The sequence below is a fragment of the Chiloscyllium plagiosum genome, unplaced genomic scaffold (genome assembly GCF_037043375.1).
Source record: "Chiloscyllium plagiosum isolate Xiang-an unplaced genomic scaffold, Cpla_swu_hap1 HiC_scaffold_4, whole genome shotgun sequence".
Classification (NCBI taxonomy): domain Eukaryota; kingdom Metazoa; phylum Chordata; class Chondrichthyes; order Orectolobiformes; family Hemiscylliidae; genus Chiloscyllium; species Chiloscyllium plagiosum.
The window spans coordinates 54,624,663-54,768,841 of NW_028270142.1; the positions used below are offsets into that span (position 1 = coordinate 54,624,663).

Consider the following 144,179-nt stretch of genomic DNA (forward strand, 5'->3'; position numbering starts at 1 on the left):
GGGAGACAGGACGTCAACTTGTGGATTGGTTCAGAGAACATCTCTGGGACACCTGTACCAACCAACCCCAATGCCCCGTGGCTGAACACATCAACTCCCCACCCACTCCATCAAGGACATGCAGGTCCTTGGCCTCCTGCACTGCCAAACCCTAACCACCCGATGCCTGGAGGAAGAACGCCTCATCTTCTGTCTTGGGACCCTGCAACCACATGAGATCAATGCAGATTTCACTAGCTTCCTCACTTCCCCTCCCCCAACCTTATCCCAGTCCCAAGCCTCCAACTCGGCAGTGTCCTCTTGACCTGTCCATTATCTTTCCCATCTATCCGCTCCACCCTCCTCTCTGACCTATCACCTTATCCCCCACTTTCATCTACTTATTGCATTCCCAGCTACCTTACCTCCTGCCAGACCCTCCTCCCATTTATCTCTCACACCCTGGCCCAGAAGCCTCATTCCTGATGAAGGGCTTATGCCCAAAATGTTGATTCTCCTCGTCCTCGGATGCTGCCCGACCTGCTGTGTGTTTCTTGACTTTGATCTCCAGCATCTACAGTCCTAATGTTTTCCTACTCTTCTTTCCTACCTTCTCAGAACACATTCACAATCTTTCACCCCCACCCATTGTATGTTGGCACTCCTGTAACCTCATCTACATCCCTCCTCTCTGCTGTTTCTTTGCTGGGGGACAGGGGATTTTGTTGAACAATGCTGCAGGTGGAATGTGCAATCTTTTTCATTGTGCACAGAGGCACTGATGCCCTACTGCAACAGGGGTAGGAGCCAGGCATGTCACTCACTTCTGAATAAGTGGAATTTGCCTTGGAAACATGTGAAACATGGCTAGTCAGCAAGTGTGCCATTTGATACCAAGCCCGAGTGCCTATTCTGCCTTTCAGATGAGACATTAAACTACAGCCAAATAAGGGCAGAGTGTTCTGCTTGGTGTACAGGGTGATATTTATCCATCAAACCAACTACAAACAGATTAACTGCTCAGTCATCTCCTTGTTATTTATGGGGCTTTGCTGTAGGCAAAATGACTGCCAATGTATCTACAAACCAACTGTGACTATACTTTGGAAGTTAACTAATTGGCTGTGAATACTTTTGGGACATTCTAAGTAAGTTTCTTTTTTTCATGTGTAAGCTGTGACAATGAGGGTTTAACTTGCTGTGTAGCCTTAACACGCCACCAGTGCACACAGGCTGTCTGCATTCTATTTTATTTTAAGAGTTGTACAGTGGCTCAATGGTTAGCATTTCTACCTCACAGCACCAGGAGCCTGGGTTCAATTCGATCCTCAGGCAAATGTCTGTGTGGAGTTTGCACCTTCTCCCTGTGCCTGCGTGGGCTTGTTTCAGGTGCTCCGGTTTCCTCTTACAGTCCAATGAGGTGCAGGTTGGGAGGACTGCCCATGCTTAACTGCCTATTGCGTCCAAGGATGAGCAGGCTAGGTGGTTTAGTCATAGAAAATGTGGGATTACAGGGCTAGTTTAGTGGGTGGGATGCTCTTCAGAGGGTCAATGTGGACTCGATGGGCAGAATGGCCTGTTACCACACAATTGGGATTCTGTATGGCTATGGTGGAGACTATTATTATTAAGGATTAGGTTGGTTTCCCATTTGGCCCAACTTGTCAACACCGACCCTCTGAAGAGTAACCCACCCAGACCATTCCTTTCTGACTAATGCACCTAACACTATGGGCAATTTAGAATGGCCAATCCACCTAACCTGCACATCTTTGGATTGTGGGAGGAAACCGGAGCACCCGGTGGGACCCACGCAGACACAGGGAGAATATGCAAACTCCACACATACAGTCGCCTGAGGCTGGAATCAAACCCAGGTCTGTGGTGCTGTGAGACTGTAGTGCTAACCACTGAGCCACTGTGCCACCCCAAATGATGTTTGTTTAATGTGGGTGAGAATAGTGATGACCTGTGGCAATCTTTGTTGCTTTTTAACCTCTCTTGTGCCTGGGGATCTGCAACTAATTTTAGCACTCCCACAATTATTCTGTCCGTTAGCAGATCATAAATTGAACATTGGACATTCCTCACTCTTTATGGACCAGTTCTCTCTTGAGCAGTTCATTTATTCATTGCGTCATGAGAAACTATCTATAGAATGTGTTGACGTGGATTTAAACATTTTGAAAGGGGTGCAGTACTTATGTAGTTTTTAAAAAAATATGCTCTGTAAACGCAGACACTTTACTTGAATGTTTAGAAAGAAGCAAATTCCTTGCTGCTGACCTCTGTCATTCAAGTGGAAGTCATGGGCGATGAAGGTTGTTTTGATGTGGTGACTGTAAGCTGGAACCACCTGGAAAGTGGTGCATGCATTATTGACAATATCTTGCAGCCAGCAGCATGCTGACGTCTGTGTGAAAACAAGCAACTCCCTTTCTTCAAGGGAACTGGAATAGTTCCAAAACCCTTGGTGGGAGGTTCTGCTGCCTTGATGGAATCAGTGAGAATTTGTGGAAATGCACAAGAATAAGCCTTTGAGTCTGTATCGCTGGATTAGAATTAACACGCCACTCCTTAATCAAGCCATCAGAACTGCTATTCATGTGAATAATATAATGCAATGACATCAGTAGTGGGGCTGAGGAATGCTTCAGGAATGTCAACATTTTTATTGTCGATAGTATCACGTTGCATCAATGTCATTTAAAGGTGAGCGGCTATACATGGTGGCAACCAGAGACCTGCTTTGAATTTCAGAATGGAAATTCCCAAGTTAGAGACAATTTTTGTCAGGTGCAAAGACTATGCATTGTTTTCCATTCCCGAGTTCACTGTATCCTTTCCATTTCCTTTCGCCCCCTGCTTCGCCAGGGCACAATTAAACAACTGTCCTCTGTTGTATAAGGTGACGGTTCTGATTGTTCATGTTACATTGGCTCTATCCATTCCACTGATATCACAACAGTCTGTGTGTGCATGGATACCGGGAGCTCTACTTTCAGATGGAGTAGAGGGATAATTGCCAGTTCCTAACTGCCTAACCTATGCCTAACCAAATATTGTTGTACTGATATAAGGGCTAAATACTGCAAACGCTGGAAATCTGAAACAAACATATTGTAGGAGAAACTCAGCAGGCCTGGCAGCATCTGTGGAGAGGGAAACAGAGTAAATGTTTCTGGTCTGATATCATTCTTGTATCATTCAGAACAGAAGACCCAGTTGTATTTATGGTTAATATGCAATAGACCTTCTTCATATTGAAGAATATTGCCTCTTCTTGGAAACTCTATAGTGATATATGCTCTCCCACCAATCACCAGATAACCCAAGACAAAGCAAAGAAGAAGAAGCTTTGTAGCAGTGAACTACCTCAAATAATTCTTACTCAATGCTGCATACTGGTAGAGGTAGCAAATACCATAAGGTACTGGGGGTGGTCATCAGTGCTGCATCAAGCATTTGAATTCATGATGTGTAGACAGCTGTTGTGATTATTTTATATTTTGTCAGTTCAGTGTTCACTGTCACTTGGCTGCAATGCTATAGATGTGACCTCTCCACTATTGCAAATTAGACTGTGGCAGAAATACAGTTACTCACTGAAAGAGACAATGTAAAAGAAAAAGGTAAACCCAATACTGCAAAGGCAGAACTTCATCCAGAAGCTGATAAGAAGTGCTAGGAAGGTGTATGGTTGAGGAAAAGAGAGAAGAGCCAGCTAAACACAACTGTACTGAAGAAGTTTAATGACATCTCAGTCCCAGCAGTAGTTAGCCAAATAACAGAAATGTTTACTAAAACACAGAAAGATGATTGAAGAGTCATTAATGAAACCATGTGGTACCTTTTCTGCTTGTCCCAGTAGCATTGTAATAGTTCTTGGCACATACTGCAGGGCATCAAGAGACATATTCCAGAGACATCAAGAGGATTCTGGTGACTTGTTCAGTTATTATCCTTGTCTCCATGTGTGCTTCACAGCAGTGCTCCACTGACCAAAGCCATCCTATGCAAAGGATCGTGAGATTCCTGAGTATCCCTTGTTGCTTAGATGCTATCCTGTGTCATTTACCTGCTGTTGAAAAGTTGCTATGACACTGAACTGACAAAGTATAAAAGCGTCAGAACAGCTGTCCACATGTTATGAATTTAAACGCTTGATGCTACACTACTCATGGTAAATAATCTGCACATTGACACAGTGAAAGCCTTTGCATTGAAGTAACTATGGAGGGTTATGTTTGGGCTGTAAAATGAATACATCCCAGAACACTGGGGAATCCATTGGTTTTAAAAGAAGATATGTTGTCAACAATTTGGGTACACAATTGAATTATACAAACTGAGCTGACCTGGAGAAGACAACATTGTCTTACAAATGAACAGACAGAAAATTGACTGATCCAGCAAAAGAATCAGGAATTAATCTGTAGCTAAACATTGATACCTGTAGTTATTTGCTTGGCCTCAGTCAGAGCTGTCAAGTCTGAGGACTTCATTTACAAATCACTTGCAGCAATGAGTGGAGATTATACATGTTTTTATGACTGAAGTGTCACCTCCTGAAACAAGGTTCATGAGAAGGATATTGGAATGCTTCTCTGAGTTGCCACGTCTGCTACGTGGATATCACACTTAGCCTCCTGCAGCTTTTGCCTACTAAGTGTAAAGTGGAAAGCTTATTTTGTGCTCCTTCTTAACTTCAATTAAGTACAAGGCTCTCCAAACATTAATAGAGAATGTAGGTGAACACTTTCTGATTACAACTGTGCAAGAAGTTTATAAGTTTTTGCAACAACCCTAAGAAATAGACACAAGTCTGCAAAAACTACCTCATTCTTAACAGTTTCCCTGCAACCAATTACTTCAGCCCTAATAATCTGCTCCTGACATCATAGGGCGGCGCGGTGGCACAGTGGTTAGCACTGCTGCCTCACAGCGCTAGAGACCCGGGTTCACATCCCGACTCAGGCGACTGACTGTGTGGAGTTTGCACGTTCTCCCCGTGTCTGCGTGGGTTTCCTCCGGGTGCTCCGGTTTCCTCCCACAGTCCAAAGATGTGCAGGTCAGGTGAATTGGCCATGCTAAATTGCCCGTAGTGTTAGGTAAGGGGTAAATGTCGGGGTATGGGTGGGTTGCGCTTTGGCGGGGCGGTGTGGATTTGTTGGGCCGAAGGGCCTGTTTCCACACTGTAAGTAATCTAATCTTCAGCTAATTTCAACGTGAGAAGCTAGAGGTCATGGATTTCAGGAGGGGTGACATACTTTCTTCTTTCATGGGATGTGGACATCACTGGCAAGGTCAGCATTCCTAGTTCCTAGTTGCCCATTCCTAGTTGCTCTCACACTGAATGGTTGCCATTTCTGATGGTAGTTAACAGTCAATCGCATTGTTGTAGATCTGGAATCACATGTAGGCTAGACCAGGATGGCAGATTTCCTTCCCTGAAGGACATGGTTGAACCTTAGGGGTTTTTTTTACAACCATTATCAATAGTTTGTGATTTAGCATGAAACAAGTTTTCAATTCCAGATTTTATTGAATGAACTTAAATTCCAACAACAAATGAGATTCAAACCCATGCTCTAAGAATATTACATGGGCCTTCGAGCTTCCTAAGCCAGTGATGTTATCATTACGCTACCATCCCCCTCAGGGCAGAAGCTCACTCTATAAATTTACATTATTCTTCCATGGTGAAGGCAGGCTCTCCCACATCCCATATGTAATTTGTGGGATCCCACATCAACAAGAAGTTACTTATTAATCATAAATGAAACAAAACCACAGGGAATAATTTTCCAAATATTTGCTGGTGAAAGATCTTTCCCCAAGATCAATGCAGACTGGAAAGTCATAGTAATGTTTCAATATGTCATTAACATTGGTATGTGGTGAGGTATCAAATTTACCTGGCCCAATCTTCCTTTGTGGTTATGTTGTAAACACAGTGGGGGTGGAAAATCAAGCTCTGAGCATTCTGCTTTCTCCCAGTCACCTGATATCACCTCTGGGATTTGTTCCTGGAAATTATATTAAATATATGCTGTTATAATAGGGTGCAAGAGATTCAATTAAAGACAATATGGAGCCTGTCTCTCCAGCATCATTGGACACAAGGAATGCTGGGTTGCTCCTAGTTTTACCGGCATTGTTACTTATCTAAGTGAGATTGCTTAAAGTTGAAATGACTACTTCAACTGAGGTATTAGATTGCCAAGTTGGAATATAAAACATTAAAAACCATTTTTAATCTGTTGCTGTCCAGACCAAAAGGAAAATCAGCTGCATATTCCCTGGTGGTAATAGCCTTGAGAAAGGGTTTTATAACTCTGGAACATCTAGAATTACTTGGCTTTTCCTCAAGTTGGTATTTATATAGGGGGTAAACATTCATTGGCCGTGCTGTAACTCAGTAGGGAGCTCATTGTCTCTGAGCCAGACCATTGTGGAGTTTGCAACTCACTCCAGGGACTTCAAAACAGAACTTACTGGGGGTGTGCGGTGGTGCCAGGGATAAAGTCTTATCAAATGAGATATTAAGCTGAGTCACTGTTTGATGGATCAGTGGATGCAAAAGATCCCTTGCACTATTAAAGAAGAGTAGAGAAATTCCCACCTATCGTTGTGACATTGAACATTTTGTTTGCTGCCTCCGCCTCCAGGCTTACTTTTTCCACCAAGACTCCTGCCCACCTTATGAGGACCCCTTCTCCCGCCTCCATACACCTGGACACCCTGTGCTTGTCTGTTACCTGCCCTCGATCTCTTTATTTCAAACTGGAGCTGGGACATTGACCGTCTCAACCTGTCCACCCACCTCCCCCACTCCAACCTCTCACCCTTGCAACCCCGCAGCCGTCCACTCCCTTCATCCCAACCCCAACCTCACCATCAAGTCAGTGGATGGGGTGGGAGGGAGCACAGTGGTAGTTTGGCACACTGACCTCTATACAGCTGAAGCCAGGTGCCAATTCGAAGACGCCTTCTTCTACTGCCCCCTCGACCATGACTTCACCCCCCCCCCCCCATCACCAAACCATCATCTGCCAGACTGTACACAATCTCATCACCTCAAAGTTTCTCCCACCCACAGCTTCCAACCTCATACTTCGGGAACCTCACACCACCCGGTTCTACCTTTGGTTCTACCAAAGAGTCACTAACCTGACCACCCTGGCGGACACATTGTCTCAGCTTGTTCCTGCCCCACTGAACTCATCTCCACATCCCTTGATACTGTCCTATCCTCCCTGGTCCAGGAACTCTCCACATCTTTCCAGGATCTCCACAAAGATCAGCAAGGCCTTTGTGTGGAGCCACAAAAAAATGGGGGAGATACTAAATGAGTATTTACTGTGGAAAAGGATATGGAAGATATAGACTGTAGGGAAATAAATGGTGACATCTTGCAAAATGTCCAGATTACAGAGGAGGTAGTGTTGGATGTCTTCAAACGGTTAAAGGTGGATAAATCCCCAGGACCTGATCAGGTGTACCCGAGAACTCTGTGGGAAGCTAGAGAAGTGATTGCTGGGCCTCTTGCTGAGACATTTGAATCGTCGATAGTCGCAGGTGAGGTGCCGGAAGACTGGAGGTTGGCAAACGTGGTGCCGCTGTTCAAGAAGGGCGGTAAAGACAAGCCAGGGAACTATAGACAGGTGAGACTGACCTCGGTGGTGGGCAAGTTGTTGGAGGGAATCCTGAGGGACAGGATAGACATGTATTTGGAAAGGCAAGGACTGATTCGAGATAGTCAACATGGCTTTGTGCATGGGAAATCATGTCTCCCAAATTTGATTGAGTTTTTTGAAGAAGTAACAAAGAAGATTGATGAGGGCAGAGCAGTAGATGTGATCTATATGGACTTCAGTAAGGGATTCGACAAGGTTCACCATGGGAGACTGATTAGCAAGGTCAGATCTCATGGAATACAGGGAGAACTAGCCATTTGGATACAGAACTGGCTCAAAGGTAGAAGATAGAGGGTGGTGGCGGAGGGTTGTTTTTCAGACTGGAGGCCTATGACCAGTGGAGTGCCACAAGGATCGGCGCTGGGCCCTCTACTTTTCGTCATTTACATAAATGATTTGGATGCGAGCATAAGAGGTACAGTTAGTAAGTTTGCAGATGACACCAAAATTGGAGGTGTAATGGACAGCGAAGAGGGTTACCTCAGATTACAACAGGATCTGGACCAGATGGGCCAATGGGCTGAGAAGTGGCAGATGGAGTTTAATTCAGATAAATGTGAGGTGCTGCATTTTGAGAAAGCAAATCTTAGCAGGACTTATACACTTAATGGGAAGGTCCTAGGGAGTGTTGCTAAACAAAGAGACCTTGGAGTGCAGGTTCATAGCTCCTTGAAAGTGGAGTCGCATGTAGATAGGATAGTGAAGAAGGTGTTTGGTATGCTTTCCTTTTTTGGTCAGAGTATTGAATACAGGAGTTGGGAGGTCATGTTGCGGCTGTACAGGACATTGGTCAGGCCACTGTTGGAATATTGCATGCAATTCTGGTCTCCTTCCTATTGGAAAGATGTTGTGAAACTTGAAAGGGTTCAGAAAAGATTTACAAGGATGTTGCCAAGGTTGGAGGATTTGAGTTACAGGGAGAGGCTGAACAGGCTGGGGCTGTTTTCTCTGGAGCGTCGGAGGCTGAGGGGTGACCTTATAGAGGTTTACAAAATTATGAGAGGCATGCATAGGATAAATAGACAAAGTCTTTGCCCTGGGGTTAGGGAGTCCAGAACTAGAGGGCATAGGTTTAGGGTGAGAGGGGAAAGATATACAAGAGACCTAAGGGGCAACCTTTTCACGCAGAGGGTGGTACATGTATGGAATGAGCTGCCAGAGTTTGTAGTGGAGGCTAGTACAATTGCAACATTTAAGAGGCATTTGGATGGTTATATGAATAGGAAGGGTTTGGAGGGATATGGACCGGGTGCTGGCAGGTGGGACTAGATTGGATTGGGATTTCTGGTCGGCATGGACAAGTTGGACTGAAGGGTCTGTTTCCATGCTGTACATCTCTATGACTCTATGACTCTATATGTTCAGGACACCACCCATGCTCTCCACCTCCTCCAAGACTTTCATTTCCTCGGCCCCCAATACCACATCTTCACCATGGACATCCAGTCTCTATACACCTCTATCTATCATGACGAAGGCCTCCAAGCCCTCCATTTCTTACTCTCCTGGCAGCCCCACCAGTACCCCTCCAGTGACACTCTCATTGGCACTATCCCCCACCTTTTCCTCTGCTACACTGATGACTGTATTCGCGCCACCTTGTGCTCCCACGAGGAGGTTGAACAGTTCACCAACTTCACCACCACCCCAATCTTAAGTTCACCTGGACCATCTCAGACACCTCCCTTCTCTTCCTGGACCTCTTCATCTCCATCAGTGGTGACTGACTCAACACAGATATCTTCTACAAACCCAATGACCTCCACAGTTACCTAGACTCCCACCCTGCCTCCTGTGAAAACGCTATCCCTTATTCCCAATTCGTCTGCCTCCACTGCATCTTCCAGTTCCACCACAGAACACACCAGATAGCCTCCTTCTTCAAAGACCACAGTTTCCCCTCCTACATGGTCGATGATGCCCTCCAGCATATCTCATCCACTTCTTGCACCTCCACCCTTGAACCCCACCCCTCCAATTGCAACAAGGACAGAACCCACCCCGGTCCTCACCTTCCTCCATTAACATTGCATCATCCTCTGCCATTTCCGCCACCTACAAACAAACTCCACCACCAGATATATATTTCCCTCCCCACCCCATCCACTTTTCCTAAAGACCATTCCCTCCGCGACTCCCTTGTTAGGTCCACACCCCCACCAACCCACCTTCCCCTCCCGGCACCTTCCCCTGCCACTGCAGGAATTGTAAAACCTGTGCCCACACCTCCCCGATGACCTCCGTCCAAGGTCCCAAAGGAGCCTTCCATAACCATCAGAGTTTTACCTGCACTTCCACACATGTCATTTACTGTATCTGTTGCTCCCGATGTGGCTTCCTCTACAGCGGGGAGACAGGAAGCCTACTTGTAGAGTGCTTCAGAGAACATCTCCGGGACACCCCATCAACCATCCCCATTGCCCCATGGCCGAACACTTCAACTCGCCCTCCCACTCCGCCAAGGACATGCAGGTCCTGAGACTCCTCCATCGCCACTCCATTCCCACTCGATGCCTGGAGGAAGAACACCTCATCTTCCGCCTTGTGACCCTCCAACTGTGTAGTATCAATGTGAGCTTCACGAGTTTCCTCTTTTTCCCTCCCCCCCACCTTACCCCAGTTCCAGCCTTCCAGCTCATGACCTGTCCTACCTGTCCATCTTACTTCCCACCTATCCGCTGCACCCTCCTCTCCAATCTATCACAATTACCTTCACCTCCATCTACCTATCATACTCTCAGTTACCTTCCCCACCCAGCCCCAACCCCCTCCCATTTATCTCCCAGATCCCTCAGCCCACAAGCCTCATTCCTGATTGAGGGCTCTTGCCCGAAACATCGATTCTCCTGCTCCTCGGATGCTGCCTGACCTGCTGTGCTTTTCCAGCACCACATTCTCAACCCAAATTCCCATTTATGTCAGACCAATTTTTAGGAGAAAGTGAGGTCTGCAGATGCTGGAGATCAAAGTTGAAACTTTATTGCTGGAACAGCACAGCAGGTCAGGCAGCATCCAGGGAACAGGAGATTCGACGTTTCGGGCACAGGCCCCTGTGCCAGACCAATTTTTACCCTTAATCAATGTCACAAAATCCATTTTCTGGTCATTACCACTTTGTTGATGGTGGGAGCTTGCTCGGTCACGTCTTAAGTAATGAAAATCACTTCCATTTTTATCTTTGCATGTTTTTGTGTTCCTCTGGTCAAAATGCTGAATTGGCTATAAATTTCTTTGGGAATATCCTGAGAAACATTAGTACTTCCTTTTCTTTACTAAACTTAAACTTGAATGCACAGAACCCCCTCCCTTTTGGAATTCTGGGTCTACTAACCCCAAATGAACTGCAGTGGTTCGAGAAGGCAGTTCAGGATCACCTTTTCAAAGCCAATAAGGAGTAAGCAATATAAACTCAGGCCTAGCCAGTGATACCCACATCGCACGAATGAATTAAAAAAGTAATAATGTAATACATTCTTCTTACTGAACTGTACTAGCTGGGAGTAATTGAACTGTAAAATTACCAAATGTCCAAATATTTGCTTTAAAGTCAATATGATGCTAAAACAAATATTTCACAAAACTCAAGATGTGAGATCATCGTGCAAAGGTAACAGTCAAAGTGACCCTTTGTTATTTAATGCAAAAAGGACCGAGGAAATCGTCCCATGCCCACACCAAAATGGGTCTTCATGCACTGCATCATATGTAACAGTGAAGGAGCAGACTTCTGACAAAATAATCACGGAGGTACCCATCTGCTCCAGAGGCCTTGCCAGCCTGTTAATAAATAAACAGAATGATTAATCCCCTCCAAAGCAATGAGGTCATCTAACTGAACATGATCCATGCTATTCATGCTTGGGAAAGAGTCTGCGACGGATATATTTGGATTTGTGATGATGAGGCAAAAAGCGCAGCTGTAATGGATCTACGCACCCTGGGTGTTAGATTAGACATTCCATCTTATAATGCATTCCTATTTCACCAGTGGTTGCTCTGCAGGAATGCTTCTCTTTTGTGATTATTATTAATTGAGTTCCTACTTTTACTGTTCATCTTAAATGAAAAGCAAGTGTTTATTTTGGCCCAGATAGAATCGTGTGACATGGATTCTGCCAAATCTTTGCAAGAACTATCCAATAATCAGAAGACTGGAGGGCATACGTTTAGGCTGAGAAGGGAAAGATTTAAAAGGGACTCAGAGGGCAACTTTTTCATGCAGAGTGTGATGTGTGTATGGTATGAGGAAGTGCCAGAGGAAGTGGTGGAGGCTGGTACAATTTCACCTTTTAAAAGGCATCTGGATGGGCATATGAATAGGAAAGGTTTAGAGGAATATGGGCAAAATGCTGGAAAATGGGACTAGATTTATCTACAAAATCTGGTCAGCATGGGCGAGTTGGACTGAAGGGACTGTTTCCGTGCTATACTTCTCTATGACTTTATGCCTTGCTGTTCCAAGAGCTCAACAAAAATAATACTGAATGAATAGAGGACCTGCAATTATGCAGCATTTTTCATGGCTTCACCATATCCCAAAGTACTTTATGGGCTGATAAGGTTTGACTTGTGTGAAGTGTAGTCACCATTGTTATGTAGAAAACTAGGTATCTAATTTGTGTACAGTAAACTCCCACAAACAGCAAACTGATAATGAGCAGATAATCTGTTTCTGTGATGATGATTAAGGGGTCAGTAGTGGCCAGAACGCTGATGTATAACTCCCCTGCTGTTCTTTGATATAGGGTCATGGGATGTTTTACGCCAACTTGACATAGCAGACACAATCATAACCTTTTATTAAACAATGCCACCAATGATATAGTTGAATTCCCCCAGTACTGCACTAGAGTATAGTGTTAGAACTTCTCCTTAATTTCTGAACTGGGACTTTAAACAGACGCTAAGGTGTAAGTGAACTTAACTGACTCATAGATGATGATAATGTAATAGAACAAAGACATAAAACAAAGATAGCAGGGTCAACAGGATTATTAACCAAAAATTAGAGCTGCTCACCACAATCCAGGTGTATGTGTTGCAGTAGCAATAGTGAAGAAGAGGGGAACAATTCCATACAAATCCTTGAGCTGTGGCTGAAGATTATTCCATGTACTGTTCTAGATCTTACAGGTGCCTCCTGTTTATAGAAAACAGAGAAGAAAATCATTCTCCCATGTCTCAATTGATAAGAAGTGTCCAGTGTGGAACCAAATCACATAAACAAGATGTGTCTGCCACTGGAGAGTAGTTGCTATAAAGGAGAGTGTGGTTTACTCAGCAACTGCAGATTAAATAGGAACAATAATGAACTAAAGCTCCAGTTCAATCCCTTCTGAAGTGATATTTGGTCTGGGCAAAATTGAATTTGGTTTTTTTGTTACACAGAATTAGGCGGAATTCTGCAACGGATAAAGAGACCTGTTGGTAGGTTTGCTTATACTGCTCATTGATTTCCTCCTACTTCACCTGATCAAAATATCTTTTTATTCCCCTCAATCTCATAGCTTCCTGTTAAATGTATTAATGCTATTTGCCTTAGGCACTCCTTCCAGTTGCAGGTTCTAGATTCTCATCACTTCCTTGTCAGAGTTTCTCCTTATTGGATTATTACTGGCAATCTTACATTTATGCTCTGTAGTTTTTGGGTCCCTACATTCTCTCCTGGAAGGCAGCTCTCAAGGACAACTAGGGAGGGACAATAAATGCTGGCCAGTCAGCAACACCCACATTCCACAAAATGAATAAATAAAAAAAAAGTGTACCCTTATTTAACCCATTCATAATTCTAAAGCCCTCTATCCAATCACCACTCTGTCTAGTATTTTCAACAGAAAAATGTCCCAGCAATTCCAGTCCTCCCTGATAGTTTTCTTTCTCGTTTTGTTGTTTTGATCTTGATGCAATCATTTGGCAATTGTACAAGGAGCTGGAGGTACAACAGCAGGCACCTTTGGAACTAAATGGCAGGATAGACACTTTTTAAAGGATGAGATAAAAAGGGAAAGTGAGTAAGAAAATTAGAGACTACAATATACTGAGAAGGTGAATGGGTTATATTCACAGACACTGACCTCTAGTGGACATCAGACATATTATAACCAGAAAATTTCTGGGAATAAATGAAATAAACTTTAGAACAATTTCATAGAGTTAAAAATTTGACTAACTAAATTATTAGTTCAAGTTCATTGTGAAGCCTGTTGAAGGTTGATTGGTGTTCCACTTTGTATAACTGGAATTTGGTGTGCTGCAATTCTGATATTTCTGGTAGTTTTCTATTTCTAGGAGAAAGTGAGGACTGCAGATGCTGGAGATCAGAGTCGAGAGTGTGGTGCTGGAAAAGCACAGCAGGTCAGGCAGCATCTGAGGAGCAGGAGAATCGATGTTTCAGGGGCTGAGAAATAAATAGGAGGGGGGTGGGGCTGGGGGGAGGTAGCTGGGAAAGCGATAGGTGGATGAAGATGGGGGAGAAGGTGATAGGTCAGAGGGGGCAGTGATGGACAGGTCCGGAGGGCGGTGCCGAGTTGGACGCTTGGGACTGGGATAATGTGGGAAGAGGGGAAATGAGGAAGCTGTTGAAATCCACATTTGTCCCGTGCGATTGCAGGGTTCCGAGGTGGGACATGAGGCATTCCTCCTCCAGGCGTCGATGGTAATGGATTGGTGGTGGAGGAGGCCCAGGACCTGCATGTCCTTGTGGAATGGGAGGGGGAGTTAAAGTGTTCAGCCACGGGGCAGTGGGGTTGTTGGGTGCGGGTGTCCCAGAGATGTTCTCTGAAACAATCTGCAAGAAGGCGTTCTGTCTCCCCAATGTAGAGGAGACCACACTGGGTGCAACGGATGCAGTAGATGACATTAGTCGAGGTACAGGTGAATTTCTGACAGATGTGGAAAAATCCCTTGGGAACCTGGACGGAGGTGAGGGGAGTGGTGTGGGCGCAGGTTTTGCAGTTCCTGTGGTGGTTGGGAAAGGTGCCAGGAGTGGGGATTTGGCTAGTGGGGGTGTGTGAACCTGACGAGGGAGTCATGGAGGGAATTGTCTTTTCTATTTCAGTGTAGATTATAGCTTCCATCTACCCCTTACAATGGTGACAAGGTAGTGGGACCAGAGGGCGAAAGTGGTCAGACTGCAAGCTTCCACCCTTTGTTTAGCTGCTGTTGGATGTAGCATTATAAAATGAGCCTTCACCACTGCTAATGATGTGGCATTAGCGACAGACCACTTATTAGTCCAACAGGAAGAGGCTCTTATCTTAAACAAGATGTAGTTTATTGCATAGTAGCAATTAGGTACAAGTTACCTTAATATGATAGACAGTGATGACAAGGAAGACCCAGATGGTAGATTTCACTCCTTCGAGACTGTAAGTTCTTCCCCTTCCAAATGTGTATGTCACTGTCATAGTGGATGGAGCTTAAATCACTCCTCAGCATTAACTCGTTCACGTCCTTACACATTTATACAACTCTTTCCCCAAGCCTTTTTTTCAATTGTTAATATATTATACAGTTTTGCATATAATTACTTTAACTACTACACTATCTCCCTCCACACCCTTTCAGACCCTCTGACTTCACAAATTCAGCCTGTCTAGAGATTTCACTGTTCTTCCAGAATGCATTCTCTTCAGAATTGGAAGTTTGGTTGATCTCTGGCTTGAAGGCTGCTGATTCTGATTTAGTGTGAGGTTGGAGGTGGCACTTTTGTTGCGTCTTTCCTGACACAATGCTTTTATTGGCATTTATGGGGATCACGGAACAAGGTAAATTTCTTGACTGTGTCCTGAATTTCAGGCATGGGTTGGGCCAACTCAGTGGTGCCTTCCCCAGAGTTGTATGAATCCTATCTTCAATATATGTGAGCAGATTTTCATACTTAACCTGCTGGTCGATGTGTGCTGAAGTGTGCAGACTATTTAATTTAACTTGTTGATTAATTTAGACATTTAGGCATTTTATTTTATGTTCAGTGATTGCATGATTGATGAAACCACCATATCCATTTAGAACATGGAACACAGAACAATACAACGCAGTACAGGCCCTTCGGCCCTCAATGATGCGCTAACCTGTGAACTATTCTCAGCTTGTCCCCCTACACTATCCCATCATCATCCATGTGCTTATCCAAGGATTGTTTAAATCTCCCGAAAGTGGCTGAGTTAACTACATTGGTAGGCAGGGCACTCAACGCCCTTACCACTCTCTGCGTAAAGAATCTGCCTCTGACATCTGTCTTAAATCTATCATCCCTCAATTTGTAGTTATGCCCCCTCATACAAGCAGACGTCATCATCCTAGGAAAGAGACTTTCACTGTCTTACCATATCTAATCCTCTGATCATCTTGTATGTCTCTATCAAATCCTCTCTTAGCCTTCTTCTTTCCAATGAGAACAGACCCAATGCGCTCAGCTTTTCCTCATAAGACCTTCCCTCCAGACCAGGCAACATCCTGGTAAATCTCCTCTACACCTTTTCCAATGTTTCCACATCCTTCCCGAAATATGGCGACCAGAACTGTACACAATATTCCAAGTGTGGCCGCACTAGCATTTTGTATAGTTGCAGCATAACATTGCAGCTCCAGAACTCAATCCCTCAACCTAACACACCGTATGCCTTCTTAACAGCACTATCAACTTGGGTGGCAACATTCAGGGATCTAAGTACATGGACTCCAAGATCCCTCTGCACATCCACACTATCAAGAATCTTTCCATTGACCCAGTACTCTACCTTCCTGTTATTCTTCCCAAAGTGAGTCACTTCATATTTAGCTGCATTGAACTCCATTTGCCACCTCTCAGCTCAATTCTGCAGTTTATCCAAGTCCCGCTGCTACCTGTAACAATCTTCCAAACTGTCCACTACTCCACTGACTTTAGCATCATCTGCAAATTTACTAATCCATCCACCTATGCCTGTGTCTAAGTCATTTATAAAAATGACAAACAGCAGTGGCCCCAAAACAGGTCCTTGTGGCACACCACTAGTAACCAGACTCCAGGCTGAATATTTTCCATCAACCGCCACTCGCTGCTTTCTTTCAGAAAGCCTGTTTCTAATCCAAACCGCTAAATCACCCTCAATCCCATGCCTCTGCATTTTCTTCAACAGCCTACCATGTGGAACCTTATCAAAGGCTTTACTGAAGTCCATGTATACCACGTCAACTGCCCTACCCTCATCCACATGCTTGGTCACCTTCTCAAAAAACTTAATGAGGTTTGTGAGACACGACCTGCCCTTGATGAAACCATGTTGACTATCTGAAATCAAATTGTTGCTTGCTAGATGATTATAAATCCTATCTCTTATAATCCTTTCCAAAACCTTTCCAAAACAGAAGTTAGGCTCACTGGTCTCTAATTACCTGAGTCATCTCTACTGCCCTTGAACAAGGGCACAACATTTGCAATCCTCCAGTCCTCTGGTACTAAACCTGTAGACAATGATGACTCAAATATCAAAGCCAAAGGCTCTGCTATCTCCTCCCTAGCTTCCCAAAGAATCCTCGGATAAATCCCATCCGACCCAGGGGACTTGTCTACTTTCACTCCTTTTAGAATTGATAACACCTGTTCGTAACTAACCTCGATCCTTTCTAAGCTAATATCTTGTATCTCATTTTTCTCCTCTACAATATTCTCCTTTTCCTGAGTGAAAACCAATGAGAAATGTTCATTTAGTACCTTTCCAATCTCCACAGGGTCCATACTCAACTTCCCACTTCTGTCTTTGATTGGCCCTATTCCTACCCTAGTCATCCTTTTATTCCTCACATACCTATAGAAAGCTTTAGGGTTCTCCTTTATTCTACCTGCTAGGACTGCTCATCTCCTCTCTTTGCTCTTCTTAACTCTCTCTTTAAATCCTTCCTAGCTGATCTGTAACTCCCTATCGCCTCATCTAAACTGTCTTGTCTCATCGTCACATAAGCCTCCTTTATCCGCTTAACAAGAGATGCAATTTCTTTAGTAAACCACGGTTCCCTTACCTTATCACTTCCTCCCTGTCTGACAGGGAACACACCTATCAAGGACATGCAATATCTGTTCCTTAAACCAGCTCCACATTTCCATTGTCTGCATCCCCTGCATTTTGCTACCCCATTCTATACATCCTAATTCTTGCCTAATCGCATTATAATTGCCCTTTCCCCATTGATAACTCTTGACCTGTGGCATTTACCTATCCCTTTCCATCGCTAAACTAAACCTAACTGAATTATGGTCACTCTCTCCAACGTACTCACCTACAACTAAATCAAACATCTGGCCTGGTTCATTACCAAGCACCAGATCCAGTGTTGCCTACCCTCTTGTCGGCCCTTCGACATACTGTCAGGAAATCCTCCTGTACCACATTGGATAAAAACTAATCCATCCGATGCACTAGAATTACAGCTTTTCCAGTCAATGTTGGGGAAGTTAAAGTCCCCAAAATGACCACCCTTTCCTTTCACTCCTACCCAGAATCATTTTGCCAATCCTGTCCTCCACCTCCCTGAAACTCTGCGGAGGCCTATAAAAAACTCCAAGCAGTGTGACCTCTCCTCTGCAGTTTCTAACCTCAGCCCATACCACCTCAGTAGACGAGTCCTCGTCAAAAGTTCTTTCAGCCACTGTTATATTGTCCTTGATTAATAAGGCCACACCTTCCCTTCTTTTACCACCTTTTAAAGAAAGATCTAAACTCTGGAACCTGCAACATCCATTCCTCACCCTGCTCTATCCATGTCTCTGAAATGGCCACAACATCGAAGTCACAGGTACCTACCCATGCTGCAAGCTCACCTACCTTATTCCGGATACTTCTGGCGTTGAAGTAGACACACTTCAAACCAGCTTGCTGTCTGCCAGCACGTTCCTGTGACCGTGTCCTCCCTACTCTCATCCTCCTGTGCGCTGCAACTATAGTTGCAGTTTCCCATCCCACTGCTGAGCTAGTTTAAACCCACCCGAATAGCACCAGCAAATTTCCCACCCAGGATATTAGTACCCCTCTGGTTCAAGTGAAGACCGTCCTGTTTGTACAAGTTCCACCTTCCCCAGATTGAACCCCAATTATCCAAGTACCTGAATCCGTCCCTCCTACACCATCCTTGCAGCCACATGTTCAGCTGATATCACTCCCTATTCCTTGCCTCGCTATCACCTGGCACGCGTAACAAACCAGAGATGATAACTCTGTTTGTTCTAGCTCTCCGTTTCCACCCTAGCTTACTGAAATCCTGCCTTACATCCCTATCCCTCTTTCTACCTATATCGTTGGTACCTATATGGACTATGACTTGGAGCTGGTCACCCTCTCCCTTCAGGACCTCAAAGATACGATTCAAGATATCATGGACCCTGGCACCTGGGAGGCAATACACCAACCATAAGTCTCGTTCATTCCTAACAAACCTTCTATCTGAACCTCTAACAATTGAGTCCTCAATGACTAATACTCTCCTGCTTTCCCTCCTTCCCTTCTGTGCAACAGGGACAGGCTCTGTGCCAGAGACCTGGGCCCCACTACATACCCCTGGTAAGTAGTCTCCCCAGCAGTATCCAAAACGGTATACATATTTTTCAGGGAAACGACCACAGGGGATCCCTCCACTGACTGTTTTCTCCCCCTTCGAACAGTCACTCAGCTTTCTTTGTCCCAAGGAGTAACTACTTCTCTGTAACTCTTTTGTATCACAGCCTCTGCCTCCTGAATGATGCAAAGTTCATCCAGCTCCTGCTCCAGTTCCCTAACACGTTCTTGGAGAAGCGAGAGTTGGGTGCACTTCCTGCAGATGTACTTGGATGGGAAACTAATGGTGTCCCTCACCTCAAACATCATGCAGGAGGAACATTCCTCTCCCAGCACTGCCATCCCTGCTAGTCCCCTTATAAGAAAGTAAAAAAAGAAGAGACGCTTACCTGATGTATCCCTGGTCTTTAAGGTGAGAGGAATAGGTTGGGTGGGAGGCCCTACAAAGGTAGAGTCTCAGGTTTAGAAGCTCAATCATACTTCTTGAGCTTTGTTTCTTGTTTGATGTGATCATTGTATCTGCCAATGACTATTCCTTTTTTAAAGAATATTCTGTTTGAACTGTGTTTCCTTGGTATCCAAAGTCCGAATTGAATCTGTCATCACTTTTTGTTCAAACCTTGTTATACTTTGATTTATATCAGTTGAAGATTCATCAATGGAACCCAAGTGGAATACTCCACTCATTGGCTATGCCATAATTTGTGTTTCCTTGCAAATGTTGCAGACCCTTGCAATATGAGCTCGCTTCAGTGTTGATCAAAGTGGAAAAAGCATTCTTCCCAATCCAGCGTTGTCTCAGGTTTCCATGTTTTTGACTGAACGAAACAAATTTTTAGTACAAACATAGCTAATATCAATGAATTCTGTCTTCTGCTTCAGTTCTGGTTTTGGTAAGATTCAGGCTGTGGTGTTTAAAGCTCATTGCTTTGTATGGATTGAATTGCTCCGTAACATGTTTATCTTTGAATAACACAGGGATTGTTCTAAATCAGACTGTTGCTTGGCTTAAAACAATCAAGCGATGTATAAGGATTTGTAATTAGACAAGCTTAAGCAATCACTTCACTCTGACATTAATAATTAGCTCTGCACTAATGAGTTATGCTTTGCTTCAGAAGAATTGTTGATGATATTTAATAAGAAATAAAGTGAGGATATTTTACATTAAACATTTAACAGTGATTGAAAACACAGCTCTTTTTAACATCACTATAATGTGAAACATGACCTCTGCAGTTTAGACCCGCTAGGAAAAAAAAATCTGAAGCTTCTCGAATTATTTAGAGAGTGTGGATACCCGTCTGGAGAGGTCAGGTACCATTTCAAATATAATCCTGGGGTTCCTTTTGGGGAGGATAGGTACTCATTTTTCAAGATCAGGAGCCTTTTAGGTGAGGCAAGGTGTTCCTTCGGAGGAGTGAGTTGCTGATTTGGTGAAGGAGGTTCCCTTTGGGAAAAGTATGTTGGTCTTTGGGACAAGTAAAATGTCATTTAGAATCCTTAAAATAGATATGAATGTGTGTAAAAACTATTTAAACATATTAGAAATGTCCAACCATCAGCCTGTCAACGGAAGTTGTTAAGAAGAGTCAACAAACTGTCAAGGTCATTAAAACTGCTGCCCTTTAAATATTAAACAATGTTTGTAGTGTTAAGAAAATCAATACTTACTTTATCACATTGTCAACTTATCAACTTAAGCGTAAGAACTATCATTACTGGATGAGTGGTACATAACTTATTTCACGACCTTTATTATCACAGTGGGTGCCTTTCAATTCACTATTATTTCTTCCAGGTTGGATTTATGGAGCCCGGATTATCTAAACTCTGCCCCGAGAGTGAACATTCAGGTCCTTCTCTTCTGTTCTTCCTGCCCCTCCCTTCTCTACAGAGACCCTTAGATTTCTATCTGCCTTCAGTTCTGGTTTTGACCTCCTGGTATGTTAACTTTGTTTCTAACTACAGATTGAAGTGATTTATAGCTTTTAATTAACTTCAGAGATCAGGAGTATTTCCCTGATAACTTTTGTCTGCTGAGTTCATATTAATTCATCCCGCAAGTGTTTAGTTTTGTATTTATAAGATTGACTTAAGCATTCCACAGGGGAAGAAGCTGCTGAGAGAGTTACTTTCCTCCAAACTGCCCGCTTAGTTTTAATAAGCCACATTATAATGTTCCAGATATTTGAAGTGTCTGGGATAACTCTTTACAGAATATATTCATCCCCACTTAAGGAGTTTACAGGGAGGAGGATTTTTTTCAGTTGTAACAGAAAAACTTAAGTGAGATGATTTACTAATTACACAATTTTATTAATGCAAACTAATGAGCAAAACATTTTAAATGAAAAGTTGTATAGTTATGCTAAAAATGATCAGAAGATGTGATACCAAATCTAATAGATTCCAGTTTGTTATTACCGGTAATAACCATTCAGCAATATCTAAGAATATCTCAGAATATAGATAAAAATCATATAGCGCCAAGTTTATTTGGAAGTATTAGGTTTTGGAGCGCTGCTCCATCATCAGGTAGCTGTGGAGCAGGATCATAAGACACAGAATTTACAGCAAAAGATCACAGGGTCATGCAACTGAGACGATATATTGAACAAACCTAGATCATTGTTAAGTCTTTCATCTTTTAGAATGAGTTGCAAGTTTTGGTTCATTAATATGTAAGTTCTGGCATGTCACTGTGGTCTTTTGCTATAAATTCTGTGTCTTATGATCCTGCTCCACAGCTATCAGATGACGGAGCAGCGCTAGTGCTTCCAAATAAACCTGTTGGTCTATAACCAAGTGTTGTGTGGGTTTTAACTTTTTCCACCCCAGTCCAACATCGGCACCTCCACCTCCATATCAGAATATAGAGTCATACAGCTCAGAAACTGACCCTTCAATCTAACTCATCTGCACTGACTGGACATCCCAATCTCACCTCATTCCATTTGCCAGCACTTGGCCCAGATCCCTCTAAATTGTTCCTATTCGTTTACCTATCCAGGTGTCTTTTAAATGTTGCAATTTATACCCAGCTCCACCACATCCTCTGGAAGCTCGTTCCATGCATGCACCAATCTATGTGAAAAAGTTGTCCCTTTTAAATCGTTCCCTCTCATCTTAAACCCATGCCCTCTAGTTTTGGACTCCATCATCTTAGGAAAAAGACCTTGGCTACTCACCATTTCCATGCCCCACATGATTTAATAAACCTCAAAGGTCACCCCACAGCTTCCGATGCTCCAGCCTCTTCAATCTCTCCCTCTAATTCATTCTCTCTAGTCCCAGAAACATCCTTGTAAATCTTTTCTGTACTCTCTCAAATTTAACAACATCCTTCCTATAGAAGGATGACCAGAATTGTACGCAGTATTCTAAAAGTGGTCTCACCAATGCCCTGTACAGCTGAACATGACATCCCAACTCCTATACTCAATGTTCTGACTAATGAAGGCAAGTGTGCCAAATGCCTTCTTACCCTGATAACCTGCACCCCAGGTCTCTTTTTTCAGCAACATTTCCCAGGATTCTACTATTACCTGGCTTGCCTTACCAAAATGCAGCACATTTGCAGCCCATCTGATCAAATCCCATTATACTCTGAGATAATCTCCTTCACTGTCTACTACACTACCTATTTTGGTGTTATTTGTAAACTTACTAATCATACCTCCTATATTCATATCCAAATCATTTATATAAATGATGTAAAGCAGTGGACCCAGCACCGATTCATGTGACACATTGCTCGTCAGAGGCCTCCAGTCTGAAAAACAAACCTCCACTAACACCCTCTGTCTCCTACTTTCAAGCCAATTGGCTAGTTCCCCTTGGATTCCATGTGATCTAACCGTACTAACCGGTCTACCATGTGGAACCTTGCTGAATGCTTTGCTGAAGTCCACACAGACAAAGTTTACTACTCTGCCTTCATCAATCTACTTTTGTCTCCTCTTCAAAAAACTCAATCAAGTTAGTGAGGCACGATTTCCCATGCATAAAGCCATGTTGATTATCCCTAATGAGTCCTTGCCTTTCGAAATGCTGTAAATCCTGTCCATCAGAATCCCCTCCAACAACTTACCCACTGATGTAATGTTCACCAGTCTGTAATTCTCTAGATTTTCCTTACAGACTTTCTTAAATAATGGCACTACATTAGCCAAGCTCCAGTTTTCCAGCACTTCACCCATGGCAACCCATAACATAAATATCTCAGCAAAGGGCCTAGCAATCTCTTTCCTAAGTTCCCACAAAGTTCTGGGAAACACCTGATTAGGTCCAAAGCACAGAACACCCATGAACATTTAAAGCCAGGTTTACCTCAAAGTCCTGATGCATAAGACATTTTCTCCCAGTAGGAGAAAATTATTTTCTCCCTGTACTGTATAATACTATTTCTTAATTATTTGGTGAAGATTTCTTCATGAAGTTGTGAAGTTCCATATGAAGTTTGTTTATCTAGTGAATTTGTTTGGGTGTTTTGCACTCTTAGACACGTATTCCTTCCATCTGTCCCTTATTCTTTCAACCCTATAAGGGTGAGGGTAAATGTAAAGTAATGGGTTGGGGAATGGGTTTGGGTGGGATACTCTTTGGAGGATCGGTGTGGACTTGTTGGGCCAAATAGTCTGTTCCAACATTGTAGGGAATCTAATTTCTAAAATCCTTTGTTAAAGGTTTATCAGTAAAACTGTCTTGTTTCTCTGTATTTATGAGTGTTGTTGTACTCTGATTTATAGTAGTATATTCGAGATAAGGACTTTTGCCATCTCTTATCAGTTGGATGCATCTTGTATTTTTTGTTTAATTAAAATTTAATTTGCACACTTAGGTGTGATGTTGCTTTGTCTCTTTCCAGTGATTTTCTGTGACTGAACATATTATTTCTACAATTTTGTTGTCTGGTGAGTACTAATACAATAACTGAAATAACTGCATATATTTATCATCTCCATGTCTCCTTCAACGCATATCCTAATTTCAAAGTGTACTTTTCAAGATTTGGGAGCTATGGACACCAAAAGCATACTAGAACTTCAAGCCAGCAAGGGGGCAGAGTTGAGTGTAATGGCCATCACTGAGGAGAAGGTGCTGGGGAAGCAAAAAGGTCAGTGAGTGGATAAAACACTTGGACTGGATGGACAACAACCGGGAGGTCTGAGGGAGATAGCTGAGGAGATTGTGGAGGCTTTAGTAATGATCTTTCAGGAACCAGAGGAGTCAGGGAGGGTCCCAGAGGAATGGAAAATGGCTAACCCAATACCTCTGTTCAAGAAAGGAGGAGTCGAGGGTGCATTGCTGGGAAAGGCAGCATCTGAGGAGCAGGAGAATCGACATGTTGGACATAAGCCCTTTGTCAGGAATGAGGCTTGTGGCCCGGGGACTGAGAGATAAATGGGGGGTGGTGGGTTTGGGGGGAAGGTAGTTGAGAAAGTGATAGGTGGATGAAGGCGAGGAAGAAGGTGATAGGTCAGGGGGAGAGTGATGGACAGGTCAGGAGGACGGTGCAGAGTTGGAGGCTTGGGACTGGGATAATGTGGGGGAGGGGAAATGAGGAAACTGTTGACATCCACATTGATCCTGTGTGGTTGCAGGGTCCCAAGGCAGAAAATGAGATGTTCTTCTTCCAGGCGTCGGTGGTAATGATTTGGCGGTGGATGAGGCCCAGGACCTGCATGTCCTTTATGTAGTGGGAAGAGGAGTTGACGTGTTCAGCCACGGGGCAGTGGGGTTGGTGGGTGCGGGTGTCCCAGGGATGTTCTCTGAAATGGTCGGCAAGAAGGCGTCCTGTCTCCCCGCTGTAGAGGAGATCACATTGGTAGAGGTGCAGGTGAATTTCTGATGGATGTGGAAGGATCCCTTGGGACCTTGGATGGAGATGAGGGGAGAGGTGTGGGTGCAGGTTTTGCACTTCCTGTGGTGGCAGGGAAAGGTGCCAGGAGTGGGGTGTGGGCTGGTGGTGGGCTGAGGACCTGACGAGGGATTTGTGGAGGGAATGGTCTCTCAGGAACACTGAAAGGGATGAGGAGGGAAATATATCTTTGGTGGTGGGGTCAGTTTGGAGGTGGCAGAAGTGGCGGAGGATGATGCGAAGTATGTAGAGGTTGGTGGAGTGCAAGGTGAGGAGCAGGGGCATTCTGTCCTTGTTGCGTTGGGAGGGATGGGGTTCAAGGGTGGTGATGTGTGAAGTGGAGGAGATGCGCTGGAGGGCATCGTCAACCACGTGGAGAGGGAAGTTGCTATCTTGGAAGAAGGAGGCCATCTGGGACTTTGAGGTGGAATTGGTCATACTGGGAACAGATGTGGTGGAGGCGGAGCAATTGGGAATAAGGGATGGCGTTTTACAGGAGGTAGGGTGGGAGGAGGTGTAGTCTAGGTAGCTGTGGGAGTCAGTGGGCTTGCAGTAGATGTCTGTGGTTAGTCAGTCACCAGGGACGGTGATGGAGAGGTCCAGGGAGGGGAGGGAGGTGTCCGAGATGGTCAACATGAATTTGAGATTAGGGTGGAAGGTGTTGGTAAAGTTGAAGAACTGTTCAACCTCCTCATTGGAGCACGAGATGGCACCAATACAGTCATTGGTGTAGCGGAGGAACAGGAGTGGGTTGGTGCCAGTGTAACTGTGGAAGATGGCTTGTTCCACGAACCCAACAAAAAGGCAGGCATAGCTGGATCCCATGCAGGTGCCCATGGCTACCACTTTGGTTTGGAGGAAGTGGGACGATTGAAAAGAGAAGTTGTTGAGGGTGAGGACCAGTTCAGCTAGGCAGAGGAGGATGTTGGTGGAAGGGTACTGGTTGGGATGGTATGAGAGGAAAAAACGGAGGTCTTGGAGACCTTTGCTGTGGCAGATCGATATATACAGGGACTGGATGTCCATGGTGAAGATGAGGCATTGGGGGCCGGGGAAACGAAAATCTTGGAGGAGGTGAAGGGCATGGGTGGTGTCACAAATGTAGGTGGGGAGTTCCTGGACTGAGGGGGAGCAGGACAGTGTTGTGATAGGAAGAGATGAGTTCAATAAAGGAGGGTAGAATATGGGAAATTATAGGCTCGTTAGCCTGACCTCCATCAATAGTAAGATTTTAGAGTCCATTATTAAGGATGAGATTGTAGCAAGAGAGTGGGGTTGAGAAACATATTAGCCATGATTGAATTGTGAACAGATTTGAATGGCTTAATTCTGCTCCTATATCTTATTGCCTTATGGTCCTCCCATCTTTAAAGGTTAACTCTTACATGAGTATTTATCTTTAAATGTTTTCAATATTTATTGCATCATACCTAATTATTTAAGCTTATTTATCAATCAAACCTATATTTCTAACAAGATATCATTACAAAATGCTACCTGACTTGCTATGTATTTCCAGCATTGTTTATTTTTTTCTTCAGGTTTCAACCATCTGCATTATTTTGCTTTTGAAATGACCTCCTTTAATTTTGTTGGCGTTGTTTTGATTTGGAAAAATCAAAAACACGATTGTGTTTTCTGATTCTAATCACACCTTTAAAAGTGAGAGTTCTTTCTCCTCGCATGTCGTGAACTAGTTCACCTCCATGAAATTGCCTAAGGTAATATTGCTAGTTAACTCCTGTCCTTCTTCATAAGTGCTTGATTAATTGAGGTAGAGGTGGAATGCCAAATGCAGTCATTGCTGTTCAATGGATTGCAGCATCCATTTAAAGAGCAATTTAATTTTTGGCAGTCAAAAATTGTGCAGACTTCAGATCAGCAAAATGGGTATGATATGACACATTGAGACAACTGGATAACTTTTTTAAAGCTTAACCTGGATTCAAGATGAATTTTGCAACTACAAGGTAAACATGGGTCTCTTGTCAGGCTTACAGTGTAAAGATGATTGAAGAGAACAGTTTTTGCCCCAGGTTGTAGGATTTGCGACAACTTTATGTCTACTACAATGTACTTGGAAGATAATTTCTAAACAACTTGGCCATGACATTTTTACATACTTTTGAAACAACTGGGACTGGCTCAGAATTAGGGACATTACCACTGTCCCACAAGAGACTTTACAGCATACTTTGAACTGTTTGAGTCTTAACTTTCAACAGTTTTCAACCCTTTCCTTGGGAAGACAGAAACTTGCAAATTGCATGGATATCGGGATGGATTGCTAATTATTGACAGCCAGAGAACCATCATGCACTGTATGCCCTCGCCTTCGAGTCAAAATGAGAAGAAAGACCAAGGATACATGCAAAGCAGACTTTGGGCTGGAAATGTTTGGGGCCATTTTTTCAATCGACAAAAAGCTTTCTCCATCTGGGAGGTCCTCAACAGTGCCTGTCTGCTCATGGACATTGTGTACCAATGTCTCCGGGTGTTAGGGCTGTCAGAATGTGCACAACACTCATCTGTGTGGCCAGTCCATGTCCCTCCTTGGATGCTTGCAATTTCAATATGTCACAGGAAGGACAATCTGTATGATCTACGAAACAGGCTCCTACAGCTTCTATTCATCAAAGAAGATACAACAATTATGAGGTTGTAGCTACTCATAGATCTGGTTTACTCTTCATGAAACAATTTGGTTTTGAAGCAAGGAGTAATGGCAAATGGAGGTTAGAAAAGAATACTTCCACACAAGTAAAGTAATATACTCAAAGAGGATAGACTTAGTTTGACAATCTGAGTACAGTTCTCTTTTTTTTGTCCTGAACTCCTATTAATAAGACCGTAAAATGCAGTATCAGAAGCAGGTGACTCAGAACATTGAATAGCTGAGCAGACTCAATGAGATCACCACTGATCGTATAATCCTCAAATCCACTACCCTGCATCTCCCCTGCCTTTTAATTACAGGCGAAGACCAGAACTATCCAGCTGAGAAGAAATGGAAAAAGATCCTTATCACATGAATACCATTTTTGATTGGTACTATCTGGATTCTGAATTACTTTTCTTTTTAGGATGTGAGGATCATCAACAAGGCAGCATTTATTGCCCATTCCTAATTGCCTTTGAACTGAATGATTTGCTTAGATATTGTAGAAAGCTGCTTTGAGTCAATCACATTGCTCTAGATCTAGAGCTAGACTAGGTAATGGAGGAAGATTTCCAACCTTAACAGGTAAGGTTCAAAATTCCAATCAATAATAGCCTCATGGTCACTATTACTTTGGTGAACTTTCAAATCCAGAACAATTAATTAAAGTCCACATGTTGCCAGAAATGGATTTTATCAATGATTTCAGGAGGAAAGGAGGAGGACACGCCCCTATGTACTTCAGTGGAGCTGAGGTGGAGAGGGTCGAGAGCGTCAAGTTCCCAAGAGTGACAATAGCCAACAATCTGTCCTGGACCTGCTATGAAAGGCTTTTGCCCGAAACGTCGATTTTATTGTTCCTCGGATGCTGCCTGAACTGCTGTGCTCTTTCAGCACCATTAATCCAGAATCTGGTTTCCAGCATCTGCAGTCATTGTTTTTACCATGTAGCTGTGACAGTCAAGAAGGCACAACAATGCCCCCTTTCCTCAGCTGGCTTAAGAAATTCGGCATGCCCATAAGGACCTTAATAACTTTTACAGATGCACCATAGAAAGCATCCATCCGGATGCACAATGGCCTGGTATGGCAACTGCTTTAAGAAATTACAGAAGGTTGTGAATACAGCCCAGACCATCACAGAAGCCAACCTCCCACCCATAGATTCCATTTATACTTCTCATTGCTGCAGAAAGGTTAACAACATCATCAAAGAGCCCTCCCACCTGAGAGCTCTCTTCCAACATCTTCTGTCAGGCAGAAGATACAGAAGCTTGAAAACATGCACCAAGGACAGCTTCTTCCTTGCTGGTATTAGGCTGCTGAATGGACCTGTCTAACTTCAAATAATGTTGGTCTTGCTAATGTTAACCTTGCTCTGTCTAAGCCTTTGATGATCTGGGTCCTTCTGTTGATGATGCCTAAGGGAGAGACAACAGAACGAGGACATGCCACAACCCAAAGGACTAGCCACACTACCATACATCAAGAACATCTCTGAAATGACAGCCAGACTACTGCGACCACTAGGACTTATAACAGCACACAAACCAACAGCCACTCTCAGACAACAACTCACCAAAACGAAGGACCCGATACCCAGCATGAGCAAAACTAATGTAGTGTACAAAATCCCATGCAAGGACTGCACAAAACACTATATAGGACAAACAGGAAGACAGCTAACAATCCACATCCACGAACATCATCTAGCCACGAAACGACACGACCAGCTATCCCTAGTAGCCACACACGCAGACGACAAGCAACACGAATTTGACTGGGACAACACTACCATTATAGGGCAAGCCAAACAAAGAACAGCCAGAGAATTCCTAGAAGCATGGCACTCATCCACAAACTCCATCAACAAACACATAGACCTGGACCCAATATACCGGCCACTACAGCGGACAGCTGAAACTGACAACCGGAAGCGGCAGGGACAGGCCACTATAAATGCCGGAGGAAACACCACAGAAGCGCTTCACAGGAGGTTCCCAAGCACTGAGGATGTCACCTAGACAGGGGACGAAACGTTTGCAACAAAAACTTCCAGCTCGGCGAACAGAACCACAGCAACGAGCACCCGAGCTACAGATCTTCTCACAAACTTTGAATCTGATGATCTGTATGTCCTTGTTTGCTATGATCTGCCTGTACTGCTCACAAATCAAAAGTTTTCACTGTGCTTAGGACATGTGACAACAATAAATCAAATCAAATTTTAATCCATGTCCCTAGAGCATTAGCCTCTGCATTGCTAGTCCAGTGACATTCCCAATGCATTACCATTCATTCTTTCCTGGCTTATGACTGCCCTGCCACAGCTACAGAATAAAATGAATACAACCGTATTTAAGCCCAAACAACATCGAGCAGGGCAGGGACAGAAATCATGGGCCCCAATGCTCCTTCTGGTCCAGGACCCCACCCTGACCTGAGCACAGTGGCCTCACCTCTTGAATTGAGCATTGCGAGCCCATACCCTAAGACAGAAAGGGGATCTGTTTGAGGTATACAAAAGGGGAATAAATAAGGTAAATAGGAAGTAAATTTCTTAGAGGAGTCAATAACCAGGGAGTACAGGTTTACAGGCAAGAGAAGGGAACCAGGAGGTTTAGAGGTTTTTTTTCACCCAGAGGGGTGGGGGTATCTGGAACTCACTGACTGAAAGGTAGAGGCTGGAACGTTCCCACATTTAAAAAATATTGAGATGAAAGGCATAAAAGGCTACAGACCAAGTGTTGATTAGAAAAAGGGTTTAGGGTAGACAGATTCTTGATGAATCGCATGAACCAGATGGGCTGAAGGGCCTCTTTTTGTGCTGTAAAGCACTATGACCCCATGACTCTATGACTATCTACAGTTTTCAAATGGGCAAAGTATGACTGAGATGTAAGATGGAGGATTAGGTATGAGGATATAGTCGTCTTTAATTATCATAGACCCACTGCTGATCATGCCCCCACCTCCCAAAAATATCCAACACAGTCACCTGTATGGCACTTGGAAAAGAATTGGAAACAATTATGGAAGTAATAGCAGAACATTTTGCACATTCTCCCCGTGTCCACGTGGATTTCCTCTGTGTGTTTTGGTTTCCTCCCGCAATCCAAAGATGTTTGGTGAATTGGCTATGTTAAATTGCCCATAGTGTTCAGGGATGTGTAGGTTAGGTGCATTAGTGAGGGGTAAATGTAGAGTTGAAAATGTGTTGCTGGAAAAGCGCAGCAGGTCAGGCAGCATCCAGGGAACAGGAGAATCGAATTTTAGGGCATGAGCCCTTCTTCAGGAATGAGGAAAGTGTGCCCAGCAGGCTAAGATAAAAGGTAGGGAGGAGGAACTTGGGGGAGGGGCGTTGGAAATGCGATAGGTGGAAGGAGGTCAAGGTGAGGGTGATAGGTCGGAGTGGGGGTGGGGGCAGAGAGGTCAGGAAGAAGATTGCAGGTTAGGAAGGCGGTGCTGAGTTCGAGGGTTGGGACTGAGACAAGTTGGGGGGAGGGGAAATGAGGAAACTGGAGAAATCTGAGTTCATCCCTTGTGGTTGGAGGGTTCGTAGGCGGAAGTTGAGGCGCTCTTCCTCCAGCTGTCGTGTTGCTATGGTCTGGCGATGGAGGAGTCCAAGGACCTTCATGTCCTTCGTGGAGTGGGAGGCGGAGTTGAAGTGTTGAGCCACGGGGTGGTTTGGTTGGTTGGTCCGGGTGTCCCAGAGGTGTTCTCTGAAACGTTCCGCAAGTAGGCACCTGTCTCCCCAATATAGAGGAGGCCACATCGGGTGCAGTGGATGCAGTAAATGACGTGTGTGGAGGTGCAGATGAATTTGTGGCGGATATGGAAGTATCCCTTGGGGCCTTGGAGGGAAGTAAGCGGGGAGGTGTGGGCGCAAGTTTTGCATTTCTTGCGGTTGCAGGGGAAGGTGCCGGAAGTGGAGGTTGGGTTGGTGGGGGGTGTGGACCTGACGAGGGAGTTACGGAGAGAGTGGTCTTTTCGGATCGCCGATAGGGGAGGGGAGGGAAATATATCCCTGGTGGTGGGGTCCGTTTGGAGGTGGCGGAAATGACGACAGATGATATGATGTATATGGAGGTTGGTGGGGTGGTAGGTGAGGACCAGTGGGGTTCTGTCCTGGTGGCAATTGGAGGGGCGGGGCTCAAGGGCGGAGGAGCGGGAAGTGGAGGAGATGCGGTGGAGGGCATCGTCGATCACATCTGGGGGGAAATTGCGGTCTTTGAAGAAGCAGGCCATCTGGGTTGTACGGTATTGGAACTGGTCCTCCTGGGAGCAGATGCGGCAGAGACGAAGGAATTGGGAATATGGGATGGCGTTTTTACAAGGGGCAGGGTGGGAGGAGGTGTAGTCTAGGTAGCTGTGGGAGTCGGTCGGTTTATAGTAAATGTCCGTGTTGATTCGGTCGCCCGAGATAGAAATGGAAAGGTCTAGGAAGGGGAGGGAGGAGTCTGAGACGGTCCAGGTAAATTTGAGGTTGGGATGGAAGGTATTGGTAAAGTGGATGAACTGTTGAATCTCCTCGTGGGAGCACGAGGCAGCACCGATACAGTCATCGATGTAGCGGAGGAAAAGGTGGGGGGTGGTGCCAGTGTAGCTGCGGAAGATGGACTGTTCCACATATCTTATGAAGAAGCAGGCATAGCTGGGGCCCATGCAGGTGCCCATGGCTACTCCTTTGGTTTGGAGGAAGTGGGAGGATTGGAAAGAGAAGTTGTTTAGGGTGAGGACCAGTTCAGTCAGTCGAAGGAGGGTGTCAGTGGAAGGGTACTGGTTGGTACGGCGGGAAAGGAAGAAGCGGAGAGCTTTGAGTGCTTCGTGATGGGGGATGGAGATGTACAGGGACTGGATATCCATGGTGAAGATAAGGCGTTGGGGACCGGGGAAGCGAAAATCATGGAGGAGGTGGAGGGCGTGGGTTGTGTCCCGAACGTAGGTGGGGAGTTCTTGGACTAAGGGGGACAGGACCGTGTCGAGGTATGCAGGGATGAGTTCGGTGGGGCAGGAGCAGGCTGAGACAATGGGCCGGCCGGGGCAGTCAGGCTTGTGGATTTTGGGCAGGAGGTAGAAACGGGCAGTGCGGGGTTGTGGGACTATGAGGTTGAAGGCGGTGGAAGGGAGATCTCCTGAGGTGATGAGGTTATGGATGGTCTGGGAGATGATGGTTTGGTGGTGGGAGATGGGGTCATGGTCAAGGGGGCAGTAGGAGGAGATGTCCGCGAGCTGGCGTTTAGCCTCAGAGGTGTAAAGGTCGGTGCGCCAAACTTTTACCGCCCCTCCCTTGTCTGCCAGTTTGATAGTGATGTTGGGGTTGGAACGGGGGGAATCGAGGGCTGCACGTTCCGAGGGTGAGAGATTGGAGTGGGTGAGAGGGGTGGAGAGGTTGAGGCGGTTAATGTCGCGGTGGCAGTTGGCTATGAAGAGATCGAGGGCAGGTAAGAGACCAACACAGGGTGTCCAGGTGGATGGGGTGTGTTGGAGGCGGGAGAAGGGGTCGTCAGAGGGTGGGCGAGAATCCTGGTTGAAGAGATAGGCGCGGAGGTGAAGGCGGCGGAAGAATTGTTCAATGTCTCGCCGCGTGTTGAGCTCGTTAATCCGAGAGCGTAGGGGAATGAAGGTGAGGCCTCTGCTGAGTCTTTTTGGTGGGGCAGGTGCAGGCTGAGACCATCTTATTGGTGGGGCATCTCTTATTGGTGGAGAACTCATCTCTGCATACCTCGACACGGACCTGTCCCCCTTAGTCCAAGAACTCCCCACCTACGTTCGGGACACAACCCACGCCCTCAACCACCTCCATGATTTTCGCTTCCCTGGTCCCCAACGCCTTATCTTCACCATGGACATCCTGTACAACTCCATCCCCCATCACAAAGGACTCAAAGCCCTCCGCTTCTTCCTTTCCCACCGTACCAACCAGTACCCTTCCACTGACACCCTCCTTCGACTGACTGAACTGGTCCTCACCCTGAACAACTTCTCTTTCCAATCCTCCCACTTCCTCCAAACCAAAGGAGTAGCCATGGGCACCCGCATGGGCCCCAGCTATGCCTGCCTCTTCGTAGGATATGTGGAACAGTCCATCTTCCGCAGCTACACTGGCACCACCCCCCACCTTTTCCTCCGCTACATCGATGACTGTATCGGTGCTGCCTTGTGCTCCCACGAGGAGGTTCAACAGTTCATCCACTTTACCAACACCTTCCACCCTGACCTCAAATTTACCTGGACCGTCTCAGACTCCTCCCTCCCCTTCCTAGACCTTTCCATTTCTATCTCGGGCGACCGAATCAACACGGACATTTACTATAAACCGACTGACTCCCACAGCTACCTAGATTACACCTCCTCCCACCCTGCCCCTTGTAAAAACACCATCCCATATTCCCAATTCCTTCGTCTCTGCCGCATCTGCTCCCAGGAGGACCAGTTCCGATACCGTACAACCCAGATGGCCTGCTTCTTCAAAGACCGCAATTTCCCCCCAGATGTGATCGATGATGCCCTCCATCGCATCTCCTCCACTTCCCGCTCCTCCACCCTTGAGCCCCGCCCCTCCAATTGCCACCAGGACAGAAACCCACTGGTCCTCACCTACCACCCCACCAACCTCCATATACATCATATCATCCGTCGTCATTTCCGCCACCTCCAAATGGACCCCACCACCAGGGATATATTTCCCTCCCCTCCCCTATCAGCATTCCGAAAAGTCCACTCCCTCCGTGACTCCCTTGTCAGGTCCACACCCCCCACCAACCCAACCTCCACTCCTGGCACCTTCCCCTGCAACCGCAAGGAATGCAAAACTTGCGCCCACACCTCCCCCCTTACTTCCCTCCAAGGCCCCAAGGGATCCTTCCATATCCGCCACAAATTCATCTGCACCTCCACACACATCATTTACTGCATCCGCTGCAACCGATGTGGCCTCCTCTATATTGGGGAGACAGGCGCCTACTTGCGGAACGTTTCAGAGAACACCTCTGGGACACCTGGACCAACCAACCCAACCACCCCGTGGTTCAACACTTCAACTCCCCCTCCCACTCTACCAAGGACATGCAGGTCCTTGGACTCCTCCATCGCCAAACCATAGCAACACAACGGCTGGAGGAAGAGCGCCTCATCTTCCGCCTACTAACCCTCCAACCACAAGGGATGAACTCAGATTTCTCCAGTTTCCTCATTTCCCCTCCCCCCAACTTGTCTCAGTCCCAACCCTCGAACTCAGCACCGCCTTCCTAACCTGCAATCTTCTTCCTGACCTCTCTGCCCCCACCCCCACTCCGACCTATCACCCTCACCTTGACCTCCTTCCACCTATCGCATTTCCAATGCCCCTCCCCCAAGTCCCTCCTCCCTATTTTTTATCTTAGCCTGCTGGGCACACTTTCCTCATTCCTGAAGAAGGGCTCATGCCTGAAACGTCGATTCTCCTGCTCCTTGGATGCTGCCTGACCTGCTGCGCTTTTCCAGCAACACATTTTCAGCTCTGATTCTCCAGCATCTGCAGTCCTCACTTTCTCCTTGGTAAATGTAGAGTATTAGGGTAGGGGAGTAGGGGAATGGGTCTGGGTGGTTTACTCTTCAGAGGGTCGGTGTGGACTTGCTGGACCAAAGGGCCTGTTTCCACACTGTAGGGATTCTATGATGATGATGGTTTGGAAAATCATAGTCTAATCAAGCAGAGTCAGCAATGATTATTGAAGAGAAATTGTGTCTGACTAATTCAACTCGCTTCTTGAGGAAGTCTCAACCAGTAGATATGTTGTATTTGGATTTCCAGAAGGTCAATAAGGTACCTCACAAAATGTTAAGTCATAAGATCCCACAGTGTTAGGGGTAGTATTTTGGCATGGACAGAGAGCTGGCTAATGGCAGGAAACAGCAGATGGGAATAAAAGGTTCTTTTTTCAGTTGATGGCTCATGACCAGAGGATTCCACAGGGATCAATGATGGCATTGCAAATGTTTGCTATATGACTTGGAGGAAGAAAGTGAATGTACTGTAGCCAAATTTGCAGACGACACAAAAACGGGCAGGCTGTGAGAGAGATGCAAATAGTTTACAGTGATATTGATAGGTTAAGTAAATGGGCAAAAATGTGACATACAGAGTATAATGTAGAAAAATATGAAGCTGTTCATCTTGAAAGGGAGAACGAAAGAAGAGTATTATTTAAATGGTGAAAAAACTGGAAAAATCTTCAACACACAGAGACTTGGGGGTATTTGTGAATGAAAGACAGAAAGCTAGCACACAGGTTGAGCAAGTAGTGAGGAAGGCTAATGGAATGTTGGCCCATACTTCAAGGGGATTGGAGTAATGTAGTAGGGAAATCTTACTGCAACTAGACAAGGGGCTGGTGAGACCACATCTGGAGTACTGTGAGCATTTTTGGTCCTCTTACTCAGGGAAAGACATCATTTTAATGGAGGCAGTTCAGAGAATGTTCACTGGGATGATCCCGAGTATGGAAGGATTGACTGAGGAGCAAAGACTAAACAGGTTGGGCCTCCACTTACAGGAGTATAGAAGAATGAGTGGTGATCTCATTGAAACATATATGATTCTTAAGAGCCTTGCTGGGTGGGTGTTTACTCTCATGAGAGAATCTGGGAGCAGAGGGAGTAGTCTCAGAATGAAGGGGCATCAATTTAAGACTGAGATGAGGAGAAACTCCTTCTCTGAGAAAATTGCAGCCTTTGGAACTCCTTGCCATAGGGAGGCTGTGGGACCATCATCCTTGTGTATATTTAAGGCTGAGATAGATAGATGCTTAATTAGTCGGGGAATCAAGGATTACAAGGAAAATGGAGGAAAGTAGATTTGAGGAATGCCAGATCAGCCATGATCCTATTGAATAATGAAGCATATTTGAAGGGCTGAATGGTCTACTCCTGTTCCTATTTCTTGTGGTCTTATGGATAGGATCTGCTAACGTGCATCTCCCAATCTGATCAGTTTTTTCCACGTCTGGTTGCATGACACCTTCTCAGCTGAGAGAAAAGGATATGTATCAATGCAGATGGTACTATCTCTTTGACTGATTCACTGTCATAATTGGGTCATTGTTTACAACTTGACAGTTATGGATGTGCGTGCAGGGAATGAATGCACGTCAGGTATGAACCCTGAGTGATAGAGACTATTGACATGTGATTAGAGAATATAACAAATTCAGCACTGTGTTAGCCTAGTGTACAATTGGCGGGTTATAGCATTTGAAGATTCATTCGTTACCATTAACTAATTATGTGAGGTTACTAAATTTGTTTCGCTGCTACATTCATGTTTTTGCAGCCACACTCCTAGCCATCTGAGCATTTGTGTAGAAAGTCTTCTTACCCTCTGCAGATACAGGTCATCTCCTCTCACTCACCTCCACTAAGTCTTCCAATGTATTTTCTGAAACCATGGAGCCATCTCTCTCTCTCTCGGCCTTGTGTTTCTCTAGCCAGACTCACTTCCCAAATGGCCTCTAGCATTACTTCAACCTTAATCAAAAATGTAGCTTAAATTGTTCACTTGCTTAAAGCTCTGAAGTTTAATGCCCATTCCACTTGAGTTAGCACAGCGCACATTAGTATTGCATGTAAATTATGGTGTATCACCTGCCAATGCACTTAAAAGGGGATTGGAGCCATTGACATCATTATTGTGCATCTAAATTGAACCAGAAATGGGAGCCCAGTGCAACCACTGTTTATACCTTTCCTAGGGCATCGCTCCTTCTCACTGGTCAACCTTTCTTCCTTTTCTCTCCATTGTCTCACTGGCTGTCCTGCTGACAGTGCCCTTTGTCACTAGCTATTCCCCTGGTCACTCCCCAGCCACAGCTCCTCACTGTCCCACTACCCACTTTCCTCACTGCTCCTTCCACTTGCAGGGAAACTGGCTGCCCCCCACCTCCACCCCAATTGTCCCACTGACTGCTGGCTAGTGTTCACTTCACCACTAGCTAGTGACCCCCTCACTGGTTGGTTCTCCCCTGCCTCGCTGGTTGGTCATCCATGACCACTGGTTGGTCCCTGCCCCTCACCACTGGCAAGTCCCACCTCACCACTGGCTAGTTCCCTCCATGCAGCAGCCGTGATGAAGGGCTTATGTCTGAAACGTTGATTCTCCTGCTCCTTGGATGCTGCCGAGGGCAGCATGGTGGCACAGTGGTTAGCACTGCTGCCTCACAGCGCCAGAGACCCGGGTTCATTTCCCGCCTCAGGCGACTGACTGTGTGGAGTTTGCACATTCTCCCCGTGTCTGCGTCGGTTTCCTCCGGGTGCTCCGGTTTCCTCCCACAGTTCAAAGACGTGCAGGTCAGGTGAATTGGCCATGCTAAATTGCCCGTAGTGTTAGGTAAGGGGTAAATGTAGGGGTATGGGTGGGTTGCGCTTCGGCGGGTCGGTGTGGACTTGTTGGGCCGAAGGGCCTGTTTCCACACTGTAAGTAATCTAATCTAATCTGCCTGACCTGCTGTGCTTTTCCAGCACCACACTCTCGACTCTGATCTCCAGTATCTGCAGTCCTCACTTTCTCCTCCATGCAGCAGCCCCCTCACTGTCCAGTTTGCTACTTCACTCAGAGATTGATTCATTTCAGAGGCACCAGACTGTGACGTGAAATGAACAGGAAAGATGAAAATGAAAGCTGGCTGTAGTTCCAGAGGACCATAGGCTGCTGTCTCATTACAGACAGACAACTGGTAATGAGCTTCACCTGAGGGTCACCATGCCTCAGGCGAGGGATAAGGTTAAGAAGATGGAACCTCCACTGTGACCTCAGCCTGTGGAGGAATCGAACCCTTGCTTGTTGTGAAGCCACTGTGATGTAGGCACTGATCTGCATGGAATGTGAGACCCCTCCCAACCCCACGGTTGCTGTGAGAATCTGTGAGAAATGACGCTGTCACATATAACCTCCTCAACTGGAACTGGAAACCTGACTGGAGACTGTCATTCAGCATGATGTGAGCAGAGAAATGGCAAAATCAACTTTCAGCCCATTTCCTGAAGCCTGATGTCTTTTCAGAGCTAGAAGGATTGATCTCATTGGTGAGAAAACTCCACCTTTCAGAACTTGATCTGGACACCATTTCCTAGTCAGATGCTACAGAAATTACCAGGAAGTTTAAATTTGGGCACTAGAGGGCAACATATTCACAAGCAACACATCCAAGATCCTGTTCGCTACACTTCAATATGATCAGTCCATTTTTTTCCTGTTTTGACCATACCCTGTTACAAGAGGAAGAAAAACCTTTTTTTTAACCTCTGTCACATAGTGAGTGTGTACCAATTTACATGAGGAGTGGGGAGAAAAGGTGAGTATTACACCTGTGACTGGTAAGAATGGCACAGACTGCACATTTATACTCATTTATGGGTTATTTTGGGCAGCTAGTTGGACTGATTGATAGATGGGGAGGGTGGAGCAGTTGGGTTTGGGGGAGGTTGTGAATGTGCCTGATGTGCCTGCAGTCTATTATTCACCCAAAAGCTAGCCCACAATTAAAATTGTCCCAAATTGAATGTATCCATTGTGTCAGCTTGGGAGAGTGCTCAGAAGTATACTTTTCAAGGCAGATTCCACACAAACTAGAAGCTCTGGTGCACCACACAAAACCATACTTATTTGTATCCAGTTCGGAGATTAGCATAGTATTCCTTAAAATGAAGTGGTTCAATACAATTCAGAATGGTAGGCTGTTGGAGAAAATGCAGAGGTATGGAACTGAGGGTGAGTTAGCACTTTGGATTAGAAACTGGCTTTCTGAAAGAAGGCAGCGAGTGATGGCTGATGGAAAATATTCAGCCTGGAGTCCGGTTACTAGTGGTGTGCCACAAGGAGCTGTTTTGGGCCCACTGCTGTTTGTCATTTTTATAAATGACTTAGACACAGGCATAGGTGGATGTATTAGTAAATTTGCAGACGACACTAAAGTCGGTGGAATAGTGGACAGTGTGGAAGAGGTTGCAGAGGGACTTGGGTAAACTACAGAATTGGGCTGAGAGGTGGCAAATGGAGTTCAATGCAACAAAATGTGAGGTGATGCACTTTGAGAAGAATAACAGGAAGGCAAAGTACTGGGTCAATGGAAAGATTCTTGGTAATGTGGATGTGCAGAGGGATCTTGGAGTCCATGCACATAGGTCCCTAAAAGTTGCCACCCAGGTGGGTAGTGCTGTTAAGAAGGCATATAGTGTGTTAGGTTTCATTGGTAGAGGGATTGAGTTCCGGAGCCGCAATATCATGCTGCAATTATACAAATGCTGGTGTGGCCACACTTGGAATATCGTGTACAGTTCTGGCCCCCATATTTCGGGAAGGATGTGGAAGCATTGGAAAAGGTGCAGAGGAGATTTACCAGGATGTTGCCTGGTCTGGAGGGAAGGTCTTATGAGGAAAGGCTGATAGACTTGAACCTGTTCTCATTGGCAAGAATAAGGCTAAGAGGGGATTTGATAGAGACATACAAGATGATCAGAGGATTAGATAGGGTAGAACAGTGAAAGTCTTTTTCCTAGGATGATGACTTCAGCGTGTACGAGGGGGCATAACTACAAATTGAGGGGTGATAGGTTTAAGACAGATGTCAGAGGCAGGTTTTTTATGCAGAGAATGGTAAGGGTATGGAATGCTCTACCTGCTAATGTAGTCAACTCAGCCACATTAGGAAGATTCAAACAATCCTTAGATAAGCACATGGATGATTTTGGGATAGTGTAAGGGGATGAGCTGAGAATAGTTCACAGGTCGGCGCAACATTGAGGGCTGAAGAGCCTGTTCTGCACTGTCTTGTTCGATGTTCTATGTTCTATGTTCTATGGGAGAATGAATAAACCGGCGAGCACCAAGTCACAGGATGCTAATAAAACACTCTGGGCTAAAAATTGTTCCAGTCTGTTTTAATTTGATTACATGGTTTGTGATCTGTATGTGCTCATTGTCTTTTATGCTGGTAACACTCAGTTTTAGCACTGTCTCCTTATAGACCTGATTGTAACGGTGGTCTGAGTGAGCTCCAAGCTGCTGGCTGGCTAAATGCTGAAGCTAGTATGCACCTGTTAAAATGCAGCCTGGTCCCAGTTGAAGAGGAGCGGCATTCAGTTCGAAGAAGTGTTGGCACTGACTGCATTTGGGAGCTGAATAGATGGAGCTCAAAAGCAGAGTGATGGCTCCTAGGTTCACAGATGCTGCATGGGAAGTCTTAGTCATGGACGGGGACAATGATTTATTCAAGAAAGGAGACATGTCTGCTTGTGATAACCACATGATCTTCACTGCATGATAATTTTTTTACAAGTGCAAGGATTAACAAACTATTAAGCATGGCATCTGGATGGGAATATGAATAGAAAGCGTTTACAGGGATATGGGCCAAGTGCTGGCATTTGGGGCTAGATTAATTTAGGATAGCTGGTCAGCATGGATGACTTGGACCAAAAAGTCTATTTCCATGCTGTACATCTCTAAGACTCTATGGCTTTTTTCAACCACACAGCAGCATTCGACTCTGTCAACCATGAAGGCTGTCAAAAAATTTGCCAAATTTGACTGTCTTCAGAAATTTGTACCATCCTTCACTTATTCCATCATCAAGCAAGTCATGATCCTCAATAAGATCCTAGCTTAGTGAAAACTGGGACCAACCAATGTTGAACTGTCATAGCAACTCTTTCCTCTATTTCCCTCACAGCAAAATTGCATCTAATCTCCAGTAAATTGTTAATGGAAACAAAGGTATTCTGTAAAACAGTCAGGAAAATGTTCAACCTCTGCTGCCTTCAATCCAAACTTTGAAACACTGTAGCCTTAGCCATAGAGTGCAGTGTGTGTTCGATGTGTGTGTACTCATTCAGGAACTGAGCCCCAAATCATGGTGACTTCTCCTTCAAGATATCTGAGAAATTGAATGTGAGGGTAAGAGTTTTTCATGAAACACCTGAAAAAAAAGTTCCCTTTCCAACTAGCAAAACTCTAGATATGTGCCATCAGTGATACCTTTACAAGACCCTCGGCAAGAAATGATAGCTTCCTCTCCCAAGCCAACCATGCACAGCCATGAGATACTGATTCTTCCAAACCAGCTCCACAGGGTGGGAAATATTCATATGCCCTGATACCATCTCCTGAAAAGACTACTATTACAGTATGAATGAATGAAGAATGTTCTTAGATTGTCCCTGAAGAGATCAAACACGTTGGCTGACTTATGACAGACCCCTAGCTTCTCTCTGATTTAAATGGCGGAGGCTCAGATGGGAAAGCACCGACACATTGAGAGGCTTCCTCAGGATCATGCAGGGCTGAAGGCAAAGTGTTGAAGGGAGTGCAAACCCATTCGTCTTATCCTTCGAATCCTACCTGGCTATCAAGTGAAAGGATTGCAAATGAGACATTGAAACTCTATCAACCATTTCAGGCCCATTGAGAGCGAGAGCAGCATGTCATCCTCAATCTCAATTGACTGCTGAGAGAGCAAGAGGCCTATGGAGCAGAACTTGATGTTCCTCAGCTGGTGACTGTTGGTAGTAAGGACATAGAATTCCTCTGATGGCTTGCCCACAGTCTCTCTGGAATGTCACTGCAAGAGATTCAAACTGGAGGGCTCACTCTCTTCTCCAATTAATTATTGTGGCCAATTAATGATCCTGGAGGAACGAGGCCCCAGCTTTCTGGCCAGCCAGAGGGAGACTGGAGAGGAAATGTTGGGGGTATGTGTTTTGGGCATCTCCAGCAATGGTTTCTTTTTAACAGCAGACCCTTGTTTCCCAAAAATGTCTGTCCTCCAAGGGTACTCTCCCCACCATCATCCCCTCCACTCCAGCCTACCCTCCCCTCTCCCACTCCCCTCAGTCCTAGTGGTGATGGTGTGTTCCTCACTGAATCTTCAGAATTCTGCCATCTGGAAAACCCTGGCCTTGGAGATGGACAGCAGAAGGGAGGTCCTCTTTCCACGAAGAGCCAGGAGTTCCTCACGGTTCAGCCACTGAATGGGAACAGGTGGCAAGCGAGTCCATTGCAAAGAGTCTGGCTCTGAAGGCCTGCTAACAATGCTGGTGGTTTGATGCCCTTATGTGGGTAGTCACGGTCAGAGAATTTATCTTCAGAAGACATCTTGTTCCACCATTTCAACAAGCTCCCACGCTGCTCATTGTACCATTCCTATTTGTCATTTAACGAAAGTTCCTGACGCTCAGGACAAATATCAAAACCTACAAACACGCACTACAATGATGCTAACGACAACCCATTTCTACTGATTCAAAATACCTCCAGACATCCAACAATGGAAACCACATCTCCCAAACACAGTGCTGTGCGATTGCTGACAGCCTTTCCTCTCTCTGTCTTGCAGGACAGGGTGGCGCACAATATTTGGGTGCAGAGCTGAAGTAACAGTGGACAGGAGTACCTGTATCCCCTCAGCCCCAGAAAGGAGACATTTCTGTGCTTTATTGGGATCTAATGACGATGATATGTTTCTGCTTCCTGCTCCTTCTCAACAACCAGCTTATTCTCATCCTGCTATCTGGCAATGGTGGTCTGACCATTTACCTCTTGTTTTCCAACTCAAATCGCATTCCTCACTCTAACGCCCCCCTTCTGAGTTCCTATTTTCAGAGACCTGCGAGCCACCACCTTGCCAGCGCCAGCTCTGAAAGGAGAGAATTAACAGCACAACCCTAATAAAGAAGCCCTGTCACTTGGTCCAACAGGCAGAACCATCATCTCATGTGCTGATACTGTAGTTATAAAACTGCCATCAGCTAATGGTGAGACATTAGGCAGGAAAGGTCAAGGGAAATGATAGCCCTAATGCTCCAGAGTGTGAGGCCATAGATTAGTTCTTTTACAGGGGAATCAAATGTGGATTTTGATGGGCTAGCATGGCAGGAAAATGCAGACGAAATGTGCACTAAGATGCTAATTTGTGCAATGGGTGGGCTGTACTCCATCTCCCTGTCATGTTGCACACTCAGGGCCACTGTTACCATAAACTTTGTAGGATTGCCACTCTTATGGTTGTCTGATTGCTATTCGGTGGGCGACAAGTGAAAATATAGAAGAGACCTACACGGTTCAAGTTGGTATGTTATGTGTTAAATCAGTTGTTTGACATCAAGAACTGCCTAGTTGGGAAGCTTCAGACATATGCATGGCACAACTTTGTGACTGGCCTTCTCAGTACTAAGGGTTTCACGCTCCTCCAAATGGAGGGGGTCCAGCTTTCATATTGCCAGGTCCAGTGACGCTGTGGATTCTGTTTCACAGCCTTCATCTCACGTTGCTTTATCAAGAAGAAACTGGTTTGGAGATTGGTCTGTAGGAGGGTTATTTAATCAGCTTGATAGACATTTATTTCTCTTATTGAAAATTCTCAATCCAATAAGATTTTGTGCTTCAATTTTTTATTTTTCTATTAGCAGCACTGAGCTCTTTTTTACTATGGGTTATATCTGTCTTGGTGTATTATATTTCATCCTGAGGAAATCAAACACATTCTCGAATTTCTCAAAAGTATGCCACTGACTCAGTCAATGCTTAGCCATGAGCAAAGTTTTGTCAAGTTCCATTCCTGATTCAATGGCTCAGTGCTTTGCCCTTTGGTTATCCTTAGCCATTGCTTGCATTTCACTTCTGACCAATTGGCAGGTGAAAAGAGAAACCAACTTTCGAATAATGGGTGAAAGAAGACAGAAACTAATCTTTCTCCGAAAACTAACTGTGGAAATGTGCTTTCAGCCGTTTTGGAGAAAGTGAGGACTGCAGATGCCGGAGAGTCAGATTCGAAAAGTGTGGCGCTGGAAGAAGAACAGCTACTCAGGCAGCATCCAAGGAGTAGGAGAGTGGATGATTCGGGTGTAAGGAGTTATGCCACACTTTTCGACTCTCAGCCATTTTGGACAAGGGAGGGTGAAATGGTATCATGCCTGAGAATGCGTTTTGTAGCCTGAAGGGTCTGGGTCAGGTGAAGGGACCTGGTAGTGGGGCAACAGTCTGTGAATAAATTGTGAGCGAGAGTAGAAGTAGGAGGAGCTCTTCTCCTCCACTGCGAGAAACTGCCTGCCAGTTAGTGCCGTGTTGTATTGTATGAGCTTCAAAATGTGCTAAATGAAACACTGCCGTGCTCAAAACAAGGGGAAAGTTTCCTTCATAATGTGCAAAAATCTAATTTAAATAAATCGTTCCTATGACCAGTGCACCTCCAGCCATATTGGAGGCTTCAGCACCTGAAAAAGCAGTACTGATAATAAGAGCACTTTCTACTGTTTTAGTACATGTTTGGACCCTCAAAACACAATTAATAGGAAAAAACATTGAACCAAGCAATGCGCTGGGTTTTCCTGTCCCGATGCAGAATATCAATAACACAACTAGATAATGAAACTAACTTCATAATTTGTCCTTGTAAATAGCAACTTTCCATTCAATTAAATCAAAGAGAAACAATCGAGGGCTCCCCTGTGTGTAATGACCTGGGGATTGGGCCTTTTTTCAGCACATCATGGATTTAGATTAGATTCCCTACTGAAGAGTAACCCACCCCCCTTTGGCTAATGCACCGAATGCTATGGACAATTTAGCATGGCCAAACGACCTAATCTGCACATCTTTGGACTGTGGGAGGAAACCGGAGCACCCGGAGGAAACCCACGCAGATACGGGGAGAATGTGCAAACAGTCACCCAAGGCTGGAATGGAACCTTGGACCCTGGTGCTGTGAGGCCCTAAAGTTATGTATGTTTAATCTGGACATTTAATTGAATCATGAATGATACAATTCTTCTAAGAGAATTCTAACAATTTATAAGACGTACTTACAAGTGAATGAGATGGTATCCTGGATCAATATATTGAGGAACCAACTAAAGGATAGACCAACCCAGACTGGGTATTATGTAATAAGGAAGGAATAATTGGCAATCTAGCTCTGTGAGGCTCCTAGGGAAAGAGTGACCACAACATAAAATAACTCTTCATTAGTTTGGAGAGTGACATCTCCAGTAAGGAAAGTAGGTAAAGAGAAAACTGGGAATTATAGACCGGTTAGCCTGACATCGACAGTAGGGAGTCAAAACGTGTGGCGTGGAAAAGCACAGCCAGTCAGGCAGCATCCGAGGAGCCGGAGAGTGAGTGCTTTGATGATAATGACATTCCTGATGAAGAGCGTATGCTCAAACGCCGACTCTCCTGCTCCTCAGACGCTGCCTTACTGGCTGTGCTTTTCCAGCACCACACTTTTTGACTCTGATCTCCAGCATCTGCAGTCCTCACTTTCTCCTAATCGATAGTAGGGAAAATGCTCGAGTTCATTATAATAGCAGAGCACTTGGAAAATAGTGACAGGATTGGACAGCGTCAGCATGGAATATATCAAAGGTAAATCATTGCTTGACATATCTATTGAAATGGTTAGAGGATGGAACGAATTGAGTTGATAAGGGGAGAACCAGCAGATGTAGTTTACTTAGACTTTCAGAAGGCATTCGATAGGTCACACACAAGAGATCAGAATGTAAAATTAAAGGACATGGGATTTGGAGTAATGTACAGACATAGACAGAGAACTGGCTGGCAAACAGGAAACAAAGACCAGGAATAGCCAGGTCATTTTCTCAGTGGGGTACTGCAAGGATCAGTTACCGCACCCCAGCTATTCACAATATATATTAATGAAAGACCTAAATGCAATATCTCCAAATTTACAGGTGACACAAAGTTGGGTAGAAAGGTGAACAATGAGGAGAATGCAGAGATGCTTCAGTCTGAGTTGGACAAGTTGAATCAGTGGGCAAATACATAGCAGATGAAGTATGATGTGGATAAATGTGATGCTATCCACTTTGGTAGCAAAATGAGAAGGCGGATTATTTTCTGGATGGCTATCAATTGAGAGACAGAATTGTGCAATGAGACCTGTATCCTTGCACGCTAGTTACTGAAGGTATACATGCAAGTGCAGCAGTCGATGAAGAAGGCAAATGATATTTTGGCCTTTATAGTGATTAATTTGAGTACAGGAGCTGAGATGTCTTGCTGCAATTGTACAAGGCCTTCATAGAAATCTGTAAAAGTCTAACAAGAATAAACAGGGTAAAAGCAGGTTTTTCATAGAAGCCTGTAAAAGTCTAACAAGAATAAACAGGGTAAAAGCAGGAAGGATGCCTCTAAAGTTTAGGGAGTCCAGAAACGAGAGTTGAAACGTAATGATAAGGGATGAGCCATTTTGGGCTGAGATGAGGAGATATTTTCTTCACCCAATGAATAATGAGCCTGTGGAATCCTCTGCCACAAAGTGATCAAGACCAAAACATTGAATGTTTTCAGGAAGGAGTTAACATAGTTCTTAGAGGTGAAGGGACCAAAGGATATGGGGCAACAGCTGAAACAGGGATTTGGATGATCAGCCAATATGGTTACATTGAATAACAGTGCAGGTTGGAAAGGTTGAATGGCCTACTTCTGTTCCTGTTTGCTTTGTTTCTATGCAATGCTTCTGTTCTGACTAATACAATGTACAATGGCAAGTATTTTTATTACAATGAGTACCTGAATGATGCTCACATTGACTGCTGGTTTTAATGGGTCCATCCAAAATTGTGATAAGAGGGATACTGAAATTCCACTCAAAGCAGGGTAGAGTGAAGAAAAAGGCCTTTTTCTACTCTGTAATTTATCTCAGGACATTCCCTAGGTATGTGTAGGCAATCAGTGAGGACAGAAACAAATTTAATTTTGAAAATATTTTGTAATCAAGAGTCAATTTTTCCCACACTTCTTGCTTTAGGGTACAGCTATCATGAGCTGTTGAGAGCTGCCTGACTCGAATGCCCTAGAATGTGGTTGAGTTTCAGGGTTTATCTGCCATACATGGACTGGGTATGATCCAGGTGGATATGCGTGTGTGTATCAAGTTTCTGAGAAAGAGATTGAGTACAACTAAAAATCGGAAAGGGTTGCAGCAGCTGAGATTCCTATCAGGTTCAGGGCCCTAGGTGCTGTGAGAAACTGCCTGATATTCCTGGCATTCTGTCTCACAAGAAGTTGAAAGTCTACCTTACTGGATCTCTGAACAAGTGCTGGCATTCATCCCTTGTGGATGTTGTCTCATTTGCTAGGGTAGGTGACAACCCCTGATGCCCATTTTCTCTGATGGGTCTCATCTCCCGGGTAATCTGAGGAAATGATGCAAGAGCCCTTATATGTAAGAAATGACATGGAAGCAGGCAATTGAGATTAACTGAACCATCCCAGTGTTCCACGTGAGCGTTCTACACCTTAATTCCTCCCAATGTGTCAGCAGATCCTTTCTATTCCTTGCCACCTCCCCCCCAACACACACACACACAAGAGTTATCTGACTTCCCTCTTCAAAGCACCTTGTGGTGATGCTTGTATATAAATTACATTAAAGTTAAAAGTCTGACCCATGTCAGTTGAGACCAACAGACAAAGCAAATGAGCAGAATGAAGTGAAGGATCTGATTTTAAGATCTTCACTCCAGTTTTCTTCACCCAATGCACTGGCACCTCATGAACTTGCACGGTCATGGGGGTTAGGAGGTGGGGTGGGCCAGAATGCTGAGGGAAAGATAATTGCCCCTTATTGTGACATCTGGATCGTGCTTTTTTCCCAAAGTTACTGATGCCATTCACCAGCTTTAAAACCCTATTGTAGCAGAGAGCCAAGGGGAGAGGATAGATTGGACAGGAAAGAAAACCATGCGAGTAGGAAAAGAAAGATTAAACAACACTTGAAGTCACCTTGGGTACAAGGTATCCTTACGTAGAACTTGAAACTTTGCACGAAAATAGCACTTTGTACAACAGTCCTATGGCACCTTTTAATCTGTTAAAGTTCGTGACTATTTATGTTTTCTTTGTAGACTACCCTGAGGGGCACTGATCACCATACACACTCACATGTACATCATGTGCAGCAGTGCAAGAAGCTCAGAGCCTATCATTCTCCAGTGTCCTCTAGGACAAACATAGCCTCTGGAAAATGGGAACTGAAGCTTTGAGAATTAATCAACATTAATTAGTTCCCCTAAATCTTTGTAATAGATGAATATCCAATGCAGATCAAGGTTTGAGTTATTTAAAAGTAGCCCTTGGGGGGATCCAAGATGGCGGCGACCCAGCAAGTCTGAGTCTATAGTGCTCCTCCCAAGACTTGGGCAAAGTGGGTCACCCACCCCCACCACACTCACCAAATAATTTAAAATAGCTGTTTAATTTAATTAGTTGTTTAGTATTAAATTTAAACAATTTAATCTTCAGTAAAAATGACTAAAGGGAAGGGAGCCCGCAGCTCTCAGCAAGCAGGAACCCCTCCCCCACCCTCTCCAGCTGCAGCAGAGGCATCCGCAGCTGCCCCAGGGGACTTACCTACAGTGGCAAGCCTTGTGGAAATCATCTCCAAATCATCAATGCTTTTATTGAAGAATCCCGAAGTCGATGGGACTCACTTTTGGCCGTGCTGCAAAAGCACGACTGAGACATTAAGGAAATCAAGCGCCGAGTCGGAGAGGTGGAGCTAAAGGCCGCGACCTCTGAAACTACAGCGCAATCGGCCGTGGATCGGGTCCGGACTCTCGAACTGCGAGTCCGGACCTTAGAGAATCACATTGACGACCTCGAGAATCGAGGTCGTCGAAAAAATATTCGTTTGCTGGGCCTTCCTGAACAGGAAGAGGAAGGCCAGTTTACAAGGTTCCTTGAACAGTGGCTTCCACAGCTGTTAAATCTGGAAGCTGGATCAGGCCAGGTAAGGGTGGAATGGGCCTACCGGGTCGCAATACCTGGGCCCGGCTCAAACCAGCGCCCCCGCCCGGTCCTGTTCCGGCTGCAGAGCTATAAGGAGAGGCAGACACTCCTAGAAGCCTCTAGAAATCTTGGAAAAGATCCCCAAGCTATGATCTATAAAGGTTCCAAGATCATGTTATTCCAGGACTTTTCCCTAGCTCTGGTCCGAAAGAGGAAGGCATTCAATGAGGCGAAGAAGTGTTTAAGGGACTTAAATATTCAGTACTCCTTACGCTACCCAGAGACGCTACGCTTTAACCATGAAGGATCCGTGTATAACTTTGGATTGCCGGTAAAGGCCAAGGAATTTTTGGACTCTCTTAGATAAATTGTAAGAGATAATTGATGTTGGTTTGCCTTCCCCCCACTCCGGTTTATATCCCCCTCTTTTTTTTACCTTACTGTTTAATATTATCTTGGGGGGTGGGGAGAGGGATTTATTTATTTGTTCTCTACTTTACGATTTTCTCCCCCCCTTGGTTTTTTTAAATTATTCTATATATATATATATATATATAGGCTGGGGGGTCTAGTTAATGTTGGTGGGGGGAGGTGGTTACCTTATTCTATTTTACCTCTGTCTCTAGGAGCGGGGTTGTTTTCCCTTGTTATTTTGTATGATTATATTTAATTATTATTTGCTGAGGTTGTAATTTTATAGTTATATATGTTTATACATGGTATTAACATTACTAAATATATCCAGGTGTTGGTGTGGGTGGGGGTGGGGTGGGGGTAGGGTGCTCACTGTTAACTCTAGCTCTGTAGTATATTTGAATTTTCCTCATCCTATTGAGGAGCGCCAGGGTCAAGGGTGGGGCGCTGGTTGGGAGAGGATACGATGGACCTTTGGAAAGGAAGTGATACCCCCTGGGAACAAGGGGGAAAATCTCCATTTAAATACGTTTTATTTTTATTTAGAAATAGTTTTTTATTATACTGTTGTGAGTGTATTAGAGAGCCTTTATTTTTGTGAATTTTATAAGCTCAATGCTCGGGATGTTCTGGATAGGGTTTCCCCTCCCGAGGGGTCTCGGATTTGCCCGGACGATTATGGTTGATCAGTCGGTTAAGTGGTGCACCTGGAATGTCAAGGGGAGTAACTCGCCAGTCAAAAGGAAGAAAATATTATCAAATCTCAAGAAAGAAAGGGTTGATATTGCTCTCCTTCAGGAGACACACTTGTTGGATAAAGAACACTTGAAATTACGACAGGGTGGATTTGATCAGGCCTTTTATTCTTCTTGTAGCTCAAAATGTAGGGGAGTTGTTATTCTTATTCGGAAGAATTTCCCTTTCAAAATCCTAAATCAGATAAAAGACGGATCTGGACGATATATTCTGATTAAAGCCCTTATAAATGGAGAGGAATATGGGATTTTAAATTTGTATTGCCCCCTGGCACATCCTTTTAAATTTATAACAGAAGCCTTCTCAAAATTGATGGCTCTCGGTGCCCGTCATACAATTGTAGGGGGAGACTTTAATTGTATTATGGATCCGGAAATAGATAGGATTCCCAAGAGTACTGCAGGAGTATCTCCCAGATCTAGCCAATTGGTGGATTTGAACAAAGAATTAGGATTAGTAGCTGTATGGCGATGTCTTCATCTACAGGGCAGAAAGTTTTCTTTTTACTCCAATCCACATAAATGTCATACCAGAATTGATATGTTTTTTGCCCCCTCATTTTTTTTAAAATTCCATATCATCCTGTAAAATAGGTAGTATAGTAATTTCCGATCACGCTGCTGTACATATGGAAATCAAGGCGAGGAAAAAGTGGGACATCCCCTCGGCATTGGCGTATGGACCTCTTCCTGATGAAAGATAGTAAATTTGTAAAGTACTTCTCGCAAGAATGTAAAACTTTTTTAGAAATTATTTAGGTACGGCTAGCAACCCATCAATGATGTGGGAGACCATCAAAGCTTACGCGCGAGGTTTGATCTTCTCATACTCAGCGACCCAAAAAAAATTAAAGGGAGAACAACAGCGTCTGCTCGAAGCTCGCTTAAAAGCGGCTGAAACAGCATACGTTGATAAACCTTCTATTATCAAATTGCAAAGGATTATGGCCCTTAGGACAGCTCTAAACACTACGCTTACCCAAACGGCTAAGAGGGAAATATTATTTGCAAAATAAAGTTTATATGAATTTGGCGACAAACCGGGTAGATACTTAGCATTTCTTGCAAAGAAAAAAAAGGCCCCTCAAACTATCATGTCTATCAAGGAAAGTACGGGTATTTTGACTCATGATCATAAAAGGATTAACACAATCTTTCGAAAATTTTATTCTGACTTATATAAATCGCAGGATTGTGAAGACAGGACTAGGAGGATGCAATCATTTTAAAAAAAATTTGACCTTTCCAGACCTAACTCCGGAACAGGTATCGGTCTTAAGTGTTCCCCTAACAGTCCAAGAAATACTTGCAATCAGGTAACTTCAGAGTGGTAAGGCACCTGGCCCAGATAGCTTTCAAGCTGAATTCTATAAAGAATTTACAGGAATATTGGCTGGTCCACTTATGGACATGTATAACTACGCATACAGTCAGGGCTGTCTCCCACCTTCGTTGAAAGAGGCAAATATCTCTCTTATCCTTCAAAAAGGAAAGGACCCAGAAGATTGTACATCATATAGACCAATATCCTTGCTAAATGTAGATTTTAAAATCCTTTCTAAAACGTTAGCATTGAGACTAGAAAGGGTATTGCCACATATCATAAAGGAGGATCAGACGGGGTTTATTAAGGGCTGTAGATCATCCAATAATATTAGAAGGGTTTTGAATATGATTCAAGCCTGCCATCAGGGAAAGATACCAGGAGTAGTAGTCTCATTAGACGCGGAAAAGGCATTCGATAGGGTTGAATGGTCATATTTGTTTTACACATTGGAAAGGTTTGGCGTTGGAAGAGAGTTTACCAAATGGGTCTCAACATTGTATAGTGATCCCAAAGCAGTTGTGGTTACCAATGGATTAGGCTCGGATAGCTTCAGTGTGGATAGGGGCTGCCGTCAGGGGTGTCCTCTCTCGCCATTGTTATTTACGCTAATAATTGAACCACTAGCAGAAGCTATACTGGCTGATCCTAATATAACGGCCCTGAGGATTGGTACAGGTTAACATAAAATTACCAGATTTATGCAGATGATGTTCTTCTATTCCTCAGTAATCCTCTGATATCTGTGCCTCGCTTAATCCAAGTTATTAATACATTTAGTGCATTCTCAGGCTATAAAATTAACTTCTCAAAATCGGAGGCTATGCCAATGGGTGGCCTTGCTATGATACCCCACTTAGTGGACGGATCCCACTTTCCCTTTCGTTGGTCCCTGGAGGGTTTCTTATATTTAGGCATTTTTATTGCCCCAGTATTTGGTTAGTTATACAAGGAGAAAGTGAGGTCTGCAGATGCTGGAGATCAGAGCTGAAAATGTGTTGCTGGAAAAGCGCAGCAGGTCAGGCAGCATTCAGGGAACAGGAGAATCGAATACAAGGCCAACTTTGTGCATTTACTGGAAAGGATAAGGCAGGACCTTCAGCGATGGGGAAACCTTACAATTTCCTGGCTGGGTAGAATAGCACTAATTAAAATGAGTGTCCTGCCCCATCTCCTATGCCCTATGGGAATGCTTCCGGTGATGCTGCTGAGGCTGGCACTACGTAAATTATATGGCTGGTTGGGTTCCTTTATCTGGAATCATAGACGGCCCCTCATTAAGCTGAAGAAGCTACAGCTTCCACAGGCAAGGGGAGGATTGGACTTCCCAGATTTTAGGAAATATCAGTTAAGTTCCCTATTAAGTTACATAGCTGATTGGGTCTTGTCTGACCCGCAATCAATCTGACTGGACATCGAGACTTCTCAAGTAAAATGCCCACTTATTAACCTTTTATTTTCAGACAAGAGGAAAATCATTACGGACCACTGTAAAAACCCAATACTACTAAACACAATTAAAGCTTGGAATATAATGCGGCAAAATGGGGGCAACTCACATAAAACAGCCCTCTATACTCCGATAGTGGGAGCATGGGGATTTCAACTGGGGGTTACAGATTCCACTTTTAAACTCTGGAGATCTAGGGGTATCTCATGTTTTAGGGGACCTATTTAAAGAAGGGGTCCTGATGTCTTTTGAACAGCTGCGTCAGAAATTCGGATTACCTAATGGAGACCTCTTTCGATACTTCCAAATTCGAGATTATATACAGAAAAACACTACGCTATTAAATAGTCTTTATAAATCAGATAGCGAATGTAGAGTGCTATGGCCAATGGGGGTATCTTCCGTCAGCACTATTTATCATTTACTACATGATGAAGTATCGGGAGATATGGACAATCTGCTTAAAACATGGGATCAGGATTTGGTACTAGAAATCTCTATAGAAACATGGAATGACATTTGGGAAAACGCCAGAAGAATCACCATCTGCAACAGAACTCAGGCTATCCAGCTGAAGATACTTCATAGGGCCCATATAGCACCGGATCGATTGGCAAAATTTAAGGCAGGAGCATCTCCAATGTGTCCCAAATGTAAAATAGAGGTGGGCACTCTTGTACATTGCCTATGGACCTGTCATAAGATCCGTAGATACTGGACTAAAGTAGCAAGTATCCTGATAGAAATTTTAGGAACAGAAATTAAAGTGGACCCTGTATCTCTCCTTTTGGGCTTTTCGAACTTACCCTCCCTGGATATGCATGGAAAGAGATTATTTTCTATTCTCTCTTTCTGTGCAAGTAAAAATATCTTGGTAAACTGGGTGGCTGAGGGCTCCCTGGACTTTCAAATTGGCACAGATTAATTATGACTTCCTTACAAATATGGTGCACTGAAAGACCGAATTATTTCATAAAATATGGCAGCCCTTCTTGAATTATATCAATACAGATATTTCGGCCATCCTAACAGGGGCTTTTATTTAATTGAGATTGTGAATCTGGCTGGTCCGGGGCCCCTTGGGAGAGGAATCCCGCACGAATACGGGTTTTGTTACATTTGATGTTAACACATTCCGAGCATGTATCTCACTATCCAATTTCTGTGTTATCCATTGTTTTTTTTTCTTTCTCTTATATGAATAATGTAAGAGACTTAATTATACACTCTGGTTAGTTGTAGGTTAGTTAGTAGTTAGTTGAGTTTTGGTTTTTTTTTCTCTCGGTATTTTTCTTTTGTTAAATTTTGGTTATTATTTATTTAAGATTTAATTGTATATCAATGTTTCCAGAGCAGACCTGACCCAGTTGGTGATGACCTTAGACAGGATTTTGTAATCTGTGAGAGTTTAACACCAAGGAGTAGGAGCACTGAAAATTTTCTTGAGATGGTTGATCCACACAGTCTTCATCCTTTACATTTTAAGTGTTTGAACAAAGCAACAGTTTGGTTCTGAAGAAACCGAAGAAATCTGTATTCAGCAGAGCTGAATGCATGTGTTTCTAATTTCTGTATGATAAGATTGCAATTTTGTATGTAATTCCTGCAGGTTGGAGCGTTAATGGGTATTCATAACACATTAATGAATACAAAACAGATTCCCAACCTTAAAGACCATAAAAGCTGATCTGACTGAAAGGTTCTGAGACCCTAATACCAAATCCCCAAAATACTGTTGGCAAACTGGATTGCTGCCTCGTACCGAATGAAATTCCTGTGCCCATCCTTTTAAACGTATTGGGTAGACCTGAAAGATTCTACCCATTATATAAAAGCTAAGTTGTAAATGTCAGTCATGCCCTGCTTTATATCACAGTCTGAGCTAAGTAGTTTAAAATGCCTGCACCATTAGTATTCGTAGACATTTCTGATGATAATTTTAAAAAATGTTAATAAAAAAAGTGTTGCATAACTACTCACATAAAAAATTCCATCATGACATTCCAACTGTTTTGAATTCCATTTTTGTCCCATTTTGCCATATATTCACATCAGTAAGTTCTACAATCTGATTGAATTAGGCTCTATATTTGATCTGCAATATTCTAATATACAATATTTGCATTACAGGGACATAATAAGTCACTGATTGGGAAGTTTTATTTTTCATTTTCCAGAGAGTGCTGCTATTTATGAAATAAGGCCCTGTTTAGTTCATAGTTCACTTCCCCATGGTATCATTTTATAATAGGATTCCAGAACCAGAATCCTGTGATGAAAAACACTTGTATGCTTTAAAAACTAAAGAGGTTTGTTGACATTGGTCTTATTTCTCACGTGCTTGAAATTATGAGGCATCATGTTAAAGTAATAGGGAGAAACAGCTACAATTGTAAGAAGTCTCAGGGTACAGAGTCAAGACAATTGGGAAAAAATTCAGAAGGAAAAATGAGAATAACATTTCCTTACATTATGAGTTGTGATATGGAATGCACCACTTGAAAAGGAAGTGGAAACAGAATCAAAGGCCATTTTTGAAAGGGTGTTGAATGAATGCATAAAAATAAGATGTTTACAGAAAGCTGAGGATTACATTGAGTTAGTTAGATCTTTCAAGTTACTGGCACCAGAATGATGGCAGAATGGTCCCTGACTCAATTCTACCAATTACAAAATGGAAGTACAGGATGTATGATTTCTTCATCTCAGTCATGTCACATCTGCTGTCTCTTTCTCCATCAAGCCCTCAGTCATTTCTTATCCCAATGCCGAAAAGCTGACTGGGACAAAGTACTCAAGCAGCGGCTGAAGTGCTGCCATCTGGAGCTTGGTTCTTGGTCTCTTGAGGTCACCATGTATGGTCAGATGAAATGCCCTCATTGGTGGCTCAGCAGTCTTCCACGTCCTTACTGAAGTCATATTTAGCAGCACTTGGATAGGTAACCAGACGAATTTTCAGCAAGGGACTGTCAACATAATTACTAGTGGCTATTTAATGTAAAAATTTTCATGATCATTTACAGCCATTTTTGGAATTCTTGATGTATCTCATTTGCTTAGAGACATAATCTGATTGGAAGGCCAATGATGGTTTCCAATCATTGTCCAATGAATAACAGAATTATGAGTTGGAAGGACACTTGATAGAGGAAATAAGAAATAGTTGGCTAAAATACTTGAATGCTTAGGAAACACAACATTCTCATTTATATGAATTTAATGGCTAGTGTATGATTTTAAGCAAGTATTGGCTAAAGTGGATTCAGTACAGTATTAGATATGCTCCCACTGAGAGACCATGAACCAACTACCGGACTCCTATTTTATTTTTAGATTTTATTGATGAACAATGGGAGAGTGCCAATTGAACACTGCCTTGTCCTGTCAGTAATGAAAAGCGGAAGACAGTAAATCACTAACCTATTTTATATCCTAATTTTTTTTAACTGTCAATAAATTACACAGCATCACCAAATATAAGTGAATGCCCCAATCCCCACCCAACAATGATGTCAACAGGGAATTGGGAACAGCAGTAGTGACGAATCATAATAGCCACTTTACAAAGAAAGCTTTGCAAATAGAACAAAAAACATATAAACATGGATAAATTGCCACTTCTACTTAATTTTTAATCTGACTGGATGCTTTTCAGAAACTAATTTAAGATACTGGAAGAACATTTAGCAGCTATAATGAAAAAAAAGCTAAAAGCATAACAATGACTAGGAGAGAAGCAATAGATAGTTATAATAATTTATTGTTTGAAGAAGGAGAGATCTGGCATTTGACATAATAATATGCAGGATGTGATTCATAACAGGGGACACATATTTCATCCACACTAAGCAGAGAAATCCTAAATCTGTGTAAAACCAAATTAAACATAAGATAACAAACGCTGAGAATCTGATAAATAAAAGGGATCACTTATAAAGGCTGGAATAAATCTTTGTGAGTAAACTGTGACAGTGTAAGACATGATTGAATTAATACTGGGGATAGGAATTCTAGTATGCCATGAGAGGGCAGATCTCAAAGATGTACAAGCTCTACCCATGAATTTCCATTCACTGATAGAGTGAAACTGCAGACTGGGAGTGTGCCATTTTGTGATATGGGCTCCCTACAGTGTCAGGAGCAGCACAGGCAAAGTTTTACCCCATGCAGATTTCGAAATGACTCTGAAATGTTCTTTATAAAATCATTTTCCAAAAAAAACAAGATAGTTTTTTTCAAGAAACATGGGAGAGGATTATTTTGTTTGGCTGGCTTAAATGCTACTGAGGCGTGCTGGAAAATTGTGCATGCTCAAGACTATTGTATCCTGTCTTTAATAAACAGCATCACCACCACAGCTGGTAAAAGCATGAAATAAGAGTCGACACGTTTGAGATAGATTGAGGTCTCCTTGGAAAAACTTTCATACATATATTAAAAGATACAATAAAATTTCTGCTGTTATGACAAATATACTTTTTTGCAAACTATTTGGGGCATTGGAAGTAATATTAACTGAGAAAATAATGACTTATAAATGTTTCACTGACAGCATTTTGAGTGATCAGATTTATGTATAGGAACAATGTGATCTTTACATGTTTATGCAAGTTGCTATTGTAAATGTTTGCAAGTAGATTTCTAAAATGAAATATTGAATTGCACACAGGGATTGGACCAGATTGCATTCCAGGGCAGCGTAGCATTTAACGTCTTTGTCTTCTGTATGGACCATGTTCAGCGACAACTTCTGGAACTGGAAGTCAATACTGTGATCCACATTGATGTGGCGATTGCTGTGTATGGAACTTTGGAGCTATTGCGTTTGCCTAAGCCTGTGTAGCTTACAGGGAATGTTGCTAACTGGCTGTCTTGGTGTTCACTCATTTTGTGCCTATCTGTATGTTCACAGCATCCAAGCCTTGCATTGCCTGGCCATGCTGTGAAAATGTTGTCACTTCAGTAAGATAACCAAAGGCTATCAGTTTGCCATGCTGTTTAATAAAGACAAACAGATGGACTGCTTATCATGCTATTCAGTTGGAATCTATCTGGGTGTGTGAGGGTGTCTTACTTTGCGGAATATTGAAATGTTAATCTAACACCTACAGCATGTACCAGCTGCCTGTGTGGTCAACACATTTATTCAACCCAATGTTCTTTGGTGCTAGACCCCAAGGGGGCCCTGTTGGGGGAAAGATCACTGACTGTCAGGGTGTCCTGGTACCATTAGTCACAGGCACAGTCTGAACATATTCAGGGACTTGGCCATGTCAATTCATCTGCTTGGGCCACTTACAGTTAGAGATCTGTCCGACTAAATCTGGGGAGTGAGCGATGGTCAGTCCTCTTGGCCATCACAAGCAGTCAGGGGAATCATGTATTATTATTTGGGTAGCTAGAAAGATAGCAGTCAGATGACTGGTCAGTCACTTCTAGGCCCTGCTCATCAATGAGCATCCAAGGAGCAGGAGAATCAACGTTTCGGGCATGAGCCCTTCTTCAGGAATGAGGAAAGTGTGTCCAGCAGGCTAAGATAAAAGGTAGGGAGGAGGGACTTGGGGGAAGGGCATTGGAAATGCGATAGGTGGAAGGAGGTCAAGGTGAGGATGATAGGCTGGAGTGGGGGTGAGGGTGGAGAGGTCAGGAAGAAGATTGCAGGTTAGGAAGGCGGTGCTGAGTTCGAGGGATTTGACTGAGACAAGGTGGGGGGAGGGGAAATGAGGAAACTGGAGAAATCTGAGTTCATCCCTTGTGGTTGGTGACCTGCTGCGCTTTTCCAGCAACACATTTTCAGCTCTGATCTCCAGCATCTGCAGTCCTCACTTTCTCCTGCTCATCAATGTCAGGATTCAGAAATCTGGGGTCCATGGGTGTCCCCATTGATTGTTGAGGAAGGTGTAAAGGGATCCTGGAGAGGAAATAGGCTGGGGTAGTGGTGGGGAGTGGTGGGGGGGAGTGAGGTCACTGCCAGATAGAGTGGGGCAGGTATGTATAGGGGTCAGCATATTAAGGTGTAATATCTGTGCTGGGGGCCAGGGAGAAAACTGGATGTAAAGTTCAAAGTGGTGGGGTAGTGAGGGGTAAAAAAGACATGGAGGCTCAGGGTGGTGGTAAAACCCCCAGCAGTCAGACATAGCCCAGTGCTAATGGTGTCCATCATGATCTCCATTCCTTGCCATCACTTGCTATTCTCTATGTGCAATATAGAAAACTGGTAGGAGATGCCCAGTATGCACACATTCAGTGTCACTTTGACGGGAAAAAGTCAGGATTTACATCTGCAATTGGACATTGAAGGGCCAAATTCATTAAGCATGGGTTTGCAAACTCTAGCTACATTTCATTGGTAATCAACTCATCATCCATTTACAATACATGCAGTGTGAATATGTTTAGGGTTCATATGCTGGTCAAAGGTGATTTGTAGCATTCCATTGGTCCTGGCAATTTGAACATTGATATCTCAATGATGCTGACATTAGCAATAACAACTTAAAAAGATGCCAATGCTGGCTAAAGGTGAACCATTTTACCTGTACTCCTCCTAAGGGTGTAGTAGGAAGTGGCAACCATTGCTTCATCATCAGTCACGTAAGTTTAAAAATGATCTGTCCGAAGTGCAATGTTGAAAGATTGATCTGGGTCTGAAATGGGAAGGGGGTCAGAATATAGCAGGCACACCCCTTCTGATGTAATGTGCCGGTCACTCATTTGGCACAGCACCTTTACCAAGTTACTGAGGCTGAGGCTAAAACACTCCAAAAAGATGAGATTTGCACTTCGCAAAAAATGTAAGAGTCAGCCTTAATAATCTGGTTGTGCGAAACAGTTTAAAGGTACTAAGCACTGAAATGACTAGGACACACACGCTGTAAAAAGATTTGGAGGGGACGTTGCTTGTGTCTTGATACTTCAAACTCTTCCAGTTCAATTACTTCACCTCTCTGAATTCTCCGTTCTTTTAAGTCAAGATTCTTGCACAGCCACCACTTTGAAAAGAAAATGAAAGAACTTTGCATTTATGCAGTGTTTTTCATGATGACTGGATGTCTGACAGCACTTGAAGTAATTCTTGATGTGCAGTCATTGTTATAATATAAAACTTTGACCTAAAATTGACAGCCATGTCTTATGATGGCTAGCTGTACTCTCTGGAAGTTCCTCCCACATGCCCCACCTTTATACTCTGTTCTCCATTTTTTCAGAAACTCTTTCAATCCCAGATTTTTGAAGAAAGAATCAGCCCCTCTGAATATTTCCCCATTTTGCTCAGCATATTTATTGTAATGCCACAGTGAAATGCTTGGGGATGGTTTCCTTTGTTCAAAGGATTAACTAAATGCAAATCCTTATGAAAAGTATGTATTTCTGTTCATCTGTCAAATGTTTTCTGCACTCTGTTCATCTTTTTGCTTGTAATTCTTTCCTCTTTAAAGTGCCTACCTGTCTGGGTAAATGCTTTTCCTGCATTATGTAGAACACACATACTATATTCTGCTATTTTCAAACATGCAACATCTAAAAGATAGAGTGAAGCTTGAGATACAACATTTTTAACTGTGATCTGAAGGCATTAGGAATTGAATGACCTTGAATACTTTGTTTAACCAATAATATTTACCAATATTCACGTTTATGAGTTTTATGCAGATATAATGTATGACCAATAATTTAAACAATTGGAAAACATTTTGCCTTACTAATGTTATCTAACATAATTTCTATGCATCTCGATAATACAGGGTGATTTGTTGCATTATTAACTTTCTGTCACACCAGGGATGGAGATGCTGTTGGACTCATGTATGATTGAGCACTGTTAATAACATGTTAATTGGTAAAAGTCTGGCGTATAGCTCCAGGTCTTCCACTGCAGCATTATTTATTTTCCTGTGGTTTAATTTCACCTGCCACACCAGTCACCACAGTATGACAAACGGATGGACTCTCTTCCCAGATCATTGGCTATTCTGTCAGTTTCTCATGTTTCCTTTAACATAATCTGGTAAAACTCAGAATTGATTGTCTAGTTATAATGCTGAATGACTGAGGGGTGTTTTAAAACCAAATCTTCTTACTTCTATGTTTGCACAACTTTGTTGTCTTAGCCCATGAAGAACATCTTTCTATTCTGGCAGCCATAATGTAATCTCAGAATAAGTTTTAAGTCTTTAACGATGAGCTACTGTGTGGCATTAATTGACCTTTTCCTCTGGACTTTAAGAAAAGTTCAGTGGAAAACTCTTAGTTAGACCTTAGACACAGAAGCTTTCTGCATTTAGTAATGCATGAGGTGGACAAAATACATGAAAATGTCTACTCCTATAGAATCACTGAATATTTATGGTGCAGCCGAAGGTTATTTGGCCTATCATATCAGCACCAGCTCATGGATCATTTTGATTTAATGCAAAATATTGCCTTTTCCCTGTGCCATGCGTGTTGTTTCTGTTTAAATGATCATCTAATGGCATGCTGAATGTCCGTCAAACTAAAACGAGTCTTTCCTGGAACAGATTGTCACAGTGGCACTAACTTGCATCAAGCATGCTTGACCAGGAGACTCTTCCCTCTTCCTGCCTGCCAAAGGCATATTGTAAGTGTTTACAAGTTGCTAATCAACCTGTTTGGCCATGTTGTGAATGCATTTTCGGGGGCTATCAAGTTCTGGATTGGAGCTTCTGGCTCCAAGACATCAACACTACCCATTGCACCAAAGCACCTCCTCAGGTAATTGGACGAGGTGACAAATTCTTATGCTATTGTTTGGGTGGCATTGGAGGAAGCTTTTTTTATATAATGGCAAGCATATTGTAACATGTAACAAGGAATGGTGTTGCTCATATTGGGTTTGGCCTATTATGTGCCATTGAGAAGATGGATGTTGGTACGGGAAATGTGGAAGAGGTGTCAAGATGTAAATCTTCACTGAAAGAATTGAAAAAAGATATTTGTATGAGAAGTCCTGAAAAACAATAGAGTTAGTATTATTGGATATTAAACAATAGAGGAAAAGTTGCTGAATTTGGAATTCCATGCTGCAAGCTAAAATATCTTTGGTGAGAATCTTCATCAACTCCAGGCTGAAGCTTCTTCACACATATCAGATGGACAATTATACCTATTATTTTGAACAGTGCCATCATTCAAGGAAGGTTAATTATTGTCTTCTCTAATTCTGCATATTGTAAGTTTACAATGCAATAAACAATTTACTTCTTTATCTATTTTTGTCAGTCAGCTTACAAAGATGGCCTGGAAGGGATATTCAGAAAAGTATATGAAGTGTTTTAATTGACTCTTACTCTTACTTTTTTAAAATCATTAGTTTCTGTTGACTAATTATTGTTGATCAGTCAGTCAATGTCAACGAACAATGTCAGCTCAACATCAATTTTGTTTCCAAAACCATTCCTACCTTGAGTACTTCAACCTTCCCACAAGCCATCAGTGAGGGAGCAAGTATCCAGTGGTTCAGATAAGGAAAGGCCAAGGTTCAGGGCCTTTCACTGACCTGCTGAGGACACGAAGAGTTGGGCCTTCAAAGCAACGCACATGCAGAGCTGCAGGTAAAGGAAGGCCAAAGCAGCAAGGAGTTGGTCCTGTGAAGAAGCAGCTTTCCTGAGCTGTTTGGCTGCGATAGGAAAAATTTCTGAGAGTAACATCACAGGAAAGTCACGTGTTGTTGAGCAGCTGCTGGGCTCTGTATTTCAACTCCAGTCGTTTTCCAGGAGAAGTAAGAGTTTATAGGCAGAGCAGAATCACCTGATTTGTGAGTAAAGGTGAAAAATTTCTATAATATCCAGCGAATAGTACAACAGTAAAGTTAAAGTAAACTGAAGAATGTCAAAGCAATTGAAGTTAGCGTAAGTAACTTAAAAGTTTAAGGTTAAAACATGGCAGAACAGCTTGGCTAAGCAGAATGCTCATTATATGGCATGGAGGGACTATTCTTGTGATCCAGGAAAGCCTATGAGCAGAAAATGTCACCATCTGTATGAGTTTGAGCTCCAGATTTCAGAGCTGGAGTAGTGGCTAGAGTCACTGAGGTGAATCACGGGGTAGAGAACTACATAGATATCATGTTCAGAGAAGTAGTTGTACTACAAGTTAGAAGGAAGGAGGAAGATAGGGAATGAGTGACTGGCAGGCAGTCCCAGAAAATCAGCCAAATAGTGCAGGAGTCCCCAGATTTCTTGCTTGCTAACTGGTTTTCTTTCTGGTTACAGGTGAGGGTGATGGGACCTTGGAGAAAAGCAGCAACAGAAAAGCTGGTGGTATCATAGCTGGCCTAGCTGTACAGAAGACATGAAAAGTGGAAGGGCAGTACTGAAAGGACTGCAGTAACTACAGGACATTCTTCTGGAGGAGGGTAATGAGCCAGAGATCAATGTCCACATTGATACTAACAACATAGGGCAGGAAGGAGGCTGTGGTCCTGCAACCGGAATTTAGGAGTCTAATTAGAAAAATAGCTGGACTCTAAATTATCAATCTCTGGATTACTTTCAGAGCCACCTGAGTAGAGAACTAGAAAGACTCTACAGATGGCTGGTGCAGACCAAAGGTTTTAGATTCCTGGGTCTCCATCACTGGCTCTGCAAAGTTGGCGTCCATTCAACTAAATGGACTATATCTGAACAGAACCAGGAATTGAATTCCTAGTGGGACATTTTACCTGGTCTGACAGGGAGGGATTAAACTGACTCAGCAGTGGTGTGGGAACCTGGAGAAAACATTACAAAACAATACCAAGATGCATGCTGGAAGAGGCGGTTAGCGCTAAAATAGAGAATAAATTAGAGGACGAAATAAGGCAGATAGTAATGTTGTCAAAATCAAAGTCAAACTGCATGTACATGAATACATGGACTTTAGTGAATGAGATTGGGGAGTTACATGCCTTGAATGATTATAATCATGGTTGTGGTGATAATAGAGACCTGGTTTAGTAAGGATAAGTCTAGGTGTTAAATATTCTTAGTTACAAGGTGTCCAGAAAAGATAGAAAAGTAAATAAAGGCAAAAGGTTAGCATTTTTGGTAAATGAGAGCTTGCTATACTGAAGAAAGAGGATTTTTCCAAAGGTTCCAGGAAAGAATTGACTTGGCTAGAGCTAAGGAATAACAAGGGTGCAATTATATTGCTTGGTGTGATCTATAGACCACCAACTAGTGGGAAGGATACAGAGGAATAAATCTTCAACTAAATTACAAGAAGATGTAAACTTTGTAATGTAGTTATAATGGGGGATTTGAATTACCCTTATTGACTCAGATATTGGTAGTATATGGAGGAGCAAGACACTGGGTTGTGTTCAGGAGAATTTCCTACAGCATTATGTGTCCAGTACAAGAGCAGTTATGAAAAAGAACTGACAGGTAACATAAAAGGAAATCCCAAAATCTTCTACAAGTACATCAACAGTTAAAAGTATGTAAAATTGAGTAGAATTTTAGAATTCCTACAGTGTGGAAACAGGTCCTTTAGCTCAACAAGTCCACACTGACTCTCTGAAGAGTATCCCACCCAAACCTATTACTCTATGTTTACCCTGAGTAATGCACTTAACCTACATATCCCTGAATGCTATGGGCAATTTAGATTAGATTACTTAGTGTGGAAACAGACCCTTTGGCCCAACAAGTCCATACCGACCCTCCAAAGAGCAACCCACCCAGACTCATTCCCCTACATTGACCCCTTCACCTAACACTACTGGCAATTTAGATTGGCCAATTCACCTAACCTGCACATTTTTGGACAGTGGGAGGAAACTGGAGCACCCGGAGGAAACCCACGCAGACACAGGAAGAATGTGCAAACTCCACACAGACAGTTGCCTGAGGCAGGAATTGAATCCGGATCTCTGGCGCTGTGAAGCAGCTGTGCTAACCACTGTGCTTCCGTGCCGCCCAAAGAAGATGAAACAGCGAACTTTTGATACAGTACGCAGGCACTACTGGGATTTAGCATGGCCAATTCACCTAGCCTGCATATCTTTGGATTGTAGGAGGAAACTGGAACACGCAGAGGAAACCCATGCAGATGTGGGGAGAATGTGCAAACTCCATACAGATAGTTGCCTGAGGCTGGAATCAAACCTGGGTGCCTGGTGCTGTGAGGCAGCAGTGTTAACCACTGAGCCACTGTGCCACCCCAAACTGCATAGAGTTGATTAGGGAGGAAAGAAGGAGTTTACACAGAGCGACAAGAGGCAGGTTTAGATGTTAGATGAATAAGTTGTATCTGATTTTACCAACAAGACAGATGCTATATAGGTCATGGCGACAGAGGAGGAAACTTAGTTAAAAATTGATAAGGATGAGGTATTGGAAATCTTTTGATATTGAAAATAGGTTATGCACTAGGACCAGATGAGACACATCCAATGATACTAAAAGAAGTGAGACTGGAAATTGCAATTATGCAATAGCGGAGGAATACTCCAAGACTTTGGCATGGCAGAGAGAATGGGCCAGGAATGGAAGCTGCCTCCTAGTGGTCTGAGGCAGAGGTGGCAGTGGCAGACAAGGCTAAGAGAGTCATAGAGATGTTATAGCAGAAACAGACCATTCAGTCCAACTTGTCTATTCCTACCAGATATTCTCCATTAATTTAGTTCCATTTGCCAGCATTTGGCCCATATCCCTTCCTATTCATATACCCAACCAGATGCCTTTTAAATGTTGTTACTGTACCAGTCTCCACCACTTCCTCTGGCAGCTCATTCCATACTCGTACCACCCTCTGTGTGAAAAAGTTGTCGCTTAGCTCCCTTTTAAAGCTTTCCCTTCTCACCTTAAACCTATGCCCTCTAGTTTTGGACTCCGCTACCCTGGGAAAAAGACCTTGACTATACTCCCTATCCATGTCTTTATGATTTTATAAACTTCTGTGAAGGCAGCCCTCAGCCTCCGATACTGCAGGGAAAATAGCTCCAGCCTATTCAGCCTTCCCTATAGCTCAAACCTTCCAACTCTAACAACATCCTTCTAAATCTTTTCTGAATCTTTTCAAGTTTCACAACATCTTTACTTCATCAGGGAGATTAGAATTGAACACAGTATTCAAAAAGTGGCCTAACCAATGTCCTGTTCAGCCGAACATGACCTATCAACTCTTATACTCAATGCTCTGACTAATAGAAGCAAGCATGCCAAATACCTTCTTCATTACCCTGTCTATCTGTGACTCCGCTTTCAAAGAACAATGAACCTGTATTCCCAGGTTTCTTTGTTCAGCAACACTTTCCAAACCCTTAATAGTAAGTGTATAAGTCCTGCCCTGATTTACCTTACCAAAATGCAGCACCTGACATTATCTAAATTAAACTCCACCTGTTACTCCTTGGCCCATTTGCCGATTTGATCAAAGTTCCGTTGTATTCTGAGGTAAACTTCTTCGCTATCCACTACATCACCAATTTTGGTGTCATCTCAAACTTACTAACCAGTCCTCCTATGTTCACTTCCAAATCATTTATACAAATGACAAAAAGCAGTGGACCAGCACCAATTCTTGCGGTACATCACTGGTCACAGGCCTCCAGTCTGAAAGGCAACCCTCCCACACCACCCTCTGTCTTGTACCTTCAAGGCAGTTCTATATCTAAATGGCTGGGTCTCCCTGTATTTCATGTTATCTAACTGCTAACCAATCTACCATATGGATTGTCGAAAACCTTAATGAAGTCCTCCTTCCGGCATTCGGGGCCGGCATTGGTAACAGTGGCAAAGCCCCTCCAGCGATTAGAGGCGGTGGTGGTAGCACCAGCAAGAACATGGCTCCTCCTGGTAATTGATATGAAACTACAGGCTGTGGCAAGGCCCGCGTGCCTGGATTGATGGTTCTAACAATCTTTATGGAGACAAAAAGTAGACTTCAAGATTTGGACATTTTTCTTATCCTTTCGCTTTCTTTTATTTCTGCTGTTTTTTCAATATTGTGGTTTTGCAACCAAGATGGCGCTGTGGAACGGCAGCTTTGTACACTTTTCACTGTACTCATATTTTCCTATACTTGAGTATGCGTGGCAATAAAATCTAATTCTAATTCTTGAAAAATTTTAAATTCATCATTCAGTTTGTCAAAATCACTCTGAAACATCTCTGCATCCTCCTCACAGCTCACCCTCGCACCTAGCTTTGTGTCAGTTGCAACTTTGGAAATCTTACATTTAGTTCCCTCATCTAAATCATTAATACATATTGTTACCAGCTGGAGTACTAGCACTGATCCATATGTTAACCCATGCTTCGAAAAAGAGCATATTTGCTCCTACATAGAGTCACAGAGTGGTACAGCAAATAAACAAGCCCTTCAGCCCATCATATCTGTGTCAGCCTTCAAACACCAACCTACGCTATTCCTATTTACCTGTACTTGGTGCATAGCCAGATGCTTCTTTAATGTTGTAAGAGTATCAACTTCCGTCACCCTTTCAGGCAGCATGTTTCAAATCTCTATCACCCTCTGTGTGAAAAACTATTTTCTTATAACTCTTCTCTAAACCAACTATTCCTCACCTTTTGCCCACTGGTCTTGTGCACATCAGCCATGGGGAAAAGATTGTCATGACCTACCCTGGTCTATGTCTCTCATAATTTTGTAACCCTCAATCAGATCCCCCTCAGTCTCCTCTGCTCCAAGTAAAACAAATCCATTCTCTCCTCATAACTGAGACTTTTCATCTCAGGCAACATCTTGGTGAAACTCCTCTGCACCCTGCCAGCGCAATCACATCCTTCTGATAGTCTAGTGGCCAGTATTCCATCTATGGCCTAACCAATGTTTCATAAAGTTGTAACAAGATTTCCTTGCTCCTCTATTCTGTGCTCTAGAAGACAAGGTGCCCTTATACCTTCTTCATTACTCTGTCTCCTCTACTGACACCTTCAGGAATACATGGACTCCTGTTGTTCCTCAGTATTCCCTGAGGACTTACCATATGTTGTGTATATCCTTTTGTATATATTAGACCTCTCAAAATGCATTACCTCACACTTATCAGGATTAAATTTCACTTGCCATTGTGCTACCCAATTTACCAAGGGACCAATATCTGACTGTATCCTGAGACAATCCTCCTCACTTTCAATAACACTAACAAGTTTTGTGTCACCTGAAAACTTAGTAATTACACCTTCTACATTCATATCCAAGTTGTTAATGTGCATTACAAACAGCAAGGGTCCCAGCACCAATTCCTGATGTACTCTGCTGGTCACAGGCTTGTAATCACAAAATGAGCTCTCCACCATCATCCTTTGACTCTTATTTATTGAATCATAAAATCCCTACAGTGTGGATACAGACCATTCAGCCCAGCAAGTCCACACCGACCCTCCAAAGAGTAATTCATGCAGACTCATTCCCCTACCCTATGTTTACCGCTAACTAATGCACCTAACCTACATGTCCCTGAACACTACGGGCAATTTAGCATGGCCAATTCACCTAACCTGCACATCTTTGAATTGTGGGAGGAAACCAGAGCACCTGCAGGAAACCCACATTGACACAGGGAGAATGTGCACAGACAGTCACTCAAGGCAGGAATCAAACCCAGGTTCCTGATGCTGTGAGGCACCATGCTGCCCCAACTTATTTGTAAATTAATTTAACTTATTTGTAAGTTAACTTTGGATTCAGTTTACCAACTTGTCTTGGATCCCATGGGCACTTATGTTTTGGACCAGCGTTCTATGTGGGACTTTGTCAAAGGCCGAACTGACATCCATACAAACCACATCAACTGCAGTACTCTCATCAATATATGTAGTGACCTTTTCAAAAAACTCAATTAAATTGTTTCCTGCCTGTCAACCAGTTTTCTATCCATCTCAATATCCTACCCCCATCATATATGCTTTAATTTTACACGCTATTTTCTTATGTGGGATGTTGTTGAAAGCATTATTGAAGTCCAAACAAAACCACATCCACTGATATCCCCTCATCAATTCTATGAGTTACATCCTTGAAGATTTCCATTAGATTTGTGAAGCATGATTTCTCTTTTGTAAATCCATGCTGACTCAGTCTGATCTTGTTACTGTTTCCAAGTATTAAGCTATTGATTTTCTTTTTTCCATTTTGCCCACTACTGATGTCAAGCTGACTGGTTTATAATTTTTGGTTTTCTGTATCTATTGCATTTTAAATAGAGGGGTTACAATAGCCAGTCTCCAATCTGTGGCAACTTTACAGAATCTTGGAAAATGGCCATCAATGCATCCACTATTTCTAAGGCCTTAAGTACTTTGCGATTTGGATTATCAGGCCCGGAGGATTTATTGGTGTTTTATCCGATCAATGTCTTTAACATTTTCCGACTGATAGGATTTTCTTCAATTTTTCCCTCTCACTAAACACGATGTTCCCCAACATTTCTTGTCCTCCAGTGTGATCACAGAACCAAAGTATGCATTTAGTTGGTCATCCATTTCATTGTTCCACATCATAAACCCTCTTCTTTCTGACTGTAAGTGAAGTACATTTGTCTTCACCAACTGTTTTCTTTTAACATGCCCATAGAAGCTTTAACAGCTTTTACGTTAGCCAGTTTTGACAAGATTTGTAACTCGGTTGCGGTTCTGGTTGCAGGCTTGCTCGCTGAGCTGGAAGGTTTATTTCCAGATGTTTTGTCACGATACAAGGTAACATCTTCAGTGGGCCTCCGGGCGAAGCACTGCTGATAATTCCTGTTTTCTATTTATATGTTTGGGTTTCTTTGGGTTGGTGATGTCATTTCCTGTGGTGATGTCATTTCCTGTTTTTCTCTCTCAGGGGTTATAGATGGGGTCTAACTCGATGTGTTTGTTGTTAGAGTTTCGGTTGGAACGCCATGCTTCTAAGAATTCTCATTCGTATCTCTGTTTGGCTTGTCCTAGGATGGATGTCCAAGTCGAAGTGGTGTCATTCCTCATCTGTATGTAAGGATACTATGAGAGAGGGTCATGTCGTTTTGTGGTTAGTTGATGTTCATGTATCCTGGTGGCTAGTCTTCTGCCTGTTTGTCCAATGTAGTGTTTGTTACAGTTCTTGCACAATATTTTGTAAATGACATTAGTTTTCCTTGTTGGCTGTATAGCATCTTTCAAGCTCATTAGCTGCTATTTTGGTGAGTTGGTGGGTTTGTGGTCGACCATGATGCCAAGGGGTCTGAGTAGTCTGGCAATCATTTCCGAGGTGTCTCTGATGTAGGGGAGAGTGGCTGGGGTTCATTTTTAGATTCGGTCAGATTCGAGATTTGATTCCCTATAGTGTGGGAACAGGCCCTTCGGCCCAACAAGTCCACACTGACCCTCTGAAGAGTAACCCACCTAGACCCATTCCCCTCTGACTAATGCACCTAACACTGTGGGCAATTTAACATGGCCAATTCACCTAACCTCCACATCTTTGGACTGTGGGAGGAAACTGGAGCACCTGTAGGAAACCCACGCAGACACGGGGACAATGTGCAAACTCTACACAGACAGTCGCTCAAGGCTGGAATCAAACCTGGGATCCTGGTGCTGTGAGGCAGCAATGCTAACCACTGAGCCACTGTGCTGCCCCAGACGTGTTTTTTTGTCTGCTTGTTGGGTTTGTTGACCCTATACAGACAACAAGCAAAACTAATGGATAAAAGCAAATTACTGCAGCTGCTGGAATCAGAAACCAGCTTTGACAAAGGGTCAGTTAGACTCGAAACATCAGCTCTTTTCTCTCCTTACAGATGTTGCCAGACCTGCTGAGATTTTCCAGGGAACAAGCAAAACTAATGTCATTTACAAAATACCATGCAAGAACTGTAACAAACGCTACATTTGAAAACAGGCAGAAAACCAGCCGCCAGGATACATGAACATCAACTAGCCACAAAATGACATGACCCTCTCTTACTAGTATCCTTACATACAGATAAGGAATGACACCACTTCGACTGGGACAGCACATCCATCCCAGGACAAGACAAACAGAGACACGCATGAGAAATCCTAGAAACATGACATTCCAACCGGAACTCTATCAACAAACACATCGAGTTAGACCCCATCCACCACGCCCTGAGAAAAAGAACAGGAAATGACATCACCACTTGAAATGACCTCAACAACCCAAAGAAACCCAAACATATACATAGAAAACAGGAATTATCAGCATTGCTTCCCCCGGAGGCCCACTGAAGATGTTACCTAGTATAGTGACGAAACATCTGGAAATGAACCTTGCAGCTCAGCGAGCAAACCTACATCTAGAGCTTTTATGTTCCCTGCAAGCTTACTGCTGTACTCAATTTTCCATGTCTTAATAAATTCTTTTGTCTTCCTGTGCCAAATTCTAAACTGCTCCAACTCCTCAGGTCTGGAGTTTGTTCTTGAATCTCAGACCATCTCTAATTCTCCTTGTATGCCATGGTTTGGACGCCTTTCCCATTTGTTGCAGTTCTCCCATGCACTTAGAGTCATAGAGTCATAGAGATGTACAGCATGGAAACAGACCCTTCGGTCCAACCCGTCCACTTCTTTGAATGTTTGCAATTACCTTTTCACCACCATCCATTTAAATGACATTCTCCAATTTATCAATGCAACTTGCATTATACTACCACTCATACCATTATAATTTGTTCTATTTCGATTTGGAAGTCCCAGAATCAACTACATCCACCTCCATCTTGATGAGGAATTATATCATATATAATGACACATCACCCCCAAGTGGTCTCCCACAACTAGAGTACCCTATTAAAGGAAGTAGAACGGGGTAGACCATTGAATGTTATCCAGAAAGGTACAGTAGTTCTAGGATCGCTAAAGAACCATCACCTCATTTAGAAATCAGAGTTCAAGGGCATCTCAACATGTGAAATTTGGATTCTGAGCTGGTGGGCCTTGGTGATACTAATGTTAATGATAACAAATACAATGCAAAGAACTAAAAACAACTTGCTAGGCTTATGTAAAGTAAGTAAGAGAGAAATTTGGAGATATCAGAAAATTGAACAAATACATGATGCTGCTTCTGTGGCATCAGCAGAAAAAGGTCAGAGGGCACAGATGAGAAAAGGCACATGAAGAGACAAGTCTTTGAGCCTGCACTAGAGAGCTGTATTCAGTAACCTTATATTATATAACTATAAATAAGGAGTGTTTCAGTGCTGAATATAGTGAGACACTCTTATTTTAGGATGGTGGGAACCATGATTAGTGTCAGCCTAGTAACAATGTAAGCCTCTAGAGTGTACATATAGACACCCAGTGCTCAGAAATACGAAGAATAAGTATCTAAGAATGCTAGCAGCAGTGTTTGTATGAAGTATAGTGCAAAGCAATGATATTTCAGTGAGATTTCCCAGAAAAGTGTAGGGTCACAAAATAGCAAGAGGGAGAACAAGATTTCCCAGGAGACATTTGTCCTTAAACAGCAAGTTTCCTGCAAGGAGGAATCCAGCTGCAATGCCTATCGGTAAGCTGGCTAAAATTGGCTCCTGCTCTAACATTTCATAAATTTAAAAATTCTTGTCTTCACACCTCTTCATGGTCTTGCCCATCCCTATCTATATAATCTCCTCTAATCCAATTCTCATCCTTTGAGAGCTCTGGACTCTTCCAATTCTGGCCTCTTGCACGCTGTCTCTTTTTTTAATGATGTTCCTTCAGTCATAATTGTCTGAACATGAAAAAAAACCAGAAAGTGTTGGAGAAACTCAGCAAGTCTGGCAGCATCCGTGGAGAGAGAAACAGTGTTAACATTTTGAATCCAATTCCCAGCTCGGCGAACAGAACCACAACAACGAGCACCCGAGCTACAAATCTTCTCACAGATTTTGAATCAAATCAGAATTTCTTCAGCTGGGTTTCTCCAGCATTTTCTGTTTTTAGTTCAGATTTCCAGCATCCGCAGCATTCTGCACTTAATCATTTGACCAGAATTTAGCTTATCTGACCTACTAGTTCCTTATGTGACTTAGCTTTGAATACACTTTGATAAAGCTTCTGGAAAGTGCCCTTAGAATTTTGACTACAGTCATGGGGCAGCATAGTGGCTCAGTGGTTAGTACTGCTGCCTCACAGTGCCAGGAACCCGGGTTTGATTCTATCCTCACCAGTCTAATCTAGAACCCTCTTCTATCCTCAAGCGACTGTCTGTGTGGAGATTGCACATTCTCCCTGTGTCTGCATGGGTTTCCTCCAGGTCCTCTGGTTTCCTCCCACAGTCCAGAGATGCGTAAAACTAGGCATGGAAAATGCAGGATTACAGGGATAGGGTAGGAGGGTGGTCTGGTTGGGATGCTCTTCGGAGTATGGACTCGATGGGCTGAATGGCCTGCTTCTACATTTTAGGAATCCTATGATTTCTTTGTATGCGTGAGGGTTCTATTTTTGAGAATCCCTACCAACGATGCAATTCACGAATGTGGAGCTCGTTAAAAATGCAGGTTAAAAATTGAGGATATGTAAGTTTACTCATGGATGTTGAATTTTGTTGCTATTTATCTTTTGGTGTGAATGGATGAATTCACAAGTTATGAATTAATGGATACTGAATGGATACGTTAGAACTTAACCAGAAATGCTGATGAGCAATGAAGGCAGAAGAGTGGAGAAGGGACTGAATAGAATGTTCTCAAGTATTGTTGAGACAGGTGGAGGGATCAAGAGCTATACTTACAGTTGCTATTGTTGGTAGGATATGTAAGTTTACTCATGGATGTTGAATTTTGTTGCTATTTATCATAAATGCCAGTTGTTTTGTTTTGACATTGAGGGGGCTAACACACTGGAATGTTGACTTCCTACATTAGAAACGCAGGAAAGGTGAAAGTGATCTGCCTGATGTGTAATTGATATTTCCTCGCAGGCAGTAATGCCTTCAGCAGTGTTTCACAGTCTGCATCATCAGCCTCTCTAAGACAAGAACTGGACTGTTGGGTGAGCTGTATCTTTGCCTGCACTTCCTACATGGTCATGTGCTCAATGACTGGCCCTGTGTATGCTCACTTACAATTTTACGTTCACACCATTTGGGTATCAAATTTACGCAGAGGTTTAGGTGGATAAGAATTAATGATGCTACATCTTCCCTCAAGTCTGTGGATCAAAGTCAACTCTAAATAGGTTACAATGACAAATTCCTGAAGAAGGACTTATGCCCGAAACGTCGATTCTCCTGTTCCCTGGATGCTGCCTGACCTGCTGCGCTTTTCCAGCAACACATTTTCAGCTCTGATCTCCAGCATCTGCAGTCCTCACTTTCTCCTACAATGACAAATGTAGGCCCCAATAATGCTGCAAGCTTGAGGCCTGGGCTGTTTTAATTTCTAAGCTTCATTTTGATTTGATTGACAGGCATCTCTAACATTTGGTTATTTTTGATCTGTTTCCTGTGACTGGTTTAAAATAAAAGTGGATTCCCTGCTTTGAGTTTTGTTTTCCCAATGCTTGAAACCATTTTACCGACAGAGGCAAATTTAAAAGGCTGCCCTTAGATTTTACAAATCCTTTCTGGAGATCCTAGTGGTGGAAGTCAGGACAAGAAGGGAGGTACAGGTTCCATTCACCACAGACACAACTCCTGTGGGTGTAGAGATGGATAAAGATGGCTAATAACGTCAATAGACCTGAGTTAAATGTAGGAAGATGTCCAATGACCTACCAACAATAGCAACTGTAAGTATAGCTCTTGATCCCTCCACCTGTCTCAACAATACTTGAGAACATTCTATTCAGTCCCTTCTCCACCCTTCTGCCTTCATTGCTCATCAGCATTTCTGGTTAAGTTCTAAAGTGGAAGAGCAGGCCTAATGCAAAAACACTTCTGGAATGGGTCTTAAAACAGGGTTTGGGCAACTGACTAGCTTGGTCATGGAACTTAACGTCTGTATCAAGAAGTTTTCATGGATCACTCAATGGTGCGGAACTGAATCTGACAGAGAGTGTGTTTTTGGTGTTGTTTTGAATGCAAAAGGTGAGCTCACGTCACTGGAACATTTCCAGAGTCTCAAATTTTGACCAGGCCCAGGAGGCTAACAATCTCACTGTTTTTCCTCCCAACATGTGTAATATCGCTTGCCTGGCTGCAACATAATGCTGCAACATAATACAATTGATTAATTCGTGGGAAGAACATTCTTCATGATTTCTTGCTAGGAGTCACTCTTTAGAATGTTAACAATGAATGGGTGGGAATCGTAATGAGACTTGGCACTGGGGGCCTCCATTGTGCACAGTTGCACAAGAAAGACAACATAATGGATACACTGCTGGTTTACCACAACTCAAGGAGTAACAAAGGATCTGGAACAGAACAACAGGGAGAACAAGAGGGAAGGAAAGAAAATTTAGGAAAAAAATGTTGAACACTCAAAGGGATTGAATTAATGTTTGTGTGTGATGGAATGAATCAATGGTAGAAAATAAATCAGTTTCAGTGTAAAACAGGGTGCTGAATTTCTGACTTTTTTGAACATTATTGGTGAAGACCAATTTCACCACTGCTCACAGATTGTCAGGTGACAAATGCCCAATAACATGGCCACATTTCTCTGCAGATAGAGTTGGGTGCTGTCCACATGATGCACGGAGGCAAAACATTTCTTGTTTCAGTTGTTATAGGCCAATAAATATTAGGAGGAATAGAATTACACATAGATAATTGAGGCAGACATTTCACTGGCATATAGAGTGCAGCTTAAAATAGAATTCATTATAAAAAGTGAGTCAGACCAGAAATGAGGGTGACTTAAAATAAAAGCTTAACTGTTGAACACGTTGTTGACTGCCCTCAATGTTTAGTGAGAAAATTAAAATAATAATAGAAGACATAAACGCTTGCTCTGAATCAGCTTCAGTTTATTATAACCTTTAATGTTCTCTACATGATTATAATTGTTTCCAGCCCATCTATATCTCTGTTTGTGATAATGTATCCAGGCAACTATTGGACCTAATTCTTTATTCTAATTGTGTGAGTCACTGGCATTCAAGCTGCCAGGTTCTTTTGAACTTCCCTTAATGCCACATTGTAGTACTTCATGATTACCAGCAATAGACGTTCCCCGGGATAGTGTCGTGCAGACATATGCATTACTTGCCACAGAATTGACACTTAACTCACCATTATTTTTAAATTAATTCCCTTTTTAAAAAACAAACCTGAAAATTTGCATCACAGTGCAGCACTGAATGGCTCTGCAGCTGTAATGTTTGATAGATAGCTATGGTTAAAATGCCTGCTTGCCTTGCTTTTGAGGACTGGGATGAGGTGCAGTATATACCAGGAATTTTTCCCATATAAATACATGCCCTGAATTTCTCCTGCTCCATTACTGCAAATCTGACTGAACTTACAATTTCCAGGTCAATGTCTAATACCTGCTGACATAATTTTGCTCTTTGATTTTTGCTTTTTGAGTCTTTAAGTCTAGAACTACTTCTGCAGATAACAGCATTTATTTTGAAAGAAATGCCTTAATATTTGTGTGCTGAAATATTATTGGAGCATTGTTAGGTGCACTGAAAGCTGCTCTTATATATCGGATCCTTAGCCATCTACTAACATTCAGGCAGAGGATTTTAAAAGAGTCTTATAGGAGGGACAGAAGGGTGAGTTGGGAGACAGATGTTGTTCGGACCTGGGAAACCACATCACTCCATTTAGGGAAAGGAAGACTGCTGTTGCTGCTGCTCCAGCCAATCAAATGAATATTCAACGTACCTGGAGGGCAGCTTTGTCCTTTTCTGTAGGACTTGACCTGCTTTGCCTGGTGGAAAGGCTGTGATAGCTTTTCTGATAAAACTCTGGTTAAATTGTCCTCATAAGTTTTGTATCATATTCGGCCTCTGAGTAATATTCGTGTACTCAGATTGTGGTTGAAGCCAGGTGGGCACATGATCAGCTGCTAAAACTAGCAAAGTTAAATGAGCAGAAACACAGCCATTCCATTTTAACTACTTCATAACACTCTTGTGCCTAACCAGTTGGAAGATTTAGAGTCAAAGAGTCATAGAGATGTACAACATGGAAACAGATCCTTTGGTCCAATTCCTCCATGCTGACCAGAAATCCTAACCTAATCTAGTCATGTGGTCTTAGTTCCATTTGCCAGCTTTTGGCCCATATATCTCTAAACTCTTCCTATTCTAGATGCCTTTTAAGTTGTAATTATACCAGCCTCCACCACTTCCTCTGGCAGCTCATTCCATACACGCATCACCCTCTGTGTGAAAAAATTGCCCCTTTGGTCCCTTTTAAATTTTTTCCCTCACTCTAAACCTAATATTCCCATTTTGATTCAGTAAAGTGCCTTACTCAGTATAATGAATGGTGCTCGTTCTAAACTGTCCAACAGGATTGAAGACTAGATATAATCAAATAAGAGACATCTTGAGTTTATGATGATATGGGAAATTTTGTAAATTTTGTAATACCAATTGAGCTGCCTGATTTTGAAAATTTAGGAGATCTGTTTCATGGATCTGCATCAATGTTTTACATACAGCAAAGCACAAATTCAACGTTATTCCACTTGATTGCACTGATCAGTTATTATTTTGATCACTCTGCCACTCTTTGTCTATCTATTAGTGACAATGCCCCACATCGAAATTCATTGATGGAGTGTCTTGTGGGATATGAATGCGACAATCCAAATATAAATCTTTCCTACTTTCACTCTTCTTCCTTGCTCTCGGTTCTCCATTCCTTTAAGTGATCCAATAGTGTGAGGTACATCAAGGTATTTGGAGGAAGCTCCCATACCTACCATTTTCAAATTCTCTGCACAGTTCAAAAAGAACCCTATCGATTTATTTGAAGATTGTGTAAAGCTAGGTAAAATTACCCCGAGAGGTTGCACACAGGCTAAAAGAAAAATATTGCCAGTTTGCCTATAAAATCTCTACAAGAGCTTTTAACAAACTCTCTGCAGGCCATTAATCAAGTATTTTTTACTGTAGTGTTTTCTGAAAAATTACAATCAATAAGACACATACAACACCATCATTTTTTGAACAGTTCTTTTTGAAATAATCCTGAAATGGGCCTCTGATGCTTAATGTGTATTGAGGATTTTTCTTCACTCTTCAACTCGGTAAGATGGGTAATTGTAATTCCATGGGTTCAATAACATTGTGAGCTTTATTTCCGGTGTGGCCTGTAGCCCAGATACTGCTGCTGACAAGATCAGAGGATGAATGTCAAACAGTGCTGATTTTCAGGAGAACTGGATAATTAATATGAAAGCCCCTTTGACAACGCAGTCTTCCTCTGCAGTGGGATCCAACCTGTCCATGTCCAATTATGTGATCTGACACCCAACACTACTGTCCTATTAAAATCCTACACCAGCACCTGTCCGATCCCTTCAGCTTCCCTAACTCAAAATTCTCCCCTGTGGCTGGACAATATTCCCCGGTCTCCTGGCAAGTCAGACTTCCTACATCCCACTACGACCTGGCAGCTTTACTCCTGTACCCCATTGTACCTAATATCTCCCACCTACCCCTAAATTACCCTGATCATTCTATTACTTCCAGACCTCCTTGCCACGTTGCCCCTGGCACCCTACCCAGCCAGCACCTTACCTCCTGTTACCCTACTCCTATACCCCTGGTATCCTACACACATGACACCCTACCCTCCTGCCACCATACCTCATACAAAACAGACTCCCTAGCTTCCTAGTACCTTATGTGCCAACTGTGTAACACAGCGAGGAACATGTCACAATGGAATTAGACGCCTGCATTTCTGAAATTGGCACTCCAATGTAAAATCAGTGGAATGCTTCATTTTTGGAAATATTGCCCTTTGGATAAGAATTTAAATCAAAGCCCTATCTGACTTTTCTGGGAAAATGGAATATTTGCATTCTCCTTAAATGTCTGCTACTGCTCGCTTATTGTCATTCCTGCTAATCTATCTCGCTTTACCTACTCTGTTCTCATTTCATGGTAATTCCCTTTATTTAAGCTAAATACAATTATTTCTGACCAAAGTTCCTTACTCCCAAACTGAATTTTAAATTACATCATGTTATGATGACTACTTGCAAGTGGATCTTTTACTCTGAGGTAATTTATTAAGCATATTTCATTAACCATGACCAGATCCAAGATAGCCAGCTCCATGATTGACTCTTCCTGCTGACATTACTGTATTACTAGATACCTGAAGACTTTCTTGACTTGATGTTTGATTCAAAGAGACTCTGAAGAAGGGGAAGTCTAAGCTACAGAGATTACCAGATCATGTAGGAAGCATCTTTCAAAGTCAGCAGTGAGTGCATTTTTCTGTTGACTGTAAAATCAGAACCAATATAATCTGGCTCAATATTTCCATGGCCACAATATACATATCTTCCAGCCAGTCACTTGAATGCTCTAACATGTGTAAACTCAAGTATGTTGGTGTTACCATTAGCATCAACATAAGCAAGACCTATCAAACATGGCTCAGGGATGGGCAGGACTGGCAGCTGAATGTTCCAGGATACAAATGCTACAGGAAGGATAGAAAGGGAGGCAAAAGAGCAGGAGGAGTGGCATTTTTGATAAGGGATAGCTTACAGCTGTGCTAAGGGAGGATATTCCTGGAAATACATCCAGGGAAGTTATTTGGATGGAACTGAGAAATAACAAAGGGATGATCACCTTATTGGGATTGTATTATAGACACCCCAATAGTCAGAGGGAAATTGAGAAACAAACTTGTAAGGAGATCTCAGCTATCTGTAAGAACAATAGAGTGGTTATGGTAGGGGATTTTAACTTTCCAAACATCGACTGGGACTGCCATAGTGTTAAAGGTTTAGATGGAGAGGAATTTCTTAAGTGTGTACAAGACAATTTTCTGATTCAGTATGTGGATGTACCGACTAGAGAAGGTGCAAAACTTGACCTACTCTTGGGAAATAAGGCAGGGCAGGTGACTGAGGTGTCAGTGGGGGAGCACTTTGGGGCCAGCGATCATAATTCTATTCATTTTAAAATAGTGATGGAAAAGGATACACCAGATCTAAAAGTTGAAGTTCTAATTTGGAGAAAGGCCAATTTTGATGGTATTAGGCAAGAACTTTCAAAAGCTGATTGGAGGCAGATGTTCACAGGTAAAGGGACGGCTGGAAAATGGGAAGCCTTCAGAAATGAGATAACAAGAATCCAGAGAAAAAATATTCCTGTCAGGTTGAAAGGGAAGGCTGGTAGGTATAGGGAATGCTGGATGACTAAAGAAATTGAGGGTTTGGTTAAAAAAAAGAAGGAAGCATATGTAAGGTATAGACAGGATGGATCGAGTGAATCCTTAGGAAAGTACTTAAGAGGGAAATCAGGAGGGCAAAACGGGGACATGAGATAGCTTTGGCAAATAGAGTTAAGGAAAATCCAAAGGGGTTTTACAAATATATTAAGGACAAAAGGGTAACTAGGGAGAGAATGGGGCCCTCAAAGATCAGCAAGGCGGCATTTGTGTGGAGCCACAGAAAATGGGGGCGATACTAAATGAATATTATGTATCAGTATTTACTGTGGAAAAGGATATGGAACATATAGACTGTAGGGAAATAGATGGTGACATCTTGCAAAATGTCCAGTTTATAGAGGAGGAAGTGCTGGATGTCTTGAAACGGTTAAAGGTGGATAAATCCCCAGGACCTGATCAGGTGTACCCGAGAACTCTGTGGGAAGCTAGAGAAGTGATTGCTGGGCCTCTTGCTGAGATATTTATATCATCGATAGTCACAGGTGAGGTGCCGGAAGACTGGAGGTTGGCAAACATGGTGCCACTGTTTAAGAAGGGTGGTAAAGACAAGCCAGGGAACTATAGACCAGTGAGCCTGACCTCAGTGGTGGGCAAGTTGTTGGAGGGAATCCTGAGGGACAGGATGTGCATGTATTTGGAAAGGCAAGGACTGATTCGGGATAGTCAACATGGCTTTTGCGTGGGAAATCGTGTCTCACAAACTTGATTGAGTTTTTTGAAGAAGTAACAAAGAAGATTGATGAGGGCAGAGCAGTAGATGTGATCTGCATGGACTTCAGTAAGGCGTTCGACAAGGCTCCCCATGGGAGACTGATTAGCAAGGTTAGATCTTATGGAATACAGGGAGAACTAGCCATTTGGATACAGAACTGGCTCAAAGGTAGAAGACAGAGGATGGTGGTGGAGGGCTGTTTTTCAGATTGGAGGCCTGTGACCAGTGGAGTGCCACAAGGAACGGTGCTGAGCCCTCTACTTTTTGTCATTTACATAAATGATTTGGATGCGAACATAACAGGTACAGTTAGTAAGTTTGCAGATGACACCAAAATTGGAGGTGTAGTGGACAGCAAAGAGGGTTACCTCAGATTACAACAGGATCTGGACCAGATGGGCCAATGGGCTGAGAAGTGGCAGATGGATTTTAATTCAGATAAATGTGAGGTGCTGCATTTTGGGAAAGCAAATCTTAGCAGGACTTATACACATAATGGTAAGGTCCTAGGGAGTGTTGCTGAACAAAGAGACCTTGGAGTGCAGGTTCATAGCTCCTTGAAAGTGGAGTCGCAGGTACATAGGATAGTGAAGAAGGCTTTCCTTTATTGGCCACAGTACTGAGTACAGGAGTTGGGAGGTCATGTTGCAGCTGTACAGAACATTGGTTAGGCCACTGTCGGAATATTGCGTGCGATTCTGGTCTCCTTCCTATCGGAAAGATGTTGTGAAACTTGAAAGGGTTCAGAAAAAATTTACAAGGATGTTGCCAGGGTTGAAGAATCTGAGCTACAGGGAGAGGCTGAACAGGCTGGGGCTGTTTTCCCTGGAGCGTCGGAGGCTGAGGGGTGACCTTATAGAGGTTTACAAAATTATGAGGGGCATGGATAGGGTAAATAGGCAAAGTCTTTTCCTTGGGGTCGAGGAGTCCAGAACTAGAGGGCATAGGTTTAGGGTGAGAGGGGAAAGATATAAAAGAGACCTAAGGGGCAACTTTTTCACGCAGAGGGTGGTACGTGTATGGAATGAGCTGCCAGAGGATGTGGTGGAGGCTGGTACAATTGCAACATTTAAGAGGCATTTGGATGGGTATATAAATAGGAAGGTTCAAAGTTTGGGAGAAGATTTGTAGCTCGGGTGCTCGTTGTTGTGGTTCTGTTCGCCGAGCTGGAAAGTTTTGTTGCAAATGTTTCGTCCCCTGTCTAGGTGACATCCTCAGTGCTTGGGAGCCTCCTGTGAAGCGCTTCTGTGGTGTTTCCTCCGGCATTTATAGTGGCCTGTCCCTGCCGCTTCCGGTTGTCAGTTTCAGCTGTCCGCTGTAGTGGCCGGTATATTGAGTCCAGGTCGATGTGTTTGTTGATGGAGTTTGTGGATGAGTGCCATGCATCTAGGAATTCCCTGGCTGTTCTTTGTTTGGCTTGCCCTATGATGGTAGTGTTGTCCCAGTCAAATTCATGTTGCTTGTCGTCTGCGTGTGTGGCTACTAAGGATAGCTGGTCGTGTCGTTTCGTGGCTAGTTTATGTTCGTGGATGCGGATCGTTAGCTGTCTTTCTGTTTGTCCTATATAGTGTTTTGTGCAGTCCTTGCATGGGATTTTGTACACTACATTAGTTTTGCTCATGCTGGGTATCGGGTCCTTTGTTCTGGTGAGTTGTTGTCTGAGGGTGGCTGTTGGTTTGTGTGCTGTTATAAGTCCTAGTGGTCGCAGTAGTCTGGCTGTCAGTTCTGAAATGCTCCTGATGTATGGTAGTGTGGCTAGTCCTTTGGGTTGCGGCATGTCCTCGTTCCGTTGTCTTTCTCTTAGGCATCTGTTGATGAAATTGCACGGATATCCGTTTTTGGCGAATACCTTGTACAGGTGTTCCTCTTCCTCTTTTTGCAGTTCTGGTGTACTGCAGTGTGTTGTGGCCCTTTTGAATAGTGTCTTGATGCAACTTCGTTTGTGTGTGTTGGGGTGGTTGCTTTCATAGTTCAGGACTTGGTCTGTGTATGTGGCTTTCCTGTGTACCTTTGTGGTGAATTCTCCGTTCGGTGTTCTCTGTACCATCACATCTAGGAATGGGAGTTGGTTGTCCTTTTCTTCTTGTCTCGTGAATCGGATTCCTGTGAATGTGGCGTTGATGATCCGGTGTGTTTTCTCTATTTCTGTGTTTTTAATGATTACAAAGGTGTCATCAACATATCTGATCCAGAGTTTGGGTTGAATTTGTGGTAAGACTGTTTGTTCTAACCTTTGCATTACTGCTTCTCCTATGAGTCCAGAGATCGGTGAGCCCATGGGTGTTCCGTTGATTTGTTCGTATACCTGGTTGTTGAATGTGAAGTGTGTTGTGAGGCACAAGTCCAGTAGTTTAAGTATGCCGTCTTTGTTGATAGGTTCAACGTCCTGTTGTCTGTTCTGTATGTCCAGCAGGTTGGCTATTGTTTCTCTGGCTCGGGTTTTGTCAATAGAGGTGAACAGTGCCATTACGTCGAATGAGACCATAGTTTCTTCCTTGTCTATGTGTATATTTCTGATGATGTCCAAGAATTCCTGTGTTGATTGTATAGATTGTCTGGATCCGCTGATCAGGTGTTTCAGTTTCTGCTGTAGTTCTTTAGCTAGTTTGTGTGATGGTGTCCCTGGTAGTGATACTATGGGTCTGAGTGGGATGTCTGGTTTGTGCACTTTAGGTAGTCCATAGAATCTGGGGGTGTTGTTGCTTTCAGGTTTCATTCTTTGTAGGTCCGACCTGGTTATCTGTCCGTTTTTTTGTAGATTCCTCAGTGTGTTATTTATCCTATTGGTGAGCTGTGGGGTGGGGTCAAACACCCTCTTTTGGTAGGTGTTGGTATCTGCAAGTAGTTGTTGTGCTTTTTGGGTGTACTCTGCTTTGTCCAGGATGACCGTCATTCTGCCTTTGTCTGCTGGTAGTATGATTATGTTCTTATTGTTTCTTAGTGATTTTAGTACTTCCCTCTCCTTGGTGCTGAGGTTATGTGTTTGTCTTTTCCTTGTTATCAGGGGTACGATACTTTGCCTCACTGTTTGTTGTGTCTCTTCTGTCAGTCCATTGTTCCTGAGTGTGCATTCTAGTGCTGCTAGGAAGTCAGCTGTCTTGGTGTCCCTGTGGTTGTAGTTGAGTCCCTTGGCCAGTATTGTTCTTTCCGTGTCTGTGAGCTGTCTGTGGGAGAGGTTTTTAACCCAGGTGTGTGTTGTGGTGTCCTTTTTGTTGTGTGTTAGTCTGGCCATTTTCTCTTTTAGTGCCGTTTTTTTGCGGTGTGTGGTCCTGTTCTGTCCTATGGTGACAGCCCGTTCTATGGTCTGGGTCCATTCCTGATTAGTGGTTTTTGAAATTAACGACTTTTGGCGCGCAATTTCTTGTCTGTATTTGTGAAGTCTGTTGTGCGCGTCTGTAATCATTACCTGGATCATCCTGAATCCGTTCTGTCTGGCTGTATCCCTGGCTTGTGGATTGTTGACTGGCGGTCTGTATCTGACACATGGTGGAAGGATTCGATTCTTTTGGCATTCATGCAGGAACCGGAGTTGTTCGTATGTGGCGCTTAGGCGGTTAGTACAGGATTCCCATTTCCTGGCTTGTCTTAGCGTCTCTCGCCCGTAGGTGTTCAAAGTTTGGGAGAAGATTTGTAGCTCGGGTGCTTGTTGTTGTGGTTCTGTTCGCCGAGCTGGAACGTTTGCAACAAAAATTTCCAGCTCGGCGAACAGAACCACAACAACGAGCACCCGAGAGAAGCATAGAATTAATACAAGGCTGGCTATTGCCTGTTGTGCAACTCATCAGCTGATTGACATAACTTGAGCAAACAAGTTACAAAATCCCTGATATGAAATATTATGCTGTCAGGGTGTAAAAGCTGAATATTTGATAAAGCTAAGAAGCCATGGATTTCAGCTTTCAAAATGTGTCTCTGGTGAAGGGTCCTTAGAATCAGCTGGACAAAGTATGGAATCAATTAGTCTGCCCAGTGGAAAATCGCAGTAGAGCATCTAATGATTATTTAATTGAAGAAGGAGAAATTGAGAAAATAAGTTTGGAAAGATGGAGTGAAAGTTTAGCTTGGGTGATGATTGACAATGATACCTCAAGAATGAACAGATTACTTTGGAGAAGGACTGATGCTGGCATGCAGAATTGCAGTGACCAGAGAGATGTATATGACCATTCATGGCTTAATTGGGAACAGAGAATTTATGAAAGAATACAAGAACATCAACTTCAAACTCTGAAACTCCTCATTTTGAAGGAGAGAAGTCTGCTTATGGACTATGTCCTAACTCTAGGAACAGATATAAATTTACATAACTAACTAGGAAATGGTTCTCTCTAGCAGCCTATATTTATTCTTGCAAGTTTGTGATGTCTCTGTAGAAATTGATTTTAAAAATATTGCAGGTATTTGCTACCAAAGGGGGATCTATAGCAATCCTAACAATGACATAATAAGAAACAATGAGAGTTGCAACACAAATTGATAGAGATGATAAGAAATACTGATCTTAATGAACAAGTTCTATTTGAGGGTATGTGATTCTCTTCCTTATTCTCTCCTCTCCCATTGTTAATATCCAATCAAAGACTATACCAACTCTCATGACTTTCTCTAACAGATACAAGATCATGCAAATGACACTTGCACTTAAGCACAAAACTCACATAGTTCTTTTCTAAGGTCCAAAATTGCTATTTGGGGTTGATAGGCTTGGCAATTTGGATACCCCTAAGTTGGCACTAACTAGTTTTGCTACACTGCTTATGACTTATCCCTTCCTCTAGATAGCTCAAGTGAAGAGAGATACCGAAGATCTGTCTTCTTTGTGCAACTTTTTAGGCATCCTCATCTCCGGAATAAATTGTAGGAGACATTTGCTTGGGGTTGGGATGCAAGAGGATATGAAAAGTTGATGTTCCACCTGAAACAGATGCAAAGTCAGTTGTTTGATCATTCTGCCATTCTGATGTGAGATCGCAACTAAATTTAAGGTCATGCCTTACTCCAGTGAGTCATCCTCTCCCCTTCTCTAACTCTGATTCTGTCCATGCCTGCAGCAGTGTTTCAATGAAGCTCATGAGGTGACGTTTCATCTCTTCACGTGTTCAGACTATTACCTCTGTGTCCATTTAGTTTTCTTTTTTTAAAAAGACTTTTAAAACTTTTTTCCTTATTCCTTCATGTTATATTTTATGACTGCTGTTTAGGCATTCACACCTCATCAGGATGCATCTTTCGTTTTTTTTACTGCTCCCATTAATTTTGGCTTTTGCACCATGAAACCTTTTGCCATTTAATCTCTGATGATCTCATCAAAACGTGGATATTCTCATCTGTTCTTTCTTCTCCCTCCTCTCCCTTACTCATTCATAACCCGGTACATTTTGAACTTTCCTCAGTTCTGATGATTGATCACCACAACTGAAATGATAACACTGTTTCTCTCCCCACAGAAACAGTTTGGCCGCTGAATATTTTCCATATTTTCTGTTCTTATTTTTCTTGCAGTGGTGCTGGTGAGTACACTAATGTTGGGTTTTGGAGGGACTTTGAAAATATTACAGGAGTCTTTTGATGTAGGGTCAAACATTATCTTTTTGTTTACATATAGTAAATGCGCTAACTAATAGACATGGCACATCTTCACCTTGGTCATGAGCCTGCGAGACAGAACCATTTCCAAGTTAGTCATGTGATCTTACACCTATTCTCAATGATGTAAACTCTTAGTTATTTATTCACATTAACCCTTTTCACTAAAGTTAATTGCTGATAAGGCAATGTTAACCTGGAGACTCATTCCATCCTCAGGAAGCTAAGGTAGTGTAGAAGCTGATATGAGGAAGCCTGAGGTGACAGACTGAACACAATGTTATACTTCCTGGCTCCACAAAAAGTGCAGTCACAGTAGACAGGGTGGTGAAGGTGGCTTTTGACATGCTTGCTTTCATTGTCACAGCATTGAGTATATGAGTAGGGCAGTCTTGTAGCAGCCATGTTTGGAGTACTGCATGTACTTCTGGTCACCCTACTGTAGAAAGGATATTCTCAACTAGAAAGTGTAGAAAAGATTTACTAGGATGCTACCTGCATTGGAGGGTTTGAGCTATAAAGAGAGGTTGGATAGGCTGTAACTTTTTCCTCTGAAGTGTAGGAGACTGAGGGATGACCTTACAGATGTCGGTAAAATCATGAGACATAGATAAGGTAGATAGCCAACAGCTTTTCCCCATGATGGGGAGTCTAAACCTAGAGGGCATTGGTTTAAGGTGAGAGGGGAGAGATACCAAAGAGTCCAGAGGGGAAATTCTTTAACACAGAAGATGTGAATGTCTGGAACAGGCTGTCAGAGATTGTGGTGGAGGCAAGTACAAATTTGTCATTTAAGAAACATTTGGACATGGTACATGGATGCGATAGATATGGAGGGATATAGATCAAATGTAGACAACTGGGATTAGATTAATTGTGAAACCTGGGCAGCATGGACAAGTTGGTCCAAAGGGCCTGTCTCCATGCTGTAAAGCTCCGAGTCTAAAAGAGGCTCATTGTGCTTTCCATGTTCCATCCTTTTCACCACAGGGTACAACCTGCATGCTGCATACCCCATTCATTTTGCACCTGAAATTTTGCAATTGGGATCCTAAAGCTGGGGTAGCACCTAGGTTGACAACTTTTGTCAGATGTATAACTGCTCTGGTAGACTTATTGCCCATTTAAAGGTCCACCAGAATGACATGGTCAGGGACATCAATTTATATATTAATAGTCCCACTGTCTGATTAGGCAGTCATTTCTGAGACACAGAATCATGGAATCCCTACAGTGTGGAAGCAGGCCCTTCAGCCCAGCCAATCCACACAAACCCTCCAAAGAGTAACTCACCCAGACCCATTTCCCTCTGACTAATGTACCTAACATTATGGGCAATTTAGCATGGCCAATTCACCTGACCTGCACATCTTTGGACTGTGGGAGGAAACCGGAGCACCCGGAGGAAACCTACACAGACACAGGGGGAATGTGCAAACTCCACACAGACCGTCAGCTGAGGTTGGCATTGAACCTGGGACTCTGGTGCTGTGAGGCAGCACTGCTAACCACTGAGCCACCGGCCGCCCTACTGACCTTCCGAAGAGCATCTCATCTCAGACCCACCATCTGATTCAGGGTGGCCATTAGTAAAATTATGTCAGTTGTGTCCTATAATGTGTGCTTTGACCCTTGATCTTGGTTTCTTAATAATATCTTTCTAATATGTAAATGCCTGACTGATTGAAGCAATTAAATAGGAGGGTAAACCTTGTATGCCGGGGACCTCCAGTTGCAATTAGAAGTATAGATAATGGATGGTGTTTCTCCTTCCTTCTAATGACAGTGAGAAAATCCCCATCATTTTAAATAGCTTCACCATCTAATTCACCCACCAGTACCATCACTCAATATAACAATTGCCCAGTGCAAATTGGATGTTGCTTGAAAGGTCTAACCTGTGTAAAGCTATATCTTTTACGCTTTTCTGTGGTGCCAAATATCTGAGATAAGGAAGTTGCCGCATTTTTTTTCTCAATTGTGGCACAATTCAAAATGATATTGGGCTATAATATCTCTCATTAATCATTCCATAATGACCCAAAGTCATACAGCCAAACCTTGTAAATGTGCTAATAGCTTAATCATAAAAGGTGAGACTAAGCTAACTAGCAGCTATCTCATAAAGTATGCATTTTGAATGATCATGCTCCATGTTATAGATTGTCTCATTTAAAATTGAACATAATAAGAATAACTTGTCTGAATGCACTGCAGTTTAGATTCATCATTAATCATGAAAAGGTGAATTTGAGGGTTTTTAAATTTTGTTGGAGAATGTTATTTATTCATATGAAAAATTACTGGTACCTAAAACAGAAGTAGGTAAAAATACGTACTTATGAATCCATCAAAGCAATCTTTCTTTTAAAAAAAAAGGCATTGCTGGCAAGGCTGATAAAATAACTCAACCAGGGCTAGTATCCCCTCACCAAATCACCCTTTATTTACATGTGCACAGTACATGGACTCCGACAAGCTGGCTCAGAGCCAGTCCCAAGAGTGAAGAGAATCCCTGAGATACCTGTTATATCTGTCAGCCAGGGCTCTGTGCTTGGGACTGTTAACCTGGACCAATCAGGAAACTCACTAGCGAGATCCACATGGTAAACCTCATTCCAGTCATTACATCCCTCTCCCTGCTAATCCGAGGACGTAAGCCTGTTCTTTCTCTTGTGGCTTCTCTTGACTCTGACTTGAATATGGGAGGTGTCTACCAGACAATAGCCCGCCTCTTGTGCCTGGAATGTCTTGGAAGAAATTCTTCCTCTTCTTCAGGTGGTAATGTTAGCAAGACTGCAACATTGGCTGCATCCATCTTGGACTCTGAGGTTTCTTTGATGTTAGGTGAAGAGGTAGAGCCTATGGGATTTCTGACAGCCTTTTTGGCTGCTCTGAGCGGCTAGGTGTGTTTTACTCCTGCCCCGTTTGTGAGGTAGCAGAATTCACGTGATCCACATGTTTGTTCAGGACTGCCTCACTTACCTGAACTTTATACGTCACGGGACCTGACCTCACATCAACCTTGCCTCGTACCTATGCAGGGCAATTTCTGTGGTTTAGACACCAAACAGCGTCCCCTGAAGTAAACTGTCTCCCTTGCTTAGAGGCAGCATGTGGCTGGCATTGGCATTCTTGATGCTGTTTCACCCTCTACCCCAGATCTGGGAATCAGGTTTCACCTAGTGCGGAGTCTTCTATCCATCAGCAACTCTGCTGGAGCTATCCCTGTAGTTATGTGGGGTGTGCGGGGGGGGGGGGGGGGGGGGCTATAATCATACAAGATCGAGGACAGCTTGGTATTGAGTGAAGCTGTAAGCTGTGTCTTTAAGCCTGCCTTAAAGTTTAGACTGCTCTTTGGACGATGGATGGAACAGAGCTGTCCGTACATGCCATATTCCATTTGATTTTAGGAAATACTCAAATTCCCTGCTGGTAAATGATATCCCATTGTTTGTGAACAATACTTCTGGGAGTCCATGTACTGCAAATGATGCTTACAGCTTTTCAATCGTCATCCCTGAATCTGATGCCTGAAGTCTATGCATGTCCAACCATTTTGAATGGGCATCCACAATAACCAAGAACATTGTGCCCCATGAAAGGACGGGCATAGCCGATGTGTAAGCATGTCCAGGGTTTACCTGGCCATTCTCACAAATCGTCGGGAAGCTGCTCATGGTAATTTTTGTCCTTGTTGGCACTTTGGGGACTGCTCCACCAATGCAGCGATGTCGGCATCCAATCTTAGCCACCAGACATAGCTTCTTGCCAACATCTTCATTTTGGAAACCTCTGAATAACCCTGGTAGAGTTCAGCTAGTACCCAAAGTGACATTTACTTGGGGCAATCACTCTTGCTCCCCATCATAATATTCCATCCTCCAGCTGTAAGAAACAGTTTACTTAAAATCAAAGGCAAACTGACCCATCATGCTTCACAATCAGTACGACCAGTGTTGCCCATTCCACAAACTGGACTGGTTTGATGATTCTTTCACTTTCCAACCTTCTGACATCTACCTCTACTTTTGCACCTAAGGCAAATAGCACTGGGCAGCCTTGCAGAATAGTGGAATTGTTTCCTGGCTAACATGTAAAGTGGCCTTGACTCCTTTGATTATCTTGAGACCTTCTTGAAAAGCTCTGGGGATTTAATTAGGACTTCAGTCAGATAGCCATTTTCTAATTGAAAAGTATTGAGCCAATCTGGGTGGATCTTTCTCAACCAATTCTGCCTCATCGTGCTTTGGCCTAAACCTTTTACTACAATCAGTGGTAACTGCACCAACTGCTTCTCAGAGAAGACTGGAACCAAAGTCGTACTCTTAATCTATAAGAGTTTCCTGATATATGTTCTCAGCTTGGCTGATGTCTTGTGCAAACTTATGGGTTGGTGTCCACAGCAAATCTTGTTAAAGACTGCTTCTGCAGACACAGATACAGCTGCACCAGTATTGACCTCCATTACAACCAGGAGAGAGCATTTAACCAGATATTTATTTTGATTTGTTTCGATTTGGATGTTGCTAAGCAATTTAATGGTTCCATACCTTTCCAGGGTATGCATTCTCCTCAATACTGGCCTATGAGTTCATGTAGGATTCCTTTACTGTCTCGAGTCTGCGTACTGTCAGCAACTACAATGGCTTGCTGGCCTGGATCCTGAAGAGCTTTTTAGCTATTTAGTTGAGGCTTGGCTTTATTTTGGGGTTTTGCTGTGGGCTGACCTAGGATCCCTCTGCTCACGATATGATCTGCGTGAGGCGATGCAATTGCCTACACTTAAGTAGCGTTCCCCAAGCTCAATCAGACAGGTGAGGATGCCCACTTCAATTGGGATATTCTGGAGCTCAAATGCTGCACTTGCCACATTATTTAGCTGTAGACAAAGTCAGTTGTAGTGTCTGTTTGAGGTCTAGTTGGGCTTTATCTAGCAGGCACTTTTGCATGGTTACATCATCAATCCCACATACCAATCGGTCTTTCAGCATATCATTCAGGGTTATTCCAAATTAAAAGCTTCTGCCGATTGACTTAACCTCAAATATCCCAATTCAGATTCCCCTGGTTTTCAAACTGCCAAATAAAACCGACAGTGCCTCAGAAATAAAGGAGGCTTGGGTTATAATATTCCTCAACTAAATCCGTTAATTACATAGGACATAGAACATTACTGTGCAGTACAGGCCCTTCGGCCCTCGATGTTGCGCTGACTTGTCATACCAATCTGAAGCCCATCTAGCCTACACTATTCCATGTACATCCATATGCTTGTCCAATGACGACATAAATGCACTTAAACTTGGCGAATCTACCACCGTTGCAGGCAAAGCATTCCATACCCTTACTACTCTATGAGTAAAGAAACTACGTCTGACATCTGTCCTATATCTATCACCCCTCAATTTAAAGCTATGCCCCCTTGTGCTCACTGTCACCATTCTTGGAAAAAGACTCTCCCTGTCCACCCTCTCTAACCCTCTGATTATCTTATATGTCTCTATTAAGTCACCTCTCAACCTTCTTCTCTCTAACGAAAACAGCCTCAAGTCCCTCAGCCTTTCCTCGTAAGACCTTGCCTCCATACCAGGCAACATCCTAGTAAATCTCCTCTGCACCTTTTCCAAAGCTTCCATATCCTTCTTATAATGCGGTCACCAGAACTGTACACTATTCTCCAAGTGCGGCCGCACTAGAGTTTTGTACAGCTGCAGCATAACCTCATGGTTCCGGAACTCGATCCCTCTATTAATAAAAGCTAAAACACTATATGCCTTCTTAACAATCCTGTCAACCTGGGTGGCAACTTTCAAGAATCTGTGTACCTGAACACCGAGATCTCTCTGCTCATCTACACTACCAGGAATCTTACCATTAGCCCAGTACTTTGCATTCCGGTTACTCCGACCAAAGTGAATCACTTCACACTTGTCCACATTAAACTCCATTTGCCACCTCTCAGCCCAGCTCTGCAGCTTATCTATTTCTCTCTGTAACCTACAATATCCTTCGTCACTATTCATAACTCCACCGACCTTAGTGTCGTCTGCAAATTTACTAACCCACCCTTCTACGCCCTCATCCAGGTCGTTTATAAAAATGACGAACAGCAGTGGACCCAATACAGACCCTTGCAGTACACCACTGGTAACTGGATTCAGGATGAACATTTCCCATCAACCACCACCCTCTGTCTTCTGTCAGCAAGCCAATTACTGATCCAAACTGCTTATATCTCCCACAATCCCATTCCTCCGCATTTTGTACAATAGCCTACTGTGGGGAACCTTATCGAACGCCTTGCTGAAATCCATATACACGACATTAACCGGTTTACTCTCATCTACCTGTTTGGTCACCTTCTCAAAGAACTCAATAAGGTTTGTGAGGCACGACCTACCCTTCACAAAACTGTGCTGACTATCCCTAATCAAATTATTCTTTTCTAGGTGATTATAAATCCTATCTCTTATAACCTTTTCCAACACTTTACCAACAACTGAAGTAAGGCTCACTGGTCTATAATTACTTGAAAGGTTGTAGTTTCTGGTTCCACTGGGAACATTAGGCTCCCAATAACTGAAATGCTGCAAAAGCTTTCAAGAGAATTGCTTGTTGTTTTTCATTTGCCCCAATGTTATTTGTCCATACACACTTCCTTCCATGTATTGGGGCCAGTTTTTGATGACCGGATGGAACAAGTCAAGCTTCCCAAATAAAGATATGATGCCAGAAATGCTAACCACACCTCAAAGACGACTGTTGTGAGTGAATTTTCTTCAGGGGTGTACTGTTTTCTCTCGTTGTTCCTGAAATAACTCCATGAAGGCCAGTGTCCCCTCATCAAGTCATCCTTTATTGACACATGCACAGGATTATGGACTCTGACCACCTAGCTCAGAGCCAGTCCCGAGAGTGAGGAGAATCCCTGAGACTAGGCAAAAGTGAGGACTGCAGATGCTGGAGATCAGAATCTAGATTAGAGTGGTGCTGGAAAAGCACAGCAGCTCAGGCAGCATCCAAGGAGGAAGAAAATTGATGTTTTGGGCAAAAGACCTTCATCAGGAATGATTCCTGATGAAGGGCCTTTGCCCGAATGTTGATTTTCCTGTTCCTCGGATGCTGCCTGTCCTGTTGTGCTTTTCCAGCACCACTCTAATCTAGACCTAGAATCCATGAGACTCCTGTTTATCTTTTTTTTCTTTTTTCATTAAAGGAGACATGAGGTCGTGATACTCCCTAATTAAATCCATCAACTCTTGAAAGGTTTTACTCTCTGGTGCCTCAGGGAAAGTTGGACTGCTAATAACTGAAAAAGCTGCGGGTCCACAAGCTGCCTGTAAAATTACTCATTGCATTTGTCTACCCCAATGTTATTTGTATGGAAAAAATAGCACATTCTTTCCACATACTGGGCCCAGTCTTTGACGGCAGGATTAAACGAGTCAAGCTTCCAAAATAACAGCATGATGTCAGAAAAGCTTATCCCAAGCCAAAGATAATTGTTGCAAGTGAATTTCTTTTGGAGCGTATTTTTTTTCTCTCATTGCCATTGTAGTAACTCCACAGAGGCTGGTATCCCATCACCAAATCACCCTTTATTTACACATGCATTTACATGTGGCCTGGCATCCTCAGAGCCAGTTCACAGAGTGAACAGAGCCTCAGAAATTCCTCTTTTTTTGTGTGAAGACTCCTGTTTATTTATTTTTTCTTCTTTTTTTTCGCGTGGCCAGTGACAAGCACTGCCCTTTTTTTTGACATTCCTGTTTATCGTTTTTTTTCTCTTTTTTTTCCCCCCACACTACTGCCTAACTGCGGTAGTGCTTAAAGACTCCTGTTTATTTTTTTTTCTTTTTTGTTTTTTTTCATTTTCTTCCCCCACACTACCGCCTAACCGTGGTAGTACTTATTTTTTCCCCAGCACCCATGGTGTGTGTGTGTAGGTGTGAGACACAGTGAGAGACACAAGGTGCACGAATCTTTATTCAATTTCCACCACCAGGAAGATAGGAAAACACCCGAGTGGCCAGTGACAAGCAGTGCCCTTCACATCAAAGGGCAATGCTGTGTGATCAAACAGTGAAGAGGAGGGTAGGGACTAAATCAAAATAGAGTTGGAGGGAGAAATAATGCACTCCACTCCCTGCGGCGTTCACCTCTCCCTGAACAACTCCAGGGTGTTGGTGGACACCGCGTGCTCCTTCTCCAAGGACACCTGGGCTCTAACGTAAGAATCCTGTTTATCTTTTTTTTTCTTTTTTTGTTTTTTCTTAAACAGTGAAGGGGAGGGCAGGGACTGACACTTCTGTTTATTTTGTTTTGTTTTGTTTTTTCAATTTCCACCACCAGGAAGATAGGAAAACACACGGGTGGCCAGTGACAACTCTCCTTTTTATTTTTTTTTAATTTAACCCCCACACTACTACCTAAGTGCGGTAGTGCTTATAAGACTCCTGTTTATTTTTTATTTATTTATTTATTCTTTTTTTTCTTTTTTTTTACAAGCATCAAAGGGCAGTGTTATGTGCTCAATACAGTGAAGGAGAGGGTAGGGACTAAATCAAACTAATCTCCTGTTTATATATATAATTTTTTCTTTTTTTTCTTCCTACACTACCAGCTGACAATCCCCTGATTATTTTTTTTCTTTTTTTATATTAACCCCCACACTACCACCTAAGTGCGGTAGTGCTTATTTTTTTCCCCAGCACCCATGGTGTGTGTGTGCAGGTGTGAGACACAGTGAAAGACACAAAGTGCACGAATCTTTATTCAAATTCCATCACCAGGAAGATAGGAAAACACCCGGGTGGCCAGTGACAAACACTGCCCTTCACATCAAAGGGCAATGCTGTGTGATCAAAACAGTCAAGGGGAGGGTAGGGAAGACTCCTGTTTATTTTTTTTTTCCGGTAGGCAAACACCAGACCGGCCAGTGACAAGCAGTGCCCTTCTCGACAAAGTGCAATGCAGGCTTGTTCTTTTTTTTTCTATTTTTTTAATTAACCCCCCCACTACCGCCTAACTGCGGTAGTGCTTATTTTTCCCCAGCACCCATGGTGTGTGTGTATACGTGTGAGTGAAAGATACAAAGTGCACGAATCTTTATTCAAATTCCACCACCAGGAAGATAGGAAAACACCCGGGTGGCCAGTGACAAACACTGCCCTTCACATCGAAGGGCAATGCTGTGTGATCAAAAACAGTGAAGGGGAGGGTAGGGAAGACTCCTGTTTATATCTGTCAGCCTGATTGGTCCAGGTTAACAGACTCAATCAATGAACTCATGCTGAATGAGATCTACCTGGCCAACCTCGTTCCAATCACTACAGCTATCATTTAGCTGTCCTTGAGAATGTGCTGGTGGGGCTTCTTCTTGACACAGGAGTCCATGTGGTGAAGGTATCACCATAATGACATGAGGTGGTTAGGGAGTGTGCTATTTATCCAGATGACTATTCCTGATACCTTGTTTTCTACTGTTACCCTTTGGGTCAGGGTTATTTGAGGCTATTCACTGTCACTAATCCTCCTTTGTCTTTGCTTTGTCTTGGGCCTACCCTGTCATTAGTATTTGAGGAAACATCACCTCAGACAATGTTTTTCAATAAGTTTTTTTAAAATAATAGTTTGGGTTAAACTACACTTGGTCAGGTATAAATACTAGGACATTCAGGAGCTGAAACAGACACATCTGCTCTTTCCTATATCTAAGGTAGAACTCTTTCTCTCTACACAGACAATGAGTGGCAGAAGTAGAATGGATGGAATCAATGTAACATGAGCATTAACCTCTTCAGAACCATTATATAATCTAGCAGAGAGTTCAGGATTTTGGCCTCACAATAAGATGGGTCATAGTTTAGAGAAATTAGATCATCAGTCTACCAAGTGCTGGTGTTACATCACTTTTTCATAGTTGCTAAATATGGACAACCTCCTGAAGTCACATAAAGCAACTTGAACCATTCCATTTTCATTATTAGAGATGTATTTATGACATCAGGGACAGGGAAAAATTCTCAACACTGAACATTCTCATTGGATCAGTCATCTGGCTTGCATGGAGGATTCCTGGATACCAAAGGTAACACTCTAAAACCAGCTAAGCATGGGACCCACATTGCAGAATGTCACAAATGTAGATGCAAAGGCAATCTGAAAGCTAATCTGAGAGTTTGCAATCTGAATCCCAATGCATGGGGGTTTAAAAAAAAACAACTCTTCACAGGCCCAAGGGCACAAATCTCATGAAGTGTTTTGAGGGGAAGAGAGTCAAGCATCTTCATGATAAGCAGGCATGATGCAAAGCCAATACATTCATCTAGCCTTCAAATAATCATTTCACATGCAGTATTTGTAATCAGTTGCATTAATGAAGACTTGGTGCAATATCACTTCAGCCAACATTAATCCAGGCTGTAACTCAATCCTTTTATCTGTGTTTTTTGCTGAACACTCATCCATGGAGATGACAGGAGAATCCACTTGAAGAATCCACACCTCATCAATTAATCTATCAATCATTCAACTAAATGTAATTGAGTGGTGTAAACCTGAACCGGGATAGCTTTCCCCCCCACAAGAATATAACTTATTTATAAAAATTGTATGAGCCCATAACATAACAGTCCAAATTGTACATAACGAAGTCTAAAACCTATTGGTTTCTTTTAATACAATATGTGGTACTTCACTACACTGCACTATGCAATTCATGCTGGAACAGTCATCCCAAGGAGGGATCCATGATTTTCAGTCACTGGGTGACCTATCGAGAGATGACATTGAAAGTTAGCAACAGTTATGCTAAGTTTTAATACATTCCTGGTCCTTGGGATGTGCCGGCTGTAATACGTGATCATCAACAGATGTTTGCTACTGGAAGACCGATAGGTCTTGGGCACACCAAAGGGTGTCTTTCACTGAGTTGATGGCCATACAGCAACCATTGATACTTATTTTGGTGTATGCCCCTGAATTTAGCCCTTGAAGCATGAAGTCCTGCATATTGGAGCTGCTCTGGATGAACTTCAACAAAGACCTCTGCATCTTTTACCAGATCACCTTTGCAAACATACATTCCAGAAGGAGGTAGACACGTTCTCTTCCCCACCACAGCCATCTTGAAGGCAATGTGTGGAATGGTTCAGGCTTCGGGCATTTAGGAAAGACCTGACAGTAAGTGCCCTTCTCATCACTGGTCAAGCTGCATCTTGGTGCTATTTTAAAATTCTGCTGAAAGAAATGCCACTCAGGGAGCTATCTGGATGCATCATCTCTGTTTCTGACAGGGCTTCAAGAATGTTATGTGTGGAACACTGCCTGATGGCTTCATGATCAAAAGTGTTTATCTATTCACATTTCCATGAGAGACAGTTGGTATAGAATGGTCCAACAAAATAGACTGTACCATAGCAATATTGTCAGACTCATCCATTGTAACAATAGCACCTCAGCATGTACTGACTCTTTATTTATGCCAATACACAGGTTGATGGAGCTGTATGTAAAGATGCCCATCAGGATGAGAGTAATGTTGGGTACGTTTCTAGCACCCTTTTAACCTTGTGCATCATGTTCCTGTCAAACAGTCCACTTTTGATCTGCAAATAAGCAAAGGTGGAAGATGGTCAGGTGACTGGCATGGCAACTCAGTAAGATATGGTCCAGACCTGTGTCACATAGATCAGGTCCGACGTGCCTTGCAAATAATGGCCAAGTTCCAATGCAATTTTCCTCATTGTATCTACATTTCGACACTGGTAAAGGCAACCAAGAGGATTGGTATGAGAAGTTGATCATACTGACGTTCTCAGTGCTCCCAGTGGTGTTCACACAAACAAATAAATCGTAACAAAAGCAAAATGTGAAAAGCAGATTCTTAAAATGTGAAATGAGAATGCAAAATGGTGGAAACTCTGAGGTGAGCATTTTGTATCTGTGAGAAGAAAATAGTCAATGTTTCAGAATGTTCAATGAAAGATCACACTATAACATGTTGGATTTGATCTTTTATCTCCTGCTGGGAGTGGTACTGAGAAGTGGGCTTTTATTAATCTCTCAGTGCTGGCCTTCATATCGATCCCAAGCATTTACAAACTTGTGGGTGGAATGTTGCTTGGCTCCTTGCCCATTCCCAGTGGGTGGTCAGTTATTTTGAGATGAATTGAAGCAATCTGACTCGGATTTTCCATTTAGCTTCCAGTTGCCCACTGGCAGCAGGGCTGCGCTTAACTGGTTAGAGGAGGTGCCTTGTTTCGCAAATACTACTTGTTTTTATTTTAAGTTTTAACAAGTTGGAGAAAGGGTGCCTCCATCTTTATTGCAGCCCATTGTCTTTTCAAACTGGATTGTCACTGATTGACCCTTTGACTTTGAGAGCCTGCATGGCTTCCTTCACAGGATGGCAAGTCTGTCATCTGGTCACTAATCGGGCACACTGGGGAGATTCGCAATGAGGATTTCCTGCACAATGCATGACTCTGGTCTATATTTCAACCTGACAGTGCGGTTTATAAACACGCAGGGAAAATCCTGCCCAGTAAACAAATTCTGTTATTGTGTCTACAGATGCTGCCAGATTTGCTATTTCTATTATCTCCTGTTCTTAAGAAAATGGAACTTTGTGAAGGTGTAAGGTGACCTTTTTGAGAAATGGAATATTTTCTGCTCTGCAGCTTGTGTTCAGTAACCACCTCAAGCAATCAGTATGCTCAGATTCAGTAAAATGCAGGTCATTTACCATACACAGCTAACCTTTCAATGCCCTTCAGTTATACTAAAACTTATCAAAAGCCGTTATTTGCATGTACACTGAATTTATCTTAATTTAATTGACAGGGGGATTAATAATGTTCTATAAATATATTTATATTTCACTTTATACACATTGAACGCACTAGCCATAACAAAGACTGAGGGCTTTGACAATATTTAGATTGTCGTGCTGACGAATGATGTTCTGCAATGACCTACAACACAGACATGAATCCAGCAATGAGCAATTTTGCCCTGGAATGTCCTGTCCACTAACAGCAAACTAATCCAATTTGACCTCCTGATCATAAATTGCAGAAAACATTAAACAACAGGAGCATCTTTCATGAGCGAGGCGTATGGGCGGTGTATCTACAGATGGTATTCAGGGAGAACATCTCTTTCATTAACTTCCTGGGATGGCAATGTTTCTTGTACCTTTGCTTCACAAAGGGCATGGTTACTTAACTGTTTAACCTGCAGGGCTCCAACCTGAGCCTTGAACAAGGACATGGACAATATTGCCTATTGTCGTCAAGGTCACCTTGATGCCTTATAGGGACACTGAGTTCTCTACACCAGAGAAAACATTGATATTTAGACCTGCTGGGCAAAGCAGGATGACAGAATATTATACTTTGCTTGAATGGTAGCTTTATCTAGTATTAAAAATGCCATGTACTGAGCAGATACCATCAGCTAATTATTACTATCAATTACAGAGAGTTGTGACTACAGAGAGTGGTGAACTCAGGCCAATCCATCATGCAAACCAGCCTTCCATCCATTGACTTAATCTGTACTTCCGGCTGTCTTGGGGAAATAGCTAATTCAATCAAAGACCCCTCCCACCCCAGTTATACTCTCTTCCACTCTCTTCCATTGGGCAGAAAATACAAAAGTCTAAAAACAAATACCAACAGATTCAAGAACCGTTTCTTCCCCACAGTTATCAGATTTTTGAATGAACCATTAATATATGAGAGTTGATCTTCCTCTGCACCTTCTCTGTAGCTGTAACACTATACAGAGGAACCTCGATCATCTGAATATCGATTATCCGAATTTCGGATTACCTGAAGAAGATTCCAAGGTCCTGCAAAAATCGTTACATCAAAGAGGTAAGTATATTTGACTTACCTCTACTGAAAAACATGTGAAAATGCTAGCAAAAACAAAAACACAACAGCTCAAGCATCAGCGACTGGATATTTTTTGCAGAAGCAAGTGTTTTACAGTATTCCTGTCACTTTACCAGTCCATTCATCAAAAAAAGGCCGAGAACATAAATGCATGCACGAGGCGGTACTTCCGTCTTTCTATCGTGAGACTGCATTCCTGGAAACTGACAAATGCTGTTGCAGTTGTAGAAGCTGTTCAGGACTTTGTTTTAATGCTGTCTTCACCACTCCTTGCCAAATGGTAACTATTGCTGCATTTTAAAAATGTTTTCTCATGTTATCATTGCTTTATTTTGTTCTTCAAGAAATCTGTGTCCTCTTGCGCTCAACAAATTAAAATTATAGATTTAAATAAATTCTCCTGTCAAGAACAGCATCAGAACAGCATGGCTTCCCTTGTTAAAGATAAAGTTGATTATTTGAATAATCAATTATCCGAATGAAATAGTGCCCACCCATCCCGTTTGGATAATCGAGGTTCCTCTGTATACAGCATTCTGTTCTGTTACTTTTACGTACTTATGTAAGGCATAATTTGTCTAATTAGCATGCAAAACAATACTTTCCACTGTATGGTGGTACATGTGACAATAATAAATCAAATCAAGTAGTAGCAGATTGCACTACTTCCACATACAGCTGGCCTATGATGACAGGCACTGTATCATGTGGCTCTGTACACTGACAGCAGTCATGACTCTTTTGTTTTATAACAGCCCTCAATGTTGTCATGATTCCACACTAGCCAGCAGGTTAAAAACTAGGCTGCTGGGTGACAGGGCACTCATTCCGTCAGGATTCTGGATGTATTGTCTTTAGACTTTGTTCATGCATCTTACCAGTGGATTACCTCTGGATGTAATTGCAGACCAACCTATAGTGAAAGCCACTAGGAAAAACTTCAGGGAAACAATCTGAAATAAAGCTATTTGTATATCTGAATTTACAACTTGGTAGTTACAAGTGATATCTTGCATCTCCAACATGTGAAGCAAATTATACAGATGCAAATCAAAATAGGAAAGTAGATTTTCTTCATGTATATCAAGTTTCAGAGACATTGGTTGAAAAATATTAATTTTAGTTCATATCATTTTATTGATGCCACATTGGTTTCCTCATTTTGTTAACCTGTGCAGAGCAGGTACAGCATGTAATCAGGAAGGTAAGTGGAATGTTGATTTTTCAGGCAGGCAGAAGCGAGAAGTTAAGATTGTGTAGTTTTTGGAGGCATGGGTGAGACAGAAGAAAAATGAATGAAACCGTGTTGTTTGTGGGACTCCAAACTAAAAGTGCACCTACACAGAACTAGGGAAGGTGCGAAGAGGACTTGGTAGCTTCATTACTCAGTGTTCTCACTGTGGTAGGAAAAAATGTTGCTGTCAAAAATTCAAGTGCCATTTCTGTTAGAAAAAGGTACATTTTAAATGTATGCCATGGCAAAAAAAAACATGCAACTCATAAATCAAATTGATTAGAACAAGTAGCATTCAAGAAATTGAAGATGTGAAAGGCAATTAAGTACCATTCCGAATGTAATGGAACATATTTGAATGCACTACATATGGCCTAGTAGTATTATCACTGGACTGTTAATCAAGAGAGCCAGGTAACGTTCTGGGGACCCAAGTTTGAATCCCACTATGGCAGATGGTGGAATTTAAATTCATTAAAAAAAATCTGGAATTAAGAGTTCACTGTGATGATACTCTAGCTTTATTTTGTCCTGTTTACTTTTCAAAGAGACGTTTTAAGGCGCAGGCACCAAACTGTCTAGTTGGAAAGCCAGTAAACAGTTTGTAAGGCCTTGGTTTTTTTTACAAGTTGGAACATTAGAAGCAGCCTGAATGGGTGTGGTCAAGCTGTCAGAGAACTCGGATTTTCAGTCTCGTGTTTAGTTTTCAGTAGTGGTGTTGTTGGGGTCTTAAAGAGGTGAAAGCTATTCTTTCCCTTTCTCAGTTACAACCAAAGGCTGTGGGTCCTCTGTCTGCCAGGAGTTGCACGTGAGACAATCTGTTTTCTGAATTTATCTTTTGCCAAGGGTGTGTGGATGGAATGTTACTAAATTGAAACAGCTAATTAGTAATAGCTATTCTGTTAAGTCTTCCAGTTGAGTTAAGTCATTCCAATTCCTTCTTTCTTTTGTTGTGTTTTAAGTACAGTGGATGAATAAAGTGTGTTTTGCTTTAAATCTGGTAGTTTGACCACTTGAGTTGCGTCTGGAATATAATATCTTACACTTACCTTTAAAGTAAGACAAAGTTAAAATCTAGACTATCTTCTGAATATTTTGAGGCAGAGTTTTGGTTTGGTCCATAGCAACTGAACTATGAAACCATTGTCGATTGTCAGAAAAATCCATCTGGTTCAGTAATGTCCTTTAAGGAAGGAAATCTGCCATCCTTACAGGATCTGGCCGACATGTGATTCCAGACCCACAGCGATATGGTTGACTCTTAACTGCCCTCTAGGATGAGCAACAAATGCTAGTATAGCTAGTGATGCCCTCATCTTGTGAATGAATAAAAAAAATTACTCTGGAGAAGGTTTTGCTCTTTCAGATACAGAACAATGACTAAAGCAAAACTTCCACCAGCCTTCAACCAGGTAAAAACAAGAAGCTGTAAACCAGAGTCTAGATTAGAGTGGTGCTGTAAAAGCACAGCAGTTCAGGCAGCATCCGAGGTTCAGGAAAATCGACGTTTTGGGCAAAAGCCCTTCATCAGGAATAGAGGCAGGGTGCCTGCAGAGTGGAGAGATAAATGAGAGAGGGGTGGGGGGTGGGGAGGAAGTCTTGTAGAGAGACGAGGAAAACTTCTTCAAGGCAGGCATCCTTGCAAGAGAATTCGCAGTAGGGTAAAAACAAGGATTGCAGATGCTGTAAACCACAGTCTAGATGGTCTTCAACCATACAACGCCAAAGATCAGGAAGCATTTAACTGAAAGTGAATAGACAAGTCGACTGATACACTTCAGAAAAGTGAGGGGAAACGCGGGATGATGGTGTAGCGGTAATATTACTGAATAATAATCGAAATACCCAGAAAAATGTGCTGGGATTGTGAGTTCAATTGTCTGAAAGGCAGCTGGTGGAATTTATTTAATAAATATGGAATTGGAAGCTATTCTCAGTAACAATGATGATGAAATTGTCATTGATTATGAAAAAAAGATCATCTGATTCACTCATACCTTTTAGGGAAAGAAAGTTGCATGGGATGCTGCACTGATAGGCGGTGACAAGTGGTGTCCCGCAGGGTTCAGTGTTGGGGCCGCAACTGTTCACGTTATATATTAATGATCTGGATGAAGGGACTGGGGGCATTCTAGCGAAGTTTGCTGATGATATGAAGTTAGGTGGACAGGCAGGTAGTACTGAGGAAGTGGGGAGGCTGCAGAAGGATCTAGACAGTTTGGGAGAGTGGTCCCGGAAATGGCTGATGGAATTCAATGTGAGCAAATGTGAGGTCTTGCACTTTAGAAAAAAGAATACAAGCATGGACTACTTTCTAAACGGTGAGAAAATTCATAAAGCCAAAGTACAAAGGGATCTGGGAGTGCTAGTTGAGGATTCTCTAAAAGTTGAATCTGTGATTAAGTAAGCGAATGCAATGTTGTCATTTATCTCAAGAGGGTTGGAATATAAAAGCACTATTGTGCTACTGAGACTTTATAAAGCTCTGGTTAGGCCCCATTTGGAGTACTGTGTCCAGTTTTGGTCCCCACACCTCAGGAAGGACATACTGGAACTGGAGCGTGTCCAGTGGAGATTCACATGGATGATCCCTGGAATGATAGGTCTAACATACGAGGAACGGCTGAGGATCCTGGGAATGTATTCATTGGAGTTTAGAAGATTAAGGGGAGATCTAATAGAAACTTACAAGATAATACATGGCTTGGAAAGGGTGGACGCTAGGAAATTGTTTCCGTTAGGCGGGGAGACTAGGATCTGTGGACACAGCCTTAGAATTAGAGGGGGTAAATTCAGAACAGAAATGTGGAGACATTTCTTCAGCCAGAGAGTGGTGGGCCTCTGGAATTCATTGCCGTGGAGTGCAGTGGAGGCCGGGACGCCAAATGTCTTCAAGGTAGAGATTGATAAATTCTTGATGTCCCAAGGAATTAAGGGCTATGGGGAGAATGTGAGTAAGTGGAGTTGAAATGCCCATCAGCTATGATTGAATGGCGGAGTGGACTCGATGGGCCGAATGGCCTTACTTCCACTCCTATGTCTTATGGTCTTATGGTCTTATGATACCCAAGTCATTAACTCTTGGGGTGGCATGGTGGCTCAGTGATTAGAACTACTGTCTCAAAGCGACAGGGACCCAGGTTTGATTCCAGCCTCAGGTGGCTGCCTGTAGAGTTTGCACATTCTCCCTGTGTCTGCATGGGTTTCCTCCCAAAGATGTGCAGGTCAGGTGAATTGGCTGTGCTAAATTGCCCATAGTATTAGGTGCAATAGTCAGAAGGAAATGGGTCTGTGTGCGTTACTCTTTGGAGGGGTGGTGTGGACTTGTTGGGCCGAAGGGCCTGTTTCCACACTGTAGGGAATCAAATCTAATCTGAAGTGGCCTGGTGAGACACCCATTTCAGTGAAAATTGGGAACTGGCAATTAATACTGGCCTTCACCAAGATCCCATGAAAGAGTGAACAAAAAGAAAATCGCAGGAACGATCCAAAACCACTCTTATTTTCTAGTCAACCGAAGAGCTGGTGCAGATCTATAACTCACCCATAACTTTGAAGCACTAAATAGTCAAAATGAATCAAAAAGTTTCAGGATAGAATTCAGAATTATTTAGAGGTCTTGCAGATCTGAAAACAATTTATCACAACACATTGAGGCTCTAGACAAATCAATGTGTTTGTTCATCCCAAGGGAAGTTCACATCCACTTTTACAGAAGATGAAATAAGAAATTGACTAAATGTTGCATCAGGAAATGATCTCAGCAGCAGCAAAACCTACAAGTTGATGTTCAGATACAGTTCCTGTGCTGAAATGAGAAGGGTAATCTCAAATCTGTATTGACTTCACACAATTAAACAAAACTGTCGAAAGGGAGATTCATGCAATGGCTTCCGTATATGAGAGTCTGGCATAGTGAAAACCATAATCTACACCAAACTAAATAAAACAGTGGCTTTTGCAACCACGTTTAGACAAGGAACCCAAATTACTGAGAATATAATAATGCTTACAAGATACTGTTTCAATTAACTATCCTTTGGTAATGCATCAAAACCAGAAATGTTTTGAGGATGATGAAGGATATTCTGGAAAGATTAGAAGAGGTTACCTGTGGTACAAGTGACAGACTAATTTATGATCCCACTGATCACAGCCCAATGCTAGATTGAAACTAATGATTCAATGCTTGCAAGAAGCGTGACTTACTTCTTAATAACAAAATGTAAGTATTTGCAACCCACCATTAAATTTCAGGGACGCATCGTTCACACCTCAACCATTAGGGTTGATCCTCAAAAACCAAAGCAGTCAAAGAGTTTCCACCATCTCGCAGTGTCACAGGCATTTAGCAATTTTCAGGGATAGTGAATCATGTGGGAAAGTTCTTTCTGAGTTTGGCGCATGTCAATAAACAAGTCCAACAATTGCTTAGACAAGGTTAGGCATGGTGCTGTCAAGAAACTTTTTGGTTGAATGAACATTTTGATTGAATGAATAAAAAGAACATCAATTTTACCTTACATATTGACTCATTATGACCCACAACTTATCAATAGTTACTGCAGATGCATCATCAATGGGACTAGGAACAGTACCTTTTCAAATTCAGAAAGATGGTAAATGTAGATCAGTGCACTTCATATTTAGATCCTTGACAGAAATGGGGCAAAGATACCCAAGGAAATTAAAAAGGAAGTATTAGTAGTTACTTAGGTTGCTAAGAAGTTTGCAGATTTTGTCTTAGTTCTGAAGTTCACCATTGACAAAGACCATAAGTTGTTCATTTCATTATTAAATGCTAAAGAGCTAGAAAAGATGGTAGTGGAAAGATTTACTATAAGATTTATGATGTTTGATGCTGTGACTGAGTCAGTCCAAGGTAAAAAAGAAACAGCTGCTGCTCCATTTCACATTTCTGTTGACAAGCATCAAAACAGAACATCAGTTTTCTCAAAGATGTGTGGTCTTATACTTCACAGACCATCCAAAAATACAAAGGTTAAATGAAATTGTTAAAGCCTAAAAGGCTGATGAAATGAATGCTCAAATCTGTCAGTCTCTGAACTATGTCAAAGGATGATTGGAATATATTCCACATAGTTTTATCCTGGGGCAATACATCGAGCAACTAAAATCTCTCACTGTTATGGATGACTTGCTGATTTACAATGAGAAATTGGTCACATTCCTCAGACTTGAAGTATATTGGAGGACAAACCAGGATCACATGGGTATCACACATATTGTGCCCAGCAGAATATTGTATTCTGTGGTCAGGGCTTTCAAAACCATGTGAAGAAGATATTTGTATCATTGATAGTCACAGGTGAGGTGTTGGAAGTCTGGACGTTGGCTAACATGGTGCCATTCTTTAAGAAGGGTAGTAGGGACAAGCCAGAGAACTATAGACCAGTGAGCCTGACACCAGAGGTGGGCAAGTTTTTGGAGGGAATCCTGAGGGATAGGATTTACAAGTACTTGGAAAGGCAAGGACAGAATTAGGTTTGGTCAACATGGCTTTGTGCATGGGAAATCATACACAAAGCCACCTCAAAACGGACCCCACCACCAAGGATATATTTCCCTCCCCTCCCCTATCAGCATTCCATAAAGACCACTCCCTCCATGACTCCCTCGTCAGATCCACACCCCCCACCAACCCAACCTCCACTCCCGGCACCTTCCCCTGCAACCGCAGGAGGTGCAAGACTTGCGCCAACACCTCCCCCCTCACCTCCCTCCAAGGGCCCAAAGGAAACTTCCATATCCACCACAGATTCACCTGCACCTCCACACACATCATCTATTGCATCCTCTGCACCCGATGTGGCCTCCTCTATATTGGGGAGACAGCCGCCTACTTGCGGAGCGTTTCAGAGAACACCTCTGGGACACCCGGACCAACCAACCCAACCATCCTGTGGCTCAACACTTCAACTCCCCCTCCCACTCCACCAAAGATATGCAGGTCTTTGGACTCCTCCATCGCCAGACCACAACAACATGACGGTTGGAGGAAGAGCGCCTCATCTTCCGCCTAGGAACCCTCTAACCACAAGGGATGAACTCGGATTTCACCAGTTTCCTCATTTCCCCTCCCCCCACCTTGTCTCAGTCAAATCCATCGAACTCAGCAACGCCTTCCTAACCTGCAATCTTCTTCCTGACCTCTCCGCCCCCACCCCAGTCTGACCTATCACCCTCACCTTGACCTCTTTCCACCTATCGCATTTCCGACGCCCCTCCCTCAAGTCCCTCCTCCCTACCTTTTATCTTAGTCTGCTGGGCACACTTTCCTCATTCCTGAAGAAGAACGTCGATTCTCCTGTTCCCTGGATGCTGCCTGACCTGCTGCGCTTTTCCAGCAACACATTTTCAGCTCTGATCTCCAGCATCTGCAGACCTCACTTTCTCCGCATGGGAAATCATGCCTCACAAACTTGACTGAGTTTTTTGAGGAAGTAACAAAGAGGATTGATAAGGGCAGAGCAGTAGATGTGATATATATATGGACTACAGTAAGGCGTTCGACAAGGTTCCCCATGGGAGACTGATTAGCAAGGTTAGATCTCACAGAATACAGGGAGAACTAGCCATTTGGATACAGAACTGGCTCAAATGTAGAAGACAGAGGGTAGTGGTGGACGGTTGTTTTTCAGACTGGAGGCCTGTGACCAGTGCAGTGCCACAAGGACGGGTGCTGGGTCCTCCAATTTTCATCATTTATATAAATGAGTTGGATCTGAACATAATAGGTATAGTTAGTAAGTTTGCAGATGACACCAAAATTGGAGGTGTAGTGGACAATGAAGAAGGTTACCTCAGATTATGAAAGGATCTTGATCAGATGGGCCAATGGGCCGAGAAGTGGCAGATGGAGTTTAATTCAGATAAATGTGAGGTGCTGCATTTTGGGAAAGCAAATCTTAGCAGGGCTTATACACTTAATGGTAAGGCCCTAGGGAGGGTTGCTGAACAAAGAGACCTTGGAGTACAGGTTCATAGCTCCTTGAAAGTGGAGTTGCAGGTAGATAGGATAGTGAAGAAGGCGTTTGGTATGCTTTCCTTTATTGGTCAGAGTATTGAGTACAGGAGTTGGGAGGTCATGTTGCAGCTGTACAGGACATTGGTTAGGCCACCTTTAGAGTATTGTGTGCAGTTCTAGTCTCCTTCCTATCGGAAAGATGTTGTGAAACTTGAAAGGGTTCAGAAAAGATTTACAAGGATGTTATCAGGGTTGGTGGATTTGACCTATAGGGAAAGGCTGAATAGGCTGGGGCTGATTTCCCTGGAGCGTCAGAGGCTGAGGGGTGACCTTATAGAAGTTTACAAATTTATGAGGGGCTTGGATAGGATAAATAGACAAAGTCTTTTTCCTGGGGTGGGGGAGTTCAGAACTAGAGGGCATAGGTTTAGGGTGAGAGGAGAAAGATATAAAAGAGACCTAAGGGGCAACTTTTTAACGCAGAGGATGGTACATGTATGGAATGAGCTGCCAGAGGAAATGGTGGAGGCTAGTGCAATTGCAACATTTAAAAGGTATTTGGATGGGTTTGGAGGGATATGGGCTGGGTGCTGGCAGGTGTGACTAGATTGTGTTGGGATATCTGGTCGGCATGGAGGGGTTGGACCGAAGGGTCTGTTTCCATGCTGTACATCTCTATGACTATGACTCTAAATGACTTAATCTGCATTACCTGTGTTACCCAAAGTCAGTAGCAAACAGGGACCATTGATGCTGCCATCTTTCCAATAGAAGGGAGAAAGGGTTAGGCCATTTTTTAGATATATGAAATGTGATTGGAGAGACTGAAAATGGAATAGTGAAAAGCCCAGGACTGTATACAACATGACGACCTTCAATGGAATGGGTCAGTTATTCAGAAGATCATGAAGTTGATCTGAATAGTGAGCTGGTACTCTCTGATGTTTTACATGTTACTTTGCTGCATTTGAGGGAACACATGAAAATATTATATCCTCCTCCTTTACTGGAAAAGCTGAGAATTAGATGAGGAGCTTGGAGAAACCACCACAGCAGATTATCATGAAGGACTCTCCATTTCAACCTCCTTTTCCTGTCCTTTGATTGGCTTCACTGTATGCTTTCCCATTCTGTAGTTCAGTGGTTAGATGGGCTTTGATGTCTGTTATTCACTTGTTGCCATGTTGAGATATCCCCTTCCACTTGTGAATTCCACTTGCTGGGCTGGCCTTGTAGTTTATATCATTGTTGAGCTTCACTTCTGTAGGTCTGATCATGTGCTAATGTGACATCTATCTTCTTGTGAGAGAATAGCAACAGGATTTACTGAACATAATTACTTAGAGAAGGCAGTGAGAGAGGACATCTTATTGGGAGCCCGACAGACCCAGACTCCAGCACCACATGATCTGATTTCACTATGACATAGCACCTTTTTCACATGCTGAAGTACAGGCATAACTCCCTTTACTTTAAAATCATCACATTCAATTGCAGGGGCTATTCAATGTAATCCCCTAAATTTCCATTTATTGAAGATTTCAGAGTGAAGGACCACATATGAAGAGATTATCACAAATAATTCCAGTGAGAAATTTAAAAGAAACTTCTTTACCTAAAGAATGTTTAGAATGTGGAACTTCCTACCACAGATAATTGTCAAGGTGAATAGTACAGATACATTTAAGAACATAATACATAACTATATCATGGAGATAAAATGTTAAGTCACTATAGTCCTACCACACCATAGGCTGGTCTCTCATTACAGAGAGAGAGAGAGATGACTGATAGTGGTTAAATATAAGGGCCACCATGTCTTACGTTAGGGGAAAGGTTGAGAAGGAGGGCTTAGATGACACAGGGTGAGAAAAGGCTTATGTGGAACACAACCACTGGTGCAGAGCAGTTTTACTGCAATTTATTTTCAACTTCTATGCATCTTACAAAGATCTGTCATGAACAGTTGTTTTTACTTGCTGCTTTCCGGATAATGATGAAAAAAGGGATTTGATGAACTGACTCCATTCATGCACTCATGAATGCTGCAATTATAAAATTCACAAATCTATTACGCTCCCAATATTAATTTAGAAGGATAACAATTGTGGGTGGACTGAGTGATCACTCACTAAAAGCTTTCCGTTAGCAAGTATGAGGTTTTAATTAAAATGATTCAAATAATTCTGCAAAATCCATTGAAGTTAATAAGCTTGTACCAAACATACTTAAGGAAAAACAGAACTGGGTTAGTATTAGTGAATGCTCACCACTAACTACATTAATTCTTGGATCCTTTTCAAATTTGTTTAAGGCCTAAAGGTGCAACATGCTTCTCGCTTGTCAATTAAATCATTTCAAAAATCTATTCCCCATGTCAAATCAGTTTTGTTAAGACATCTTTAAAACATTGATTTTTAAAAAAATACTGGCAAAACAAGAATAAAGTACAAATACAAGTATAAATTATTAGGAATGAGAGAGCACAGATTTAAGGTGGTTTACAAAAGAGGCAAATGCAATATGAGAAAAAAAGTGGTTAGAGTCTGAACTGCACTGCTTCGAAGTGGGATGGAAGCAGATTTAATCAAGACATTCAAGAGGTCATTGGACGAGTACTTAAATAGAAGTAAATACTGGAAAAAAGCAGAAGAATGGTACAAAGTCATGAAGCTTATTCAGATAGCCAGTGTTAGGCCAAATGGCCTCCTGCTGTGCTGTAATAACTCTGTGATTCTGAGTCCTACTCTCCCATGAGTTTTTATGCTTCACCTGACTTTCCTTGCATTCCTCTTTAATTAATCCTGTCAACTATTCCTTTCTCTCATATTTCTCTCGTTTCCCCTGATGAGCTTCTATATCCTTGTGTGTTATTCACAAAATATGACTGACATCTGTGCAATTATTATGGCAGCTTCCTTAAGATATAATTTTTTTGTTAGTGACGAAGGAGTTGATTACTAATCTCTTAAAACTTTGCTTCAAGTTACCAAAATAGTATGATTATCGTAGTCTTGTGTGAATCAGGAAACGGCATTAATTCCAAACTAACTACATCTCAGTTATCCATCTTTCATGTAATCACAAACTGTAATTGTCGTGGATATAAAATATTTGGTTGGTCTTTGGAAGCAAAACGTTACAGCTCATTCTTTTGATTCTCTTTGCTAAACTGCTAGATTTTTCCAGCCTTCAGTCTGATGCTAGGTACTGTGTCAAGGCTATGATCACCTTCCTTGGAAACTATTAGATATCCTCAGCCCTGGTTAGACAAGAGGGTTCTAATGTCCCCCACTGCCTGAAAGCTGGAACAAAATTCTGCAAACACTGGAAATCTGAAAATAAAAACAGAGCATCCTGGAGAAATGTCTGACAGTATCTGTTGAAAATCAAACATATGCAGATGAACAAAATTTGCTGGATAATCCTGAGTATGCCCAAATTATGTTTACGACCGATTTAGGATCTTCAGATGGTTCACAGTGTGGTGAATTTACTTGTACTGGAAGCTACAGATATTAATACACAGGGCCATTTCTTTTTGTAGACCTCAGAAAGAATTTGTACATGCACTGCATCTGCTTTAAGTCAACAAAATAGGTGACAGTCATTCACTGGTTTATTTCTTATGTCAAACCCTGACCAATCAGAATCAATCTTCTGGGTTTAAAATTTAAACAAAGCTTGACCACTCACTGTCAATCATCATTAACTGATGCATTCTCCATTGCAACACTTCTATCCAATAGGATCCACTCCCCTCTGATGAAGTATAAATGTTCATTTTCTTAAATTCTTATGAATTGGCCTGATTAGTGGAAAAAAGTCAACACAATGTGTCTTTTTTAGCAATACCAGGAAATAAAAGTAACATTTGAGGTCCCCATGACTTTTTAAAGAGCAGTCCACAAATGCTACTGGACCTGCTGAGATTTTCCAGCACTTACTGTTTTTATTTGCTTCAATGCTGGATCTGCTTCTACTGCAGGGTCTAGCTCTGTAAAGTCCGCTCTTCCCTTTGGTAGAAACCCTAAAAAATCTCTGTCGAAGAGCATGGTGCTGGAAAAGCACAGCAGGTCAGGCAGCATCTGAGGATCAGGGGAATCGATGTTTCGAGCATAAGCCCTTCATCAGGAATGAGGTTTTTGGTGAAGGACTTATGATGAAGGGTTCGTAACGTCGATTCTCCTACACCTCGGATGCTGCCTGACCAGCTTTTCCAGTACCACACTCTTCGACTCTGATCTCCAGCATCCGCAGTCCTCACTACCTCCTGAAAAATCTATGTCAAGCGTAAGAAAGGGCAGAGATTTATTACGTTGGATTTCCTACAGGATGGAGGGAGATTAAAAGTTGGGCAAATTCACAATGCTGTTGACTCATTCCCAAACATTTTCACTTTATTTGATCAGTTTTCCCAGTTCATTGAAGACATTAAAATTGTTTTGCTTTTATGTGGCACTCAAAGCCAGGTGAAGTAATGGAAGTGAATATATATTACATTGCTTATGACATAGCTGCTACTTCTGTAGTTGAATCAAAAGGTAGTTTACCTAATCACTAGGTGCTTGAAGAATTTTAAGCGTGTCTATCTGATTTAATCCTCCTTTAGTTATGCCCTGCCCTCATTAAGTAGTTTCCACAAACACATAGATCAAATTTGCACCTCCAAGTATGTGTGATTAAATATGAATTTAATATGAATGCTGACATGAAGAAGAAAAGGTTATTGAAACAACTTTTACTTTTGTTTGGTTTAAATGTGGCAAGGATTGACAGCTTGGGAGGACAACCCAAAAACAGTTAGCAACGGAACTATGGAAGTGATAGGTTAAAACTGCGGGTTAGAAAGAGATTTTTGGAACGTGGGAGAGCTGTTGTAAAATAGAAGTGTTTCGAAATTTTTACAAATTAAACGCTAGCTGTCACCACTAGAAGAGAAGGAGAGCACAAACTAAAGGCAGCTTTTGAAGAGTGAATAGAGAAGGATACAGTTAAGCTGAAGCAAAAATGAATTCATTATAGGGTTTAGAGAAAATGTAGGGAATTTGGTTGAGGTGTATGTTGTGTTATGCAGCACAGTAAGTATGCAGTATACCTTTAAGGAACATATTTATGATATCATCACCACATCTGTGCATTAAAGCCTACACCATAGTGGCAGTTCATGGTATGCAGCAGTGACCATTTATTTTAAAAAAGGTCCAAATTCTCAGTAACACACATTTGGAAACTTCATCAGACATCAGCTAAATAACAGTCTTGGACTTCAAAACATTTTGAAAACTGACAGCAGCACTTTCGATGAATGAACATCTGTAAATTGATCTGTCAGAGATACTTTTTTCCTACTTAAATTATAAGTTCTGTTGAGCTAGAAGTGCTGTCTATCTTCAAAAAGAAAGCAAAGCCTGATTTCTGACTTAAATGTAAAAAGAAACAGCAATCAAAATCTTTTTACAGCACAAATACAGAGCCCTTCTGAATGAAATCCTACTTTTGAAACACTGAAAAGCAGTCAAAATATAAATAAGGCTTACCTGTGTGCAGAGGTCATTCTGTTCTGACATTTTGTCTCCCAGTTTAGTACCAATGTGTGAAGCATGCATGATGCCATCACTCCTTATTCAGCAGAAACACTATCTAATGGCTGAACTCTGTTACTATCGGTCTGTATCCTTAAAGGGACAATTGAAAAGTGATAAAAGCTCAGTGAAAGGGGCAGCAGCAATGAAAAACAGAATGAAACAAAAATAGAAAAGGGATAAGTAAAAAGAATGAAAAACAAAACAAACTTTAAAAAAGAACCAAACTCTGTACTCAACTTCTAACAAAAAGATACCTTGAAATGAAAAATAGAAAACAATTATCTAATTGTGGTCTGGGAGCCAATGATATCTTTATTAACTGTGCAGTTTTCTTTTTCGGATCTAATGACAAGTGATACTAAGGAGAGATCTCTGAAAATCCTGCTTGCCATTAGCAAGGATTACTTTGGGATTACCATCTCCAGCATGACTGATATTTGGAAGACAAGTGTGAACAATTTAATTCAGCAATATCAATTGTGTAGTTATTCTAAGAGACAGCACATCCTTCTTCAAAGTCAGACGAGCATGAAAGGCAAAACAACATGGGTGGCACGGTGGCTCAATTCAAGCCTTGGGTGACTGTCTGTGTGTCGTTTGCACATTCTCCCTGTGTCTGCGTGGGTTTCCTCCAGGTGCTCCGGTTTCCTCCCACAGTCCAAAGATGTGCGGGTCAGGTAAATTGTCCATGCTAAATTGCCCATAGTGTTACGTGCATTAGTCGGAGGGAAATGGTCTGGGTGGTTCCTCTTCGGAGGGCCAGTGTGGACTGGTTGGGTTAAACAACCTGTTTCCACACTGTAGGGAATCTAATCTAATCTAAACTAGCCATCAGATTGAGAATGACCAAGACAATGCACTGAGCAGAATCTGTGAGTCAGATGTACAAATAGAAATATTTGGATACCAGCAAGGGTTTTGAGAATATGCAATCTGCCCACATTATACAAAGATAATACTGGTCATTGTACGACATTGTGAAAATATGGAGGATAGCTCAGTCGAATGTATGACATGCCAATCATGTATAAAGAGATCAAAAGAGTGAGGAGGAACACTCTGACAATGATGACAGCGTTGTGATGTTGAGTAACAGTAACCCAGTTAGGAGAAAGTGAAGATTGCAGATGCTGGAGACCAGAGTTGAAAAGTGTGGTGCTGGAAAAGCGCAGCAGGCCAGGCAGCATCCGAGGAGCAGGAGTATCGACATTTCGGGCATAAGCCCTTCTTCAGATTCCTGAAGAAGGGGCTTATGCCCGAAACGTCGATTCTCCTGCTCCTCAGATGCTGCCTGGCCTGCTGTGCTTTTCCAGCACCACACTTTTCAACAGTAACCCAGTTGTCAACCAAGTGCAACTAATCATGACACATACTTCTCAGTGGCAGTCTGGCAGAGTAAGTCAAGGGCAGCCTCTGAAATGGGTCCAGGGGCATGGACACACACAGTCAACCACGCTAAGTGGTCAGAGTCAGGATGCAAACTATACATGTGGTGAAGAATCGAATGGCACCACATGGCTTCAGTGATTCTGTCCAATTGGGAGTTTATTTTCATCCTAGAATGGTATTGAGGCAGGTATATCCTGAATGTGGCACTGCTGTTACCTTCTGCGCAGATGGAGAGGTGTCTCAAACAAGTGTGTTGACATGAAGGATTAGCGGTGTAAAGGATTTGGGTGGGTGAGAGCAAGTGAAGGAAGCTATTGCAGGCAATAGAGAGAGTGATAGAGCATGAACCTTCCTCGGAGATGGGTGCAGCAGCAGAATGAGTGTGAGGTATTGGACAGATGATGGTGACATTTACCCCAGAGAAGCGCAGAACATTATTGAGCTCCTTTCTACGGTGCAGGACATTTTTCCAAATGTCTGAGACTGCAACTGACCCTAGTAGCGACCTTAGACCAGGTTGACAAAGAGCTTTGACAAAAGGTCAGTTAGTCTTGAAACGTCAGCTCTTTTCTCTCCTTACAGATGCTGCCAGATCTGCTGAGATTTTCCAGCATTTTCTCTTTTGGTTTTAGATCAGGCTGACATTGTTTGTTATCATGGATGAGGACGTCCACCGAGTGCACCACCCTGTTCCGTATGACTGCCAGAACATTGACCACAAAGCAGAATGCTGGTTAATTCCAGATATCTTAGCAATGTGAGTAATTCTGGGAACAGTACGTGGTAAGATAGGGCTGGAGTTGGACATGCGGGACACCATGCTTGAGATAAGTCATTAAAGAGATGAGCCTGGTCAGAGGGGGCCAGAAAACATATTAAACCTCATGGTGAAAACCTTTCCAAAAAGCTCAACACAATTCACACTTGGCCAAAAAAAATTCAAGATTCACCCCAGTATGCAACAAATTTTAGAAAACAATAGCATATCTTTGGCATGGTTTTATTGAAAGGGTAGTTCTCCCTTTTGTTCTGGTCAACTCTTCTACTCAATTGTAATGTTTTAATGTATTAAACAGTCATTTGCCTTATTGTAGTTGTCACTGGGTGCTACAAATAAGGTCATAAGACATACGAGCAGAAATTAGGCCTTTCAGCCCATCAGTCTGCTCCACCATTCAATCATGGCTGATAAGTTTCTCAATCCCATTCTCCCACATTCTGTCCTTGACGTAAAAAGAACTGATCTATCTCCATCTTAAATATACTCAATGACCTGGCCTCCACAGCCTTCTGTGGCTTCTTGCCACCTGAATGCTACCTGTCCCTCTACCTATCTTTGTATCATCTGCAAACTTAGCCAGAATGCCCTCAGTTCCTCCATCTGGATCATTAATGTATAAAGTGAAAGGTTGTGGTCCCAACACTGACCCTTGCAGAATATCTCTTGTCACTGGCTGCCATCCTGAGAAAGACCCCTTTATCCACACTGTCTGCTTTCTGCCAGACAACCAATCTTTTATCCATGCCAGCACCTTGCCTCCAACACCATGACCCCTTAACTTACTCAGCAGTCTCCCTTGCAGCACCTTGTCAAAGGTCTTCTTGAAGTCCAGGTAGATAACATCCATTGGCTCTCCTTGGTCTAAACTGTTCGTTACCTCCTCCAAGAAATAAAATGATTATTTTAACCCTGAATTGAATTGAAATTCCATATAAAGAACTTTCTTCAGATGTATTATTTATATGGTTTTATATGTGCTGCTCTTCAGTTCAGAAATCTATTCAACCGAAACTGATTCACTTCGTGAAAATATCGCAGTGAAGTGATTAACATTAATGTCTATCACGAATATTTGATAGGAATTTCTAATAGGTCTCAGTGAGGTGACATAAACTGAATTTACTATTAAATTATTACTTTGTTTAAAACATATGTAGCTGTCATCATTGTAACGGTCAGCACGAAAGATAAGAAAAAAATTGCCAAATTAATCCAGCAATTAGACTGTAAGATTTAAAGCAGACTCTAAGCAGTTTTATCATTTTAAATGTTGCCAGTAGTAAGCTCTCAGATAATATGGCAGACAGAGGGAGATGTGAAGAGCCTTTACTAAACTTGCATCCTTGAGATTGTTTATACCAAACTAAAGTCTTGAAATAAAGGTTTATTATAAACCACAACAATTTTTATGGTTATAAGGGTAAAGTTCTAAGCTGTGTGAATGAAGTACATAAAACACACAATAGAACCACAGCAGCATTTTGTAGTGACTGCTGAGAGTTGAGATCCTGGTATTGCAACTTCCTCTTTAGGTTGAGACAAAGACGCTCCATCCTGTTCGACTGGATGATGAGTATAACCCTCTTCCATTTATTTATCTGAATACTCAACTGTTTGTTAAGGTGGATTTTAAAATTGCATGTAAAAATGAAGTAGAACTGTTATGTTATAACTGTTATGTTATATTGGATAGGCATATGGAGGATAGTGGGCTAGTGTAGGTTAGGTGGGCTTGGATCGGCGCAACATTGAGGGCCGAAGGGCCTGTACTGCGCTGTATTCTTCTATGTTCTATGTTCTATGTAACTACCTTCAATGACCATATATTGTCTAATAGAGTATTCTGTGACTCAGGATACCATGAAGTCAAACAGTGGCATGGAAACATCCTTCTGATTAACATGTACCATCCTCCCTCAGCTGATGAATCAGTACTCCTCCTTGTTGAACAACACGTGGAGGAAGCACAGATGTTTGCAAAGGCACAAAATGTATTCTTTATGGTGAATTTCAGAGTGCCTTGGCAGCACACAACTGATCGAGTCCAAAAGGCCATTACTGCTATATTGGGTCTACAGGAAGTGGTGAGGGAACCAACACGGGAGATAAAAGTACTTGACCGCATCCTCACTCGTCATAGATGCACCTGTCCATGACAGTATTGGTAAGAGTGACTACTGTACAGTCTTTGAGGAGATGACGTCCTGCCTTCACATTGATAATACCTTATACTGTGTAGCGTGGCACTATCACTTTGAACAGATACATCATCTCGAGACTAGGCATCCATAAGGCACTGTGGGCCATCAACAACAGCAGAATTGCACTTCAGCACAAACTGCATCTTCATGGCCTGGAATATCCCCAACTCAATCATTATCATCAAGCCAGAGAATCAACCCTGGTTCAAAGAAAGATACACAAGGGCATGCCAGGAACAACATCAGGCATACCTAAAGGTGAGGTCTCAGTCTGAAAAAACTACAAAACGTTACAAAGCTACAAAGCTTGCATGTTAAACATCATGTACAGCAAGCAATCGAGCTAAGTACCTCCACAACCAGCAGATCACATCTAAGCTCTGCAGTCCTACCATTTGTGAATGGTGATAAACAACTAAACAACTCACTGGAGGAGGAATCTCCATAAATATCCCCATCTTCAATGATGGAAGAGCCCAGCACATCAGTGCAAGTCTCAACACTGAAGGCATTTTTTACAATGACCAAACGTTCCGAGTGGATAATCCAACCCAGCCTCCTCCAGAGACTCCTAACATCACAGATGCCAGTCCACAGTCAATTTGATTCTCTCCATGTTATTAGATTAGATTAGATTCCCTACAGTGTGGAAACAGGCCCTTTGGCCCAACAAGTCCACATCGACCCTTCGGAGAGTAACCCATCCAGACCCATTTCCCTCTGACTAATGCATCTATCACTACAGGCAATTTAGCATGACCAATTCACCTGACCTGCGCATCTTTGGACTGTGGGAGGAAACCAGAGCACCCAGAGGAAACCCACACAGACATGGGGAGAGTCCATGCACAATCGCCCAAGGCTGGAATTAAACCTGGGTCCCTGGTGCTGTGAGACAGCAGTGCCGCCCAAACATTTCTTTGATATATTTCTTATTTCTGGATACTGTGGGCCCTGACGACAATGTGGAAAATTGCCCAGGAAGGTCCTGTGCACAAAAAGCAGGACAAATCCAACCTGGCCAATTACTGCTCCATCAGTCCACTCTTGATGTGATGGCAAGTGTCATCAACAGTGCTATCAAGCAGCATCTGCTCAGCAATAACCTACTCAGTGATGTCCAGTTTGGGTTCTCCCAGAACCACTCAGCTGCTGACCTCACTACAAACTTGGTTCAAACATGAACAAAAAAGCTGAATTCCAGAGGTTAGGTGAGAATGGCAGCCCTTTACATTAAGACCACATTTAATGAGTGTGGCATCAAGGAACCCTAGCAAAACGGGAGTTAATGGGAATCAGGAGAAATCTCTCTACTAGTTGGAGTCGTACGTGGCACGTAGGAAGATGGTCACTGTTGTTGGAAGTCTGTCATCTCAGCTCAAGGACATCTCTGCAGGAGTTCCTCAGGCTAGTGTCCTAGGCCCAATCATCTTCAGCTGCTTCATCATGTCCTTAGTTCCATCATAAGGTCAGCAGTGGGAATGTTTACCAATGATTGCACAATGTTCAACACCATTCACGACTCATCAGATACCGAAGCAGTAAATGCCCAAATGCTTGGGCTGACAAGTTGCAAGTGACATTCGCACAACACAAATGCCAGTCAATGACCACTTACAATAAGATACAAGCTAACCACCAGCCCCTGTCATTCAATGATGTTCCCATTTCTAAATCTCTCACCATCAACATGCTGAGTGTGACCATTGAACAGAAGTTTGACTGGACGAACCATGTAAATACAGTGTCTACAAGAGCAATTCAGAGGCTAGGAATACTGCAGTGAGTAGCTCACTTGTGGATTCCCAAGTCTGTCTACCATCTACAAAGGTTCAAGTCAGGAATGTGATGGAATACGCCCCACTTACCTGGATGAGTGTAGCTCCAACAATACTCAATAAGCTTGACACATCCAGGATAAAGCAGCCCACTTGATTGGCACCACATCCACAAACATCCACTCTGTCAACCACTGACACTCAGTAGCTGCATTGTGTACTATCGACAAGATACACTGAACAAATTCATCTAAGCTCCCTAGGCAGCACTTTCATCTAGAAGGACTAGATCTGCAGATTCATGGGAACACAACAGCCTACAAGTTTGTTTCCAAGCCACTCAGCATGCTGACTTGGAAGTATATCGCTATTCCCTCAGTGTCACTGGAAAATAATCCTGGAATTTCCACCGTAATGGCATTGTAGATCTACCTATAGCACATGGACTGCAGCAATTCAAGAAAGCAGTGCACTACCCATCTTCTCAAGGACAGCTATGTCTGGAGAATAAATGTTGGCCTAGTCAGTAATGCCCACATCCGATGAGTGAATAAAAAATGTGTTCAATAATTCCAGTTTCATACCTGATTTCTCACAAATCAACAAACTGATCACAATATTCTAGAATTCTTAAGTTGTTATTCTCTGTGCTGATATTGTTAACTTGGATAACTTGTTTTTAATACAGTCTACCTGTAGATATAATCTAACCTGAAATAATTTTGCTATTATCTCAATTGCTGGTTGTCAATATTATTTCAATTGATAATTGAAATAATAATAGCAATTGGATAAATAGTAAGCAAATGTAAAGTGGCACTCATTTTTACAAAAAAAAATGATTTAGCCACAGGACATGCCCAGAAAATTATAGGTGCCAAAATAACTAGTACAATCATGCAACTTCACAGATCAATTTGTTGCAAAGATTTTGCTTCCTGTACTATATCATCAGCCACCCAGCCATTTCTATCACTGAGCTGGACAAATCTACCTGAAATTGCATCCTTTAAGTTATTTTTTCACAATGTTGTTGACTGTAAGGCTAGAATGGTTCAATGGTAAAATTAATCCAGGCTAGGTGGGTTAGCCATGGTAAATGTAGGGTGATGGAAATAGGGTGGGGGACTGTGGCTGTGGCTGTGTCTGTGTCTGGGCGAGATGCTCTTTAAAGGGTGAGTGTGGAATCATTTGCCATATAGCCTCTTTCCACATGGTAGGGATTGTATGATTCTTGCCTTGAGCTAAAATTGAAGTTTGAAAAACTCATTCATATTGTCTCCCAGGTTCACCCATATAATGCTAGTTTTCAATCACAATATTACCAAAACGTTTTGTTTTTACTTATTTTTCCCATTCAACATTCTTGGCAGTTTTGATGTTATCTACACTGTGATCCACATTACAGTACTCAAACTTATTTGTAAAATCTGACCTTGGAAATTAATCACTAATTTGACTGCACCGACATGATAAGCCCTTGATAGATTTGTACGACTTTCCTCTGTTGTTGCAGAGATGTTCAACTGTTTAAGCAGAAGGTGCTATTCCCACTTCTGCGAAAATAACAGCCTCGTTTAATGCTGGACAACGAATATTTCCCAGATAACATTAACAAAAGCAATTCTAAGTCCTTGTTGCTGAAAATACTCTCTAACTTGATATCAACATTTGAATTGCGATGCTAAAAAGAGGATGAAGTTTGCAGTGGATATTTATTAGGTTTCTGTTATACTGTCCCTTTTCCTCACTTTCATTTGAAGTCTGAAACCTTGGATAAAAATACAATACCAAAGCTAATCTCATTGTTCTTGAACAATGTAACCCTACATCTGGTGATTATTGATTTCATTTGGAAGGGTGTTGCAGATTTCAAACAGTGCCCAAAACATGTGTGGGGTCAGTGGAATGGCAAGTGGTTCTGCCTGCTTGTTTTGCACTCAGTCTCAGTAATGTTGTAGTTCACTGGCTTTGGGAGGGCAGAATACCATTGAATTCCACACTGAGTGAGTTGGTATAGTCAATCCTTGGCAAGGTCTGTATGCAGGAGAGATCATCTTCAGAAGTGGCCTCAGATTGTGGCTAGCAGTGACCAAAGATTTTTGGGAACCCCTTGAACAACAGCTTTTTTGACTCACAAAAGAGAACCGAAAAATTTCTATTCGGCTATATCTCTCAGTCAATGTGACAATACACCTTTCAGAGACATGCTTACGATATCATCGTGACATTACATCATCTGACCTGAAGCTCTAATGATTTCTGATGCCATCTTAACTCAAACCAATTCAAACATAACGCTGATGAAAGCTGCTGCTCTTTGTTTCATGTTTACCCTGATACAAATGTTCTTGTGAATGTAATATTTGTACATATTAGTGTGCTGTGATAAATGTCGGAACTTTCAATAACATGTTAACCATATCTTAGTTTATTATGTTATGAGGGATAACAAGCATTGCAAAGTAAATATATAATGCTGGAGACATAACATGCACCAGTCTCTTCTGCACTGATTTAAGTAATTAAGCTATCCTTTGCAATGGACATTTATGAGGTGATTGAGAAGTCCAATTCTCAAAGGCAGATTGGCAATTTTCCAGTTAGTGACTGAATATTGAAAATTGTCTCCTCAGCACCAAAATAGGAATCTGAGACAGGGCAAAAATCAGTCCCTCAAGCTTACTTGCTATTCAGTGTGCGAACTATGATTTAAATCATAAATTTCTAATCGAAAGGGACAATTCATAAAGTGAGAGAACTTCTAAAGGTTACGGTTTAAACTATCTTTAATTTATTTTACCTATTTCTTTAAAGATTCCAAGCGATTTGTCAGCCTTTAGAGTGAGTATTTTTGTTAGTGCTGTTTTCTTGCTTACATGTAATTTATAGAGTCATAGAGTCATAGAGATGTACAGCATGGAAACAGACCCTTCGGCCCAACCCGTCCATGCCGACCAGATATCCCAATCCAATCTAGTCCCACCTGCCAGCATCCAGCCCATATCCCTCTAAACCCTTCCTATTCATATACCCATTCAAATGCCTCTTAAATGTTGCAATTGTACCAGTCTCCACCACATCCTCTGGCAGCTCATTGCATCCTCTGCGTGAAAACGTTGCCCTTTAGGTCTCTTTTATATCTTTCCCCTCTCACTCTAAACCTATGCCCTCGAGTTCTGGACTCCCTGACCCCAGGGAAAAGACTTTGTCTATTTATCCTATCCATGTCCCTCGTAATTTTGTAAACCTCTATAAGGTCACCACTCAGCCTCTGACGCTCCAGGGAAAACAGCCTCTCCCTGTAGCTCAGATCCTCCAACCCTGTCAACATCCTTGAAAATCCTTTCTGAACCCTTTCAAGTTTCACAACATCTTTCCGATAGGAAGGAGACCAGAATTGCAAGCAATATTCCAACAGTGTCCTAACCAATGTCCTGTACAGCTGCAACATGACCTCCCAACTCCTGTACTCAATGCTCATACAAATAAAAGAAAGCATACCAAACACCTTCTTCACTATCCTATTGACCTGCGACTCCACTTTCAAGGAGCTATGAACCTGCACTCCAAGGTCTCTTTGTTCAGCAACACTCCCTAGGTCCTTACCATTACATATATAAGTCCTGCTAAGATTTGCTTTCCCAAAATGCAGCACCTCGCATTTATCTGAATTAAAATCCATCTGCCACTTCTCAGCCCATTGGCCCATCTGGTCCAGATCCTGTTGTAATCTGAGGTAACCCTCTTCGCTGCCCACTACACCTCCAATTTTGGTGTCAAACTTACTAACTGTACCTCTTATGCTCGCATCCAAATCATTTATGTAAATGACAAAAAGTAGAGGGCTCAGCACTGATCCTTGTGGCACTCCACTGGTCACAGGCCTCCAGTCTGAAAAACAATCCTCCACCACCACCCTCTGTCTTCTACCTTTGAGCCAGTTCTGTATCCAAATGGCTAGTTCTCCCTGTATTCCATGAGATCTAACCTTGTTAATCAGTCTCCCATGGGGAACCTTGTCAATTGTCTTACTGAAGTCCATATAGATCAAATCTACTGCTCTGCCCTCATCAATCTTCTTTGTTACTTCTTCAAAAAACTCAATCAAGTTTGTGAGACATGAATTCCCACGCACAAAGCCATGTTGACTATCCCGAATCAGTCCTTGCCTTTCCAAACACATGTGCATCCTGTCCCTCAGGATTCCCTCCAACAACTTGCCCACCACCGAGGTCAGGCTCACTGGTCTATAGTTCCCTGGCTTGTCTTTACCACCCTTCTTAAACAGTGGCACCACATTTGCCAACCTCCAGTCTTCTGGCACCTCACCTGTGACTATTGATGATACAAATATCTCAGCAAGAGGCCCAGCAATCACTTCTCTAGCTTCCCACAGAGTTCTCGGGTACACCTGATCCGGTCCTGAGGATTTATCCACTTTTAACTGTTTCAAGACATCCAGCACTTCCTCCTCTGTAATCTGGACATTTTGCAAGATGTCACCATTTATTTCCCTACAGTCTATATTTTCCATATCCTTTTCCACAGTAAATACTAATGCAAAATATTCATTTAGTACCTCCCCCATTTTCTGTGGCTCCACACAAAGGCCACCTTGCTGATCTTTGAGGGGCCCTTTTCCCTCTCTAGTTACCCTTTTGTCCTTAATATATTTGTAAAACCCCTTTGGATTCTCCTTAATTATATTTGCCAAAGCTATCTCATGTCCCCGTTTTGCCCTCCTGATTTCCCTCTTAAGTGTACTCCTACTTTCTTTATACTCTTCTAAGGATTCACTCGATCTATCCTGTCTATACCCGACGTATGCTTCCTTCTTTTTCTTAACCAAATCCTCAATTTCTTTAGTCATCCAGCATTCCCTATACCTACCAGCCTTCCCTTTCACCCTGACAGGAATATACTGTCTCTGGATTCTTGTTATTTCATTTCTGAAGGCTTCCCATTTTCCAGCCATCCCTTTACCTGCGAACATCTGCCTCCAATCAGCTTTTGAAAGTTCATGCCTAATACCATCAAAATTGGCTTTTCTCCAATTTAGAACTTCAACTTTTAGATCTGGTCTATCCTTTTCCATCACTATTTTAAAGCTAATAGAATTATGGTCGCTGGCCCCAAAGTGCTCCCCCACTGACACCTCAGTCACCTGCCCTGCCTTATTTCCCAAGAGTAGGTCAAGTTTTGCACTTTCTCTAGTAGGTACATCCACATACTGAAATTCCTCTCCATCTAAACCTTTAACACTATGGCAGTCCCAGTCGAAAGTTAAAATCCCCTACCATAACCACCCTATTATTCTTACAGATAGCTGAGATCTCCTTACAAGTATGTTTCTCAATTTCCCTCTGACTATTACGGGGTCTATAATACAATCCCAATAAGGTGATCATCCCTTTCTTATTTCTCAGTTCCACCCAAATAACTTCCTGGATGTATTTCCGGGAATATCTTCCCTCAGCACAGCTGTAATGCTATCCCTTATCAAAAATGCCACTCCCCCTCGTCTCTTGCCTCCCTTTCTATCCTTCCTGTAGCATTTGTATCCTGGAACATTAAGCTGCCAGTCCTGCCCATCCCTGAGCCTGTTTCCGTAATTGCTATGATATCCCAGTCCCATGTTCCTAACCATGCCCTGAGTTCATCTGCCTCCCCTGTTATGCCTATTGCATTGAAATAAATGCAGTTTAATTTATTAGTCCTACCTTGTCCCTGCCTGCCCTGACTGTTTGACTCACTTCTCTTCTCAGCTGTACCCGTCTCAGATTGATCTCTCTCCTCACTATCTCCCTGCCCCCCCCCCCCCCCCCCACACACACACACCCCCATCTTACTAGTTTAAATCTTCCCAAGCAGTTCTAGCAAATCTCCCTGCCAGTATATTAGTCCCCTTGCAATTTAGGTGCAATCCATCCTTCTTGTACATGTCACTTCTATCCCAAAAGAGATTCCAATGATCCAAAAATGTGAATCCTTCTCCCATACACCAGCTCCTCAGCCATGCATTCATCTGCTCTTTCCTCCTATTCCTGCCCTCACTAGCTTGTAGCACAGGGAGTAATCCAGATATTACTACCCTTGAGGACCTCCTTTTTAATTTCTGCCTAACTCTCTGTAATCTCCCTTCAGAATCTCAACCTTTTCCCTTCCAATGTCATTGGTTCCAATGTGGACAATCACCTCCTGCTGGCCTCTTTCCCCCTTGAGAATATTCTGCACCCTCTCTGAGACATCCTTGATCCTGGCACCAGGGAAACAACACACCATTCTGCTTTTTCTCTGCTGGCCACAGAAACATCTGTCTGTACCTCTGATACAGAATCCCCTAACACAGTTGATCTCTTGGAAGCCGACGTACCCTCATTGCATTAGAGCTAATCTCAATACCAGAAACTTGGCTGTTCGTGCTACGTTCCCCTGAGAATCCATCACCCCCTACATTTTCCAAAACAGCATACCTGTTTGAAATGATTTGGAGATGCTGGTGTTGGACTGGGGTGTACAAAGTTAAAAATCACACAACACCAGGTTATAGTCCAACAATAGTCTATCACCTGATGAAGGAGCGTCGCTCCGAAAGCTAGTGTGCTTCCAATTAAACCTGTTGGACTATAACCTGGTGTTGTGTGATTTTTAACTTTATGTTTGAAATGGGTATATCCACAAAAGACTCCTGCACTAGCTACCTACCTGTCTTACCCTTCCTGGAGTTAGCCTATCTATGTGACTGTATCTGAGACATTCCCCCCTTCCTATAACTGCCATCCATCACATAATGTTGCTGTTGTAAATTCCTCATCGCTTCTATCTGTCTCTCCAAACGATCCACTCGATCTGATAAGATTCGCATCCAACAGCATTTATGGCAGATATAATTTGCAGTAATCCTTAAACTCTCTTTAAACTCCCACATCTGACAAGAAGTACATATCACTGCAAAGGCCATTTTTGCTCCTTCACAATCTACAGACCCAGAAAATAACACCGTCTTATTCCTCTACAAACACTGCACCAGGTTAAATTAATAGCAATGGCTTATATTTTAAGTTTAATCAAGAGACTTATCTCCAAAAACATATAATCAAGAAAGAATCCACTATACTCACTACTGCAGCCTTTCTCTTGGACAGACTTAAAACAACAATTAACTTATGTGATTCTGTGATGTGAACTTCGCCCAACAGTTCCTCCAAGATTAGTTGTGAATTTCACTGTTTGTTAATTTTCCCAGATGCAGTCTGATATCCAGTGATACATGAATTCAAACAGCAAAGGTGGTAATTGTGCAGGTCCAGGTTCTCGTTTTCTTGTTTTCTCGTTTTCTAATTTTTTTTTCTCTCTCTCTCTCTCCTGCACTGACTTCACCATGTGTCTTTGTCTGCCCTTCTCCCTTTTAAACTGCTGTTGTTTTGACTTTTTTTTCTAAAGTTCCAAAACAATGCAACAGCATATAAAACAGTCATTGCTGCTCCTGCAATTCGAGGAAATCACCTCCGACACCTAAAATACCTCAAAAAAAAGGAGCAGCTCTTACAGCCAGAATTTTTTCCCGTCCTCCATCTTGGATTACCTAGAATCCTATCTCATTATCTTCATTTGGAATATTACTTCTGTTTGTTTTAACAGGACCCAGAAGTCTATTCTTTTTCAATATAATTGTAAAAACGATCTTATGTTGATCTTGAGATCACTTTAATGTTTCTTTCCATTTGCTTTTGTGCGGATCTTTTGTCTTCTTTTGTTAAGATACTTGACTTCCTGAGGAAATTAATAACAGATCAGTGATTGGAGCTCATTAAAGTTAACATAAGAAAGGAAATGGAATTGAGAAAAGACAGATAATGGTTAATTATCCTCAGCTGTGGCTAAGTTTCCATCATGAGATTTGAGGATAAGTATGAGGTTGATGTTGAAGTTTGTGACGGTTAAAATGTGAAGTGCGGACAAAGTCCAGAAAGACATGGAGGAAGAGGTTATCTCTAGGGTAGCAACAGCCACAGGGACCTCTGAAAAAGGTGCAAACCTCACTGAAATGAGGAAAAAGAGAGGAAGTGATGATTCAATTTTCATGAGGTCAAAGTTCAAACCTAAAACCTCACCCAATATTATGACAGTTGGCATCAGAAACTGCCTGAAGATTCAAGGTGGTGAAAATGCAAATATGATTGTGCAGCCAATTTTAGTTTGAGGTCACAGAGGATGAGCAGGCGAATTACCCTGTAGAAATCTATATCCTCTTTTCAGATGTATACTGCTAATTGCAACTCCGTATTAATAAAATATTAAGACTGAAAGAAAAGAAAGGTGCTCTCAGATGTACCCTTGGCATCTCTTGGCAAGACAAGGGCATTAACCTAGAGTCCTGCAGCATATTAACTCCATGATCATACGCTCATTGTTAAGCCAACAATGTCTCCATTGGCTCAGTCATGTTAATTGGATTAATAATGACCCTATACCCAAAGATATTTAGTAGGTCATGAGGGGTCACTGACACCTAGGAGACAGTCTCTGATGGCGGTTACCTCTGGAAGCTGATTGTTTTAAAGAACATAGGACAAGGTGAACAGAAATAGGAAGCTCAACAGGCTGAGGAAAGCCACCAAAAGTGAAAAGAGGGCAGTGTTTGGTGCATCAACTCAGCCCACTATCTTAATCTGCCGCAAATATGGCAGAGACTGCCATGTCAGAGTGAGACTCCTGAGCCACACCAGCATGATGCTAAACATACAACTGATCACCACAGTACAAAATATTGTATTGCTAGATGGAAGGCTGACAAAAAATAGCTGCAGTGTTATTGCTTGCATTTTTTTTTGGTATATTATGAGACACTATATCTTCTTCCTACTTAGAATTCTAGAACTATCAAACTAGAAGTCCACAAGGGTGATGGGCTCCAGGTCTTTGTCACTTGCTGTGGTAAAGAGGTTCTTCCTCACATCGCCCTCCTTCTGACTCCTCCCCCCACCCAGCCCCATATTTCTTGTCCATCATTGAAACAGTCAAGCTAGGGGTAAGAATTATACGTAGAGTATCCACCTGAATTGGTCCTCTGTGTGGAGATCATTAGCGGATGTCCTGACAGTTCTAGAATGAGCTGTAAGTTGTATGGGTGTACATCAGAGATGAAGAAGTCAGCTATAAGAGGTGTGTACATCTCTGGACAGGCTATGTTATCTTATTAATAAATTTGTTGTCAAAACAAAAGAAACTTTTATTGATACCTGAAAATCTATGAGCGGGAAACAATCTATTGCCGGCTTCCTCAACTGCATTTGTGAAATGTATAATTGTAATTCTATGACAATTGCATTGAACGTAAAGCCATTGCTTGCTTTACCTACTCTATTTGGGCTGTTTCTTTTCCCATTTAAAGGCTATGTGGACTGCTGACTGTGCGTAGGACGCCATTTGGCCCATCATGTCTGTGCTGGTTTGTCTGAAGTGTAACATACCGAGTGCCATTCTCCTACCTTTTCCCCACAGCCTGTATGATAATGTTGTTGTGTTATCTTGTGAAACTAATATACAGAGAACAGAGGAATTTCCAGGCGCATTCAATGTCTCAAGTATGACAGTAAAGACAGCTTTTACATTGTTGTCATGTGACAACATCTCGGTACTTAGCTCATTTGCACATTGGTCTCTGGTCTTGGGTCTGTCTTGCTGTGAATTGTGTGCATTTCTGATGTATAAGTAAATCCCTGATGTATTCCTTGCTGCTGTTGCTAAATTGCTATGTCTGTCTTCTACTTGGTTGTGCCTTGTGGTAGCCTCTTACTTCATCTTTGGAGCCAGATTTATTGCATAGTTGGATCTGGTGTCCTTTTGTACCACTTGCTTTGGAATAAAGCACAGATAGCTGCAGGAAACCTCACTTGCCATATGATTTGCTTGCTTTGTGGCTACATTGTCAATACTGTTTGCTGCACCTCATTCTTGCAAGTGCTGTTGTTCCGTTATATATTTTCAGCCTTCTACTGGTAGTGAATCAATGCTGTGACCTTTCTTTCTGGAACATCTTGATAGGTGTTCAGACAGTCGGCAATGCCATCGTTCACTGCAATAGTAGTCTCTGGCAAGTCACATTAATTGTCCTACAACATTTACTGATCAAATCATCTCTTGATTCCAGTGGCTTTTGCCTGTAGGACATCAATTCTGAATGATGAATTCCAAAGTTGACTTTTACACGCAGCTGGATGTGCAGTTACCTCTTCAGATAAACCTGAGGTACAGACCCTTTGCAATCCCTTGTAAGCAACCATTATGACTACTTTCACAACTAGCCTGACTGTTTATGAAATGTAGCTGCACCCTTTGTTTAAAACATTTTTTCTCCCCAAAATAATTGACCTGTGGCTTTACAGTTCATGATGGGGCATTTGATATCATTTTTCGGTAGTTCTTTTGTCTTTTCACTTTATTAGATTTAACTTTGTGCGTTCCTTCTGAGCTTTCAGCACTATGACCCACAGGGGCAGTACACTGGAAATCAAGCACCACTATTTCCAGGCTTGCCTTTAACGTGCAGTTTACGGAAACTACCATGAATCCCAATTTGCCTCTGCCTCTGGTAAAAGCAAATCACACCAGGTTCCTTCATTAACACATTAAAAGTACACCATTTATTGTAACACTCTAAACCTTAACAAGAACAGTAAAAACAACTTCCTAATTTATGTTGTTTAAAATTTACCCCTTTAAAACACACACAGACAAAACTGACAATATTATGAGCGAAGGGAAAATAAATAGTCAGAAGAACAGAGCACTGTATCACCAATGCAAAAATCCAAAACACTAGCTGGGCTGGTTTCATAATTCTCAATGCCTTGATGATAGCTCAATGTTACCGACACAGCAATGATCAGTCTTTAGTTTACTGTTGCCTGCTTGGACCTGGGATCTTTCAGGATGTCATAAGATGTCAGAATGGTTTCCTTCAGTATTTCTTTCAGCAGGAAATTGGAGCAAACAACCTGACAGATAAAAGAGAGAGAGAGAAAAGATTGCTACATGTAACTTCTGGTACCTTCACTTCACTGTTTTACTCCTTTTACAGTTAAACAACAACCTGTCCAAATGGGGGATTGTTGCTTTGCTGAGCTCTCCTGAACTCACAATTAATACTATCACTTTGTTTAGACTCAAAGTCTTCCAAAATTAATACTGGGCTGAAACTCCCTTCTTTTTTCATCTGTGTTAGTCGCATTGACTTTTTTCCAGAGTTTTTCACTACAAGATTGTGGCTTGCTTAATTAACTACCTATGGCATCACTTGGATCTGATTCTAGCAATATTCCTGGAACAACTCACCAGCCATCGGCATTTTACTGAAAGACAGGCATCCCTTGTACCGGCACCATCTTTAAGAAGCCAATGTGCTAAAATTAGATCACATTGTCTTGGGTTGCCCTGCAGGGGTTCTGACATTTGTCTCGGATATGTCAAACAGAGGGAAATGGATGGCTTGCTTTGCGGAGAGTATCCTGGAGGTCCTGCTGGCCAGGGTCATATAGATGCAGGATATCCATTCCCCCCCAGGACCAGCAGTGGAAACCATCACACCAAACCATGGCAGCCTGGTCTGCAGTTGCTAGTGGGTCAGTATAATTTCAGCTGTCTAGAGGAATGACCAGCAATGTAACAAGAATATTAGTGACCTTCTCTATTCCACCAGCGTAAGTGCTAACATCTTCTCTCTGAAACTTAGCATACACTCTGCTCCTGTGCCCACCTTGGTTCATGCTCTACTACTTTCACTGAAAAATCTTCCCCCATTCGATATCGCTCATACCAATCTCCGATACTATTGCATGCCCAATGTGCTGCCTACTCGCTCGTTCAGGCACCTCCCCATATGCACCAAACATAACACTGCACTACCCAGTTTCACCTCTCAGAACACCTCTCGCATTTTAGGAGGAAAATAGTCAATAATAGGGCAAAAGGACCGTAGTGGCTGCCTGACATTTGGTTCCTCACCCATTAGAGGATCCTGATTCTTTTTGTCTGAACAGCTGACTGGCCATGTGCAACCCTTGGCTGGTATCAAACGCTGCCCTTGACTTACTGTTGCTGGGATTCCCTGAGCACAACTATCTCCCTTGACTGAGGAGTGCTGACAATGATGACAAGCTTCCTGGCTTTGTGGCTGTGCTAAATGGCAAGGCAAGATAGCAATGCTTTGAGAATTCAGGTAGGCTCAGGGTGAGTGAGCTTGGTGACAGCAAGTGAACAGGCAAGAGATGAGTGTGTGTCCTTGAGCACAAGGTGTTCTTGTTGCAGTGTTATAATGAGAGTTCCCCAGAGGTGTAGCACTGAAGTGACCTGTGAATGGATTAGCGATGTGCCATAAGGGTGGCATGTGGGTGCCAATGTTTGTGTGTGGCTGATGCCTATGGAGCCTGCTATAAGATAGTGTTGCCCAGTGTCTAACATGAAGGCTGTTCACACCCAGCTGCGAGCTGGGGTCGCCGGGCAGCTGCTCTAACATCCATATCAGGAATGTTTCAACGTTCAACACATTTGGTAAGATGGGAAAATGAATATTAATGAAATGAATTGCAGTATTAATAAAAGCTTTTATCAAATTATAGTAGTCCACAAATGGCCACTTGGTCGACCTAATCAGAAATTTTCCCTGCCACTTGACATAAGTATAAAAGATGGAGCAAGATGCTCTCAATAGAAATCGGCCTTGCCTGACTTCTTGTTCGATTTTGCCTCACCTTTAGCTATGTCACAGATTCCTATAGGATTCTGCCTATTGTCTCAATGCATTAGTTAGCTTTCCCTATCTTTCCAAGCTCCAAACATTTCCAACCATATACATTGTCCCTTTTTAAAGTAGTGTCCATTTATCTCAATTTCGGTCTGTAGTCCAAAGACACAAATGTCATCGCTTACAACTTAGTATCTAATTTTATATTGGTCTTGAAGCTTGTGAGAGGGCTTGTTCTGTTGCACAATTTTTGAATACTCATTTTGAATCCTTCTCTTCTATCATTTAACCTTAGGTCTGCTTTCTCTTAGTTCAGCGTGCGGCTAACTCCCAAAGAAAGCTCAAATTTGGAATAGCTTTTCAATAGGGCGGGTTTAAATCAATCAATAGGGCGGGTTTTTGCACCAATCTAGAAAGCTCAGCTTGAAAAGAAATCTTTAGATTAGATTACTTACAGTGTGGAAACAGGCTCTTCGGCCCAACAAGTCCACACTGACCGTGCGAAGAGCAACCCACCCAGACCCATTCCCCTACATTTACCCCTTCTCCTAACACTACAGGCAATTTAGCATGGCCAATTCACCTAACCTGCACATCTTTGGACTCTGGGAGAAAACTGGAGGACACCCACACAGGGAGAATGTACCAACTCCACACAGACACTTGCCTGAGGAGGGAATTGAACCCAAGTCTCTCACACTGTGAGGCAGCAGTGCTAACCACTGTGCCACCGTGCCACCCGACCTTCCATGCTCCTTACTGTGGGAACTTGTGGTTGTTTTGCTCGTTGCTCATCTCGGCCTTCAAGCTTGTAAGGCTGATTTCTTTAAAAGAAAAGAAAATTCAAAGCGTGTACCATCTAATAATATTCTTGTTTATCTGAGAATAATACAAATTAGGTATGTTTCTTCTATTTACTTGAAGACCTTTGGTGGATATTATAGCTAAACCAATGTATACATTACTGTAGTCTCCAGACTCACACTTTACCACAAGTCCTGCAGTGCAGAGAGCTGGACGTGTGACCACGTGGTATCCAGGGCCTGGGTTTATTTGCATATTGATCTCTTAAAGTGACATTGCTCCAAAGGTGATAACATGATAGCCTGCTGGTTCTTCCTTTTAAGGTAATGATCTATTCCTTCTTGGTAGACTCAAACCGCTCCTAATTAACACTGTCCCACAGTGGTAACATTTCAAAACTCAGCATTAGTTTTCACTCGGTTAGTCTGCTCGTGATACCCAGCTCTACTTTAGCATCTCCTCTCTCGACTACTCCACTGTTGCTAAATTATCAGGTTGCTTATCTGTCATGTAGTGCTGAATGATTTGAAACTGTCTGCAATTAAATATTGGAGCCATTGTTTTCGGTCCCCACTCCAAGCTCTATTGAGCTCTGATGATGAGTTATCTAGGCTTGAAATGCTAGCCTGCTGTTTCTCCATGGATAACGCCTGACCCGTTGTGATTTCTGGCATCTTTTGTTTTCAGGCTATTTCTCCAGCTACTGACTCTACCCCTCTCTGTAGTATCTGTCTGAGTTCAAATTGGTCTGTTCATAACTTCATTGGATCATCCTAACCTTTTAACTCTAACTCTGGAGAAAACAGGCTTAATTTCTATAACCTCTCCTCATAATTTAACACCTGAAGTTCTGGTATCATTCTTGTAACCATACGCTGTACTCCCTCCAAGGTCAATATATCTTGCCTAAGGGTTTTGATGTCACCACAGTAAATGACATTGCCAACCCTAGGAAACTCAAACATATTGATAGAAAGCGGGCTACACCACCAATGCTTCATTCGGAGGCTCACTGAAGATGTTACCTAGTATGGTGATGGAACATCTGAAAATGAACCTTCCAGCTCAGTGAGCAAACCTACAGCCAGATATTTCCTAAGAAATGGTGCCCAGATCTGTTCAGTGGGGTCTAACCATGGTATTTTTATCTATTGTATAACTTATAATATTCGTGTCCTCCAGTCCTTTAAACATAAATACCAGCATTCCATTAGCTTTCTTGATTATTTTCTGAACTTCTCATGACCTTTTGAACTGAATTGAATTGAATTGAATTGAATTTATTGTCACATGTCCTGAGGCACAGTGAAAATCTTTTAAAGAGTTATGCACCCGAACACCCACCCTCTTGGACATTCACTATATTTAACTTCATACCATCCATAAAATACCTTGATCTACCCTTTCTCAGTCCAAAATGGATAATCTCATATTTTGCTTATTGAATTCCATTTGCCACAGTTTACCCATCCACCTTGTCTATCAGTATCCCTTTGTAATTTTATGCCATCATCTACACTGTCCAAAATCTGCCTAACTTTATGTCATCAGCAAATTTGGATATATGACTTTCTATGCCATTATTCAAGTTTGTTAATAAATAATGTAAATAATTGAGGCCCTAATGTAGGTCCTTGTGGGACACTGCTGTTCACATCCTTTCAATTTAAGTATCCCTACTTTCTATTACCTGCTACTCAACCAGCTTACCAGCCATGTCAGTAATTTGCCCTCAATTACGTGGGCTTCTATCTTAGTTAACAACCTCTTGCATGGGTCTTTATCTAATTCCTCTGGAAGTCCATATGGACAATATACATAGACAGTCCCCTGCCCACTATCTTTGTCACCTCTTCAAAACTTTCAATGAGATTTGTCAGGCATGACCTACCTGTCATGAATCCATGCTGGCTCTCCCTCATTAAATGAAAATTTTCAAGGTGTTCAGTTACCCCATCCTTGATTATAGACTCCAACAATTTCCCCACCACAGATGTTAGGCTAACTGGTCTGTAATTCCCTTATTTTCCTCTTTTGCCCTTCTTAAAAAGTGGAGTGACATGTGCAATTTTCCAAACATGAGGGACAATTCTTAAATCTAGGGAAATTTGAAAGCTTATAATTGGGTCATCTATAATGTGCTCCCTTACTTCATTTAGCACCCTCTGGTGTAAACTATCAGGTCCTGGGGATTGTCACTCTTTAATTCCATTAATTTGTGCATTACCAATGGTTTATTTATGTTAAAAACAGAAACACAAATTGCCAGAAAGTCTCGACTGGTCTGGCAGCATTTGTGGGGAGAAATCAGAATTAGTATTTTGGTTCCAGGGATGTTAGAACATTTGGACCTGAAACATTAATTCTGATTTCTCTCCACAGATGCTGCCAGACGTGCTGAGTTTTTCCAGCAATTGCTGTTTTTGTTTCTGATTTCCAGCATCTGCAGTTCTTTTGGTTTTTAACTTATGTTAATTCTATTCAGTCCTTGTTCCTGATCTCCTATTAATTCCCTTGGGACTTCCAGCAATCTCTCCTCCTTTCTACAAAAATACTGAGGCAAAGTAATTTTTAATTCATTCATGGAATGAGAGCGTCACTGGCTAGACCAGCATTTATTATCCATCCCTAATTGCTCAAAGGTCAGTTAACAGTCAACCACATTGGCTGTGAGTCTGGAGTGACATTTAGGCCAGACCAGATAAGGATGGCAGTTTCCTTCCCTAAAGGGCATTGAATTTTTCCCAACAATGGATTCATGATCATCATTAGGCTCTTAATTCCAGATTTTTATGGAATTCAAATTCTATCATTTGCCATTGCCTTCTCTTATTGAATTATTCAACATGTTCAGTTTTCCTTTGTGTGAATTCAAGGAAAGCGATGGGACCAGACGGAGTACCAGGCCGTGCACTCAGAGCATGCCCAGATAAACTGGCAAAGGTCTTTTCGGACATCTTCAACCTGTCCCTGCCGCAGGCCACTGTCCTTGCCTCTTTCAAGATGGCCAACATCATCCCTGTGCCTAAGAAGACTCATGCAGCATGTCTGAATGACTACCACCCAGTGGCCCTAACTTCGGTGGTCATGAAGATCTGTGAAAGGCTGGTCTTGGCATTAATCAACTCCAGCCTCCCCATTACTTTTGACCCACTCCAATCTGCCTATCGGACCAACAGATCCACGTCAGATGCTATATCACTTGCCCTTCATTCCTCCATAGAATGTCTTGACACCAAGAACAACTACATAAAAATCCTACTCATTGACTACAGTTGAACCTTCAACACTAATATCCCCTCGAGATTGATTACTAACTTAGTAATATTGAACAAAGTCCCACTTTCTGCAACTGGATCTTCAGTTTATGACCCACAGGTCACAATCAATGAAGTTTGGGGACAATATTTCATCCTCACTAACAATCAACACTGGAGATCCCCAGGGGTCCATACTCAGCTCCCTAGTGTACTCACTGTATACCCATGACTGCGTCGCCAATTACCAGACTAATGCCATTTACATGTTTGCTGATGTCAGTTGAAACTCAAATGGCGACGAAACAGACTACAGACAGGAGGTGGAAGACCTGGAAAAATGGTGCACTGAGAACAACCTAGCTCTCAATGCCAGCAAAACCAAGGAACTCATTATTGACTTTCGGCAGGATGTTACTCATGCCCCCTTACACATTAACAGCACAAAGGTGTAACGAGTGGAGAGTGTCAAGCTCCTGGGCATAGTCATCCATAACAAGCTTTCTTGGACTCTTCATGTGGACGCACTAGTTACAAAGGTCCAACAACATCTCTTCTTCCTCAGGCAGATGAGGAAATTTGGCATGGTGGCGAATACTCTTGCCAACTTTTGTAGGTGCACCATGGAGAGCATTCTGTCTGGATGTATCACTACTTGGTATGACAACTGTACCATTCAAGATCAGAGATGGTTATAGACAATGGTGAACTCAGCCCGGACAATCACAAAGGCTAACCTCCCATCTATAGAATCCATCTACCAGGCCCACTGTCAAGGAAAGGCTACTGGCATTCTCAAAAATCCATCCCACCCTGGCAATGCTTTTCTACAACCTCTACCATTGGGGAGAAGTTACAGAAGCCTGAAAACATGCACCAGACAGTTTTGAAACAGTTTTTACTCTACTGTTGTTAGAATTCTGAATGGACTCACAAACTCTTAACATTCCCCTGTACCTGTGGGCTTTTTTGCTGCTGTTTACCTATTATTTGCTTATCTATGCTACTTAACTATGTGATCTGCCTGTATCACTCACAAAACAAAACTTTTCACTGTGCTTCGGTACATGTGACAATAAATCCAATTCAATTCAATTCAATGTCTGATATTTCCCCATAGTCTTTGACAATATCCTCACTTTCAGTCTTTAGCCAGCCAACATTTTTCCTGACCATGCACTTTTCTTTTGTTTAACTGTAAAATTTCTTCTTATTGATTTTGATGTCCTTTACTTTCACAAAGAAGTTTCCTTCCATAATTTAGTAGCTTTTATAAGCTGTTTTGTGGCTCTTTGCTGAATATTGTATCTTTCTCATTCAGCAGGATCTGTGCTGTTTTTTGCATTTTAATAAGGCCTTCTTCCTAGTTATATGCTGACCCTTACCTCTTTAATTTTCCATGACTGTATTTTTCTGTGTAGTGGAGCATTTCTCTCTCGAGGGTATAAACTGGTTTTGTATTGTGTTAAATGTTGCATTTAACCTCCTACCCTGTTCTTTAGTTGTTTTGCTCATTTGCCAATTATCCTAGTTATTGTGAACAGTCTCTGTCTCATCTAATTAAAGTTGGCCTTGCTCAAATCTAAAACTCACTGAAACTTCCAGACACTCCATGGAAAACAATCATGATACCTTCACTATTTGATAAATATTCACGCACAATTAAATCGGTCTCATTACTAAATCGAATATTGCTTGTCCCCTTGTTGCACCCAGGACATGTTGCTATTGGAAACTATCCTCAAGAAAGTACAGAAATTCATTCTCTTTTTGATAAGTGCTTGTCTGTTTCTCCTAATCAATGTTAACGTGCGAATTGCTCCCCCAATAATACTATTCTGTCTTGGCTACACACTTCAACAAAGTGAGGACTGCAGATACTGCAGAGTCAGTCAGAAAGTGTGGAAAAGCTCAGCAGGTCAGGCAGCATCTGAGGAGCAGGAGATCGACGTTTCAAGCATAAACACTTCAGCAGACTACACAGTTGCCTTATTTCTGTAATTATACAATTTAGCACTTCAGAGCTGCTACCAGTGGGAGTGGTGGGCTCTGTTCACAACACCTATTAGATTCTTAGATCCTTTCGTGTTCCCTTCAATGTATCTTCCCTCACCATTAAAGTGATTTTATTTCTACTCAGTAAGACTATTTCACCTCCTCTACCAATTTTCCTGTCCGTCCTGCAGTTCCCATTCCCAACTATCCTGCAGACATGTCTGAGTAATGGCTACTCTGTCGTAATTTTCAATTTGACTTTGTGCCTGCAGCTCATTTAATTTATTCCTTAAACTCTGTGCATTCAGAAAAGAACCCATATTCATACATTAGAACTTGTGCCACAGCACTGATGCTTTATTTTCCTACTTATTATTTCTTTCTTTTGGTTTAATCAGTACACTTATAGTTTTGCCATTTCCTGCTGTACCTGAAGTAGCATTCCTGACTATAGCCTTCCACATCCATCAGAGTTTTACCCCACACTTCCTCCCTCACCTCCATCCAAGGCCCCAAAGGAGCCTTCTACATCCATCAGAGTTTTACCTGCACATCCACCAATATCATTTATTGTATCCGTTGCTCCCAGTGCAGTCTCCTCTATATTGGGGAGACTGGACGCTTCCTAGCAGAGCGCTTTAGGGAACATCTCCAGGACACCTGCACCAATCAACCCCACCGCACTGTGGCCCAAAATTTCAACTCCCCCTCCCACTCTGCCGAGGACATGCAGGTCCTGCGCCTCCTCCACCGCCGCTCCCTCACCATCCGATGCCTGGAGGAAGAATGTCTTATCTTCCGCCTCGGAACACTTCAACTCCATGGCATCAATGTGGATTTCACCAGTTTCCTCATTTCCCCTTCCCTCACCTCACCCCAGCTCCAACCTTCCAGCTCAGCACTGCCCTCATGACCTGTCCTACCTGCCTATCTTCCTTTCCACCTATCCACTTCACCCTCCTCTCTGATCTATCACCTTCATCCCCACCCCCATTCACCGATTTTCCTCCTCCTTGGTTGCTGCCTAACCTGCTGTGCTTTTCCAGCACCACTCTCATCTAGACTCTGGTTTCCAGCATCTGCAGTCCTTGTTTTTACCTTCCTGACTATGTGTTTACTCTCTATCATGTTACTTGATTTTGAAACTATATTTACTTTCCCTATTATTCCTGCAACTATATAGTGTTTGTACTGCATCTAGAGTGCTGTTTATAGTTTTGGTCATCTTACTTAAGAGGGGATAGACTTACTTATAGACAGTTCAAAGGATGTTACTGGGTCAGTTCCAGGAATAAAGGAAGTTGTCTTGAGGAACGGTTCAGCAAATTGGACCTGTATTCACAAGGTTTGTGAAGGTTTGTAGCTCAAGTTGAGGTTTAGGGTGTAGGTTTGCTCGCTGAGCTGTAGGTCTCAAACAAAACTAACAAACACTCTCAAACAAAAACTAACAAACTTAAAAGACCCAGTACAACCCATGGACAAAACCAACATCATCTATAAAATTCCATGCAAGGACTGCCACAAATACTACATAGGACAAACAGGAAGAAAGTTAGCCACCAGGATACATGAACACCAGCTAGCCACAAAACGACACGATCCCCTCTCCCTCATAGCCCTACACACGCATGAAAAAAAACACCATTTCGACTGGGACAACAAATCTATCCTGGGACAGGCTAAGCAAAGACATGCCAGAGAATTCCTAGAGGCCTGGCACTCCAACCACAATGCTATAAACAAGCACATAGATCTAGATGCCATCTATCAACCCCTCAGAAAATGACCAGGAAATGACATCACCACAAACCCCAGGAACCCCATCCAGGAGAAAGATATAAATAGAAAGCAAGAGACAACAGCTTCGCTTCACTTGGAGGTCGCTACTGATGATGTTACCTAGCCAGGTAATGAAACGTCTGGATATCAAACCTATAGCTCAGCCAGCAAACCTACACCCTGGGTCTCTATTCATTGGACTTTAGAAGAATGAGAGATTATCTTATTTAAATGTATAAACTTCTAAGGGAGATAAATGCTGAGAAGGTTTCCACTTTTCCATGAATGTGGAACTAATGGCACAGTTTCAGAATAAGTAGCCTGCAGTTTTTAGGTAGAGAGGAAGGTAATTTTTTTAATCTCCCAAAGGATCTTTAAAGTTTAGAGTTCTCTACTCCAGCAGAGGATAAGTCAACAAGTACACTTTAGGCTGAGTTAGACAGATTATGATCGACAAAGGAGACAAGGGTAATGAGTGTTAAGCAGGAAAGTGAGTCAGTCGCAGTGTTGTCAAATGTTTTGGAATGATGTTTTCATGCAGTAACCTGTGTATATGAGAACAAAATACCTCCTCTGAACGATTGTCAATATATCTTCCCTTAGATTAGGGGGCCAAGACTATTACCTGTGGCCTCACGAGGACCTTGAATAGTTTCAGCAAAACCTCCCAATTTTAATACTCCATTCCCTATGAAATAAAAGTCAACATTCCTTCCCTATTATTCACTGAACATTTGTGATCTGTGTACCAAGCCCCCCAAATCCTGCTGTGTTGCAGCTTTTTCCGCTTAAATAATATTCAGTATTTTCATTAAAAATTTGCATTCCACCAACTGCTGTAGTGGGATTTGAATGCATATTCCCTCTGCATTAGCCTGTGCCTCTTGTTTATCTCTGCACCATCATTACACCATACATATTGCTGCAGTTTAAAAAGGCAGCTCACCAACCATCTTCACAAGGGTAATTTGGGATAGGCAATAAATACTGGCCCAGTCAATACTTCTCACAACCTGCGAACAAATGAATAAAAAGAAAAAAATCACACTCTTTGGTTCCATCCTTCTCTCTTCTTTTTCACCTCTGTAATCTTTCTTAATAAATCTGAAGAGTACTCATGATTGTCTGTGGAGTAGACAATCTGAGTCCTCTGACCCCATAATTAGGAATCTGTGCAATCGTGTGGAGTTTGTTTGGGCAATGTGTTGTATTAATAAAGACTGCAGTTGGATAATGTATTAATTGGAATGTGTTACTTTAGTTCAGAATCTGTGATCTCCTATTTGCCTAGATTGTATCCGTCTACCACAATTTTGGCCATTGTTCGGTACACTGCTACAATATTGCCTAATGTTTTGTGCCATTGAAAAACTTTAAAAAGTAACATTCTATCACAATGTCTTAAATGGTTAATAAGTACAAACTGAGATATATATGGGTTCTGCAGCAGCTGATAGAAATTTATCATTCCAACCTGGATGCTTTTAATCCCAGAATTTTTCCAGAAATAGACCAGAATTCAAATTCACAGCAGCCCCTTGTGGGATTTGATCATTGACTTTTTAAATCATTATTTTAAGGTTTAAAACAACAAAGAGACTCACCTTCCTACTACTGAAAGGAGATTTGGTAGAGGTTGTTAAAATGACATAAATCAAGGGAAAAGGTTTCAAGGTTTTTGCTCAGGAACTTTCATCAGTCCATTCTGATGGAGGCCAAAGTTCTGAAAAGTTAACTTTTCTTCCGACTCCACAGAAGCTGTCACACCTGCTGAATATTTCCAGGAATATTTTTGGTTTTATTGTGTAATGCACACTTTAGAACACAGTTAAAGCAGCATGTAGAGTTCTGATCACCACAGTGCAGGCAGGATGTGAGTGAATGGAAGAGGTTACAAAGGACACATACTGAAAAGTTGAGAGTGTGATGCTGGAAAAGCACAGTGGGTCTGGCAGCATCCGAAGAGCAGGAGAATCGATATTTTGGCCATAAGCACTTCATCAGGGCTTATGCCCAAAACGTTGATTTTCCTGCTCCTCGGATGCTGCCTGACCTGCTGTGCTTTTTCCAGCACTGCACTCTCGACTCTGATCTCCAGCATCTGCAGTCCTCACTTTCTCCACACATATGGAAAATGTTGTTTTAACTGGAGAACTTCTGCGATGCACAAAGATAGGTTGGAGTTGTTGGCCTTGGAACAGAGGCAACTGAGGAGAGACTTAATGATATTGTCTTGAATTGAGGTGCTGAGAGAGTGTATATGAAGAAGGACCTACTTACTCACATTTCTTATTTTTGATTCTAGGTGGATTGAAGATACATTGATGACAGTGGAGCAATTGTGATTCAGACAAACTAGGAAAATATTGAGACTCAGCACGAATTCCTGTATGCTGTGGCACTCCACTAATTGCATTTAGCTAACTTGAAAATTACTCATTTATCTTAACTCTTCTCTTCCTGTTCATTAACCAGTCATCTATCCATATTTTTGCATCACCCACAATAACATGAGCTCTCACCTTTGTGCAGTAACTTTCTGTGTGGCACTTCATCATATACTTTTTGTAATTTGAAACATACGACCCTACTGGTTCCACTTCATCTACTGTGCTCGTTACATCTTCAAAGATATCCAATAAATTTGTCAGACATGATTTCCCTTTCATAAACCATATTGTCTCTGTTTGATTATATAATGAATTTCTTAATGTCCTA

General features: G+C 42.5%; 1 long non-coding RNA gene across 1 annotated transcript; it reads left to right on the forward strand.

The window, feature by feature from the left end:
• Positions 1-1,048: 1,048 nt before the first annotated feature.
• On the forward strand, positions 1,049-58,345 carry LOC122549581 (uncharacterized). The gene is made up of 4 exons (XR_006311591.2): positions 1,049-1,127; positions 21,012-21,154; positions 24,081-24,126; positions 58,129-58,345. It is a non-coding gene; the product is annotated as an uncharacterized LOC122549581 (long non-coding RNA).
• The last annotated feature ends 85,834 nt before the right edge of the window (positions 58,346-144,179 follow it).